At 43.2% G+C, this 126,991-nt stretch overlaps 9 protein-coding genes, 1 long non-coding RNA gene and 1 pseudogene across 28 annotated transcripts; 4 read left to right on the top strand and 7 right to left on the bottom strand.

Moving 5' to 3' along the window:
- Positions 1-4,731: 4,731 nt before the first annotated feature.
- On the top strand, positions 4,732-15,343 carry LOC106604676 (signal-transducing adaptor protein 1). Of its 2 annotated transcripts, XM_014199574.2 has the most exons (10): positions 4,733-5,103; positions 12,935-13,006; positions 13,107-13,223; positions 13,351-13,407; positions 13,564-13,733; positions 13,826-13,957; positions 14,163-14,232; positions 14,424-14,526; positions 14,653-14,829; positions 14,946-15,343. In XM_014199574.2, exons 1-10 carry the CDS (start codon positions 5,002-5,004, stop codon positions 14,969-14,971), a joined length of 1,026 nt encoding a protein of 341 aa, XP_014055049.2. In that variant the 5' UTR covers positions 4,733-5,001; the 3' UTR covers positions 14,972-15,343. The 2 variants fall into 2 exon arrangements, with proteins under 2 accessions (XP_045574057.1, XP_014055049.2); XM_045718101.1 differs by lacking the exon at positions 14,653-14,829 and having other exon boundaries at positions 4,732-5,103.
- Positions 15,343-24,891, bottom strand: ankrd13d (ankyrin repeat domain 13 family, member D). 4 transcript variants are annotated; one of them, XM_014199573.2, is made up of 16 exons: positions 24,107-24,882; positions 23,840-23,975; positions 19,727-19,851; positions 19,576-19,621; positions 19,291-19,434; positions 19,021-19,210; positions 18,819-18,885; positions 18,615-18,696; positions 18,470-18,531; positions 18,227-18,357; positions 17,943-18,100; positions 17,621-17,734; positions 16,765-16,937; positions 16,553-16,641; positions 16,199-16,432; positions 15,343-15,990 (listed from the first exon to the last, which is right to left on the bottom strand). In XM_014199573.2, exons 1-16 carry the CDS (start codon positions 24,188-24,190, stop codon positions 15,927-15,929), a joined length of 1,899 nt encoding a protein of 632 aa, XP_014055048.1. In that variant the 5' UTR covers positions 24,191-24,882; the 3' UTR covers positions 15,343-15,926. The 4 variants fall into 4 exon arrangements, with proteins under 4 accessions (XP_014055048.1, XP_014055047.1, XP_014055046.1 ...); XM_014199572.2 differs by having other exon boundaries at positions 16,553-16,587; positions 17,943-18,357; positions 24,107-24,891; XM_014199571.2 differs by having other exon boundaries at positions 17,943-18,357; positions 24,107-24,887.
- A 67-nt stretch (positions 24,892-24,958) lies between these two features.
- LOC106604677 (uncharacterized) lies at positions 24,959-34,462 on the top strand. Of its 2 annotated transcripts, none has more exons than XR_001328716.2 (5): positions 24,959-25,067; positions 27,246-27,368; positions 32,425-32,570; positions 32,751-32,805; positions 33,762-34,462. It is a non-coding gene; the product is annotated as an uncharacterized lncRNA (long non-coding RNA). The 2 variants fall into 2 exon arrangements; XR_001328717.2 differs by having other exon boundaries at positions 25,037-25,121.
- kdm2ab (lysine (K)-specific demethylase 2Ab) lies at positions 25,372-37,336 on the bottom strand. 2 transcript variants are annotated; one of them, XM_014199569.2, is made up of 23 exons: positions 37,135-37,336; positions 36,225-36,263; positions 33,737-33,875; positions 33,450-33,528; positions 33,255-33,301; positions 32,973-33,151; positions 32,686-32,792; positions 32,410-32,503; positions 32,048-32,201; positions 31,828-31,943; positions 31,463-31,589; positions 31,069-31,376; positions 30,436-30,513; positions 30,036-30,287; positions 29,810-29,950; positions 29,502-29,591; positions 29,092-29,337; positions 28,914-28,946; positions 27,729-28,807; positions 27,438-27,601; positions 27,188-27,334; positions 26,743-26,958; positions 25,372-26,617 (listed from the first exon to the last, which is right to left on the bottom strand). In XM_014199569.2, the coding sequence occupies exons 2-23, from the start codon at positions 36,258-36,260 to the stop codon at positions 26,436-26,438; spliced, it is 4,014 nt and encodes a 1,337-aa protein (XP_014055044.1). In that variant the 5' UTR covers positions 36,261-36,263; positions 37,135-37,336; the 3' UTR covers positions 25,372-26,435. The 2 variants fall into 2 exon arrangements, with proteins under 2 accessions (XP_014055044.1, XP_014055045.1); XM_014199570.2 differs by having other exon boundaries at positions 37,090-37,323.
- An 852-nt stretch (positions 37,337-38,188) lies between these two features.
- stx3b (syntaxin 3b) lies at positions 38,189-60,148 on the bottom strand. 7 transcript variants are annotated; one of them, XM_045718098.1, is made up of 11 exons: positions 59,762-60,148; positions 46,298-46,372; positions 46,108-46,207; positions 45,937-46,011; positions 45,765-45,835; positions 45,529-45,637; positions 45,364-45,437; positions 45,153-45,287; positions 43,991-44,101; positions 39,014-39,104; positions 38,189-38,888 (listed from the first exon to the last, which is right to left on the bottom strand). In XM_045718098.1, exons 1-10 carry the CDS (start codon positions 59,789-59,791, stop codon positions 39,027-39,029), a joined length of 858 nt encoding a protein of 285 aa, XP_045574054.1. In that variant the 5' UTR covers positions 59,792-60,148; the 3' UTR covers positions 38,189-38,888; positions 39,014-39,026. The 7 variants fall into 7 exon arrangements, 6 of the variants coding, with proteins under 6 accessions (XP_045574054.1, XP_014055039.2, XP_045574051.1 ...); XM_045718095.1 differs by lacking the exons at positions 38,189-38,888; positions 39,014-39,104; positions 43,991-44,101 and adding exons at positions 41,520-42,597; positions 43,265-43,380; positions 44,415-44,525 and having other exon boundaries at positions 59,762-60,145; XM_045718099.1 differs by lacking the exons at positions 38,189-38,888; positions 39,014-39,104; positions 43,991-44,101; positions 59,762-60,148 and adding exons at positions 41,520-42,597; positions 43,265-43,380; positions 44,415-44,525; positions 46,481-46,534.
- Positions 60,149-69,237: 9,089 nt separating this feature from the next.
- On the bottom strand, positions 69,238-74,196 carry ran (RAN, member RAS oncogene family). Its single transcript, XM_014199563.2, has 7 exons — positions 74,092-74,196; positions 73,106-73,169; positions 72,889-72,973; positions 72,162-72,287; positions 70,123-70,310; positions 69,779-69,949; positions 69,238-69,612 (listed from the first exon to the last, which is right to left on the bottom strand). Exons 2-7 carry the CDS (start codon positions 73,136-73,138, stop codon positions 69,568-69,570), a joined length of 648 nt encoding a protein of 215 aa, XP_014055038.1. The 5' UTR covers positions 73,139-73,169; positions 74,092-74,196; the 3' UTR covers positions 69,238-69,567.
- A 222-nt stretch (positions 74,197-74,418) lies between these two features.
- LOC106604802 (NADH dehydrogenase [ubiquinone] iron-sulfur protein 8, mitochondrial-like) lies at positions 74,419-77,325 on the bottom strand (annotated as a pseudogene).
- An 11,073-nt stretch (positions 77,326-88,398) lies between these two features.
- tbc1d10c (TBC1 domain family, member 10C) lies at positions 88,399-96,274 on the top strand. 5 transcript variants are annotated; one of them, XM_045718093.1, is made up of 11 exons: positions 88,399-88,689; positions 90,688-90,839; positions 91,454-91,553; positions 91,645-91,752; positions 91,890-91,996; positions 92,142-92,256; positions 92,360-92,425; positions 92,591-92,780; positions 92,964-93,121; positions 93,271-94,080; positions 94,123-96,274. In XM_045718093.1, exons 2-11 carry the CDS (start codon positions 90,694-90,696, stop codon positions 96,139-96,141), a joined length of 3,819 nt encoding a protein of 1,272 aa, XP_045574049.1. In that variant the 5' UTR covers positions 88,399-88,689; positions 90,688-90,693; the 3' UTR covers positions 96,142-96,274. The 5 variants fall into 5 exon arrangements, with proteins under 5 accessions (XP_045574049.1, XP_045574050.1, XP_014055033.2 ...); XM_045718094.1 differs by having other exon boundaries at positions 93,271-94,322; positions 94,407-96,274; XM_014199558.2 differs by having other exon boundaries at positions 93,271-94,364; positions 94,407-96,274.
- On the bottom strand, positions 96,272-102,313 carry rad9a (RAD9 checkpoint clamp component A). Of its 3 annotated transcripts, none has more exons than XM_014199559.2 (13): positions 102,214-102,313; positions 101,564-101,662; positions 99,131-99,201; positions 98,901-98,974; positions 98,776-98,824; positions 98,306-98,420; positions 98,073-98,172; positions 97,876-97,982; positions 97,626-97,732; positions 97,437-97,501; positions 97,238-97,345; positions 96,916-97,144; positions 96,272-96,818 (listed from the first exon to the last, which is right to left on the bottom strand). In XM_014199559.2, the coding sequence occupies exons 2-13, from the start codon at positions 101,595-101,597 to the stop codon at positions 96,696-96,698; spliced, it is 1,182 nt and encodes a 393-aa protein (XP_014055034.1). In that variant the 5' UTR covers positions 101,598-101,662; positions 102,214-102,313; the 3' UTR covers positions 96,272-96,695. The 3 variants fall into 3 exon arrangements, with proteins under 3 accessions (XP_014055034.1, XP_014055035.1, XP_014055036.1); XM_014199560.1 differs by having other exon boundaries at positions 102,165-102,225; XM_014199561.2 differs by lacking the exon at positions 102,214-102,313 and adding an exon at positions 101,928-102,199.
- A 1,260-nt stretch (positions 102,314-103,573) lies between these two features.
- On the top strand, positions 103,574-110,285 carry LOC106604669 (uncharacterized). Its single transcript, XM_014199555.2, has 5 exons — positions 103,574-105,210; positions 105,351-105,493; positions 106,640-107,105; positions 108,581-108,919; positions 109,101-110,285. Exons 1-5 carry the CDS (start codon positions 104,299-104,301, stop codon positions 109,347-109,349), a joined length of 2,109 nt encoding a protein of 702 aa, XP_014055030.2. The 5' UTR covers positions 103,574-104,298; the 3' UTR covers positions 109,350-110,285.
- Positions 110,286-111,170: 885 nt separating this feature from the next.
- p2rx3a (purinergic receptor P2X, ligand-gated ion channel, 3a) lies at positions 111,171-126,263 on the bottom strand. Its single transcript, XM_014199846.2, has 12 exons — positions 125,923-126,263; positions 125,603-125,738; positions 124,309-124,380; positions 123,846-123,915; positions 123,482-123,572; positions 123,293-123,370; positions 117,515-117,656; positions 116,878-117,014; positions 116,600-116,693; positions 116,449-116,514; positions 112,833-112,910; positions 111,171-112,601 (listed from the first exon to the last, which is right to left on the bottom strand). The coding sequence occupies exons 1-12, from the start codon at positions 126,051-126,053 to the stop codon at positions 112,485-112,487; spliced, it is 1,212 nt and encodes a 403-aa protein (XP_014055321.1). The 5' UTR covers positions 126,054-126,263; the 3' UTR covers positions 111,171-112,484.
- Between the last annotated feature and the right edge of the window lie 728 nt (positions 126,264-126,991).

Raw genomic sequence — 126,991 nt, 5'->3', positions numbered from 1 at the left:
TAGTAAAACCATTATAGTAAAACCATTATATTAAAACCATTATAGTAAAACCACTATAGTTAAACCATTATAGTAAAACCATTATAGTTAAAACATTATAGTAAAACCATTATAGTAAAACCATTATAGTAAAACCACTACAGTTAAACCATTATAGTAAAACCACTATATTAAAACCATTATAGTAAAACCATTAAATTAAAACCATTATAGTAAAATCATTATATTAAAACCATTATAGTAAAACCATTATAGTAAAACTATTATATTAAAACCATTATAGTAAAACCACTATAGTTAAACCATTATAGTAAAACCATTATAGTTAAACCATTATAGTAAAACCATTATAGTAAAACCATTATAGTAAAACCACTAGAGTTAAACCATTATAGTAAAACCATTATAGTAAAACCGTTATATTAAAACCATTATAGTAAAACCAATATAGTAAAACCATTATATTAAAACCATTATAGTAAAACCACTATAGTAAAACCACTATAGTTAAACCATTATAGTTAAACCATTATAGTAAAACCATTATAGTAAAACCACTACAGTTAAACCATTACAGTAAAACCATTATAGTAAAACCATTATATTAAAACCATTATAGTAAAACCATTATAGTAAAACCATTATAGTAAAACCATGTGCAATCAAGTCATTTTCATGAGAAGGGAATGCAAAGCACAAGTATTATTTAATAACTTTGTCCAATGAACGCTGCAAAGCTTAAGGCTTAAGTTACAAAGCTTTAACAAGTATTACAATGTATTATTCTAGACATGATCAGAGGGAGAGAGAACGCATAGCCTGAAAGGCCATGCCCCAAGAGTCCCTGAGGAGGAGAGAGACAGAAAGAGAGAGAGTATATCTCACCACTGTCAGGAGCAAAATAGAAAGAGACAATTAATCAGCGAGCCTTTTATAGGCATCTGACTTGTTTGGATTCAAAATCTGTAGTGTGGATTCAAAATCTGACTTGTTGACTAATGGCATTACTACGGAGTTAATCCTTAAGAGTCGATTGAGGCACCCGTGCTATCTGTTGTTTTGAATGGGCTGCATCTCAATCCACCGCAGCCGCCTATGTCGGCCTTCCACATCTGCGGTGGAAAGTGGCAGGGCTACAGCACTGCTTGTCAGACTAGGAGACATCACGAAAATTGGTCTTCTCGCAAAAAACTATGTAGCATCTGAGCGGTTTGGCCTACAAAACTAATATAATTCTATGGAAAGATGAGACTCTCACGAACAAGATGATGTTCTCCGTTTTGCTCTACGACCCCCACAATCCCCACGGGACTCGTCGGTACCGCCGATGTGCCAACTTCTGTCTGTAGCGTCTGAACCGTCTGAACCGTTTGGGCTACAAACTACACTGAACTAAAATATAAACACAACATGGAAAGTGTTGGTCCCATGTTTCATGAGCTGAAATAAAATATCTCAGAAATGTTTTATATGCTCAAAAAGCTTATTTATGTCAAATTTTGAGCACAAATTTGTTTACATCCTTGTTGCACAGGTGCACCTTGTGCTGGGGACAATAAAAGGCCAGTCTAAAATGTGCACTTTTGTCACACAACACAATGCCACAGATGTCTCAAGTTGAGGGAGCGTGTAATTGTCATGCTGACTGCAAGAATGTCCACCAGATGTTGCCAGAATGTTAATTTCTCTACCGTCGTTTTAGAGAATTTGACAGTACGACCAACCGGCCTCACAATCGCAGACCACGTGTAACCATGCCAGCCCAGGACCTCCACATCCAGCTTCTTCATCTGGGGAATAGTCTGAGATCAGCCACCCGGACAGCTGATGAAACTGTGGGATTGCTCAACCGAAACATTTCTGCACAAACTGTCAGAAACCGTCTCAGGGAAGCTCACCTGCGTGCTCGTCGTCCACACCAGGGTCTTGACCTGACTACAGTTCGGCGTCATAACCTACTTCAGTAGGCAAAAGTGGCATTGTGTGGGTGAGCGGTTTGCTGATGGCAACGTTGTGAACTGAGTGCCCCATGGTGGCAGTGGGGTTATGGTATGGGCAGGCTTAAGCTGCGAACAACGAACACAATTGCATTTTATCAATGGCAATTTGAATGCACAGAGATACAGGGATGAGATCCTGAGGCCCATTGTCGTGCCATTCATCCGCCGCCACCACCTCATGTTTCAGAATGATAATGCATGTCACAAGGAAATGTACACAACTCCTGGAAGCTGAAAAGGTCCCAATTCCTCCATGGCCTGCATACTCACCAGACATGTCACGGATTGAGCATGTTTGGGGTGTTTTTTATTTATTTCCTTCCTATATATTTATATTACCAAAATTATGTGGACACCTGCTCGTCAAACATCTCATTCCAAAGTCATATGCATTAATATGGAGTTGGTCCCCCCTTTGCTGCTATAACAGCCTCCACTCTTCTGGGAAGGCTTTTCACTAGATGTTGGAACATTGCTGCCGGGACTTGCTGCCATTCAGCCACAAGAGCATTAGTGAGGTTGGGTGCTGATGTTGGGCGAATAGGCCTGGCTCACAGTCGACGTTCCAATTCATCCCAAAGGTGTTTGATGGGGTTGAGGTCAGGGCTCTGTGCAAGCCAGTCAAGTTCTTTCACACCGATCTCGACAAACCATTTCTGTTTGGACCTCGCTTTCGGGTAAGGGGGCATTGTCATGCGGAAACAGGAAAGGGCCTTCCCCAAACTGTTGTCACAAAGTTGGAAGCACAGAATTGTCTAGAATGTCATTGTATGCAGCAGCGTTAAGATTTCCCTGCACTGGAACTAAGGGGCCTAGCCCGAACCATGAAAAACAGCCCCAGACCATTATTCCTCCTACACCAAACATTACAGTTGGCACCATGCATTGAGACAGTTAGCGTTCTTCTGGCATTCGTCAAACCCAGATTTGTCTGTCGGACTGCCAAGCCTGACGCTTGGCATTGAGCATGGTGATCTTAGGCTTTTGTGCGTCTGCTCGGCCATTGAAACCCATTTCATGAAGCTACGCGCTTCAGCACTCCCGTTCTGTGATCTTGTGTGGCCTACCACTTTGTGGCCAAGCCGTTGTAGCTCCTAGATGTTTCCACTTCACAATAACAGCACTTACAGTCGACGAGGGCAGCTCTAGCAGGGACAGTTTTTTACGAACTAACTTGTTGGAAAGGTGGCATCCTATGACAGTGCCATATTGAAAGTCACTGAGCTCTTCAGTAAGGCCATTCTACTGCCAATGTTTGTGTATGGAGATTACATGGCTGTGTGCTCGATTTTATACACCTGTCAGCAATGGGTGTGGCTGAAATAGCCGAATCCACTCATTTGAAGGGGTGTCCATATACTTTTGTATATATAGTGTCTCCCCTTGATATAAGAGACACTTGAAAACCTTATTCCTTATGATTACAATTTTTTTTACTTGCTGTTTTGCCATTAATTAACATGTTATTCAATTACATTTTTTATATATTTCATTTTATACCTACAGGTGTCCTAAAATTCCAAATCAAATCGCTAAATGATCCATGGTTTGGCCATTTAAAAACAATTCCAAACGTTAGTTTAGTAGAACCCCCCTCACAAAGGCTAGACGGTGTGGCTAGACGATATGGCTAGTGTGGCTAGACGGTGCACCGTCCTTCTCTCAGCACATATCAAAGCTGCAGGCTAAAGTTAAATCTAGACTTGGTTTCCACTATCGAAATCGCTCCTCTTTCACCTCAGCTGCCAAACTAACCCTGATTCAGATGACCATCCTACCCATGCTAGAATACGGAGACATAATTTATTGATTGGCAGGTAAGGGTGCTCTCGGAGCGCCTAGACGTTCTTTACCATTCGGCCATCAGATTTGCCACCAATGCTCCTTATAGGAAACATCACTGCACTCTATACTCCTCTGTAAACTGGTCATCTCTGTATACCCGTCGCAAGACCCTCTGGTTCATGCTTATTTATTAAACCCTCTTAGGCCTCATTCCCCCCTTTCTGTGATATCTACTGCAGCCCTCATCCTCCACATACAACACCCGTTCTGCCAGTCACATTCTGTTAAAGGTCCCCAAAGCACACACATCCCTGGGTCGCTCCTCTTTTCAGTTCGCTGCAGCTAGCGACTGGAATGAGCTACAACAAGCACTCAAACTGGACAGTTTTATCTCAATCTCTTCATTCAAAGACTCTTACTGACAGTTGTGGCTGCTTTGTGTTGATGTACACACTGTACATATATTTTTCTATTTTTCTTTTCTTTTGTGTTATTGACTCTACGTTTGTTTATGTGTAACTCTGTGTTGTTGTTTTTGTCGCACTGCTTTGCTTTATCTTGGCCAGGTCGCAGTTGTAAATGAGAACTTGTTCTCAACTGGCCTACCTGGTTAAATAAAGGTTTAATAAAATAAAAAATAAATAAAAAGGCTTAGTCTTTTCAGGGTTAACTTCCAATCAGATACAGTATCAGACCTACAGGACGTAAAGACAACAGGACCTCTGCTACCCAGACGTGTGACAAAATGGATGTTGGAGAGATAGTGCAGCATTCCTGAGACAACACAAAGGAAAACCTTCCATACAGTTGATAAGAGTCACTTCGGAGGTTGGGCACAGTACATAGTCATGTGAAGGTGGCAGTTGTGCCAGTTGCAGGTCTAAAGTGCTAAGGGGCGCCCTAGTACCTAGAGGTATTACTTTCCACTCTGTAAATCACTGCACTGCTTCCTCATTCCCTCAGTCCAACCAGCCTTATACTGACCAAGGACTGAGGGAGAGAGAAGACGATAAGCTAAGTCAATGAGTCACACAGACAGATAAAACAACAACACTAAAAGTTCTGAGGTAATTAGATCAAGTGGTGGACAGAGCCACAGGGATCTGGATCTACATGTATAGTGGTTTAAACTGAAGTCGAACTTAAAGTTTATGTGAACTGAACTGGACTAACCCAAACAGAGTTGGGCTAAGCAGGACCAGGACAAAGTGGAACCATGACTGCAACCACTAGACGGGTTTACAAGAGGAGGGAGACCATCACAGCCCTTCCTCTGTATTACTCAGGACAGCTGCTGAAGAAATACACTGGAGAGAAGGTAACGAACAGGAGAGAGAGAATGGGGGATCGGCCAATAAGGACTGGCAGAGAGAAAATGACAGAGTGACCCTTACGAAAATAAAGTTAAAAAAGTGATATATTTAACATCACGTAATACATGTAGATGCAAATAGCATCTTTGCTCAAATGCATATAATGGCTGAAAATTTCCCAGAAATGCATGGCTATGACATCTAGTCTACCTGGTGGCCAAAGTGGCTCCTCATGCAGCTTCTTAAATTACTCTTTACATATTGATCAATGGAGATTTGGATTTAAATGTTTTATTTAACTAGGCATGTCAGTTAAGAACAAAAATCGTATTTACAATGAGGCCTACCAGAAGGCAAAAGCCCTCCTGCGGGGACGGGGGCTTGGATTAAAAAGAAAAAAAGGAAGAAAAAAATATATCACAAAACACACATCACGACAAGAGAGACACCACAACACTACATAAAGAGAGACCTAAGACAACAACATAGCATGGCAGCAACACATGAAAACACAGCATGGTAGCAACACAACACGACAACAACATGGTAGCAACACAACATGGCAGCTGCACAACATGGTAGCAGCACAAAACATGGTTCAAACATTATTGGGCACAGACAACAGCACAAAGGGCAAGAAGGTAGAGACAACAATACATCACACGAAGCAGCCACAACTGTCAGTAAGAGTGTCCATGATTGAGTCTTTGAATAAAGAGATTGAGATAAAACTGTCCAGTTTGAGTGTTTGTCGCAGCTCGTTCCAGTCGCTAGCTGCAGCGAACTGAAAAGAGGTGCGACCCAAGGATGTGTGTGCATTGGGGACCTTTAGCAGAATGTGACTGGCAGAACGAGTGTTGTATGTGGAGGATGAGGGCTGCAGTAGGTATCTTAGATAGGGGGGAATGAGGCCTAAGAGGATTTTATAAATAAGCATCAACCAGTGGAGATAATTGTTTTGCCCACCGAACAAAACTTTGGCAGTGATATAATCTAAATTGTACATTTTTGGGGGGAGATTTCAACTAATTTAAACATTCTATCATAAAGAGCACATGTTTAACTTCATAAAAAACATATTGAGAGGGGAAAAAATACTATAGTAAGTGCCTCTCTTTAGCTTAATGAAATAATGAAATCGGCGTTAGGCTGTTTAAAAGAATTAAAAATAAAAAAGTTTTTTTAGCGATTTAAACAAAAACTATACATTGTACAACACTTCACAATAAAGTGTCTTCAGAAAGTATTCACACCAGTTGACTTTTTCCACATTTATCTTTGTTACGAACTAGGATTAAAATGGTTTTGATTGTTTGTTTTTTCAACGATATCCACAAAGTACTCTGTCAAAGTGGGAAAAAAAAATGTATATTTTGAAAAAGATGAATGAAAAATGAAACACTAATATATGCTGATTAGATAAGTATTCAACCCCCTGAGTCAATACATGTAAGTTCGCCTTTTGGCAGCGATGACAGCTGTGAGTCTTTTGAGTAAGTCTCCAGAGCTTTGCACACCTGGATTGTACAATATTTGCCAATTATTCTTTTTTTCACTCTTCAAGCTCTGCCAAGATGGCTGTTGATCATTTTCTAGACAGACATTTTCAAGTCTTGCAATAGATTTTGAAGACAATTTAAGTCCGAACTGTAACTAGGCCACAGAGGAACATTCAATGTTGTCTTGGTAAGCAACTCCAGTGTATATTTGGCCCTGAGTTTAACTTCTTGTCCTGCAGAAAGGGGAATTTGTCTCACAGTGTTGGAAAGCAGACTGAACCAGGTTTTCCTCTAGAATTTTGCATGTGCTTAAATCTATTCCATTTATTTTTATCAACAAAAAAAACTCCCTAGTCCTTGCCAATGACGAGCATACCCATAACATGATGCAGCCACCACCATCCTTGAAAATATGAAGACTGATACTCAGTGATGTGTTGTGTTGGATTTGCCACAAACAACGCTTTTATTCAGGACAAAAAGTGAATTTCTTTGCCAATTCTTGGGCAGTATTACTTTAGTGCCTTATTGCAAACAGGATGCATGTTATGGAATATTTTTATTCTGTACAGGCTTCCTTCTTTTCACTCTGTTAATAAGGTTAGTATTGTTGAGTAACTACAATATGGTTGAGCCATCCTCAGTTTTCTCTTATCACAGCCATTAAACTCTGTAACTGTTTTAAAGTCACCATTGGCTTCATGGTAAAATCACTGAGCGGTTTCCTTCCTCTCCGGCAACTGAGTTAGGAAGGACACCTGTATCTTTGTTGTGACTGGGTGTATTGATACACCATCCAAAGTGTAATTAATAACTTCACTATGCTTAAAGGGATATTCAATGTCTGTTTAGTTTTTTTACCCATCTACCAATAGGTGCCATTTTCTTTGCGAAGCATTGGAAAACCTCCCTGGTCTTTGTGGTTGAATCTGTGCTTGAAATTCACTACTCGACTGATGTGTGGGGTACAGAGATGGGGCAATGATTAAAAAAATTATGTTTATCGATATTATTGCACACAGAGTGAGTCCATGTAACTTATGTGACTTGTTAAGCAAATTTTTACTTTTGGATGTATTTAGTCTTTCCATAACAAAGGAGTTAAATAGTTATTGTGGCAGGTAGCCTAGTGGTTAGAGCGTTGGGCCAGTAACCGAAAGAGTTGCTAGATCGAATCCCTGAGCTGACAAGGTATAAATTTGTCATTCTGCCCCTGAACAAGGCAGTTAGCGCACTGTTCCTAGGCTGTCATTGTCACATCCTGACCAGTATAAGGGGTTATTTGTTATTGTAGTTTGGTCAGGACGTGGCAGGGGTGTGTTTGTTTTGTGTTGTCAGAGTTTTTGGGTAGTGTTCTATGTTTTGTATTTCTATGTTCTATTTTCTAGTTATTCTATTTCTATGTTTCGTTTATTGTTTTGACCTTCAATTGGAGGCAGCTGTTCCTCGTTGCCTCCAGTTGAAGGTCCTATTTAGTAGGGGGTGTTTTTTCATGGGGTTTTTGTGGGTAGTTGTTTGTTGTTTAGCTGTGTGCCTGACAGGACTGTTTTCATTGTTCTTTTGGTTCAGTGTTCATTTATTTAATAAAGAAGAAAATGAGCATACACATTCCAGCTGCATTTTGGTCCAATCACTACGACGGCCGTGACAGTCATTGTAAACAATAATTTTTCTTAACTGAAATGCCTAGTTAAATTTCAAAAATTGACTCAAGATATTTCAGCTTTAAATGTGTATAAATTTCAACAACAAAAAAATATACATTTAAATTCAGGCTGTTACAGAGCAAAGTGTGGAAAGAGTTAAGGGGTGTGAATACTTTCTGAAGGCACTGTATTTCAACGTGTAGGTCTAGGTTTTGTGCATCCGATGCATGGTATGATACAGAACCTCCAACTGGTAATTACTAGTTAAATCAACCATGAATTCTCTTGTAACAGGGAGAATGGAAGGTTGTTGTGTATTACAGGGAGGGCCAATTGAATGCAAGTTTCACAAAAAATGTTAAACATTTCTTGCCTGTCTATCTATGCGTGACAGGGTTGACATGTTATGCTCTAGCTGCTCAGTTTTCCCCCACAAAACACCAGAAAATGGCCTAAAAGAGTAGAACCAGCTCACCTGGTTTTACACTATGATTTGACTATTAGATGTTCAATGTTTCTTTTGAAGTAAATGTTTAAAAATGAATAGTTTCACCCTATTAAAATGATAGTTCAGTTCACATAACATAACAGGGTTGACCTTCAAATGAGGGACAGAAGTAAATGAATCATTAATCACATAATCTTTCAAAAATATTTATTTAACCAGGTAGGCAGGTTGAGAACAAGTTCTCACTTACAACTGCGACCTGGCCAAGATGAAGCAAAGCAGTTCGACACATACAACAACACAGATTTACACATGGAATAAACAAACATACAGTCAATAATACAGTAGAAAAAGTATATATACAGTATGTGAAAATGAGGTAAGATAAGGGAGGTAAGGCAATAAATAGGCCATGGTGGCGAAGTAATTACAATTTAGCAATTAAACACTGGAGTGATAGATATGCAAAAGATGAATGTGCAAGTAGAGATACTGGGGTGTAAAGGAGCAAGATAAATAAATAAATACAGTATGGGGATGAGGTAGTTGGATGGGCTATTTACAGATGGGCTATGTACAGGTGCAGTGATCTGTGAGTTGCTCTGACAGCTGGTGCTTAAAGTTAGTGAGGGAGATATGAGTCTCCAGCTTCAGTGATTTTTGCAGTTTGTTCCAGTCATTTGCAGCAGGGAACTGGAAGGAATGGCGGCCAAAGGAGGAATTGGCTTTGGGGGTGACCAGTGAAATATACCTGCTGGAGCGCGTGCTACGGGTGGGTGCTGCTATGGTGACCAGTGAGCTGAGATAAGGCGGGGCTTTACCTAGCAAAGACTTGTAGATGACCTGGAGCCAGTGGGATTGGTGACGATTATGAAGCAAGGGCCAGCCAACGAGAGCGTACAGGTCACAGTGGTGGGTAGTATATGGGGCTTTGGTGACAGAACGGATGGCACTGTGATAGACTGCATCCAGTTTATTGAGTAGAGTGTTGGAGGCTATTTTGTAAATTACATCGCCGAAATCGAGGATCGGTAGGATTGTCAGTTTTACGAGGGTATGTTTGGCAGCATGAGTGAAGGATGCTTTGTTGTGAAATAGGAAGCCGATTCAAGATTTAATTTTGGATTGGAGATGCTTAATGTGAGTCTGGAAGGAGAGTTTACAGTCTAATCAGACACCTAGGTATTTGTAGTTGTCCACATATTCTAAATCAGAACCGCCCAGAGTAGTGATGCTGGACGGGCGGGCAGGTGCGGGCAGCGATCGATTGAAGAGCATGCATTTAGTTTTACTTGCATTGAAGAGCAGTTGGAGGCCACGGAAGGAGAGCTGTATGGCATTGAAGCTCGTCTGGAGGTTTGTTAACACAGTGTCCAAAGAAGGGCCAGAAGTATACAGAATGGTGTCGTCTGCGTAGAGGTGGATCAGAGAATCACCAGCTGCAAGAGCGACGTCATTGATGAATACAGAGAAGAGTGTCGGCCTGAGAATTGAACCATGTGGCACCCCCATAGAGACTGCCAGAGGTCCGGACAACAGGCCCTCCGATTTGACACACTGAACTCTATCAGAGAAGTAGTTGGTGAACCAGGCGAGGCAGTCATTTGAGAAACCAAGGCTGTTGAGTCTGCCGATAAGAATGTGGTGATTGACAGAGTCGAAAGCCTTGGCCAGGTCGATGAATACGTTTGCACAGTATTGCCTCTTATCAATGGCGGTTATGATATCGTTTAGGACCTTGACCGTGGCTGAGGTACACCCATGACCAGCTCTGAAACCAGATTGCATAGCGGAGAAGGTACAGTGGGATTCAAAATGATCGGTGATCTGTTTGTTAACTTGGCTTTCGAAGACCTTAGAAGGCAGGGTAGGATAGATATAGGTCTGTAGCAGTTTGGGTTGAGAGTGTCTCCCCTTTGAAGAGGGGGTTGACTGTGGCAGCATTCCAATCTTTGGGAATCTCAGACGATATGAAAGTGAGGTTGAACAGGCTAGTAATAGGGGTTGCAACAATTTCGGCACATAATTTTAGAAAGAGAGGGTCCAGATTGTCTAGCCCGGCTAATTTGTAGGGTTCCAGATTTTGCAGCTCTTTCAGAACATCAGCTATCTGGATTTGGGTGAAGGAGAAATGGGGGAGGCTTGGGCGAGTTGCTGTGGGGGGTGCAGGGCTGTTGACCGGGGTAGGGGTAACCAGGTGGAAAGCATGGCCAGCCGTAGAAAAATTCTCAATTATTGTGGATTTATCGGTGGTGACAGTGTTTCCTAGCCTCAGTGCAGTGGGCAGCTGGGAGGAGGTGCTCTTATTCTCCATGGACTTTACAGTGTCCCAGAACCTTTTTGAGTTTGTGCTAGAGGATGCAAATTTCTGTTTGAAAAAGCTAGCCTTTGCTTTCCTAACTGCCTGTGTACTGTATATTGGTTCCTAACTTCCCTGAAAAGTTGCATATCACGGGGGCTATTCGATGCTAATGCAGTACGCCACAGGATGTTTTTGTGCTGGTCAAGGGCAGTCAGGTCTGGAGAGAACCAAGGGCTATATCTGTTCCTGGTTCAAGTTTTCTTTGAATGGGGCATGCTTATTTAAGATGATGAGGAAGGCTCTTTTAAAGAATAACCAGGCATCCTCTACCGACGGGATGAGGTCAATATCCTTCCAGGATACCCGGGGCAGGTCGATTAGAAAGGCCTGCTCGCTGAAGTGTTTTAGGGGGCGTTTGACAGTGCTGAGCACTTGTTGGCTGCTTTTCCTTCACTCTGCGGTCTAACTCATCCCAAACCATCTCAATTTGGTTGAGGTTGGGTGATTGTGGAGGGCAGGTCATCTGATGCAGCACTCCATCACTCTCCACCTTGGTCAAATAGCCCTTACACAGCCTGGAGGTGTGTTTTGGGTCATTGTCCTGTTGAAAAACAAATGATAGTCCCACTAAGCGCAAACCAGATGCGATGGCATATCGCTGCAGAATGCTATGGTAGCCATGCTGGTTAAGTGTGCCTTGAATTCTAAATAAATCACAGACAGTGTCGCCAGCAAAGCACCCCCACAACATCACACCTCCTTCGCCATGCTTCACGGTGTGAACCACACATGCGGAGATCATCCGTTCACCTACTCTGCGTCTCACAAAGACAGTGGTTGGAACCAAAAATCTCAAATTTGGACTCATCAGACCAAATGACAGATTTCCACCGGTCTAATGTCCATTGCTTGTGTTTCTTGGCCCAAGCAAGTCTCTTATTATTATTGGTGTCCTTTAGTAGTGGTTTCTTTTCAGCAATTCGACCATGAAGGCCTGATTCACTCATTCTTCTGAACAGTTGATGTTGAGATATGTCTGTTACTTGAACACAGTGAAGCTGTATATAGACTCTTTTTTCTATTGTGTTATTGACTGTACGCTTGTTTATTCCATGTGTAACTCTGTGTTGTTGTTTGTGTCGCACTGCTTTGCTTTATCTTGGACAGGTCGCAGTTGTAAATGAGAACTTGTTCTCAACTAGCTTACCTTGTTAAATAAAGGTGAAATAAAAAATAAATAAAAATAAAAGCATTTATTTGGTCTGAAATCTGAGTTGCAGTTAACTCTAATGAACTTATCCTCTGTAACAGAGGTAACTCTGGGTCTTCCTTTCCTGTGGCGGTCCTCGTGAGAGCCAGTTTCCTCATAGCGCTTGATGGTTTTTGCGACTGCACTTGAAGAAACTTAGAAAGTTCTTGAAATTTTCCTGATTGACTGACCTTCATGTCTTAAAGTAATGATGGACTGTCCTTTCTCTTTGATTATTTGAGCTGTTCTTGCCATAATATGGACTTGGTCTTTTACCAAATAGAGCTACTTCTGTACACCACCCCGACCTTGTCACAACACAGCTGATTGACTCAAATGCATTAAGAAGGAAATCAATTCCACAAATTGACTTTTAACAAGGCACACCTGTTAATTTAAATGCATTCCAGGTGACTACCTCATGAAGCTGGTTGAGAGAATGCCAAGAGTGTACAAAGCTGTCATAAACGCTTAGATTTGCTACTTTGAAGAAAGTCAAATATAAAACACTTTTTTTTGGTTACAGCATGATTCCATATATGTTATTTCATAGTTTTGATGTCTTTAGTATTATTCTACAATGTAGAAACTTTTGACTGGTAAAGTATACAAAGTAAATCAACTCATTTGGGCATGTTTCTGCAACTGTAGAGCAATGGACTTCATGTTGAATCTGGTTTGGCCTTTTCCAGGAATTTAAGAACTTTTATGGGGAGCTCCGTGGATCTACAATCTTTCTGTACACAGACGAGATGCATGACACAGTAAGAGAATAGCTGCACTCATCTAATGTCTCGGTTGTATTGTATCAAGTGTTGGAATCTATCTCTGGCTTGACTAATCAGATACGTAATTCCCTATCAGTACTCAGAGAAACTGGACCTTCAGATGTTGAAGTCGATGTCGATGGATTCTCCTTATCAAAACAACAGGTCAACCATCTACACTCTCACCCTGACCAATGAGGAAGTGCAGCTAAAGGTAATTTATGTTACATTCAGTCAAGTTATTGCCACTCCTGATCAGAACGTGTTACTGGCAATAGCCATAAAGTGGTTGCATAATCCTGCAGATTTACGAGACAGGTATCTGTTGATATCTGATCTAGGTGGATAACCCCAACACAGGAGAGGAGTGGAGAGGCTTCATCATGACTGTGGCCACTGTGAGTATGTAACACACACACACGTTGGGCTGTCAGGGTTAAATACTCATTCTGACCCACTTTCCTGAGAGTGAAGTAAGAACAGAGAACTTCTAGATTAAACTAAAGAGCAAAGTAAATATAAGCTTGCAATTTCTTTGATGATGTGCCCTGTAGAAGGAGATCCCCAGTAACCTGCAGCTGCTCCCAGGTCAGATGCTGAGGCTGGAAGAGGTTCTGTCTGAGGAGAAGAAGAGACAGGCCCCACTTTCTCCCCTGCCTTACACCTACCATATCCATCCCTCCTCAGGCGACACATATGACGACGCCCTCTCTGGAATCCCCCCGTGAGTATTGCCATGTTTCTATTCATTATTTTGATACAAAAATGCATTTTATCTAGTCTCCTCTCAACCTCCTTTTCTTCTCCTCTCTCCAGCTGTTTCTTTCCTGTGTCTCGACAGAAGGCAGAGAAGATGTTGAAGGAGAACACAGAGTACGGCAGCATCATTCTCCGCCCCTCGACTGACAACACTAACTACGCCATCACCTTGAGACAGGACTACCCCAGGTCTTGAACTTAAACATCTCACCCCTGACCTTTAACCCAGAACTCCAACACCCTGTAACTTACAGGCCTCAAGTTTCTCCCCCCTTCACTAAACAAGCCTTTATTGACAACAGCACCCTAGCCCCATCGTACAACAGTGTCTCTGGCTGAGGGAGTAGAGAGGAGACAGAGTACTCTTGAGATTTACCAGACTCTTATCTTTCAGTGGCCCAGTGATGAAGAACTACAAAGTGCTTTCCATAGACACAGGCTTCATCATAGAACTAGATGCCCCGGTGAGTCCTGCTCCTGCAGCCTGATTCCTTGTACTGAATGTCTGACTCTCATCCCATCTGGATGGGCTCAAAACACAGCACTGATATGAGACGACACTCTGTATATGCTTGGTGTCTTGACAGCCCTTCAAGTTTGTGCGATATCTGCTTCTGATATGAGGTAACATCCTAATGTCTGTCCGTTTCATCAGGTGACTGTCCCTTCCCTGGGGGCAGTGCTAGATCACTTCCTGAAGGCGACAGAGTTCCGTCTGCACCCATACCTGGTTCCCCAGACCTACGACACCTGCATTGGTGAGAGAGCGTCACAACACCACAAATAAGATGACTCACCACTGAAGGCTAAACTTATCCCCATAACAATCCTATCATTACTCCTGTATTGTACAGGGTGTGTAACTTGTGACCTGTGCCCATCAGATTTGCCACTCGCATTGCCCTGTTTTCCACCCAAAACGGTCCCCCGGGCGAGAGTGGCACCGATGATCCACACAAAGTCCCCGAAAGGGAGCACCCCTCCCTCCTTTCCCAAACTCCCAACCAAAGCCAAAGAGGCAGGAAACGAATATCAGGACGCAGATGAAGTATTAACCCCAGGTGTGTGGGTCACAATCAACTTCAGAGCATCAGTATGTTTACAATAGATGTGGCTGCAGTCTCAGACTTGTAAGTTCTCTTCAGTCCGTCTCTACTCTCTGTTTTCGTCTCTCCAGACCCCAGACCTGAAGACCTGGATTAGGAGCTCCACACAGCAGTACCGAAGGGGATAAAACAGACCTACACAGGGGAACAGTTTTCACACACTACACAAAAATCACACACAGAGCAACATTGTCACGAATGAACACACTTGATCTATAGCATCGAGCAAGGTTTTATTTCACAGTGGTTTTGTACCCAAATGTCACGTTGGCGAGGAAACAACCTGTCAATCATCCTTGTAAAGATGTGTACACTATAGTAAATGCACTTTTTGTTTTAGAGCTCATGCTTGGCTCCAGTTAAAAATTAGCACAAAGATTAACACTGGCCTAGATATCTGAATTATCAGCTTCTGACCTTTGCACGCACGCACACACACACACCTGAAATAAACTACCACACAAATGCTTCAGGACCATTGAATACATTTATTTTCCAAGTCACACGCAGGAGTCAACCAGCATAATTGTGTTTCAACCATTACAATATATTTTTTATCAACAATTATCTTATATATATCAGTATTTTTAAAATCATATCACTATTATCAGTTTGTATCATAGGTGAAAGGTTAAAGGACTTATCACTCAATGACAGCTGGGTTGTGAAAAATAAAGCTAAATAAAAGTGTTCTCTCCATCCATTCAGGGCCTTAAGTGCACTCTCACAGCAGCACTGCTAGTTTTACCATCTCTCCCTCCCAGTGACCCTCATCTCTCAAAACAACCCTTCCCACTGGACTGGTGACAGCAAATAGAGCAGGTGCCCACTGGTGAATGGAAAGTAGTTTCCACCAGATTGCTTTTACCCACCTTGAGGCCAGTAGCATCTTTAACTCCCTACCTCCCTCCCTGCAGTCTGGTCCCATACTCTCCTAATGCCCAATTATTAAGACATCATAAATGAAAACAATAAAATAATAATTTAACATTGCAGGGTAAAAAAACTAAAACAATAACTTAACATGTTTGTTCCCCAATCAAGACACGTGGCTACTTCTCTAAAAGTGACAGCTGAAGGATCCTCTCCAGCTCATCCTCTTCCTCCTGCCTCGCCCTGTAACAGGAAACGGAATTAAGTCATTAGATCCCGGAAACTGGCAATCAAGCTCCCCAAATCCTTTCCTCATCCATCCTTATAATCCCACTCTGCATGGCTGTGTTCAAATACTCTAGAACGGGTTCCTATCCTCATCCCTTTCCCTGGTCAGAAAACAATGGATGATCAGAGAAAGAAACCCTACAAGCACTCATCCCTCTCACACCTGTCCATCTCTTCCTGTTCCCTGCACGAGAGTTCCATGGCGATGCGTAGCTGCTCGTCAAAGCTGTTTGCCCCGGGAAATGACCCCGGCAACCGTGGCTCAGCCACTGAGCTGTAGGAGGGAGGGGAGTAGGCTCCGGGGTGCGACGGCGAGACGGACAGGGGAGGGGCAGGATCTGCAGGCTCTCCTTCCTCACCACCAGCCAATGAGATCGACAGGGACTCCTGGATGGCCCTATCAGAGAGAGGTAGCGGGATGACGGTTTAAAAGCTAATGCCAGAGAGTGAAAGCCTTATAAAATATTATCAGACATGAACAAGGTGAAAAGGAGGTATGTATGGACACTTTTCTCACCTCTCCAGCTGAGAGTCGTCCTCGTACAGGGGTGACTGTATTTGCCCAGAAACAGGACGACTGTTAGTCAGAGCCTCCCATATAGTCACCTACAGAGAGAGATTTTACTGAACTTCCGTGGCAATCGTCATGAAAACCTAAAGCTGATAAATATTTAATTTGTGGATCAATGACTTCTATTAACAGTAAACCATGATTATTTCCTGTCTCACCTGGTCGCTCTCTGTCCCTGCGTCCAATAGGCTCTGCTGGATGGCAAACTGCAGCAAGTTATCGTCCTCGTCTCTCATTGGCTCGCTGCGGCCCGGACCAAGCGTGGTGTAGTCTGGGGGTGGTTCAAATACGGAGGGGTCCACCTCGCAGTGAAATGGACGCAGGGTCTGCCCTGGGAGCAGAGGGACAGGGAGATACGTTTCCACACACGTTTCTTTCGAGCAACGTGCACCTTTTGGTAACACGATGCCTCACCCATCCAGACTCCCAAATAGCAACATTCACAAGGGGGCATCAGAGGTTCTTGTTGTCTTCTCATTTGTTGTGAAAGCAAAAGAAGAGTCTCGTCTTCCCAAGCTAGCAAGTTGGCTAAACACTACAAGATAGCTAGCCTTCCCACATTGTTTCACATGTCAATCAGATTTATTATTAAATCATATGCCCTGGCAAATATTCTTAAACTTGCCGGTGTAACCTACAACATTATCGAAATGTCATATGCTGCTCCTATGTATTCACTCAGCTAAAAATAGAATGTCATGTTTTGGTCACAGAGAAAATAGTTATTACTTCTAAACAAAATACATTCTAATTAAGGCTACAATGTTGTTTGGTTTATTGTCTGAACAGTTGCTGAGATTATATACACAACACTTCCCCCATGGCTACGCAAGGAATGATGCGGCGCGTTAAAAGCATTCACGGGGCACAGGACTACGTAGAACATTGGCGCGCACTACAAGGAGCTGCCCCCTTTTGGGGAGGAAAAACGTCATTGCGACACTGCACTACACTCCGTAGGGTCCGTCTCCGTAGGGTAGAAATAGCCCTTTAGTGTGTGTTGCGTGTGGTTACCAGCTTCGGGGGCCTCCTCGGGTGTGTGTACAGTAACCGAGCTGACAGGCTCATCACAGCCACACAGGTTACTGAAGGTCACTCTGGCATTCAACACATGGAACAGAGGGATCTCTGAGAGAGAGAGAGAGAGAGAGAGAGAGAGAGAGAAAGAGAAAGGGGAGATCTTCAAACTCTTGTCACTTTGTTTAAGCTTAAATTGTAAAGCGTGTCCTTTTTCTTCTGATAGCACCTGCTCCTCTCCATGTCTTCTCTTTGGGACTCTGTTTCAGATCCTTCCTAGAAGGTCGGGACTAGGGGTCAGTTTGAGATTAAGCCTCACCTATTTTGACCGGGAAGCCGGGGGGCAGGCTCAGAGTGATGAAGTCACGTAGTTTGGCAAAATGGGCGTTGGAGATGGCCATGAGGTCAATGATGGGCGTGACCTGCTCAGCCAATGACAGAGGGTGAGCCTCACTCAACCACAGATGGGCCTTAAACCTAAAGAGAGAGAGAGACAGAGAGAGAAAAATAGAGACACTTGCATTAAACATGGCGGTGATATTGTGCTTGTCCAAGCATGACGACGGTGATCCCGGCTCTCTGTTGCCATGGCAACAGCGGTACCTCTGGACTTTGCTGGTGAGCTCCACGGGGCGTCCGATGTCTCGTTCATTGAGTTGGAACTCTGGGTCAAAGTATTCCTCAGCGGTGATGGCTGTGGGGTTATGGGGGCTGGCACACTGAGAAACATTACTCTGAGAGACATGGGAAGAGAGACACATCATTGACCACATCCAGTCAGTCAGTCCATCAAAGCATCTATCCACCACATATAATATGAGGTGGAGGTGTCCTTCTGAAACTCACCCCATTAGGAGCAGTATGCTGCTCAGCTATCCCAAGGAAGGACTGAAGAGGAGTCTTTGTGCCTGGGAGGACAGGAGAGATTGAATCATGCTGTGCCTGTACGTACACTATGACCAAATAAAACATAAGAGTGTTCTGTGTGTACCTTTGCTCTTTGACTTGTCCTGGTCCGACAGGTGCTCTGTTCTTGATCGGGTCACCAACTCCACATTAGTGGCGCTGTACACCTGAAAACAAACCAAAGGAAAAAACATGATTCAGTAAATCAATAAAATGTTGTTTTTTTAAACGCCAAGAAACACTTTCTATTAGAAACATTTTTCAAGACCAATGGTGTCTCTGGGCTCACCTTGGCTTCGTAGCCACTGACTAACTCACTTTTCTCAGAGCGCCAGCCCCAAATGCCAGACTTGTTCCTGTGCAGCAAAGAGCAGGAGAGAAGAATTAGAAGACAGACCAGGTAGGTGAGTATGTTGTGTGTGAAGTAGCTACCTTTCGAAGGCGAAGTTGGGTGTTGAGGTGTGTGTGAAGACGATGTGTGTGTGGGTTACCTCTCGAAGGCGATGTTGCGTGTGTTGAGGTGTGTGGAGACGATAGGGGAGGTGAGTCTCTGGGCAGTGTTCTCCTGGGTGGGCAGCATGGCAGCCAGGAGAGATGGAGCGTCCCGCAGGGAGAGAGACAGAGGCTCTGTGTACACCACCTGCTTGTCATGGTCCACCTCCATCACCACAGCGCCATTCTCTATAGAAACACACATTACCATGGAGACGGCACACATTCACCATTCAACCACTATGGAAACCATACCACCAGTGTCATACCTTCGCCCTTAAAGATGTAGCTGCGACGGCCCTTGAGCCAGGTCATGTGCTCAAAGCCCAGTAGAGTGGTGTCCACCCGCAGACACGAGCCACTCTTCCATACGCGGTACACATCACTGGGACACACCTTGGAGACCAGGGGGACTGAGAGTTTGGGGGGGGGGGTTAACCACCGTAAACACTTCAGTGAATCACAGTGACAGTATAACTGGGATCTGTTCATCTGGTGCTGAAACCGACCACTGTGAGCAGATATGAGCCCTTCACGATCACACACACACTCACCCCAACTGGTGAACTCCCATTTCATCTCCACGTAAAAATCCCGAGCCTGAAAGAGGTGACACAGCATCGTGAGTTTCAGATATGTGATTGACAGGTGTGCTACCTGTGTTTGTTATATGGCTGAAGCGATGAACGCAAAGTGTTACCTTACCCGTCTTAGCTTGCTGAGCAGTTCTGGGATGCCGGCCAGTCTCTCTGTGGCTCGCTTGAAGTCTCTATACTGCAGCACCAGCTGACAAAGCTCAGGATCCCCTGTGCTCACTGCCTCCTGCAAAACTGGACATAGACACACGCCATCAACCCACACACAGTGCCAACAGAAAGTCTACACTTAATTGAAATTCTCACATTTTGTTGCGTTACAAAGTGGGAGTGAAATAGATTTAACTGTAATGTTTTGTCATTGACCTACACAAAATACTCCATAATAACAAAGTGAAAATACATTTGACTAAATAATAAACATGTTATAAAATAATTAGTTGCATAAGTATTCACCCGCTTTGTTTAGGGAAGTTCAGAAGTCAAATTTGAAAACGAAAAAAAAAGAGCCCCACACTCAAGACGCAATAATGTAACAACGTTTCCACAGCCAAGCGGTCTTCATCAGGGTATAATGACAAACACGGTGAGTCACTCGTTTATATAGAGTTTGAAAGCCCTTGCACCCTTTCGTCTCAACATAGAGTTTGATCTGAAGTCCTTCTTGTGACTGTGTTTTCGATATCCATTGTAAATAATGTTTGTAGGCCTACGTAGCCACATTGTATCTGTGATCAATATCCATTCATGCTTTTTTATATGTTCTATTTATATCTGTAAATCGACCAATGAAATCAAGCCAGAGCTGGCCATGATTACAGATACCTGTGTGTGTGTACTTTCAAACTCTATATCAATTAGTGACCCGCAATGTTTGTCATTATACCACGATGAGGACAGCTTGTCTGTCGAAACATTATTAAATTGCGTCTGAGCTCCGAGAGTGCAAGGCTCTCCTTTTCTTTTTCAAGTGTTCTACTCCGCTAGCCAGCACCTTGACTAACCAGGTGTACATTTTTTCCGCCTCCAGATTGAACACAGAAGTCAGATTTGGCTTAACAAATCAGATAATAAGTTATATGGAAATAAGAGTTGGCATGATTTTTGAATGACTACCCCTTCCTCTGTCGCCCATACATACAGTGCCTTCAGAAAGTTGTCACACCCCTAGACTTTTTACACATTTTGTTGTTACAGCCTGAATTTAAAATTGATTACATTTAGATTGTGTGTCACTGGCCTACACACAATAACCTATAATAACAGTGGAATTATGTTTTTAGTAATACCTTAATAATGAAAAGCCGAAATGTCTTGAATCAATAAGTATTCAAACCTTTTGTTATGCACGCCTAAATAAGTTCAGGAGTAAAAATGTGCTTAAAAAGCCACAAGTTACATGGACTCACTCAGTGCAATAATAGTGTTTAACATGATTTTTGAATGATTACCTCATCTCTTTACCCCACAAGTAAAATTATCTTTAAGTTCCTTCAGTCGAACAGTGAATTTCAAAACACAGATTCAACCAAAGACCAGGGAGGTTTTCCAATGCCTCGCAAAGGGCACCTATTGATAAATGGGTAAAAAAACAGACATGAATTACACTTTGGACAGTATCATTACACCCAGTCACTACAAAGCTACAGGGGTCCTTCCAAACTCAGTTGCCAAAGAGGAAGAAAATCGCTCAGGGATTTCACCATGAGGCCAATGGCGACTTTAAAACAGTTACAGAGTTGAATGGCTGTGACAGGAGAAAATTGACGATGGATCAACAACATTGCAGTTACTCCACAATACTAAGCTAAATTACGACATGAAAGCAAGGAAGCCTGTACAGAATAACAAATATTCCAAACCATGTATCCTGTTTGCAATAAGACACTGAAGTAAAACTATTATGTAGCAAGGAAATTAACTTTATGTCCTGAATACAAAAGTGATATGTTTGGGGCAAATCCAACACAACGTTACTGAGTACCACTCTTCAAATTTTCAAGCATGGTGGTGGCTGCATCATGTTGTGGGTATGCTTGTCATCGGCATGGACTAGGGAGATTTTTAGGATAGAAAGAAACGGAAGAGCTTAGCACAGTCAAAATCCTAAAGGAAAACCTGGTTCAACTTCAGTCTGCTTTCCAACAGACACAGAGACAAATTCACCTTTCAGCAGGAAAATAACCTAAAAAACAAGGCCAAAGTGGTTAGAGCGTTGGGCCAGTAACCAAAAGATTGCTGGATAGAATCCCTGAGCTGACAAGGATAAAATCTGTCGTTCTGCCCGAGCAAGGCAGTTAACTCACTGTTCCCTGGGAGCCGAAGACGTGGATGTCGATTAAGGCAGCCCCCCGCACCTCTCTGATTCAGAGGGGTTGGGTTAAATGCGGAAGACACATTTCAATTGAAGACATTCAGTTGTACAACTGACTAGGTATCTCCGTTTCCCTTATATACACTGGAGTTTCTTACCAAGACGACATTGAATGTTCCTGAGTGGGCTCATTACAGTCTTGACCTTAATTGCCTTAAAATCTAAGGCAAGACGTGAAAATGGTATTGATCAACAACCAACTTGACAGAGCTTGAATTTTTTTTTTTTAAGAATAATGTGCAAATATTGCACAATACAGTTGTGCAAAGCACTTATGAGATGTACCCAAGAAGACACCAAAGGTGTTTCTAACATGTATTGACTCAGGGGGGTGAATACTAATCTAATCAAGGTATACAATACATTTGGCACGTTTTCAGAGCTTTTTCCACATTTTGTTAGGTTACAGCCTTATTGTAAAATGGATGAAATAAAAATGTTTCCTCAATCTACACACAATACCTCATAATGACGTAGTAAAAACAGGTTTACATTTTTGCAAATGTATATAAATAAATAACATTTACATAAGTATTCAGACCCTTTACTCAGTTGACAGTTCATGTCAGCGCTAAAACCAACCCATGAGGTCAAAGGATTTGATCGTAGAGCTCCGAGACAGGATTGTGTTGAGGCACAGATCTGCAGCATTGAAGGTCCCCAAGAAAACAGTGGCCTCCATCATTCTTAAATGGAGGAAGTTTTGGAACCACCAACACTCTTCCTAGAGCTGGCAGCCTGGCCAAACTGAGCAATCGGGGGACAAGGGCCTAGGTCAAGGAGGTGACCAAGAACCCGATGGTCACTCTGACAGAGCTCCAGAGTTCCTCTGTCGAGATGGGAGAACCTTCCAGAAGGACAAAAATCCTGCAGCACTCCACCAATCAGACCTTGAAAGTAGTGGCCAGACCGAAGCCGCTCCTCAGTAAAAGGCACGACAGCCCGCTTGGAGTTCTCCAAAAGGCACCTAAAGGACTCAGACCATGAGAAATAAGTTTCTCTAGTCTGATGAAACCAAGATTGAACTCTTGACCTGAATGCCAAGCATCACGTCTGGAGGAAACCTGGCACCATCCCTACGTTGAGCCATGGTGGTGTTAGCATCATGCTGTGGCAATGTTTTTCAGCAGAAGGGACTGGGAGACTCGTCAGGATCGAGGGAAAGATGAATAGAGCAAAGTACAAAGTGATCCTTGATGAAAACCTGCTCCAGAGCGCAAATGGACCTCAGACTGGGGCGAAGGTTCACCTTTCAACAGGACAAAGACCTTAAGCTCACAGCCAAGACAACGCAGAAGTGGCTTCGGGACAAGTCTCTGAATGTCCTTGAGTGCCCCAGCCAGAGCCTGGACTTGAACCTGATCGAACATCTCCGGAAAGACCTGAAATTAGCTGTGCAGCAACGCTCCCCATCCAACCTGACAGAGTTTAAGAGGATCTGCAGAGAAGAGTGGGAGAAACTCCACCATAATGATAAAGCTGGGTATTATTGTGTGTAGATTGATGATGGGAAAAAAACGACTTAAATCAATTTTAGAATAGGCTGTAACAAAAAATGTGGAAAAAGTCAAGGGGTCTGAAAACTTCCCGAATGCTCCGTATTAGAGTTTTATTCTTCATTAATCTTAACATTAAAAAAAGTTTTGAAATTCGTTTTTGTGTGTAGGTAGATCCTTGACAAAGAAAATGACAAATGCATTTGAATTGCACTTTGTAACTTAAGAAAATGTTCAAGGGGGTGTGGACTTTCTACAGGCACTGTATCCTTCAAAAAAAATGTACAGCAATATGTTTTAGGAAACAGGCGATTTGTATTCTTCCCATACATTCCTCTGTGTATACACTCACCAGTCCAGCTCTGAGCGTTGCAGTGCGTTGGGTCTGCAGAGTGTCTGAGCAGCACACGGGTTGATTCCAGGTGGCCCAGACACACAGCCAGCTCTAGCGGGGTGCGCCCCCGCGGGTCCAAGCGATCCACATTCTCCTGTGGAAGAACAACACTGGTGTGTCATGAAAGCCTTCTGAGCGGTGCGGTATGGGACGCAAAGCTGTCAAACTCAAAACGTGAACGGTTGAAAAGAGAGAAACGTATGTTGCTACCCCAGGTTGACCTACCTCGTTTTTTTGTAGTTGCCGTTCAAGCTCAAGGTATTGGTTGTTCCAAACCAGAAAATGAAAAGGAAACGCCTCTTGAGCCATTGTTTATCAAATGTAGCTAGCAACTTGCTATACAGCTTTCACCGTTTCTCTTCCAGCAGCAGCAAAATTGTTCTCTCAAGAGACGTGTGAGGACGCGTGCACAAAAAAAATAACCGCAAGGTAGCAAGATTCTACTTTATAAACGGGTAAATAGTTAGCAAAGTAATTAGCAATAGGCTAGGAGTAGGTGCCGATTAAAATACATAGCTAGCTAGCCCTCGTCTACCCATTAGCCAGGAAAGCGGCTAACTGGCTAAGAACATATGACAGCACTTATTTTCCATTCCATCTTGCTGGTTAGCTAGATGGCTAACATTGCACGTCTAACCATGTCCATTTCTAGTCTAGCAATGCCGTTTGTTTGTAACAAACGACGGTATCATGTCCTGCTGATGTGCTAACTAGCAAACAACTCCCTATCATCACCCACTCGCTTTCGCGATGGGTTTTTTTCTGATCCTGTGCAGTCAAAATAATAGACCGAGATACGGCCTATTTCGAATACACATCCAGATCACTCGAGTATATAATACGTCCGATGATAGCGATATCAATTCGGATGCTGTCAAAATACCTTGTCGGTGTTCATATTCCAATCACCAACATTCTGGAAACATCAAACCACTATTACACAGTCCGGTATTCTTAACAAAAACAGACTGCAGCAGCTGAGACAGTATGCACACCCCAGTTTACATTATTTATTTATATTTCACGTCATTTTCAGCGTCGCTTTAGTTCCAGGTTATTGCTAGCAGCTGGAGTGGGTGAGGAAGGAAAGGCGCGTGATGCATGTTGCCATACAATCATTGAAGGGAATACAACTGTTATATCCCCACTTCTGATGCCAGATGCCAAGCAGAGTTGTGGGGCAATGGTGAGAATCTCCAGCTGATGACCACGGGCTCTTTGCGCCCAATAAAAAAAATAGGTATTACATGTACACTGCGAATCACCTGACACCGTAACCAAAGCCTGCACAACCTGTAGATAAGATCCCCAGGCTCAGATTTGTAAATCACTGGGCTAAGACAAGTAGCTATGTACCATATTACTCAAGTATTCTTTATCAATTAACCCATTGTGACATGAGGTTCTGCAGAGTGCATTTGTGGTCCCCGTTCTCACAATCTCGGCACACAGCAGCCAAACAACCCAAAAATCACATACATCTGGCACAGTTAACCTTTCACTTTCTATTTTTAATTTATTTAATAACAAATTAAGTGAAAAAAGCTTCTGAAAATAATTACAATGCTACAGGATTTTTTTTGTCATCTAAAAGAGGGAAACACATTTACACAAAAGTATATATTTATATTCTTTTTTTAGACGTGGCAGGGTGGGAAGGAAAGAAGGATCCCTCAGAAGCACTAGACTGAAGGGCAACAGGACAGAATAATGACAGCAAATATTACATTTATACACTGAGTCTTAACAAGTAAAAATAAACTGTAAAGGGAACTCACATTTTATCCATGGGAAACAGAAAATGCATCAAAGTGGGATGAGGGGTATTTCCTAGAATAGAGACGGTTGTCATAGACTGATATTTGTACAAAACAGGAAGTTTTGGGAGTGATAGCACCTGAATTCTAACGGTTGTTTGAGATCGCGCCATTTACCCTGTCTCCGCCCCTTCCACCCCATTTCATTCATACCCCGCCCTTATTTAGGAGTGGTCTGGTCACCATATCGATTGCCCTCGCACCTTCCCCAAATCCCTTGTCTGCGCCCCTCTGTCTCAGGGTGGGGCGACCTGACCAGAGTACTCCTGGAGGAGTTAGTCAGTCCACAGCCAACACCTTTGAGTAAAGACAGCCTTAGAACTCCCAGGGTGAAGAGAAGAACCCCATCTGGGATGACTGACCCACCCCCACAATCCCCTGCCACCCTCATAAGAACCCGCCTAACCTCTCCCCTCCACATATCATGGAGTCCATTTCCCACGCCAACTTCATCATGCAGAGTAGGCGCCTAAACTCAAACTCCTGAGTCTCTTGTCTGGTTCAGTAAAAAAAAATTATATATATATATACACACACACACACACACACACACACACAACTGGAAAGAAATCCTGCTCCCACTAAGTGTGCAGTAACTAAGTGCTTCCCATTCCTGCTTCCTTCAGAAGGAGGCAGCAGGTGCTTTTAAGCCTCCCTGTCCAACAGTCTTTTCTCTTGTCACACAGATGTCCCCAACCTCTCCCTTTATCCCCTGTCCCAGACAGAGGAGGCGGGCTCTAGGATATCCTCTGGATCAGTTTGTCTTCAGATAGGCAGTAGAGGGTGTTGACAGACAGCTCAGAGATGAAGGCCTCGCAGGCTTTGCGGGAGACACTCTTGCATTCCCGCAGGTCCAGCAGGGAGAGGCAGGAAAGCCGGCGGAGGTACCGCAGACACGAGTCTGTCAGCTTACTGCAGCCTGGGAGATAGAGAGACCGGGGCTCAACACTAACAACAACTCAATATCAAGTACTAGTCACAATTGTGTGTGTGCACTGCTCCAAGTCTCAGCTGTGGCTGTGTACTCGTGAGTCCAAGTCTTACCCCCCAGGTTGAGCTCGGTGAGTGTGTTGCGTGTGGAGGAGCCCACAGCAGTGAGCAGGTTGATGGACTGGTCAGTGAGGCCTCCACAGTGGGATAGGTCCAGACGGGTCAGCAGGGGCATGTGTCTGATCACCAGCCTCAGAGTACAGTCACTGATCTCCAGCCCCGCCAGACGGAAAGACTGCATGTTCCTCAGCTGACTGCGGTTATCACAACCTAGAGAGCGATGGGGTAGGGGTGGACAGGAATTAGGGCAGGGAGAGGGAGGGAGAAAGAGGTGACAGGAGGAAGGCAGTGGAAGAGAGAAAAAAAGAGAAAATATCTGTCTGCTGTGGACTCCAGCGGGACACAGCTAATTCATTTGGTATGACAAGGGATTTATCCAAACAGTATTTAACTCAAAACAGAAAACGGTGGAGGAAAGGGGCGGGATGTGTTGTCTCACCTGGTGGGTTGAGCAGGTCCCTAATCTGTCCGTCTTTGATCCCGTCGGCCCACCGAAGGTCCAGTGTGCGCAGGAGGGGGCAACTGGGCGAGCTAAGAGCCGAAATTGAAGACCAGGAACAGCCAGACAACATGAGATCCTTCAACCCTGAGCCGGAGAGAGAATAAGTTACATCTCCAGAGTGAGTAGTAGTCCAAGTGTGTGAGGACATGTTTGGTGGCATGTCTGTGTGTGTGTGTATTGTGTGTACCAGGCAGGCGGTTGATGAGCCAGGTGAGTTGTTTCTTGGAGATGGAGGTCCAGGAGAGGTCCAGGGTGACTGGTTGGCGTTTGATAATACCTGACAGAGCCTGAGGACTGATGGATTTAGACACGCTCAGATCGATCCGCATCCACAGCCTCTTATCCAAGCTCCTACACGAGAACACACACACACACACGTTTTAATTGGTTATCGAGCTCCTATACACTCTTGCGCATGCAGACACGTTCATAGTGTGTGTGTATATAAGATGCATTAAAAATTGTTTTTGTCTCTTACCATTTGTGCCAGTTCTTGCAGACAGCCATGCAGACACAGAGCTCGGTACGAGTCAGGTAGCGGAAGACAGATACCCACACCTCCCTCTCACAGCCCGGCTCGCTCCCTCCATTCGCCACCTCCCTCCCCCCATCCTGTAAAGCCGACAGAGGGAGGCGTAGAGGAACAGGAGAGGAGGAAGCGCTGTTGTCTGTTCTCTCTGGTCTGCCTGGCCTCATTCTCCTCTCGTCTGGATGGGAGCCCCGTGTGTGTGTACTGCTGCCCCTGGTGTGTGTGTGTGTGTCTGAGTGCGAGGGTGCAGCGTAAGGGTCTGGGGCGTGGTTCCTGAGGGGTGGTCGGGCCAGGTTCTTGCGTTGGATGCAACTCTGGCCAGGAGGGGCAGGGCGGGGGGCGACTGCAGCCTCCAGTTTCGGGACAATGGCCCCCGGATCACGTTTGGCCCTCGACGGCTGTAGGGTTACTGTGAGATACGAGCCCTTCATGAGGTCGTCGCTAAGGTCCGACACTACGAGGACCGGTGGCTCCGTCTGTGCCTGTCCTCCTTCCCTCCAGTCTTCATCCATCTCTTCTCCGTTTTGGTTGGACTCCTCACTCTCTTCCTCATCTTCTTTGGCTGCTCCGCTTCCTCGTCTCTGTGGTCGGTTCTCTTTGTTCCGTCTGGTCCGCACGCCGTTCTCCCTCTCCTCATCACTACTACTACTACTACTACTACTACTACTACTGCTGCTGCTGCTGCTGCTGCTGCTACTACTGCTGCTATCACTCTCTTCCTCTGCTCCTCCGTGTCTCTGTCCTCTTCTTCCTCTCCCTGCTGCTGCTCCTCTGAGCCGTACTCCTCTCCCACTCCCTCGCTCCCTGTGCCCCTCTCCCCTGCCTGCGGGGGCCAGGCTGAGGGAGGGTTGGGGGGGCTGCAGGCGAGCCCCTGTAGGGGAGCGGTAAGAGGAGCCTCTGAAGGACCCACGGCCCCGGGACAGTCTGCCAACAGGGGAGCGGAGGCGAGAAGACACCCCTCTCTGGAGGTGGGCTAGACCCTGGGAGCACAGGAGCTTAGGAGAACGCTCCAGAGACAACATCTGCTTCTGTAGAGGATAATGGGTAAATGGGTTAAACAGTGCTTTGGGTTTGAATAATCATGCACTGGTTTGGAGAATTACTGTGCTTTAAAATAGGACTGCATGTGCTTACCGATTGTAAGATTTTGCTGCGCTCCAGTTTGATCTGCAACAAAGAGTAGGAAGAGGTTTAAGAGGAGATTACTTGGTGGTGAGGAATGATTGTACGATAGATGTAGAGCTTTAACACAGACCTCTAACCAAAATCAAAAAGCACTCTAGCAACTCCCCCCCCCCTCTCTATCTCTCACCCTCTTCCTGAGTCTTAACTCCAGCGCTCCAGCTCTCTTCCGGTTTTGTTGTTGCTGCAGTAACAGCCGCTGAGAGGGAGGGGGCGCTCTCCGCTGGGACAGAGAGGACGTCAGGGGGGGTCTGCCGCGTCGTCCCTTCCTCATCCCACCGCCTGCCTCCCCATCTCCTAACCCCTCTCGGTGGACATGATTTGACGTAGAGAGAGAACCTGTAGACGCCGTGCTGTCCTCATCACTGCTGGATGACTGAGACCGAGAGGGAGAGTGAGACAGGGGGCATCATCATGATCACTAAACGGGTATCAATAGAGTAGATGGGTATTGTCTTATAGGGACATAGAGGAAGAGAGAGAGAGACAGAGAGAGGGACACAGACCGAGAAAGGGAGAGGAAGAGTAATGTTGGGGTACCTCCGATGAGGGGCCTTCTTTGCCCTGGTAACATTTGGGACACTCCCAGCAGCTGGGCAGGTCCTTATTGATCCTGCCCACCCCAGGAACCTGAGAGAGAATTAACAACAGTTATAACACCTGCCATACACACAGAGGACTGTTATATACAGCTATAACACCTCAATCATCAGTAAGGGCCATTTGAGTTTTGTGGGATACATACATTGTAAAGAAAATGTGTAACGGAAGTATGTTGCACAAGAAGGATTTTCCATGTGGATTGTAGTACAGCTATACATGTATCTGCTAGTGCGAGGCCTGGTCACCTTGATGCAGTCGGGGTGGGCAATCTGAGCACAGTTGGAGCATTCCATGAGGGTTGTGGAGGAGGGGCTTGCGTCTGAACACTCCTGCTTCCCCTGGCCCGCTCCACACAGAGCACACACCGCTGAGTTAGGCAGGCCAGGCTGGAGACAGGGAGAGACCAGGGTCAATATACTACACACACCTCTCCCTCTCTCTGAGTAGGAAGCCACTGCGCTGGCTACTCACAGCGAGACACTGCCGCATCATGCAGCCCTTCTTCATGCGCCCGGGTCCTCCGAACCTCCTCATATCTTTGCAGAAGTTGCATTCGCCGCACTCCTTCCTCTGGCAGGCTGCACAGTGTTTGCAGCGCACGCGCCTCCGTCTCAGAGCCGAGATAGAGGTGGGCTTGGCACGGCGAGGGACCACGGCCTTGTGGGGCATGGCGAGACGAGGACGGTATACCACTGAGGGGGGAGGGGGCTGGTACCACGAGGGCTGGGGAGGGGGGAGAGGAGACCGGAAAGTTAGAAAGTTAGTCTGTCCCTGTGTTGTTGAGACCTTAACTCTGGTGAGTAAATGTATGACACCTGTATGTTAGGTGGATGTTTGAATGTGTGTATGAGGCATGTGCTCTCTGGCTCACCCTCTTGGGCCACTTGACGATGGGCTTTCCGGTGTAAGACAGCTTGGGGTCATCGTTGCAGTGTTCCTCCAGAAGAGCCTGAAAACAGCAGAACATTAGCCATGTCAGGGTCATGTCTCCCTGTATCACAACCGGCCATGATCGGAAGTCCCATAGGATGGCGCACAATTGGCCCAGTGTCGTCCGGGTTAGGGGAGGGTTTGGCCGGGGTAGGCCGCAATTGTAAAATAAGAATTTATTCTTAACTGACTTGCCTAGTTAAATAAAAAAAAAACATGCAAGACTTGACTGAGCAGATTACAAATGGATGCAGACAGCTGGATACTAATAGGTACCATTTCAAAATCTACAGTAGCATACCATTTAGAATGAAGCTATTGGCCATGCACTGGAAGTTGTATGCTAGTGTGGATATTGAAACGTAGCCATAGACTGATGTATATAGCTAGTGCAGCCATAGACACGTCCTGTGTAGCTCAGTTGGTAATGCATGGCTCTTGCGACCTCAGGATCGTGGGTTTGATTCCTGCTGGGGCTAACCATACAATGTATGCACGCACTACTGTAAGTGGCTATAGATGAAAGCATCTGCTAAATAATATATTATATTCTAGACTGGTGTATTGTACCCACCCGTATGTCATGGAGCAGGGCGGGGGCATTACGGATGCCTGCGGGGACACACTTTTTGTGGGCCGGCAGCTCCTCCAGCTTCCCCAGCAGGTTCCACAGCCCCTCCAGCTCCAGGGGAGTCAGGTTTACTCTCACCTCCGGCTTAGTGGCACCAGGAAGGGGGAAGGAATCGTCATCAGACTCTTCCATTTTGACCTTGGTCTCACTTTCCTCCTTTTCTTCCTCATCATCGTCTCCCTCTTTCTTTTCCTCTGTGCCGTTTTTCACGTGGCCGTTGAGTTTGTTCTCCGAGTCTTCACGGGTCAGACCTGAGAAGGATAAACTCAGAAATTAAAAATGAGAGAAAAGAGGAGGGGAAACAAATGAGACAAAAAATATGAAATTGTGTACTCACCAACGCCAAGCGAGTGCTTCTGGAAGTCGGGGGTGAGGTGGGAGGTGTTGGTCAGGCAGTAGAGGTATCTTTCCAACACGTACCAGCACATCTCATAGTAGAAGGGGTATCGGAACTTAGCCGGGACCTGGAGAGGGGACAAGTACAGCAGTACACATGAGATATTGGAAGTCAACAATTCCTTTTCCCCCTAATCAAGAAGTACTCATCCAAACTCATGGATCTGCAATACAGTAGAGCGTTACCGTACGGTAGTGCGTTACCATACATACAGTAGTGCGGTACAGTAGTGTGTTACGGTACGGTGCCATAGAGTCTTACGGTACCGTAGTGTGTTACAGTGTGCAGTAGGGTACGGTACTCACTCGTGTGCGGTCCTCAATGTTGTAGATGTTGAGCTGCATGGGGATGTTGAAGCTGTGGAGGAAGTTTCCTCCAAACACCAGTGTGTCCTCAGGGGTGTACACAGCATGGATCCAGCCTAGACGTCAACAGTTGGGGAGGTTAGATTATGTTTGTGTTGGTATGTGTGTGTCCGGGTGTGTCTAAGGGTACGTCTCAGTGTGTGTGTGTGTGTGTACGTACCAGAGGGGATCATGAAGGTGTATCCCTGCTTCAGTTCTATCCTCTGACAGTCCTGGGCCTTGTCCCCCAGGAAAATGTCTCCCTGTTTCCCTGACAACACCCAGTTCTCATACAGCTCCAAGTTCTGGGGTGTGGGCGGGATCAGCCAGAACACCTACAGGAGGTCAGAGGTCAGGGTTGAAGAGTGGGATAGACAGAGATACAATAAAATACTAAATTGGCATATGTCTTAAACCTTCATAACTCTAGAATGTGCTGATAATGGCAGCCATCTTGGTCAGGGATAAATTATGGTCTATTAAATTCTGTGGCGATTCAAATGTGACACATCAAGGCTCTAGTTCTCCTGGGTGTTGTCTCACCTTTCCCCCCCGCAGGATGTGGTACCAGACCGACGTTCCGCCAAAGTCAACGTGGAAGTCTGTGAAGCAGCCCTGGACACTCATCAGACAGTACCTGAAAGAGAGAGATAGAGGGAAGAAAATACATCTTTACATCCAACATCAACCAGCACTGAAACAATGTAATAAAGGCATTATATTCAATCAACTCACGCTTCCACCCACAAACACTGCATGGGGTAAAATGTATCGTTGAGAACATGAGGAAGGAAGGCCATGTAAATGTACGGGACTCACTTCTGCACTTTGGGATACTGCATTTCTATTATGGAGTTGGTTGAGTCTCTCTGTCTCTCCTTTAGATGCCTTGGCCACATGTTGTCCACCCAGTCTATCAAATCCACCTGGGGAGAAAAGGTCAGTAAGGACATACATCACTGACTGTCCAGGGCTCTGTGGAAGTGATAGCCCAGCGTTTACAATGGTCAGACTCCCAAGCTTGCCATGTGATAGTTTGGTGTTACGTGTGTATATCTTTCAAGCTGAGGTGTCTGACAAGTTTTTCTGGTTTGCGTGTGTCTTACCGAGGCGGGTCGTTTCACCAGGTTCTCCAGCTTGGTGTGACTGAACTCCAGGCTGATGACGTTATAGAGCTTATCTCGCTCCGAGGGCGGGGTCTCGTAGTACCGCCGCCATTGGGCCATGGACATCTCGATGCCCTTCTGAGTGGTCACATCCATAACGTCAACCATCCGCCGACTGCCTATGAGAGAGGGAGACAGGCAAAGGGCAGGGAGAATTAGTCACTGTTAAATCAGTTGAAATCAGCAACTGTGAGTTCATAGTGTTCATAGTTTGGACCTTACCTACAAACAGCTTGACATCACTCACACTGAAATCAGAGTCTGGCATCCTGAAAGAATGAGAGCAAGAGAGCGAAAGAGAGAGGTTATTAAATACATCTGGAAAATTAGAGAGTTAACCAACTGTTATATTTCTATCCAGGCACAGATATGCAGTGAGGAAGGTCGGTTAGATAATTAGAAAGAAGCGTGACCTACTCTAAGCCAAGGCCATCTTTTTTCTCAAAGACGATAGGGTCTCTCAGCCCCTCCCTCTGGATGTACTCGAATGTGAAGTCTGCAGAGAAACATGTTATAGACAATGCAGGGTAGGCACACCAAGAGTAATCAAAAAAATAGAACACACCATAATTAGGGCCATGATTTTTGCCAGATTAAAAAAATAAATAAACATTTATAAATAAATAAACAGGTCAGGATCATCACAACATAAGAGAAACATGGTTAATGCCTCTAAGGGATATCACAGCGTGGTTTGACCTGACCTTTTCCATCCATGTGTTTAACCAGGTAGGAGTTGAACCTGTCACTCTGGAGCTTCTCATCCAGGTCAAACGTCCTCTTCCCCTCAATCTCATCGTCCGAGATCCCGTCATCCTGGTAGCGCCGCCGCGTCCCCGTACGCTAGTGACACAAGGCAGAAACTCAACTTGTTGTATCACTTTGAATGAATTTTCTCCCATGCATATGTAACAGTATTGCTTCCACTCAAGGAGCACAGTTGTTGTTGCTCGACCACGAGATCATTTGCAGACCGTTCACTCTTTGGTCTGCATGGTCAATGCAGCAGATGCAACAATATGTAGGTTTTTTTCTGGATCAAAAAGGGGCTTAGGTGGTGGGCGAGGCAATGGGCCCAATCAGTCCATATGGACTTCAGAGACAATTTTAGAGGCCCCCATCTTGGCGGTGTAGAGAAATGTTTTAATACTTATGCAAATTTCCTTAAATTCTACAAATTTCTCCATGTAACTGAGAGAAATTGTTTCAGTTTTAAAGCAAATTTCCTGTATTCTACACATTTTGCCATAAAGCTGAGAGAATCTTGCAGTTTTTAAGTTAATATCCTGCAATTGTAAATATTCTGTCATTGAAGCTGAGAGAATTTAGCCGTTTTAAAGCTAATTTCCAGCAATTCTATGCATGTGGCCATGGCTAATGCTATGTTATTTTGTTCAAACATTATAATAAAAACAATACTGCTAAATTAATTGTTTTGGGAAGTTTCGATTCTCCGACTGTCTAGCTTATATTTAGCTGATTGTTCATTTCTCAAAGATGATATTATTTACAAATATAAAATCCAAAATATAAAACGACAACGTCGATGCTGCTTTCCACTCTGAACTTAATATAAATCCACAAACATTCTATAATTATACTATTAGTTTGTGCATCTTTCTGTCTCCAAACAGCTAGTTTACCTTTTCTTAGCAAGTTGTGGCTAAAATAAATTGTGTTAGCCGCAAATGCTAGCTAGCTAATAAATGTATTGAGTCAGTCAGAGCAAACATAGCTAGCTAATACACCCCGATACCAGTGCTGGTGTAGGCCTATATCAGCATGTTGTTCGTACAACAGTATCTTCTAAATCTGATACAAATAAGTGAAGAGAAAACATTTAATGTAGCCAAAGATTATAGGGTGCCACCCCCCTGGTAAACACTTTGGTTCCTACCCTGTCACAATTACACCTCCATAGAGATCCTGATAGTATTATAATTCTTAATCATACAAACGCCTCCCTGGCTTTTCATTTGTTGTCAAACACTGTATTCGAAGTGCCCACTATTACATTGTAACTATAGAGTTAGAATAATCCTTCTATTTCCATGATTTCAACAGTTCACCCAAGTGTTTTGATTTAAATAGCAATATTTGGTTAAAAATAAGGCCTCATTTTTTTTGCCCATATCATGCAGCCCTACATGGCAGTGTGGAAATTAACTCAAATGAGATCAACTTTTGGTTGAAGTTTGATTGAACAGCATAACACAATCAGAATGGTGAAAGCCCCATTGAAATCACTTACAATGTATGTGTTGCCAACCTAAATAGGGTCATGCACAACTCCAAGCAAATGTTGAACTTTTATTATTCAAAAACATAACATAAAAAAATGTGTAACATATTGTGATATTTTTTGCCCATATCGCCCAGCCCTATAAAGATTCATAACAGAAAGATTTGCAGATGAGTCATTCGGTCACTTAATGGTCCGTGTGGGCATCACAGGAGGGGCTTATCGTACTACGACCATTCCCCCTATGCTCTCATAGTTTGGCTAGACAGATGGGTCCAGCACAACAACACACCCCCCCAAACCCTATCTCTACTCAAAACACCAAGCATGTCGTTTCCTACTCAGCTGGACTGATCCATTCTCATATCTTGATTTAACCACAGTTTGAAAGACACGAGACAACATTCCATTATTATCTATAATTCTATGGATTGTTTTAAATGACAGTAGAGAAAACAAAATCACACCCCTTATAATGGCCTAATGGTTCTACAGCTGTGTGTGGGTTGTCACAACTGAATACATGTCCTTTGCTCTTGGGGTTTTATGCTGGGCATCTGGATAAGGACTTTGTGACAACTGCTGATGTAAAAAGGATTTATAAAATACATTTTACTGAATGATGTCCTTTGCTATAAATTAGTCACTGCACGAGAACAAAAAAGGTAAGCCTAATATAAGGTGCACGAGTAAGCATTTTCAAGTAGAACAACACTAGTGTACTTGAACCTACATTGAACCCACACATTCAGTATTTCGTCATGCCAACAAATAAGCAACACTATCTATTGATTGAGCTCGTTAACGATGCAACAGTGGTTTTGATTAAGGAAACTAATATTTTTTTATTGTACACTTGCAAAATGGTGCAACTTGGCCAACTCCAGAAGTATATTGGTTAAGTTAGCATGCCTAAACGTATCTGGTAAAAAATAACGTTAGCTACTTACCAAGCGCTTGCTGTAACGAGGGTTTTGGTCTTCCATAACCTAGGTATGCAATGAGACAGTTTTAGGAATATGAAGATAAAATACCGGTAAGAGTTCTGGCACTTGGATTGACAGTTTGCCATATAATATAGGTCCAACAATGATATAGTTCAATAGTTGGCGACAAGATTATTGATGAATAGCGTAACTCCTAACTAGCTGGTTATCAGCAACTAACGTTAATTTGGCTACGTTGCTAATATAGGCTAGCTAGGTTTTTTATTTCACTAGGCAAGTCAGTTAATTAAGAACAAATTCTTATTTACAATGACGGCGTATCGGGGACCAGTGTGTTAACTGCCTTGTTCACGGGCAGAACGACATTTTTACCATGTCAGCTCGGGGATTCGATCCAGCAACCTTTAGGTAACTGGCCCAATGCCACTAATGCCACTAAGCTACCTGCCGCCCCGTAACCCTAGGAACAAACGATAACGTTGATAGCCAACTAACGTTATTCTTTTGCCAAAAACAGCTAAAATGTTTAATAACAAATTCGAATTTTATTTGCAACAAAACCAGTGAGTTAGATGGTTGTTCTTGGCTTATGGTACAGAACTGACCGACTTGCAGCAGACGCTGTTGTTAGCTGGCTGGCTAGCTAGACTAGAGTGAACCTTAGCTGCCAGAATGTTGTTAGCTAACGTTAACTAGCTAACTTTCGCGAATACATGTGTGTGTCTGGTTGTCTCCTGTTCGAACACAATAGCCGTGTTAAGCTACATTTATGTGGGGCATTTCTTAAAAATATGTACAATAGCTAGCGACTTCATTCACGGAACGTTAGCCCGCTAGCTAGCTACCGTTAGCTAGCCATGTAACTTACATTATCTAGCTTACTATTGGGAAAATGCTATTATTTTCACTGTACCACTGAAATAACTCCTTGGGTTGTTGTGGTGTATACGTTGTCCTGTAGAACGGCTTTTATGGGTTATCCTTGAAGTTGGTATCCATTTTTATATAATTTTAGCTTTGTAGTTTGTTATCCATGTGTGCGATAAGTTAAAGCGATCGCTTCGGGACGCCATTTTCATCTGAGCACAAAACACACAGGGCGGATTCTATTAATCTGAGCGGCGGGGCACCGGTCTATGGCCGGTGACGTCAACGGGTAAAAGCGGTGAGGGTGGAGCGCACTCTCAAATGGAACAGTACTCTGCGCCGCTCGGTCATGTTGTCAACCAGGCAGCATCGTGCTCTGTTCAGAAACATACCACATCTCCTTTCCATTAAATATATGTTAGAATGTTGATTGGGAAAGCAGATAAAGCGTTTTTATCTAAATCAAGCCTACTTATTACTCCACGTGCTAATTACCTGACGTTTATTTTGAGCACGTTTTGAACGGGGCTCCTCGCTCACGCCCGGGAGCAGCCCGGTTCCAAAACGAATGTAATCAACATTCATCCGTGCAAAACTCGTCTACCTGGACGCCCGGGACAGATTAATCGAATCCCCTCACACGCACACCCCTTCCCGAACGAGAACGATCCGCCTCCAATTTACACTGACCTCCAATAGTAAATTGATAAATCAACATACGAATGTTGTGATTGGGCAAAGGTTATGTCATTCCGTGAAGCAGGCGGAGCCCACGTGGTGTATAAACCTATGGCTGTAGAGACCACTGACGTAGGCAAAACATCTATTCGCTGGAGTGACCAAATTGGGTCAACAAGAGCGCCTATCATCAGACCAGTATAGGGAACAATTTACGTACATAAACCAATCATATCGGACTCTGACTATAGTGAGACTGAAGACTCCCAGTAAAGACCGATTGATTAAAGGACAAGGGGACAATAGTTGTCCCGTTCAACTCGTTCCATTCAACTCGTCTGAATAGCACCTGCCAACGGAAAAGAAATCCATATTATTTCAGATGAGAACAAAGAGAGAATCAAAGACAAGAGGCGCACTAATACTATGCACACAATATTTTATTACGTAACAGGTTTTACTAGGCTGACCCACAACCACACTGAATGACTGAAACCGCTCATCACCGAAAATACCATCACTAACAATTCAGCACAATACATGACACAGCATACAGTGAAACAACATTGTATGCCTGACAACCACATATATACAACCTTACGAAACAAATACACATTCAATAAAAGACATGCCTGGGGAAATTAAGGATTTTGACCATGAGTGTATTTATAACTTGGAATTTTGTGCTAAAATATATAATCCGTATTTTATTATGCACATATTTCATTGATACCTTTAATTGCATCATTGATACCTTTAACCAAATATACTCCCAACGTATTTTGCATACAGATGATACTCCTACAACGTCCTACTGTCATCGCCAGGGGCGCCAATCTCAGTTCATAGGTCTACGGGATTTTCATTACAGTCCTAGGATGGAATATCACATAAGTCATCTGAATGAGAAATTGATGCAGTGAGCTAAATAAATACACATTTAAAAAACAATGACATTTTCCTACAGCAAGAGGACTGAGAGAACCAGGTCAGGGAGCATGGGAGGCTGAGTTAAGTCGTCAAAGGTTATTTTTACATTTATTTTTCGATTCGAGTAGTAAGGAATAAACGGACACCCGTCAAAAAGGTTCTATGGGAAACACAGGACATTCTTCTGTTCATCTGAAAGCAAGGGAAAGGAAAAATATAATGAAAAAATGAGAGGAAACAGACAGTTTTCCATTGATAGTCATGTGGCCCATAATCTAAATGGCGCTAGATGGATAACCTGTGTGTGTGTCCTTTACCTGTTGTAAACCTCTATGAGAAGAAACTATACAAATAGGAAAACCCAACGATCCCGATAATGGCACAGCACAATGTGATCATCATCTTCTTCTGCAGATTCAAAAGAACAGCAGAGCAAAAGAAGTGAGAAATGGAAGGGGGAAAAAAAAGAGGATAGGAACCCATCATAGCACAGTTAAAATATAACAGAACGGATTGCTGGTCCCTATTGGACTTAATCAAAAACGCTTAAAGTATTTAACTGATTCGTTAAATACAACCTACAGTATACACTACCGGTCAAAAGTTTGAGAACACCTACTTATTGAAGGGCTTTTCTTTATTTTTTTACTATTTTCTACATTGTAGAATAATAGGGAAGACATCAAAACTGTGAAATAACACATATGGAATCATGTAGTAACCAAAAAAAAGTGTTAAACAAATATATTTTATATTTGAGATTCTTCAAATAGCCACACTTTCCCTTGATGACAGCTTTGCACACTCTTGGCATTCTCTCAACCAGCTTCATGAGGTAGTCACCTGGAATGCATTTCAATTAACAGGTGTGCCTTCTTAAGTTAATTTGTGGAATTTCTTTCCTTAATGCATTTGAGCCAATCAGTTGTGTTGCGACAAGGTAGAGGGTATACAGAAGGTAGCCATATTAGGTAAAATACCATATTATGGCAAGAAAAGCTCAAATAAGCAAAGAGAAACAACAGTCCATCATTACTAACACATGAAGGTCAGTCAATGCGGAACATTAACAACTTTGAAAGTTTCTTCAAGTGCAGTTGCAAAAACCACCAAGCACTATGATGAAACTGGCTCTCATGAGGACCGCCACAGGAATGGAAGACCCAGAGTTACCTCTGCTGCATGGATAAGTTCATTAGAGTTACCAGCCTCAGAAATTGCAGCCCAAATAAATGCTTCAGAGTTCAAGTAACAGACACACATCAACATCAACTGTTCAGAGGAGACTGTGAATCAGGCCCTCATGGTCAAATTGCTGCAAAGAAACCACTACTAAAGGACACAAATAATAAGAGACTTGCTTGGGCCAAGAAACACGAGCAATGGACATTAGACCAGTGGAAATTTGTCCTTTGGTCTGGAGTCCAAATTTGAGATTTTTGGCTCCAACCGCCGTGTCTTTGTGAGATGCAGTGTGGGTGAACGGATGCTCTCCGCATGTGTATTTCCCACCGTTAGGCATGGAGGTGGTGTTATGGTGTGGGGGTGCTTTGCTGGTGACACAGTCTGCGATTTATTTCTAATTCAAGGGACACTTAACCAGCATGGCTACCACAGCATTCTGCAGCAATATGCCATTCCATCTGGTTTGGTCTTAGTGGGACTAGAATTTGTTTTTCAACAGGACAATGACCCAACACACCTCCAGGCTGTGTAAGGTATATTTTACCAAGGAGAGTAATGGAGTGCTGTATCAGATGACCAGACCTCCACAATCACCCAACCTCAACCCAATTTAGATGGTTTGGGATGAGTCTGACCACAGAGTGAAGGAAAAGCAGCCAACAAGTGCTCAGCATATGTGGGAACTCCTTCAAGACTGTTGGAAAAGCATTCCAGGTGAAGCTGGTTGAGAGAATGCCAAGAGTGTGCAAAGCTGTCATCAAGGCAAAGGGTGGCTATTAGATTCTCAAATATATTTTGATTTGTTTAACACTTCTTTAGTTAATACATGTTGTCTTCACTATTATTCTACAATGTAGAAAATAGTAAAAATAAAGTAAAACCCTTGAATGAGTAGGTGTTGTAAAACTTTTGACTGAAATTTTAAATCATCAGTAATATACATTACTCTGCAAAACAAGGTAGATAGGACTGTAAACATCTCATCACAACTCCAATGGAAGGACAGTAACCCATTTTTCAGCCATCCCATAGGATGGACGAAAGGACCATGTTAACAGGGGAGAGGGTGTGTCTGGGTCAGTATGGCCTGTTTTTGAGAGAGAGAGAGAGAGAGACACACACACACACACGCCTGCTCTTGGCTTCACAGTAGCTTTAACCCAGACTCTAGGTCAGGGTTCCCCAACTAGCAGCCCCCTGGCCAAATTTGGCCTGTGGGTGATTTTATTTGGCCCCCCATATTCAGAGAAAAAAAACGTGTTTGGGCTTCTTGCGTTCAATTTGCAGTCTACAAATGATTAATAATTATGTTACTGCTCCCTGACCATCCACTCAAGAAAAACAGCCCACAGCTAATTCTAGTTTAAGATCCCTGCTCTAGGTGCAGCCATTGCAGCCTAATACAGCCACTTGCTGTATTACAATACAGCAGATTGATAATTACCTATCACCATAAATACACATTTCTTCAGAGAAACACATGCACTTAAAGTCAAACAAGATTCACTCACACAAGCCAAACTAACCCACATTGACTCACTCAGACGTGCCATGTCTGCTAACTCAGTCTTGCACAGTGCAAATTTCAGCAGCATGAATCACAAAACATAGGAAAACAAAGCAGTCACAACCAAACCATTACAAATCTAAATATTTTATTCCTTCATTAAAATCTCTGGAATCCATCATAATACTACAGTGAAGATTACATTTAAAAATACAATTAAAAAAACGATCTTCAAATGTTCAGCTTGAAATTTCCAGACCCTCAATGTCCCATTTAGAGCCTCGTCATTGGCTACCGCATCTGAGGTGTGGGGTGCATGAAATGAATTTGATTGGACAGACTGTAAAGGAAGGCATAAGAAGCAAATCAGATGTTATACGAAGATCTCTCCCAAACGCTCAGAGGTAAGGTGTGCTTTAGGATTTTTTTTTAACTATTCAAGTGGCATCAAACATGCACAGAGTCATTGCTTTCACATAGACTGAAGTGAAATCCACTCGTGTCTCTCCTTAACACAAGAATCATAGGTGAGTTAAACAATGCACCATTCCTCTGTGAGCTGGAGGAGGCTACTTTTCAGCTTGGAGGTTCATAAATGGCAAGACAACAAGGCAAGGGTGGTGGCGGGGGTACATTAAGTGGATGGAGGTTTTTGCAATGGGGAAAGGAGTGTCAGATTCCCATAAGTTTGGATCAAGATCAATCAAATGATTGACATTATTGGAAAAATAGAAGGCAGTTCAGAGAACTTCAATGAAATGTTGCATGGCGTCCATTTAGTTGTGTGTGAGGGTGAAGATCTCCACTTCTTCAGATTCCCTTTTTTTTGTTTAGCTTTATCAGGGGCTAATAACCAGTCTCAGCTTTGGTCCCCTTGTTTCTCTCCCACCTGATGCTCATCCTCTCAGCCACCTCAAGGGGGACACCAGCCTGCTCCAACTAGGACGTCCCACTGGCTGGGCCTTTTTCTATAGTTACAGTAAGAGAGGGGGGGGGGGTGTCCAAGGGAAAGGGGAGGGATAGGTTGAGTCTTCATCCCCCTCTTTGGCTTCACAGCTGGAGGAGGGTAAGATTGGGTGATGATGAAGATGAATGAAGAGGGTGAGGTTAGGGGGCGTGGTCCCTCTATTACCCCACTGTCTGTGATAGGATGATGGCGAGGATGAGGACAGCGAGCACAGCACAGACCACTGCTATAATGATTGTCTTCTACAGAGGCAGAGGGGAAAAAAAGGGGAGAACAAATACATCAGTATTTACGGTAACAAATGAGATGGTGTTAGACAGAGGTACTGAGGGAAATGAAGCTCTTAACATGCTGGGCGGGAATATCATGCACTGTCAGCCATCATCAGGTCATTCTGACCAATGGAGGCTCTTTGATGCAGAGTATGCAGAGCTTTTATTGTCCGATACGAGTCAGTGATTGACAGCAAATGAAGATCCCGCCCATCATAACACAGTGAATCATCATCACTTTTATAGTCAAACAGGACTACACAGCCCAAAAACCCCAATGAGAAACTGAAACCCACATATACAATCCCACACAGCCCAAAGACACCATCGAGACGGACACACACAGTGCCAATCAGTGACCAGGCCATAGAGCTCAATAATGTAATTTCTATGGACCCAACCCTTACCATAGGCAACAAGTGCACTTGTGGTATGCTTAGCAGGAACTCCTGATAAGACATGCAGTACCCAGAGATAGTACAAACGCACCCCATAAACAGACCAAGGAGCATGAACACATACACATTTTACCACCTTAACACACACACACACACAGCCGAGGGCAAGGAAAATGTAAAACGTGGCCAAAGTTCCAGATCCCACTACAACACTCCAGAGTTCCTCCAACTTTACTCACCCTTTACACAACTCTTATTCGCACACGTCTCATTTCTTCAATCCCACCGACAACCCAATAATCAGAGCCACTATGGCAAGCACGATAATCAGAACTGCCACTATTATCACCGTTTTCTGTGGGGAACAATTAAGTGTCTGCTATGAAGACCATTTATTGTGGGCAACAACCTTAATAACAATTTAAAGGACAAAGCAACAACAAACACCTCTTTAAACATTTTTAAACATCCTAAAACATACATGCATGCATGACTCAGAGCAAAATGTTACATAAAGTGACCATAAATCACGCACATCTACAGTCAACCACCAAATCAAGGGCCCCCAAGTGGCGCAGCAGTTTGAGGCACCACATCTCAGTGCTAGAAGCATCACTACAGACCCTGGCTCGATTCCAGGCTGTATCACACAACCGGCCGTGATTGGGAGTCCCATAGGTCGGCGCACAATTGGCCCAGCATCGTTAGGGTTTGGCCGGGGTAGGCCGTCATTGTAAATAAGAATTTGTTCTTAACTGACTTAACTAGTTAAATAAAGCGGAAAATGAAGAGAGAGGAGGAGAAAGAGGTGTGTGTGTCCTCTGTTGAGGGGTATTGGTCCAGATCTGGAGAAGGAGGGTTCAAGGTTTGGGATGGGGATCGTTGGGTACCAGGGTGCCAGGCTGGTCAACGGAGCAGGAGGAGAGGCCAGGGGGTGGGACTTGGGCCTTTCTAAAGCCACTCACACGACGGGCCTCCTGCTGAAACTTGGCGGCTTTCTTAGTGTCAGCTACCGCCCGCTCCACGAAGCCCACCGATTGGTCCATGTTGCTCTCAATCCTTTCAATCATTCCGCCCTGGCAGAGGGCAGGATATTGCAGGAAAGAGATATGCAGAGGAAGTGACAGAGAGAGACGGGTGCAGAGAAAAGACGACAAACGTAGATTGTTTTACGGTGGTGTGTGCGTGAGGGGAGTGTATACGGTCCTTAGAGTGTATGTGGTTTATTAATGTGAAGGTGTGTGAAAATGTTGATGTGCTTCACAAATTGCTGCATACCGTAAAGAAGCTTCCTAGAAACAGGGACAGGTACCGCAGTAGATTTAGGTTAAGGTAGTTAGTAGATGGGTTTACTTGATTAATATCAGGGTGTTGGATGGAGTGCAGTACCTTGCGTGCTTTGCTCTGGTACCTGATGGCTTTTTTGGTCTCAGTCTTAGCCACTGCTATGTGGTCCTGCGCTTTACAAACTTGAGCTTCTATATTGTTTACAATGTCACCCTGAAAACAGACCAACACACACAGTGAGTATACAGACGTAGAAAAAAGAAACAATAAGAAAGGAGGACTATCTATTCGACTCCCCATGGTAACAGAGAGGATCAGACACAAACACGACATCACAAAGAGGAATATGTTAGGAAGTGGTAAGATGCTTACCTTGCACACGACTTCCCCTCAGACAGCATAGGATAACCAACAAGATACATGTGGTTACATAGATTAGATGTAGCTGTGGTGACTATACAGTATGGGGTTGTGTCGATTCCAATGTGGCTATGTCAAATGTGACTCTTACTAAGAATGGAGACTCGTACTGAAGATGAATGAGTTATGGGAGGGAGAGAGATGGACACAGACACAAGGGGAACTCTGTCCCCAAAACATGGAGAAAGGAAAGTAGCGCAGAAGAAGCGGGGGAAGGAACAGAGAACGACCAGGAGAAAGGGAGAGGTTCCTGGGAAAGAGAAGGGAAAAACAGAACGGTTGACAGACGGAGGCAGACAGAAAGAGGGAGCGAGCAGGAGAGAAACAACGTTAGACACAGTAGGGTTAAAATGTAGGGTAGAGATCTGAAATAATGATGGATGGATGACTGAATAGATGGCTGAGACAGGAGGAGTGTACCTGGCTCTCCACTAGCATGGCGATGTCTACGAACATGTCATGTAGCTCTTTGATGCTGCTCTCCAGACGCACAATGTCTTTGTGTCGCGCCTCGATCTCACTGAGAGCCTGCTTCGAGATCCCAGAGTCCATGATCTAAAGAGAGGAGACCGTTAGTACTCGCACGCGCGGGCACGCGCGCGCGCGCACACACACACACACAATTTCTTACCCCTGAAGTGAAAACGGCCGAGTTTCCACCCTCTAACATCTCTTCAAGCTCCTCGTCTGTCGTAGCTTTGCCAGCTGAGAAACAGAGGATAATTTTAGTACATACATGAGGTTATGGTCCAGTTGTGTGCATATAAAACAGTGTGTAAGACTGTGGGTAACTCACTGATCTCTAGCTGTCTCTGGATGCGTCCTTTACTCCTCTCCCTGAAGTCCAGCTGTGCCTCGTTGTACTTGGTCATCACGTCCACAAACTTCCTGGACAGCACTGCATGCTGGGAGGACATGAAACAGACAGGGCCACAAGCTATAACAATCCAATAGTTATTCAGTTCTACGGTAACATTGACGGTTAGGCACAGGGTTACGTAAAGGGTTAGGGGAGAACTTTCGGAAGCTGACCTGTGATTTGCGTATCCGCATGTCGGCTGAAATCCTCTCCTCTTCCTCAGACTCCAGATTCCTCTCGATGGCTGAGAACCAATCAACATGATTCACCAATCAGTATTCACCCATACCCGAATTAACCAATCAGCATTTAGTCTGTGTGTCGTATTATGTGTGAGGGTCTTACTTTTGAGTTTGTTGCGGGCGTTGTTAGCCATCTTCTTGATGTCGTTGGTGACAGCCTCCAAGTCATCCTGCGTTTCTGGAGGAAAAAACACAAATGAAAACAGACACACTGACAATAACAGATAGAAAAGATGGGGGGGGCATAGAGAGTTGCAGAGGCAGTATGTTTTACTCTGGTCTGATGTGGGGGCAGACAGTATGACTGAGTAGAGCTTCTTGACTTCAGAGACATTCTCATCAATCTTATCAATACTGTTCCTGATGTCCTCGATCTGAAACAGAGTGAAAAAAAATACAGTTTTACACACACACACACACACACACACACACACACACACACACACTTGCAAAAACACACTCACCTGAGAAAAGAACTCATCCATAAAAGCTGCATTGTCAATTGCAATTTCCACTTCCTCATCGTCATTGTCGCATGTCTATGAGGAAAAGCAGAAGGCAGCATGAGTAGATTACGTACTGTATTCAAACACAGTGGATCAACCGCATATGCACACTGACGTCATAACTGTAAATAGAGAACGTACAGCAGCCTAAGTACAGAGACCACAAGGCTTGGCGATACCGACACTGAGAAGGGCGAGGAGGGCTGAGGAGGAAACAGAACCAGTTTTTAGCTGACCTCTCCTGCATGAACAAACATCAGATAAACGAGTAAAACATACATAACACCACCATGTCTGTATCGTCAGCTGACCTGAAGGGGGGGTGGGGGGGGGGGGCAAGACATAATATTTAAGTGCCTTTGAACAGGGTATGGTAGTAGGTGCCAGGAGTACTGGTTTGAGTGTGTCAAGATCTGCAACACTGCTGTTTCTTTGAACGCTCAACAATTCCCTGTGTCTATCAAGAATGGCCCACCACCCAAAGGGTCATCCAGTCAACTTGACATAAAAGTGGGAAGCATTGGAGTCAACACGGGCCAGCGTCCCTGTGGAACGCTTTCGACACCTTGTACAGTCCATGCCCCAACGAATTGAGGCTGTTCTGAGGGCAAAAGGGGGTGCAATTCAATATTAGGAAGGTGTTTTGTACATACATACATACATACATACATACATACATACATACATACATACATCACTCAAAAGTTTGGGGTCACTTAGAAATGTCTTTGTTTTTGAAAGAAAACCACATTTGTCAATTAAAATACCATCAAATTGATCAGAAATACAGTGTAGACATTGTTAATGTTGTAAATGACTTGTAGCTGGAAAAGGCAGATTTTTTATGGAATATCTACAGAGGCCCATTATCAGCAACCATCACTCCTGTGTTCTAATGGCACGTTGTGTTACTAATCCAAATTTATCATTTTAAAAGGCTAATTGATCATTAGAAAACCCTTTTGCAATTATGTTAGCACAGCTGAAAACTGTTGTCCTGATTAAAGAAGCAATAAAACTGGCCTTCTTTAGACTAGTTGAGTATCTGGAGAATCAGCATTTGTGGGTTCGATTACAGGCTCAAAATGGCCAGAAACAAATACCTTTATTCTGAAACTCGTCAGTCTATTTTTGTTCTTAGTAATGAAGGCTATTCCATGCGACAAGTTGCCAAGAAACTGAAGATCTCATACAACGCTGTGTACTACTCCCTTCACAGAACAGCGCAAACTGTCTCTAACCAGAATAGAAAGAGGAGTGGGGGGCCCCGGTACACAACTGAGTAAGAGAACAAGTACATTAGTGTCTAGTTTGAGAAACAGACGACTCACAAGTCGTCAAATGGCAGCTTCATTAAATATTACCCGCAAAACGCCAGTCTCAACGTCAACAGTGAAGAGGCGACTCCGGGAAGCTGGCCTTCTAGGCAGTTGCAAAGAAAAAGCCATATCTCAGAGTGGCCAATAAAAATAAGAGATTAAGATGGGCAAAAGAACACAGACTCTGGACAGAGGAACTCTGCCTAGAAGGCCAGCATCCCGGAGTCGCCTCTTCACTGTTGACGTTGAGACTGGTGTTTTGCAGGTACTGTTGTGAGCATGCCTGCTCCATTCTGTGATCTCGATTACAACAGGCCATGAAATGTATCAACATTACTCGCTGCTCCAATGTAACAAATGTACAAATCTAACAGAACAGTAGACTCATCAGGGTCTGGATCCCCGCTCGCCATCACGGCTAAAATTATATATATTTTTTAACTGATGTTGGTAGTATCGTATGAGACGTTTTGGTACCGTGGTACCAGTACACCGTGCAACACTACTCTGTACCGGATATTATTACCAAGTAGCATTAGTCTGAAGTCCACTCAGTGTTCTCATTGTTCATTTAAAGGGGTTATCCGTTTCATGTCAACCAACATGTTTTGATGCATGTAAATGTAATTCAGAATGACTATATAGTCTTGTGATTCAGGAAGCATCACTTGCCATTAGCTTTTGCTCTATAGGCCTTTGCCTTTAATCCAACATGCTTTTTAGGCATTTGCTCTTTAGCCACCATGCTTTCAGCCACTGCTAGCCACTAGGGCTATAACACCAGCATGTTTAGCTTCTGGTGCTATTAGCCTTTTCATTTTGACATGATTAGCTACCTGTAGCCTGGAAGGTCTGTATTACAATTTACTTCAAATTTGACTCAAGTCTCCTTTGAAAAAAGTCAACTTTGCCATTGCAAAATTCGGTCTACACCTCTCTGCATGTTGTCTTTTTTTCCCCCTCAGCTAACAGCTAAACTGTCAGAGTGAACGTCCGTGTTTGTCTTAGAGTGCTACTGTATGACGAGAGTCCAAAGTCTGAGTGCTATACGTTCCTTGTCAAAAAGCCAGATCAAAGTCAAGACAAAGATGTGCCACCTCTTGTTTTTCTCCTCATCTCCAGTCCCTCCCTCCCCCTTGCTCACTCATTCCACAAATGCATCAGCTGAGTTCAAGGTCTCGGAGTCAGCTGATTCCCGTCAGTCACACTGCATACAGGTTGGACACACCAAATACAGTACTTTTTAAATCATAAAACTGGAAAGGAGAGCGCTTCCAAGATAAGGATTTTTGGTAGGGGATTAAATTTACCAGGATAATTTTTAACATGAGAAAAAGGGGGGGTATAAACTCATGATTTACACTAGCAAAAGCTCCATACATGTAAAGACATACTTATGGACACTCACATGCCTAGGTTGGACACAGACACACAAATAGTCTCACGCTCTTACAGTGGTAATGCTGCGGTAGTGAGATAAGTCTAGGCGCTCTTTTCCTTCCTGTGTACTCACTCAGTCTCTCATTCAGCAAAAACAAGAGGGGGAATAAAATGTGTGAAAGAGAGGGGGTTGTGATGAAGTGTGTCAATTTAACACGGAGACCACTCGGTGACCAGGTGTCTCAATCTCTCTTTAGTCATCTGTCGGTTATAGGACCTTCTCAACCAGGCTCACAAATGGAGCTAACTCATCTTGTGATTTATGACTCCACGTGCCCTTGAGAGGATTCTGAATATGCAACTCGAGACATACAGTACCAATCAAAAGTTTGGACACCTACTCATTCAAGGGTTTCTTTATTTTTACTATTTTCTACATTGTAGAATAATAGCGAAGACATCAAAACTATGAAATAACATGTAGTGTAGTAACCCAAAAAAAGTGTTACACAATTTTAAATATATTTCATATTTGAGATTGTTCAAAGTAGCCACCGTTTGCCTTGACAGCTTTGCTCACTCTTGGCATTCTCTCAACCAGCTTCATAAGGTAGTCACCTGGAATGCATTTCAATTAACAGGTGTGCCTTCTTCAAAGTTAATTTGGGGAATTTCTTTCCTTCATGCGTTTGAGCCAATCTGTTGTGTTGTGACAAGGTAGGGGTGGTATACAGAAGATAGCCCTATTTGGTAAAAGACCAAGTTCATATTATGACAAGAACAGCTCAAATAAACAAAGAGAAATTACAGTCCACTACTTTAAGACATGATGGTCAGTCAATGCGGTACATTTCAAGAACTTTGAAAGTTTCAAGTGCAGTCGCAAGAACCATCAGGTGCTATGATGAAATTGGCTCTCGAGGACCACCACAGGAATGGATGACCCAGAGTTACCTCTGCTGCAGAGCATATAGGGTTGTCTAACCCTATAGTTCTATGTTTTCAATAGGTTTCCTATGGAGGATTGACAGTATAATTTAAAACAGATATTCCCATTCAAGTCAACATTGTTCTGAAATGTGGACCTCCAACTATCTTTGTGATACCATTTGAACGTTGATCTTATTTAGGGGTTTTATAGCAAAGGTGGTGAGTACACATGCACGCACCACTTTTCCGTTTTACTTTTAAAACCTTATTTATTTTTTTAAACGTCATTTTTTTCCATTTCACGTCAACAATTTGGACTATTTTGTGTATGTCCATTACATGAAATCTAAATAAATCAATTTAAAATTACAAGTTGTAATGCAACAAAATAGGAAAACACCAAGGGGATGAATACTTTTGCAAGGCACTGTACATTTATCTGCCAAAACATGACACCCACCCTTAGGTGACATACCTTTTATACCATATTACCACACAGGAGGCTGCTGAGGAGCGAACGGCTCCTAATAATGGGCCAAATGTAGTGAATAGAATGTCACCAAAGTCACTAAATTGGTGAGAGAGCTGTTCATTTGGCTCCCACATTTTTTAGCGATTACCTGCAGATAAATTATGAAAACATTTGATGAAGATGGTGAATAATCACTGCAGGAAGAATAGGTAGAGGAGAGCCTCATTCTGGTCCAAATATGAAAATCAGGGCCCTCAAGGAATCCAGGCATTAAAACAGAACTCAACAATATTCAGAAATGCATTGACCTTAGTGGGGAATCAACTAAATATATATTTTTTTAAACGAACGAATTTGCCCATGTTTATCATATTCCAGCAACTTTCTGAAGAGGCAATGAGAATACCCATCTGTATGTGTGTGTGGTGCACACGTCTAGCACTTTGTGTGGCCGTTAGCGATGATGCTTATTCTTCTGGTAGATGGAAAGGCATTCCCAAAAACCAGCATGTTAACGACAAAGTAGCCTGTTTACCTGGCAGAATGATATGACGATTATTCATCAATCCAGTGGGTATTTGATTTGCAATGTATGATACAAAAACACAGCTAAAGAGAAGCCCCTTGCTAGGTGTGCACAAAATCTCAGATTTTTCCCAGACATCAAAAGTGGTCTCCTGATGTGGTTTAAGCATTGTGGACCTAGAAAAAAAAAAATAGGATTTTCTATTTAATAAAAACAATAATTTTGAGAGCAAAAACCTGAAGAAAAAAAAAAGAAAAAAATGAGAATTTGGGCTATTTACTTCATTTTTCAGTTTGAATAAAACACATAATTTGAAGAACAAACATTGTGGCATAGCAATTCACATCTTGCAGTAAATCTGTAAATAAAACTTTAATATTCAAGAGTTAAAAGTGCTCAAAGTTTTCATACCTCACCATGAGACATCCATGTCTTTATCATTGGGAAAGACAAACGGTTGAGATATTTAAAAGCTTAGAAACAGGGTTATCAAACTATTTTATAATTTCAGGAATTAAAAAAAAAAGTATAATATATTCTTTTTTTTTTAACCTTAAACGTCAATTATTTAAAAACGCGTAATGTTGATATCATTTTCATAGCTTAGACCTTATTTTACATCATGTCGAGGTGCGTGTTGTGCCTGCCATCAGCTGAGACACAACATGGTCTTGAATACAGACATGATAGGTAGGGGTGGGCGATATCCAAAAAAATGTGGGAGACAGATTTGTATACAGTTACTGTACCACACAAGGGGCACTACTAAAATACATTATTATACACTGCTCAAAAAAATAAAGGGAACACTTAAACAACACAATGTAACTCCAAGTCAATCACACTTCTGTGAAATCAAACTGTCCACTTAGGAAGCAACACTGATTGACAATAAATTTCACATGCTGTTGTGCAAATGGAATAGACAACAGGTGGAAATTATAGGCAATTAGCAAGACACCCCCAATAAAGGAGTGGTTCTGCAGGTGGGGACCACAGACCACTTCTCAGTTCCTATGCTTCCTGGTTGATGTTTTGGTCACTTTTGAATGCTGGCGGTGCTTTCACTCTAGTGGTAGCATGAGACGGAGTCTACAACCCACACAAGTGGCTCAGGTAGTGCAGCTCATCCAGGATGGCACATCAATGCGAGCTGTGGCAAGAAGGTTTGCGGTGTCTGTCAGCGTAGTGTCCAGAACATGGAGGCGCTACCAGGAGACAGGCCAGTACATCAGGAGACGTGGAGGAGGCCGTAGGAGGGCAACAACCCAGCAGCAGGACCGCTACCTCCGCCTTTGTGCAAGGAGGAGCACTGCCAGAGCCCTGCAAAATGACCTTCAGCAGGCCACAAATGTGCATGTGTCTGCTCAAACGGTCAGAAACAGACTCCATGAGGGTGGTATGAGGGCCCGACGTCCACAGGTGGGGGTTGTGCTTACAGCCCAACACCGTGCAGGACGTTTGGCATTTGCCAGAGAACACCAAGATTGGCAAATTCGCCACTGGCGCCCTGTGCTCTTCACAGATGAAAGCAGGTTCACACTGAGCACGTGACAGACGTGACAGAGTCTGGAGATGCCGTGGAGAACATTCTGCTGCCTGCAACATCCTCCAGCATGACCGGTTTGGCGGTGGGTCAGTCATGGTGTGGGGTGGCATTTCTTTGGGGGGGCCGCACAGCCCTCCATGTGCTCGCCAGAGGTAGCCTGACTGCCATTAGGTACCGAGATGAGATCCTCAGACCCCTTGTGAGACCATATGCTGGTGCGGTTGGCCCTGGGTTCCTCCTAATGCAAGACAATGCTAGACCTCATGTGGCTGGAGTGTGTCAGCAGTTCCTGCAAGAGGAAGGTATTGATGCTATGGACTGGCCCGCCCGTTCCCCAGACCTGAATCCAATTGAGCACATCTGGGACATCATGTCTCGCTCCATCCACCAATGCCACGTTGCACCACAGACTGTCCAGGAGTTGGCGGATGCTTTAGTCCAGGTCTGGGAGGAGATCCCTCAGGAGACCATCCGCCACCTCATCAGGAGCATGCCCAGGCGTTGTAGGGAGGTCATACAGGCACGTGGAGGCCACACACACTACTGAGCCTCATTTTGACTTGTTTTAAGGACATTACATCAAAGTTGGGTCAGCCTGTAGTGTGGTTTTCCACTTTAATTTGGAGTGTGACTCCAAATCCAGACCTCCATGGGTTGATAAATTAGATTTCCATTGATTCTTTTTGTGTGATTTTGTTGTCAGCACATTCAACTATGTAAAGAAAGAAGTATTTCATAAGATTATTTATTTCATTCAGATCTAGGATGTGTTGTTTAAGTGTTCCCTTTATTTTTTTGAGCAGTATATATACATACACACACATATTTTATGTTATATGTACAAAACAATTTAGGCAACAGGGATCTTGATCCAGGAGGCAATTCAATGTCTCTGCTGTAACCCAAAAGCTTGATCTTGACTTCTAGTCCCTTAGATAGCAAGTTAGCAAACCAAATGCATAGCTGGAGCCCTGAGCTAGATATGATTTATTTGACACATCTTAGATTTCTTATAGTTATACTTAACTTGCCGTTAGTTATAAGTAGTGGCGTAGAACTTACCCACAAACACCTCCCGTCAGTATTTTCAAAATACCCCGGCATACCACAGGAGGTTGGTGGTACCTTAATTGGGGATGATGGGTTCATGGTAATGGCTGGAGAGTAATAGGTGGAATGTTATCAAATACATCAAACACATGGTTTCCATGTGTTTGGTGACATTCCATTCACTACATTTCGGCCATTATTTTGAGCCGTTCTCCCCTCAGCAGCCTCCTTCCTGTGCGGTAACACAGTATAAATGGTATACATGTCGCCTAAGGGTGCGTGTCATGTTTTGGCAGATAAATGTATTAAAATTGACGTTTCAACTTTCAAATGGTATCACAAATATGGTTGGAGGGTACACACATCAGAACAATGTTGACTTGAATGGGAATATCTGTTTTAAATTATACTGTCAATCCTCCATAGGAAACCTATTGAAATCATAGAAATATGTAAAGTGTTGGTCCCATGTTTCCTTAGCTGAAATAAAAGATCCCAGAAATGTTCCATATGCACAAATGTTCTCTCAAATTTGATGCACAAATTTGTTTCCATCCCTGTTAGTGAGCATTTCTCCTTTGTCAAGATAATCCATCCACCTGACAGGTGTGGCATATCAACAAGCTGATTAAACAGCATGATCATTACACAGGTGCACCTTGCGCTGGGGACTTTAAAAGGCCACTAAAATGTGCAGTTTTGTCACAACACAATGCCACAGATGTCTCAAGTTGAGGGAGCATGCAGGAATGAGGGAGCATGCAGGAATGTCCACTAGACCCGTTACAAGGGAATTTAATGTTAATTTCTCTACCATAAGCTGCTTCCAACGTTGTTTTAGAGAATTTGGCAGTACGTCCAACTGGCCTCACAACCGCAGACCATGTGTAACCACGCCAGCCCAGGACCTCCACATCAGTCTTCACCTGCAGTATGGTCTGAGACCAGCCACCCAGGCAGCTGATGAAACTGTGGGTTTGCACAACCCAAAAATTTCTGCAAACTGTCAAAAACATCTCAGGGAATATCATCTGCGTGCTCACCAGGGTATTGACCTGACTGTAGTTTGGCATTGTAACCGACTTCAGTGGGCAAATGGTCACCTTCAATGGCCACTGGCACACTGGAGAAGTGTGCTCCTCACAGATGAATCCTGGTTTCAACTGTGCCGGGCAGATGTAGGACAGCGTGTGTGGCGTTGTGTGGGCGAACGGATTGGCTGATGTCAACGTTGTGAAGAGAGTGCCCCACGGTGGCAGTGGGGTTATAGTATGTGCATGCGTAAGCTACAGACAAAGACAATTGCATTTTATCGATGGCAATTTGAATGCACAGAGATACCGTGGCAAGATCCTGAGGACCATTGTCGTGCCATTCATCCGCCACCATCACCTCATGTTTCAGCATGATCATGCACAGCCCCATGTCACAAGGAAGCTTAAAAATGTCCCAGTTCTTCCATGGCTTGCATACTCAGACATGTCACCCATTGAGAATGTTTGGGGTGCTCCGGATTGACTTGTACGACAGCGTGTTCCAGTTCCCCCCCAATATCCAGCAACTTCGCACAGCCATTGAAGAAGAGTGGAACAACATTCTACAATCATCACCCTGATCAACTCTATGTGAATGACATCGCTGCATGAGGCAAATGGTGGTCACACCAGATACTGACTAGTTTTCTGATCCAGGCCCTTACATTTTTATTTTAAAAAAGGTACCTGTGACCAACTGATGCATATCTGTATTCCCAGTCATATGAAATCGATAGATTAGGACCTAATGAATATTTCAATTGACTGATTTCCTTATATGAACTGTAACTCAGTCAAATCTAAGAAATGATTGCATGTTGCGTTTATATTTTTGTTCAGTGTCTATTTCTATGATTGAAATAACACCCACCCTGTATTCAAGAGCATGCGTCTCAACCGACTGCGGGCACAACACAAAAACCTCAGATGATGTCTAAGCTACAACATACACTCAGGGGACTGTTTATTAGGTACACCCATCTAGTACCTTTGTCTCCAGAACAGCCTGAACTCTTCGGGGCATGGATTCTACAAGGTGTGGCATTCAAACGTTGCTCAATTGGTATTATTGGAGCTAACGTGTGCCAAGAAAACATTCCCCCAACAGCCTGTACTGTTGACATGAGGCAGGAGGAGGCCATTTTTAGATAATTGATGTTAAAGATTTTTTTTTAAGTCCATTTTTATAAATGTTAAATAATCAAGACGTTATCAAATAAAAACTCTAGTTTATATTTTCCAGTGATGAAGACATGGATGTCTCATGGTGTTGGGGTATGCAAAATGGGTCAGCTTTGAGCACCTTTATCTCCTGAAGCGGTCAGAAAGTCCACTTTCTGACCGCTTCTTCAATGGCCAAACATGTATGGAAAGTTGTTTAGATTAAAAGGGATGCTTTCAAAAAGTGATTGAATTCAAATGGATTTCCCCAATACTATGGGAGACAACCTACTACTACCCAAGGGATGCGTGTCTGAAACCTCTCTGGTCTTTACAGTTCAGTACAGAATGCTGTACAAAAAAAGCCAACCTATGGAGAGATCTAGCTCGAGTTACTACAGAGACCAGACTGAATATAATATGGTGTCCAGACTCCAGAGACATTATCCTCTGTTTCCTGTTGTAGTCTGTTCTCCTGTCTACTGCACCAGTCAGATGGCCTGATTATGCACCAAGCATGAACAACAATATAGCCCCACCAAGTTAACATTAAGGAAAACAGCAGAGATAGAAGACCATGCAGAGGTCTACTATTGCCGCAACAGTCTTGTTTTATGTAAATAGCCGTCCCATAAAAACAAATCCCTAAACAAGCTGCCACACCATTTTGACTTTACTTCCCTTCCCGGTAGAAACCCATTGTACCTGCGAGATTGTCAATTGCTGCTCCGGGGCATTGGTAAACTATACATGGCAAATATTTGGCCAACAGTAAGGGGTGACCATGGTAACAGATCCTGACGCCTCACCCAAAGTGGAACCTTACATTCTTCAACAGGACAGAACATCCTGGTTATTTTGTGTTAGAAACTAAGCTATTGAGAGAGATAATGTCTTAAAATACCCAATACAGGTTCTAGGCTAGTAGGTCTACTCCAAGAGAGGAGTAGACAGACCAAAGACATAGTGGAAAGAGATCGGCGATGTAGAACAATCTCACCATTACAGGCCTTGCATTACGGTACTGACTGTTAATTAGTATAGGTGTCAGTTACACCTGCAGTTTACTTACAGGAAACAGATGTATAAATAGATGTGGGAATTAAATCGCCTACAACCGTGTCCGCCTAGGTGCTTTTAGCAACGAAGGTGGATGTACATATACTAGCGTTGATTTGAATTGTATTGGGTTGCACAAAGACAGTCTCCAATCAAATCATAGTTTATTTGTTATGTGCGCCGAATACAACAGGTGTAGACTTTAGTGAAATGCTTACTTGCAGGCCCTAAAAATGGCACTGTTGGTTAAGTAAAAAAATAGGTATTAGGTGAACAATAGATAAGTAAAGAAATAAAAAACAACCGTAAAAAGACAGTTAAAAATAACAGTTGCGAGGCTGTATACGGGCACCGGTTAGTCGGGCTAATTGAGGTAGTCTGTGGGAAAACAGAAGTTAACAGGGGGAATTTGAGACAAAATATCTAAAGGATTGTATTATTAAAAAGACTTTCCAAACATGGGTCTGTTGTAGACCAACTTCCTGTCTGCTTACCTCATGTCAAAATAAAAGTTATTCTTTTTTTTGTCCACATATGGCGCACGTGCAGGACTTTTATTTTGGAATGAGGTAAGCAGAGAGAAAACAGGTTTATGGCAGACCTACGTTTGGAAAGTCAATTTAATAATACGATCCTTTAGATATCGTCTCAAATTCCCCTTGTCATAATGACCAACAGTCCTGCCCACCGGCACAATAAGTTGAAATGGAATTGCATTTATCTTCTGGCTTCCCACTGTACAACCCAACACCATTGAAAGCAGTGCTAGTATATCTAAATAGTGTTGCTAGGAAATTCTGTTTAATTCCATTAGATGTTTTTTTCTCAAAGCCCTCCTGCATAAGGACCAAGCCTACAGACAATTGACAGAATAAGTTGAAATTGAAGTTGATTTAACTTCTGGCTTCCAGCGGACTATTGTGTTTTTATGCAAGCTAATAGCCAGCAACGCTAGTGTGTAAATAGTTGTGTTGCTAAAAGCAGCTAGGTCACTTGACAGCACATCCCCCCTTGAACATCCTATTGGTTCCTGCTTGAGCACCACCGCCTGCCGTGTATCAGAGTCCTCTTTGCTAGCTGGCGTCATTCGCTCCTGCCTGCCTAACACGGAACCCAAACCGGCTGCGCGCGTGCACCATCGTGCATACATTTCTTTTGTTCCCCCCACACCAAACGCTATCACGACACGCAGGTTAAAATATCAAAACAAACTCGGAACCAATTACATTAATTTGGGGACAGGTCGAAAGGCATAAAACCTTTATGACAATTTAGCTAGCTAGCTTGCTAGCTAATTTGTCCTATTTAGCTAGCTTTCTGTTGCTAGCTAATTTGTCCTGGGATATAAACATTGAGTTGTTATTTTACCTGAACTGCACAAGGTCCTCTACTCCGACAATTAATCCACACATAAAACGGCCAACCGAATCGTTTCTAGTCATCTCTCCTCCTTCTAGGCTTTTTCTTCTCTGGACTTTATATTGCGATTGGCAACTTTCATAAATTAGGTGCATTACCGCCACGACCTCGTTCGTCTTTCAGTCACCCACGTGGGTATAACCAATGCAGCGCGATCTGCTTCACAAATAGAACTGACTTCTATTTTAGCCCATTTATGCTCGATGGCGGACGTGTGCAACCGGTTTGGGTTCAATGTTAGCCCTTGCCAACGCAGACACTCGTTGGCGCACGCGAGCAGTGTTAGTGCAATAATTGAATATAGATTTCTAAATGTATTTTGCGATGCGAGCGGTGGTCAGCCTGTAACACCTGCCCTCACCATTGTTAACAGAACTGTGGGAAAACAGTGCCTAACAAGCAGGATTAAGGACACTGTACCGTTCACCCCCGCCTCCTCCTAGCACAGCAGGCGGGAGCGACACCATGTGCTAACTAGCTAGCTTGCTAGTTAGCGACACCATGTGCTAGCTTGCTAGTTAGGTGGCTATCACACGTTGTCTCCCCCGCCTCCCGCCTGCTGTGTACTGGAGAAAAATGCTAGCTACTCCGGTACACAGCAGGCGAGAGGTGGGGACGACACCATGTGCTCACTAGCTAGCACACGTGTCACCCACGCATTGTGCCTTCTGTGTACCAGAGACCTCCTTAGGACTAGCTGGCTAAACTAGCACACAGTGTCCTTCGCTCCCTCCCGCCAAACACCTGCCCTCACCATCATTAACAGAACTGCGGGAAAATAGTGGCCAACAGGCAGGGGCAAAGGTCACTACTGGTGTGTACTACCTATAGTTAGTTACCATTGTCGCCTTCACCTCTTCTTCTGTGGAGTTTATGGGCAGTTGGCATCCAACATTATCGTGCATTACCACCTACTGTACTGTAGAGCCCCTGCCTATGTACTGGAGTCATAGCTTAAAAATATACCAATAGACGTATAAAGAGGGGTTCCTGCAGGTACAGGAATGCCCACATGCAAGAACGCCCCGAATTGCGAGATGCAGTTGCACCTTTCTCCCACATTCTCCAATCCCCGGAGCGCGCAAGGACACACTGTATGACACCTGTGGTCCCGTTACCTTGTCCTCAAACCCAACCCCCACTGTCTGACTACCGCAGAGAAGACAAACATGTCCCCAAGAGACAGACCGCACAAACCTATCCAAGTTGATCCAGTTCATACAACCTTAACAAACTATTCTCTTTGCATCGCCTCTCATTTAGGCCATTTCTTGATTTGTAAATCCAGGCGACTAATTTTGTAATCAAATAGTCAGTCGACCACAGGCCTTCGGATAGGATGGTGACTAGTTTGTACACTACCAAATAAGACCAATAATGAGGTAAAACATAGTTGTGTCGAGTTGTAGACACTCGTTTTTTTGCATAGACCATTTGTAATTTGCATGCTGCACAGAAGGTAATAACATCTGTCTAGCTCTGTGAAAGGTGCCTCTGTGTAACAGATCTCAGACCCCACTTACAGCTTTGAGTTGTTCCAATCGGTCCTTCATGTTGCCGACTGTTAATAAAACAAGCAAAAAAATAAATATAGTAATCTATAATTTAAAAAAAAATACGATCCCCAATCGGTGAAATTCGTCAACCAGCTGGACTGCTGGCTATTGAACGGAATCCCACCGCCAGTGAGTTTAAAATCAACTCTCAAAGTCTTGGCAAAGGTCTTCCAGAAAGTGTTTTTTTCCTACTGCTTTTTCCACCAAATGTCCATACAATATGGCTGCTAGGGGAGAAACCCGTGCTTTTTTGCTAAATCTCTTCGCTCTGCGGATTAAAACAACAGTTGTGTACAGCCCACATAATCTCTTTCGCTCGCTCGCCCCCAGTAATCATCCTAAAACGCACTTTCTCGCTCACGCATGCGTAAACGCCTTGTCGTATACGGGGCCACGCCCTGGCCAGTGTGATACCTGTGTGTGTTGGCTGACCTGCCATGCCATTTAAAGGGGACGCACAGTCGCTGTGAAGTTCATGATTTCATGTTGACAGGGTGAATATGATGTAGCCTACATTAGTCTCGAATAAGCAGCCGATCCGCATGCCAATGCGCACCAGTCTCCGCGTATTTACGCACGGGTATGTGCGTGTATTTGTTTGGTAAATACACAAGATCGATGTTTATAGCCTATTCTGCCTACCCTCCAATCCAGAGGGATTTAACATTCATTAACAAATCCCCCTCTCCATCCCCCTCCTCTCTCACACACTCATTCACAGTCTCACACAGATCATCTGTCATCTCTCTCTCTAATAGGAAACGGTTTATTACGGCGAACCTTGACCGATAGCTTGACAGCTGTTGTTGTTTGGCACCCCTACGAATGAGAGTAGGCAAAAAAAATAAGCAAGTCTCTGTCATAGACAGACACGCTCGCACGCATGCATAGCCAATCAACACAAATCCTATTCAAGTGAATTTGAGGAACTGTGGAACATTCGTTTATGTTGACCACTGACTGACATGATTCCACACTATAAACCAGGGGTGTCAAACTCATTCCATTGAGGGCCTACTGTCTTCTGTTTTTTGTTTTTTCATTTAAACGAAGACCTAGACAACCAGGTGAGGGGAGTTCCTTACTAATTAGTGACCTTAATTCATCATCACTTATAAGGGAGGAGTGAAAACCCGCAGATACTCGGCCCTCCTTGGAATGAGTTAAAGGTTTGGACACACCTACTCATTCAAGGGTTTTTCTTTATTTAGACAATTTTCTACATTGTAGAATAATACTGAAGACATCAAACTATGAACTAATACATATGGAATCATGTAGTAACCAAAAGTGTTAAACAAATAAAATATATTTTATATTTAGCCATCCTTTGCCTTTATGACAGCTTTGCACACTCTTGGCATTCTCTCAACCAGCTTCATGAGGTATTCACCTGGAATGCATTTCAATTAACAGGTGTGCCTTGTTAAAAGTTAAATTGTGGAATTTCATTCATTCTTAATGTGTTGCGTTGTGACAAGGTAGGGGTGGAATACAGAAGATAGCCCTATTTGTTAAAAGACAAAGTCCATATTATGGCAAGAACAGCTCAAATAAGCGAAGAGAAACGACATTCTGTAACCACTCCCTCTTCAAATCAGGGCTGATTGGAAAAAGCTGTTCAAAAGAGGACATTGTATTATAATTTCTTTGTACTCTCTGATGAAGGCCATGCCATGCAGCCGAATGGGGTCGGGTGATTGTGGATGCCAGGTCATCTGATGCAGCACTCCATCACTCTCCTTCTTGGTAAAATAGCCCTTACACAAGCCTGAAGGTGTGTTCGGTCATTGTCCTGTTGAAAAACAAATGATAGTCCCACTAAGCGCAAACCAGAAAGGATGGCGTATTGCTGCAGAATGCTGTGGTAGCCATGCTGGTTAAGTGTGCCTTGAATTCTAAATAAATCACTGACAGTGTCACCAGCAAAGCATCCCCACACCTTCTCCTCCATGCTTCACGTTGGGAACCGTACATGCAGAGATCATCCATTCACCTACTCTACGTCTCACAAAGACACGGTGGTTGGAACCAAAACTCTCTAATTTGAATCGTCAGACCAAAGGACAGATTTCCACCGGTCTAATGTCCATATCTCGTGTTTCTTGGCCCAAGCAAGTCTTTTCTTTTTGGTGTCCTTTAGCAGTGGTTTCTTTGCTGCAATTTGACCATGAAGGCCTGATTCACATGATGTTGAGATGTGTCTGCTTCTTGAACTCTATGAAGCATTTATTTGGGCTGCAATTTCTGAGGCTGGTAACTCTTATGAACTTATCTTCTGCAGCAGAGGTAACTCTGGGTCTTCCTTTCCTGTGGCGGTCCTCATGAAAGCCAGTTTCATCATAGTGCTTGATGGTTTTTGCCACTGCACTTGAAGAAACTTTCAAAGTTCTTGAAATTTTCCGTATTGACTGACATTAATGTCTTAAAGTAATGATGGACTGTCGTTTCTCTTCGCTTATTTGAGCTGGTTTTGCCATAATATTTTACCAAATAGGGCTATCTTCTGTATACCACCCCTACCTTGTCACAACCCAACTAATGCTCAAATGCATTAAGAAGGAAAGAAATTCCACAAATTAACTTTTAACAAGGCACACCTGTTAATTAAAAATGCATTCCAGGTGACTATCTCATGAAGCTGGTTGAGAGAATGCCAAGAGTGTGCAAAGCTGTCATCAAGGCAAAGGGTGGCTACTTTGAAGAATCTCAAATATAAAATATATTTTGGTTTGTTTAACACTTTCTGGGTTACTACATTATTCCATAAGTGTTATTACATAGTTTTGATGTCTTCACTATTATTCTACAATGTGGAAAATAGTCTTGAATGAGTAGGTGTGTCCAAAGTTTTGACCGGTACTGTATATATATATACTGAACAAAAATATAAATGTAACATTTAAAGTGTTGGTGCCATGTTTCATGAGCTGAAATAAAAGATCCCAGAAATGTTCCATACGCACATTTCTCTCAAATTTTGTGCACAAAGTAATTTACATCCCTGTTAGGTGAGCATTTTTTATTTTCCAAGAAAATTCATCCACCTGACAGGTGTGGCATATCAAGAAGCTGATTAAATAGCATTACACAGGTGCACCTTCTGCTGGGGACAATAAAAGGCCACTGTAAAATGTTGTCACACAACACAATGCCACATATGTCTCAAGTTTTGAGAAAGTTTGCAATCAGCATGCTGACTGCAAGAATGTCCACCAGAGCTGTTGCCAGAGAATTTAATTTGAATTTCTCTATCATAAGCCGCCTCCAATTTGGCAGTACGTCCAACCGGCCTCACAACCACAGACCTTGATAACCACGCCAGCCCAGGCCCTCCACATCCGTCTTCTTCACCTGCAGGATGGTTTGAGACGAGTCACCCAGACAGCTGATGAATCGGTGGGTTTGCACAACCTAAGAATTTTGGCACAAACTGTCAGAAACCGTCTGTGTGCTCGTTGTCCTCACCAGGGTATTAACCTGACTGCAGTTCGGCCTCAAAACTGACTTCAGTGGGCAAATACTCACCTTCGATGGCCACTGGCACGCTGGAGAAGTGTGCTCTTCACAGATGAAGCCGGGTATCAACTGTACCATGCAGGTGGCAGACATCGTGTATTGCGTTGAGTGGGCGAATGGTTTGCTGATGTCAACGTTGCGAAGAGCGTGCCCCTGGTGGCAGTGGGGTTATGGTATGGGCAACTTGAATGCACAGGGATAACGTGAAGAGATCCTGAGGCCCATTGTTGTGCCATTTCTGTCGCCATCAGCTCATTTTTCAGCATGATAATGCACAGCCCCATGTGGTCAGGATCTGTACACAATTCTTGGAAGCTGAAAATGTCTTAGTACTTCCATGGCCTGCATACTCACCAGACATATCAACCCTTGAGCATGTTTGGAATGCTCTGGATCTATGTGTGCGACAGCATGTTCCAATATCCAGCAACTTCACACAGCAATTGAAGAAGAGCGGGACAACATTCTACAGGCCACAATCAACAGCCTGATCAACTCTATGCGAAGGTGATGTGTCACGCTCCATGAGGCAAATGGTGGTCCCACCAGATACTGACTGGTTATCTGATGCACGCCCCTACCTTTCTGTAGGAGCATGCATCAGATTTCTGTGACCAACAGATTAATATCTGTATCCCCAGTTGTGAAAGCCAAAGATTAGGGCCTAATGAATATATTTCAATTGACTGATTTCCTTATATGGACTGTAACTCAGTAACATCTTTGAAATTGTTGCATGTTGCATTTATATTTTTGTTCATATATCCACACTCAGAGCCTTGTGGGGATGGTTACATATGTTGATTACTCTGAGATGCAACAAGGCTGACACCAGGTGGTCTTTGAGACAAACTGCAACCTAATATAGTTGTGTGGGGACAACACAGCTTCAAGCCTGTGTTGGTAGTAGCACTAGCACCTCATACAGGGTGTCTCAAGAAAGACCTGCCAGGAGTCTGCAATGCAGCCATCCTCTGCAAACTGGATTTGCTATATGTCCTCACATATTTGAGTAGCACCATTTAATTCATTCGGGGCGGCAGGTAGCCTAGTGGTTAGAGTGTTGGACTAGTAACCAAAAGGTTGGAAGATCGAATCCCCGAGCTGACAAGGTAAAAATATGTTGCTGTTGCGCCTTCTTCACCACGCCGTCTGTGTGGGTGGACCATTTCAGTTTGTCCGTGATGTGCATGCCGAGGAACTTAAAACGTTCCACCTTCTCCACTACTGTCCCGTCGATGTGGATAGGGGGCTGCTCCCTCTGCTGTTTCCTGAAGTCTGCGATCATCTCCTTTGTTGTGTGAGGTTATTTTCCTGAGATCACACTCCGAGGGCCCTCACCGTCTGGTCGTTGTTGGTAATCAAGCGTACCACTGTAGTGTCGTCTGCAAACTTGATTGATTTGGAGGCGTGCATGAGCAGAGACTTCACTCCTCACACTGATTGAATAGTTTAAATAGTAATGTTGAGCTCTCGTGTTTTTGTGCATACCGTTAACAATAGTTCTGTGCGTGGTGCTGAATGAACAGTGTACTTTTCCCTGTGTAGTTCATTGCATATTTAATAATGAAAATACCTACCAAAAGGAGAACATGGATTTGGTTTATTTCTGTGCATGTTAAAAAAGTAAAATAAATAGAATATCTGGATGTGATTTACAGTAGATATCTGTCAACACAGTCATACACATGATGTATAATCCTGTAATATGACTCTGGCCCGCGATTGTAAAAATATATTCTAATGTGGCCTTCCGTGGAAAATAATTGCCCAGGCCTGTCTTAGAGTGCTGCCCAATATACATAGACATGAAATCACTGGTCATATATACTCTATTCTATTCTACTGTATTTTAGTCATTGCCATTCCGACATTGCTCGTCCTAATATTAATATATTTCTTAATTCCATTATTTTACTTTAGATTTGTGTTTACTGTTGTGAATTGTTAGATACAACTGCAATGTTGGAGTTAGGAACACAAGCATTTCGCTACATCCACAATAACATCTGCTAAATATGTGTATGTGACCAATAAAATGTGATTTGAGACTTGAAGTTGAACTCAGGTGCATCCTGTTTCCATTGATCATCTTTGAGATGTTTCTACAACTTGGAGTCCACCTGTGGTAAATTCAGTTGATTGGACATAATTTGGAAAGGCACACAGCTGTCTATATAAAGGTCCCACGGTTGACAGTGCGTGTCAGAGCAAAAACCAAGCAATGAGGTCGAAGGAATTGTCCATAGAGCTCCGAGACAGGATTGTGTCGAGGCACAGATCTGGGAAGTGTACCTAAAAAATGTTTGCAGCATTGAAGGTCCCCAAGAACACAGTGGCCTCCATTCTTAAATGGAAGAAGTTTGGTACCACCAAGACACTAGAGCTGGCTGCCTGGCCAAACTGAGCAATCGGGGAGAAGGGCCTTGGTCAGGGAGGTGACCAAAAACCCGATGGTCACTCTGACAGAGCTCCATAGTCCCTCTGTGGAGATGGGAGAACCTTCCAGAAGGACAACCATCTCTGCAGCACTCCACCAATCAGGCCTCTATGGTAGAGTGGCCAGATGGAAGCCACTCCTCAGTAAAAGGCACATGACAGCCCGTTTGGAGTTTGCCTAAAGGACTCTCAGACCATGAGAAATAAGATTTTCTGGTCTGATGAAACCAAGATTGAACTCTTTGGCCTGAATGCCAAGCGTCACGTCAGGGGAAACTGGCACCATCATTAATGTGAAGCATTTTTATTTAAATAGGCAAGTCAGTTAAGAATAAATTCTTATTTACAATGACAGCCTACCAGAAGGCAAAAGGCCTCCTGCGGGGATGGGGGCTAGAATTAAAAATATAGGACAAAACACACATCACGACAAGACACCATAACACTACATAAAGAGAGACCTAAGACGACAACATAGCATGGCAGCAACACAACACGCTAGCAGCACAAAACATGGTACAAACATTATTGGGCACAGACAACAGCACAAAGGGCAAGAAGGTAGAGACAACAATACATTAAACGAAGCAGCCACAACTGTCAGTAAGAGTATCAATGATTGTGTCTTTGAATGAAGATAAAACGATCCCGTTTGAGTGTTTTTTGCAGCTCGTTCCAGTCGCTAGCTGCAGCAAACTGAAAAGAGAGGCGACCCAGGGATGGTTGTGCTTTGGGGACCTTCAACAGAATGTGACTGGCAGAACGGGTGTTGTATGTGGAGGATGAGGGCTGCAGTAGGTATCTCAGATAGAGGGGAGTAAGGCCTAAGAGGGTTTAAGGCCTAAGAGGGCTTAATAAATAAGCATCAACCAGTGGGTCTTGCGACATGTATACAGAGATGACCAGTTTACAGAGGAGTATAGAGTGCAGTGATGTGTCCTATCAGGAGCATTGGTGGCAAATCTGATGGTCGAATGGTAAAGAACATCTAGCCGCTAGGAGAGCACCCTTACCTGCCGATCTATAAATTAAGTCTCCGTAATCTAGCATGGGTAGGATGGTCACCTGAATCAGGGTTAGTTTGGCAGCTGTGGTGAAAGAGGAGCGATTACGATAGAGGAAGCCAAGTCATGATTGAACCTTAACCTGCAACTTTGATATGTGCTGAGAGAAGGACAGTGTACCGTCTAGCCATACTCCCAAGTACTTGTATGAGGTGACTACCTCAAGCTCTAAACCCTCAGAGGTAGTAATCACACTGGTGGGGAGAGGGGGCATTCTTCTTACCAAACTACATCACCTTTGTTTTGGAGGTGTTCAGAACAAGGTTAAGGGCAGAGAAAGCTTGTTGGACACTAAGAAAGCTTTGTTGTAGAGCATTTAACACACAATCTGGGGAGGGGCCAGCTGAGTACTGTTTCATCTGCATATAAATGGATGAGAGAGCTTCCTACTGCTTGAGCTATGTTGATGTAAATTGAGAGGAGCGTGGGCCTAGGATTGAGCCTTGGGTTACTCCGTTGGTGACAGGCAGTGGCTGAGACAGCAGATGTTCTGACTTTATAAACTGCACACTTTGAGGTAGTTATCAAACCAGGCCAAAGACCCCTCAGCCAAAGACCCCACCAATACTCCTTAGCCGGCTCACAAGAATAGAATGTTCTTCCGTATCAAAAGCTTTTGCCAAGACAAATAATTGCAGCACAACATTGCTTAGAATCAAGGGCAATGGTGACATAATTAAGCACCTTTTAAGGTTGCAGTGACACATCTATAACCTGAGCGGAAACCAGATTACATACCCGAGAGAATACTATAGACATCAAGAAAGTCAGTTGATTATTGACACGTTTTCCAACACTTTTGATAAACAGGGCAAAATAGAAATTGGCCTATAACAGTTAGGATCAGCTTGATCTCCCCCTTTAATTAAAGGACGCACTGAGGCTGCCTTTCAAGCAATGGGAACCTCCCCAGAGAGGAGACAGGCCTGGCAATGAGGGGCAGCAACCTTAAAGAATAAAGGATCTAAACCAATCTAAACTTGGTCTCAAGTTTGAGCTCCTTTAGCACCTTGGACTCAGTAACCACCTGCAGGGAGAACCTTTGTAGAGTGTAGGGGAAAAAGAGGGAGGAGCATCGGGGATAGTCGTATTAGAAGACTTGGGAGATGGGGAAATGTTGGATCAGCAAGGAGGCATGGCAGTCAAATAGGAATCCTGACAATGAAATGGTGATTAGAGCTCAGCCATGTGCTCCTTGTCAGTAACAACCACAACATTAAGGGACATGGGCAGCTGTGAGTGTTCATTCTCATGGTGGCAGCATCATGCTGTGGGTTTTGTTTTCAGCAGCAGAGACTGGGAGACTACTCAGGATCAAGGGAAAGATGAAAAGAGCAAAGTAGAAAGATCCTTGATGAAAACCGGCTCCAGAGCGCTCAGGACCTCAGACTGGGGCGAAGGTTCACCTTCCAACAGGATAACAACCCTAAGCACACAGCCAAGACAACGCAGGAGTGGCTTCGGAACAAGTGTCCTTGAGTGACCCAGCCAGAGCCCGGACTTGAACCCGATCGAACATCTCTGGAGACCTGAAAATAGCTGTGCAGCAACACTCCCCCTCCAACCTGACAGAGCTTGAGAGGACCTGCAGAGAATGGGATATACCCCCCAAATACAGGTGTGCCGAGATTGTAGCGTCATACCCAAGACCAGAGGCTGTAATAGCCGATTCATCAAATTACTGAGTAAAGGGTCTGAATACTTAAATGTGACATACATTTAACATTTCTAAAAACCTGTTTTTGTTTTGTCATTATGGGGTGTTCTCTAGATTGAGTGGAAAACTTTTATCCATTTTAGAATTTGGCTGTAACAAAATCCTAATAGTCAAGGGGTCTGAATACTTTCAGAATGCACTGTATTAATTAGTTATGTGGTAGTTGTATTCATTAGGCGGTCTTTCCAAGATGCATTACAGGCGCACAATGTAAAAAAAAAGACAATTATGACAAATGGTTATTTGCATGACAATGTCGTTACCCATAATTCCGTACTCTTCACAGCCCTAGTTTTGCGTTACCTTTGTAGCTAATAGGCTGTTTACACTTCTCCCAATTACGTGAGGATGTCAAAATAATGACAAATGTATATTCATTTTAAAATGTTGATTACTAGTCCTTGCTATTATCATTCACCGGAAGATTAAGACAAGACCAGGGAAATAAACATTTTGCCAACATGAGGGGGTCCCCATGAAAGAACAGGATTTAGACTGGTCTTGAATCAAATCACTTAATTCTTCAGTCTAATTGGTAAGTCATTAATGAAGGAACCTGCAGTAATTTACTCACTGATTTTAAATAGTATTGACCCCAACCCTGGCCTGTTATCAGCTACTTAAGATTTGCATCTACCGTGCTTAACGTCTACCCCTAGCCACACGTTAAAACATTTAGCAAAACAATGAATCAGAACTGCATGTTATATTGAGAACGTTTTTATTCAAAGTTTATTCCCCCCACCCCAAGTGCTTCCGGTCAGTTGGCCTTAGCCCAGCGTGTGTGCCGGGGAAGGGCAGAGGGTGGTGCTTGGTGGTGAGTAACATTGCCATGCCAACACTAGGGCGGTGTGTCTTACAGTGAAACTAGAGAACCACACGACTTCACCATGTTTGTATTTCTTTCCGTTTTAAAACACAAGCAAAACAAAAAAATAGAGTTAAAAAATAAATCTGCAACGGGATTTTACAGTAAAGGGGCCAAACTCAGACAACTTCCTGCCACGCGGGGGTGGGGGGTCATAGGTAACAGGTTAAAGGTCATCGTCTTCATCTGGGAGCGCTGTTTCTGATGCAACCTGGAGGGCGGAGAAAGTGAATAACTTATGACGATACACCATTTACAATCAGCAACATAACTAAAGACATTGATATGTAATCTAGCCAATTTCATCTGATAACATTTGACAGTCTGGTCTCCATGCAGTCCATCTACCCGTGCTGGGCCACTATGGTTCCACTCACTTTGAGGTCGTGCTCGTACTGCGCGGCGAGGGAGGGGTCCATGAGGATCTCTGGGGGGGCGAGGGCGGGCATGGCCACAAACTCCAGGTTGGGGTCTCCAATCAGCTTCCGTGCTAGCCACAGGAAGGGCTTCTCAAAGTTGTAATTACTCTTAGCAGAGATGTCATAGTACTGAGAGAGAAGGGGTGAGAATGAGAAGAGACGATTATCATCACCTTGCTGTGGTGCACAAGGTCACAAATGTTGCTTGTTTACCCATTATTTCCATCAGGGCTAGTCTTTCAGTTTGCACAGAAACACACGGCATAAGAACAGTCTACTGTAATAAAGTGTGTAATAATTACCTGGAGGTTCTTCTTGCGATGGAATACGATGCTCTTGGCTTTGACTTTCCGGTCTTTGATGTCCACCTTGTTGCCGCAGAGGACTATGGGAATGTTCTCACAGACACGCACCAGGTCACGATGCCAGTTGGGTACGTTCTTGTAGGTGACTCGAGACGTGACGTCAAACATGATGATTGCACACTGGGCTGGAGAGTGGAAAGTGAGAGTACAAAGTAGGAGAGTGGAGAGAAAAGCACAGATGGAGTGAAGAGTCAAAGAAAGCAAGAGGAGGATGTAGAGAGGGAGAGTCACAACATGAATCTACTCAACACAGCATCCTTAGAGGGGGAAGTGGTTACTACAGCGGAGTCAATCACCACCTTCCGGAGACACCTGAAACCCCACCTCTTTAAGGAATACCTGGGATAGGATAAAGTAATCCTTCTAACCCCCCCTTAAAAGATTTAGATGCACTATTGTAAAGTGGTTGTTCCACTGGATATTATAAGGTGAATGCACCAATTTGTAAGTCGCTCTGGATAAGAGCGTCTGCTAAATGCCTTAAATGTAAATGTACTAGAGATCGACCGATTAATTAAAATGGCCGATTTCAAGTTTTCATAACAAATCGGTAATCAGCATTTTTGGACGCCGATTATATTGCAGTCCACGAGGAGACTGCATGGCAGGCTGACCACCTGTTATGCGAGTGCAGGCAGCGAGGAGCCAAGGTAAGTTGCTTGCTAGCATTAAACTTATCTTATGAAAAACAATCAAACTACACATGGTTGATGATATTACTAGTTTAACTAGCTTGTCCTGCGTTGCATATAATCAATGCGGTGCCTGAAATTGTGTCACTTCTCTTGCGTTGTGTAAGCAGTCAGGGTATATGCAGCAGTTTGTGTCACCTGGCTCGTTGCGAACTCTGTGAATACCCTTTCTTCCTAACAAAGACCGTCATTAATTTGCCAGAATTTTTCATAATTATGACATAACAGTGAATGTTGTGCAATGTAAAAGCAATATTTAGACTTAGGGTTGCCACCGGTTTGATAAAATATGAAACGGTTCCGTATTTCACCAAAATAATAAACTTTTTTTTTTTTTTTTTTTTTATTATTATACGTTTCCGGATTTGACCATATTAATGACGTACGGCTCATATTTCTGTGTTTATTATAATTAAGTCTGATTTGATAGAGCAGTCTGACTGAGCGGTGGTAGGCAGCAGCAGGATCGTTAGCATTCATTCAAACAGCACTTTACTGCGTTTGCCAGCAGCTCTTCGCAATGGTTGAAGCACAGCTCTGTTTATGACTTCAAGCCTATCAACTCCAGAGATTAGGCTGGCAATACTAAAGTGCCTATAAGAACACCCAATAGTCTATGAAGGTCTATGAAATACAAATGGTATAGAGAGAAATAGTCCTATAACAACTACAACCTAAAACTTCTTAACTGGGAATATTGAAGACTCATGTTAAAAAGGAACCACCAGCTTTCATATGTTCTGAGCAAGGAAGTTAAACATTAGCTTTTTTACACAGCACATATTGCACTTTTACTTTTTTCTCCAACACTGTTTTTGCATTATTTTAACCAAATTGAACATGTTTCATTATTTGAGAATAAATTGATTTTATTTAAGTATTAGATTAAATAAAATACAAGTGTTTAATGTTCATTCAGTATTGTTGTAATTGTCATTATTATACACACACATACATATATATATATATATATATACACACACACACACACACATACATACATATAAAAATTAAATACAATTTAAAAAGACTGATTAATCGGGTATCGTCTTTTTTTGTTCCTCCAATAATCGGTCGATCTCTAGTGGTTACTAATTGTTAGAATAGCTATTGTCATTCATTAGTTCCTGGTTTTAAGAACTGGCCAGTGACTTTCCACACAAAGCTCTGTGTGCAAGTATTTTTGTAGAGCAGGGAGTTATTTTTAGTAACTAGAGTTAGAGTTCTTCCTCCTGGTCATGAAAAACTATAGGATAAGCTAATAAGTACAGTTTTATAGCATACCTTGGATGTAGTAGCCGTCTCGGAGCCCTCCAAACTTCTCCTGCCCGGCAGTGTCCCACACGTTGTATTTGATGGCCCCTCTGTTAGTGTGGAAGACCAGCGGGTGCACCTCCACTCCCAGAGTGGCTAGAAGGAAGGAAAGGGGAGAATAGAGGGGAAACCCAACAGGAGAAATGAGGGGAGAGATAGCAAGAAATAAAGGAGAGAAAGGTGGGGTGAGAAGGAGAAATGGTGAGAGGAGAAAGACAGTTTAGTAACACTGGAGAGATTAGAAGATGCTAGAATGGTGGCAGTTTGTTTCATTCAGTGTCACACCCTTGTTGTACATTGCCATCTGGTGCCTCCATGCATCCTCTCATATTGGTGGCCTTTGCATTCTGACAGTTGAATGTGCCAACATGGCCCCCTCCCAATGACTAAAACTCTGATTAAGCATTCTACTATTACAGGCTTTGTGCAGAGGCCTAACACCCATTTATCACCCATTTTTTACATTTTAGTCATTTAGCAGACGCTCTTATCCAGAGCGACTTACAGTAGTGAATGCATACATTTCATACATTTTTTTTTTTTTTTTTCTGTGCTGGCCCCCCGTGGGAATCGAACCCACAACCCTGGTGTTGCAAACACCATGCTCTACCAACTGAGCTACAGGCCCATGTGGCTGTGTTCTCACTATAAACTGTGTTGTTGTTTAAGTAATTACATGCCGATGGGAGTGACTTACCAACATATTTCTTCTCAAACTCTCCCGTCAAATGTCTTTTGACGAAAGTGGTCTTTCCAGTTCCTCCATCTCCAACCAACACAAGCTGAGAGTGGAAGTGGGATAGAAGTTGAAACATAGGTGAAAACAGCAGCTAACTACTCATGACCAAACCAAACATATAATCCTGTTTCATGCTCTAAAATCGTTGACGTCTGAGATAAGTAATAGCCCTCACCTTGAACTGGACCTGTGGCTCGCCTTCTGCCATTGTTAAATGTGTCGTGGATTTTGATGTTCTCCTAAGAACAGGACAAGGCGCCGGAATGGTTATGTTAACTAGTTACATGACCCATCTACACAGGTTAACTATCTACAGAGTTAACTGGTTTGCCAACTATTTTCTGATGGGCTCGCTAAACTACAACAAACTAACTTTCGACATATCGAGAGTGCAGCACGCGCCCAGGAACTAGCTAACCAACAAGTAACCTCGCAAGCTAACGCTTGTTTTTGGGCGGTTTTAATTCTATAAACTTCTTCTAAATACATTGCATATTTTCAGACATCTGACAACACGACATTTAAACGTGTAAACAATCATTAGTATTACAACCTAAATGCAGGAATATACGCCTTCTAAATAACAGTTTTATTTGTATCTAGCACAGCATGCATCCTCAACGCAGAGAATGGCTAGCTAACAGTTAGCATTTGATGAGTACGCCATTGATTCAGCAGACTGAGGCTGCCGCACTTTTCTAGTTTCGACTGGAACAATGTCTGTGCAGCGCTAAAATCTGTCCCCCGTTTAGCTAAAAGACTAATAACGTTTGTTGTCTAACAAACTAACTCCGTCTCAAAGCACACAACTGGTCGAATGTCATTTGTATTGACAATAACAATAGTTAGCTTCAATTGCAGAAACAACAAATGAAGGAAAGCATCGCAATCCAGTTAGCTAGCATTTCGCCAACAGAACCACTGTTATCACAAAGCTAACGTTAGCTGCAAGCTAACATGGTAGCTAACGTTCGCTAGCATGGTTTTGGAAATCAATAAAATTGTCTAATAACTTCGCATACTATCAACATAACTACTAAACTGAGTGTATAAGTACACCAACAACCTACTTTAGTGTCTCCGATTAAACCATTTTTTATTCACAATGATTAAAAATTGAATTTAGACAAGCATCACATTAGGAAAAATGTTCAGACTCACCAGCGTTGAAACGAAGAGAAAAAGAGTAAATGGCTGCGTTCGCGGGAGATTCAGCGTGGAATTGAGTCAGTTTCCGCCCATGTCATGTGATCAAGGCCAGCAATACAATGCTTTTTGTTACAACTCCCGATTATATCATACACGTACAGATGTAGGATTTTAATTTGAGCCAGTATGCTAGAACAGAAAAATAATCCTACAGCAACAGGAAATGCATATTAGTATGTCGATTATAATTAATGGAAATTTTTGTTGGGGTTGATACATTTTTCATTAGGGCAAATCAAGCTACAGTATCTACAGTACCAAGATATCACTTTTAAACTTCTTCCAAAAGTGGATGAAAAGATACACAAAAAGAGGCCTTCAAAACATGATTTTCTTCATTCAAATACATAACCTACAATTTCATCTACAATTATAATACTTTAAACTTTAAAAAATGTGCATGAGGTATACACGGTCATCAAATAATGATTAATGTACAATTTTTGTGTGCACTTTTACACTTGTGTGTGTTTTTTTCCCTTTGACAATAGGCCTACTGGCTCTCCATGTTAAAAGTATGATCTAAGGCTTTGTTTGTGTAATATTCATTGACATTAGATTGTCTTAGTGTTTACAGTATGCATAGTATATGTGGTTAGGTTGGTTTGCCAGTACGATGGTCTATCTATAGAGGTAGTCTGCCTGTATGTTGGCAGCAATCTCCGACTCCCACTGATCTCCATTGTTCAGTAGCTTCTCTTTGTTGTACAGCAACTCCTCATGGGTCTCTGTGGCAAACTCAAAGTTTGGACCCTGAGGGACATGAAAGAGAGAAATACGTCCAGAAACCCTTAGCCCTAGAATACTCCAGAAGTTCTGGAATAGTCTGCTGAATTTTCTGTTCTAGAATTTGACAAACTGAGAGAGAGTGATATTTCCCTCAGATTACAGAGACCCATAAAGAATTTGAAAACAAATCCAATTTTGATAAACTCCCATATCTATTAGGTGAAATACCACAGTGTGCCATCACAGCAGCAAGATTTGTGACTTATTGCCACAAGAAATGGGCAACTAGTGAAGAACAAACACCATTGTAAATACAACCCAGATTTATGTTTGTTTATTCTCCTTTTTGCAATTTAACTTTATGTAAACATGTTTCCCATGCCAATAAAGTCCATTGAATTGAAAAAGAAAGAAAGAGATGGGTTGTCAGCTGTTTACCTCCACAATAGCATCAACAGGGCAGGCCTCCTGGCAGAAGCCACAGTAGATGCACTTGGTCATGTCGATGTCGTCGCGAGTGGTCCTCCTGCTGCCGTCTGCACGCGTCTCAGCCTCAATGGTAATGGCCTGTGGCAGACACAAGGGGCAGCAGAGAGAGGACTTAATGAGCAGGAGGAGGGAATGTAAACCATGTGAACTCTATGGGGCTCTATTGAGCTGTGCAGGAGGGTAGGATATTACCTGGGGGGGACTTACCTGGGCTTTATAGGGGTTACCTGGTTGGGGTAGAATTCCATAGTAAAGTATATGAAGTTACCTATACCCTGGGTAATGTTGTGGACTGCAGGTACATACAATTTTTACATTTACATTTACGTCATTTAGCAGACGCTCTTATCCAGAGCGACTTACAAATTGGTGCATTCACCTTATGATATCCAGTGGAATCAAGTATTACTGATATATAGGCCTATATACAGTAGTTTGTAGTACCAGTGTGTATAGTGACCAGGGCATTGAGGGCAGTGTAGTGCATTGCCAGTGCCCGTGTGTGTATAGGGTACAATAGGTGTGTATAGGGTCACCTGGGCAGGGCAGACAGCCTTACACAGCTTGCAGGTGATACAACGCTCCTCTCCGTTGGGGTACCGGCGCAAAGTGTGTTTACCACAGAAACGAGGAGACGGGACCCTTCTCAAACAGGTAGTTGACGGGTAGTCGCGAAACGGGTAGTCGCGAAAAAAAAAGGTAACTCATAGTCATCCCCAAACCTGGAGGAGTGTGGGAAGACAGGTAAAGGAATGTTCTAGAATTTATTAAACAAGAGACAAAATTGACAAATGTTACAGCACAACAGCAGAGTCATGTGTTAAGTGTAAAACTAATTAATGCCTTCTGGGAGTGGTATGAAGTCCAAACGTTATGGGAAGAGTTAGAAAGCTGGCTGTCAGTTTTACAATGTAAATTTACTTTTAATCTGTTTATTGGCATACTTCAAGACATGGCATATGGTGGTGCAGTGAGATACCCAATGGGTTGTACAATATTATTTTCCTCACTTATATTGAAGAAGCTATTACTTAAATAATTATACTCCACTGTTAAGATAATGGAAGAAGCAAATGCTTTATTATTTAAATATTGAAAAAAATCTGGCTACAGACAGAAACCACATAACACAATTTTAAGTCATGGGGCAGTCTTACAAGTATTAGAAACAACATTGGGGATGGATATGGTGGGAACATGTGGGTGTGAGCATGTGTGATGTCATTAACGTTCGTGGAAATGTATGTAAACGTTAAGTTGTTTATCGTTTTTGTCTATGTATGATTGTTTTTTTTGTTGTAAATAAAAAAAAATGCCACAAATTGTAAAATAAAATACAAAAAAATTATGTTATTTAGGCCTATGGTGTGTGTGTGTGTGTGTGTGTGTGTGTGTGTGTGTGTGTGTGTCACCTCTGAAGAGCTCGGTCCACAGGAGAGTCTGAGCAGCTCGGTCTGTGATTGACCTCATATCAAGGGGCAGCTCTTTGGCATTCACATACTCTACACAGACAGACAGAGAAAGAGAGAGAGAGAAGAGAGGCAGATCATGTGAAAGGAAAGGGAAGGGAAAGGGGGATGCCTAGTCAGTTGCACAACTTAAATGTGTGTTCCACATTTAACCCAACCCCTCTGAATCAGAGTTGCGGGGGGCTGCCTTAAATCGGAAGCACAATCAATTGTGTTATTGCTACTAAATATCAACATTTGTGTTACTTACTGTACATCCCTCTCTGTATACTGAGGCTGAAGTGTCGAACCAAGGCAGGGCTGTTGACTCCAAAGGCACCTAAAAAAGAGAGAGGACAGTGACACAGGTATCCATCACCCCCAAATTAAGGCAGACTGTCATAAGGATGCAATGCAAGTCCACAATTCACTAACATTGGAAGCTTCAGGGAAATTAGATTTAGAGGTGTCTCTTGTTACCTGGCCTGGAGCAGTAAAGGAAACACAATGCAGTAGACATCACAGAAAGAAGAAACTGGAGAGAGACAAAGGGGGAAAGAGAGAGATGGAGCATTTGTTGAAAAGTAAATTAGTCAAATAGACCAAATATTGGATTCTGATCCCACATGTCCAGCAGCAGAAAAAAACCCTTCTATGTGACCTCCAGTGAGAACATCCTAAACACAGACGCTATTTGTTTGTGTGGAACGCGGTGAACAGACTGCCAGGCAGCTGATTTACCCTGCACTTTCCTAATCTCCCGTCCCCAATCTGGCCCTTACATCATACTGACCTTACAAATAAATTGCATAAAATTGTAGCCGCACGAACATTTAGGCCTGCCGCATAGGTTACTACTGTAACAATAAATATGGTTAATGTCACTGGCAAACAAAGTTGAAAGAAAACGCGTGCAGATCCTCGTAAATCACGCACAGTGGATATAACATTAACTGGCTTTGATTTGATGAATAAACCTTAAGGAAAAACGGTTCTACATAAAACATTTAAAAAGTAGAATAATAAGGCAGGGTTGGCTATATGAGCTGTCTGTAGCCTATGACAGGTGAAGCGGGTCCGGTCAATAATAATTACAAGCTGCGCAAAGGAATATCGCTGTCCAAACCGGACAGATAACTTCCCAAGTATATCCTTATATTTTCTGAGCACTGATAGTAATTGGAAATGCAGGAATACCGATTAAAAAACGAAATAAACATGACAAATTACTACTTTGTAATATATGACTGCAAACAGCATCACTCCTTGTAAAGATATATCAATAAACCCACCTGCTCCAACAACCTGCCTGGGATGTGCAGACTCGAGGGGCAGCAGTCACAACTCGATCACACCGACAGTGTTTTGCGCGAAATATTATGCAGCATCATCTGGTTATGTATGCAACAAAAGTTCAACATTCACCTTCAAGCTGTCTACTTATACAGTTTGACGCATACGTTCGATAAATCCAACATATGCACTGCAACTGCCTCTGCAAGGCAAACGCAGTGTTTCATTGGAAATTAATGTAATACTGGTGTACCAAAATGAAATGACCCTGTCGGTGTGGTATATGCATCAAACTGTATGCGCAGATGGCTTGACATAAAGGGTAGCAGAAGCAGGGGCGGTTCTGGGAGGGCAGGGGGGGGCAGTGCCCCTGTGACAACAATTTTGGACCCCCTTGTAGACCCCCTAAATGTGGAGTACGAAATAATTTTGACATAACTAATTTTTGCTATCATTCTTTTTTTTTTTTACATCCGTTATTAGACAGTGGCATCGCGGAACACTAATGATTATGACCATGGTCTTTTGCCTACAATGCAGTGAAGAAAACGATATGACAACAATAACGTCTAATGTAACTGGCCCCTCTAACAGTACAACTGGCCCCAGCTTGGCCCCCCCAGTTGAAATGGTCTAGAACCGCCAAGGAGCAGAAGGTGAATGCTGAACTTTTGTTGCACATACAGTACCAGTCAAAAGTTTGGACACACCTACTCATTCAAGTTATATATATATATATTTTTTTTTTACTATTTTCGACATTAAAACTATGACATAAACAGTGGCAACCCATCATTCAGGGCAATTAGGGCAGAGCACTTTTTTTTGCATGTTATTTTGGCATTAATATGTGTCGCATATATCAGTTTGCAAACTATGTAAAAAAAAAAGTATATCATTGAATTAATGAAGCCGCATACAAACATGGTCTCTTTTTTGTGTTCTTGAGTAAGGGAGCTCCAAAATGCAGGTGTTTCAGCCTAGCTCAGTGCTTTCTGTGGTGGTGGGGCGAGCCAGCAGAAAATAGAAGCATTGCGCCTGATTGGCTCAGTGTTCTGTCACTCATGGGGACACTACCTCACAGGCCAAGTTTAAGTCCTTAGTAAGAGCAGACATCCGATAATTTCAGCCCTTTGAGTCCTGCCATAGAGTTATATTATAAGTGCCCTTCCAAGAAGGCTCAAGGTCATTGGACACAGATAAAATGAAATCAAATCCCGTTATATGTACAGTAGCTTTGATTGGACTGATCATGTCAACATCATACTTTCAAAATCTTAGCTAGCATTCATCATCATGAATCAAGTCTACAATCTACTGGCAAAACCTTTTTAATCCTTGTCATATGAAGAGAAATAATGAAGAGAATTTATAGATAAAACGTATCAGTGCTCATCGTCCATTGGACATACCCATTACACAACAAGTTGGAAATCGCAAATTCAGCAGTGAGTGGTTTGGAAGTAATCAGTGGCTAACTGCAAGCATTGCAAAGCAATCACTGGCCTGCTATTTAGTGGAGTGGCTGTGTGTTTTTTCCCGAGTTCCCACCATAAATCCAGAGAATGCCAGACTTTGATGACAAAGTTTGATGACACAATTTGCCAACACAGGACCACCATGCCACCTTCCTGTTTAAGTGAGCAAGGTGAGTCCAAAAATGTATTGTATGCTGCTGCATAAATGATGTAATATGCCAGGGAAATATGTATACTGTAGCTAAGAAAGTAATACTAAGTGTATGTTGTGTAGTAAGCTGTTAGTAGCCCATGTGCCTCACCCTAATAATTTGGTCTATTTTCACCAACGCTGTATTGTAAACACATCGTTTGTGGCCAGTGTGATTGTACAGCTTTGACAGTGCTACTGATAGTAGTAGTGGCGCTTGGTTTGCACGTGCAAATTCAGCACACACACCATTCTATAATAGAATTGTGTTATTTGACGAGTCAAATTAAAATCTTCTATAACAAGTCAAATAGTGTTATTTCACGTGTATCTTTTTTGACACACAAAGACCGAAATGGTGTTCAATGTGCCTGACCCTAATCATTTGGTTTATTTTCACCTCTTAATTTTGCCTACTGTTCTAACTTGGTGGTGCACATGTAGCCTGTAACTTGTTTTAGAGAAATGTAATCATTGAATATTGTAAGCGCTTTCATTGTCTGCTTATATGCCCCCTTTACTTATCCTATGGTTCTGACTTGGTGTACAGGGAGTACACTGTAAGATCGGCCCATGTCCTGAATTCTTTCGCTGTACATTTCAAAAGTGCTGAACAAATAGTTAAATTCACAACGTCTGTCCTAGCTCGCTCATTAATGTCTTAATCGAGATTACGGATTGCCTCTTATCCACTTATCGTCCCCTTATGCCATAGTTTGTACATCTCAATTGTCAGTAGCAACCACATTTGTTTAAGCAAGTCAGCCATATCAGCTATGTTTTTTTAAAGGCAGTAAATGAGGCTGAATGAACTGTTTCGCTGCCAGACAAGGCTCCGCTGATAGCCAGGTGAAGCAGTGGTAAGGTGTTGGGACTGTTGTTGGGTTTCTGCTGTTGGGACAGCTTTATGTAGGCCCTAACAGTTTGTCACTGTTATAGTGCAATTAATGTATTGTTTAGTGTTTTGTTATGTAGTGGCTTTGCTGGCATGCATCCCATTTTTTGAGGGGTTTGCCCCACCAAGATGTACATGCTAAAATAACAAATATGGAAATAACACATATGGAATCATGTAGTAACCAAAAAAGTGTTAACCTGTTTGGGATAGGGGGCAGTATTTTCACGGCCGGATAAAAAACGTACCCGATTTAATCTGGTTACTACTCTTGCCCAGAAACTAGAATATGCATATAATTAGTAGATTTGGATAGAAAACACTCTAAAGTTTCTATACCTGTTTGAATGGTGTCTGTGAGTATAACAGAACTCATATGGCAGGCAAAAACCTGAGAAGATTCCAGGCAGGAAGTGGCCTGTCTGACAATTTGTAGTCCATCTGTTGCATCTCTATCGAAATTACAGCATCTGTGCTGTTACGTGACACTTTCTAAGGCTTAAAAAGCTGTTTTTTGATATAAATATGAACTTGATTGAACAAAACATGCATGTATTGTATAACATAATGTCCTAGGAGTGTCATCTGATGAAGATCATCAAAGGTTAGTGCTGCATTTAGCTGTGGTTTGGGTTTTGTGACATATATGCTTGCTTTGAAAATGGCTGTGTGATTATTTCTGGCTGGGTACTCTCCTGACATAATCTAATGTGTTGCTTTCGCTGTAAAGCCTTTTTGAAATCGGACAATGTGGTTACATCAAGGAGAAGTGTATCTTTAAAATGGTGTAAAATAGTTGTATGTTTGAGAAAGTTGAATGATGACATTTTGTTGTTTTTGAATTTGCCGCCCTGATATTTCACTGGCTGTGTCCCGCAGGTGGGACGCTAGCGTTCCACGTAGCCCATAGAAGTTAAACCATAAAAACATATTTTTGTCTTGATGACAGCTTTGCACACTCTTGGCATTCTCTCAACCAGCTTCATGAGGTATTCACCTGGAATGCATTTCAATTAACAGGTTGTTAAAAGTTAAATTGTGGAATTTCTTTAATTCTTAATGTATTTGAGCCAATCAGTTGTGTTGTGACAAGGTAGGGGTGGTATACATAAGTTAGCCTTATTTGTTAAAAGACAAAGTCTATATTATGGCAAGAACAGCTCAAATAAGCGAAGAGAAACGACATTCTGTAACCACTCCCTCTTCAAATCAGGGCTGATTGGAAAAAGCTGTTCAAAAGAGGACATTGTATTATCATTTCTTTGTACTCCCTGACGAAGGCCATGCAGCCAAAATGCGTCAGAGTTGATACACTTTGTTTCCATTGAACATGCCATACAAATAAAGGCATTTTAATTAATTATATGAAGAGTGCCTTGGTCCTCCTTTCTTTTTGATGACAAATTGACCCCTTTTACTAAAGAGCACCTTCTGCCTACCAAAATAAACTATTGTGTACCTTAGCAGCGCTTCCCTTCCTCCTCTTTTTTTCTACAAGTTAATCATAGCACTTGGGTAGTGCTTAGAGGAAGCAGTTCCAAAGTAATTTTTTTGTGTTTTGGGTACATTTTACAACTCATACTATGGAGTTCGCCCAAGAGGCTACAAGATGTTCCTATTCCAATGAAGAGGGTCAAAGGATTATTACCACTACCTCATTGCTAGATGTAATGTCAGCCACATAGAATACTGGAATGGACTTGAACAAGGCTTACAGAGACTTGCAACACCTTATGGAGAAAGATACCAAACTTGACCTCAATTCTATCACCTTGTCTGACCATTGGAGTAAGGTCCAATCCCCCGAGAACTCCGTATTATGAAGTTTCCAGCTAATGGAGCACAAGGTAAAACTGAATTTAGAGTGTGGTGGTTAATTTCTGTATTACCAAATGAGGAGAGAGACAAACTTCACACACGAGTAAGAGTTATACTTAAACTACATATTTAATAATAAGAGCTTTGCAATAGCATTGACTTTCAACGATTCCCTATTTCTAATGAACCGTTGAGAGTGACAACACAAAAGTACAAAGATCTTTTATAGCCAAGATACACCCCTCTCAACCTACATGACGAACAACAGATACATAGAATGGTCACAAGGTTAAGATTTGTATGAAAGGTATCTATAATACATAGCAGACAGCATCTGCTGGGTCAACAGTTTTCATTGTACAGACCAGTGTCTGGTCCTCCTACTCCAAACTGGAACCGTCTCTTCCTGATACGGTATAGAACAAAAACACCAACTCATCCAATGGCATAACTCAATTGTCAACTCTAGATACTCCCATCTCAAGTAAAACCCCTGCTTGACCCTACTCCTGGACAAGCTCACTGAGGGGAGTGAGCCTCTAGGTCATACACTATCCCAAGATAAGTGCAACATCAGAGGGGACATACAATGGTTCCAGACACTGCCATACACCCCCCCCCCCCCCCCCCAAAGCCAAAGGAGGGAGTGACTTGCGCACAGACATTGTGGAGACAAGTAATTGGTTCCCCATTAATCACGCCATCCCTTCACATGGTTTAAGAATAGGTAAACACACATTCACATATGAAGACAATGTTCCATCCTGTCCTCTTCCCTTTCTGATATTCTGCATAGCACCAGAGACATGTAAAAGACAAGTCTGACCTCTCCCCTCTCTGTGCCCCAAGTGACTGAGCCCCAGCTGAGGGAAGAAGTGCAACTGCCAACACCAGAGTCCAAAGGGATACATTCTAATAACAAGTATATCACATAAGCATATTATGTAGATAAGACATCTTAATTATCTGTTACCCAACTAATTCTGATTCATCCGCCACAAGAGATAAATGGGAGGCTTTTCTCAAATCAAATTTATTTATAAAGCCCTTCTTACATCAGCTGATATCTCAAAGTGCTGTACAGAAACTCAGCCTAAAACCCCAAACAGCAAGCAATGCAGGTGTAGAAGCACGGTGGCTAGGAAAAACTCCCTAGAAAGGCCAAAACCTAGGAAGAAACCTAGAGAGGAACCAGCCTAGGAGGGGGGGCCAGTCCTCTTCTGGCTGTGCCGGATGGATATTATAACAGAACATGGCCAAGATTTTCAAATGTTCATAGATGACCAGCAGGGTCAAATAATAATAATCACAGTGGTTGTCGAGGGTGTAACAGGTCAGCACCTCAGGAGTAAATGTCAGTTGGCTTTTCATAGCCGATCATTCAGAGTATCTCTACCGCTCCTGCTGTCTCTAGAGAGTTGAAAACAGCAGGTCTGGGACATGTAGCACATCCGGTGAACAGGTCAGGGTTCCATAGCCGCAGGCAGAACAGTTGAAACTGGAGCAGCAGCATGGCCAGGTGGACTGGGGACTGCAAGGAGTCATCAGGCCAGGTAGTCCTGAGGCATGGTCCTAGGACTCAGGTCCTCCAGAAGAGAGAAAGAAAGAATTAGAGAGCGCATACGTAAATTCACACAGGACACCGGATAAGACAGGAGAAATACTCCAGATATAACAGACTGACACTAGCCCCTCGACACATAAACTACTGCAGCATAAATACTGGAGGCTGAGACAGGAGGGGTCGGGAAACACTGTGGCCCCGTCCAACGATACCCCCGGACAGGGCCAAACAGGCAGGATATAACCCCACCCACTTTGCCAAAGCACAGCCCCCACACCACTAGGGGGATATCTTAAACCCCCAACTTACCATCCTGACACAAGGCCGAGTATAGCCCACAAAGATCTCCGCCACGGCACAACCCAAGGGGGGGCGCCAACCCAGACAGGAAGATCACGTCAGTGACTCAACCCACTCAAATGACGCACCCCTCCTAGGGGCGGCATGGAAGAGCAATTGGACCGCAGAGTGAAGGAATGCAGCCAACAAGTGCTCAGCATGTGTGGGAACTCTTTCAAGACTGTGGGAAAAGCATTCCAGGTGACGCTGGTTGAGAGAATGCCAAGAGTGTGCAAAGCTGTCATTAAGGCAAAGGGTGGCTGCTTTGAAGAATCTCAAATATAATTTTTTATTTGATTTGTTTAACACTTTTTTGGTTAATACATGATTCCATATGTGTTTTTTCCTAGTTGTGATGTCTTCATTATTATTCTACAATAGTAAAAATAAAGAAAAACCCTTAAATGAGTAGGTGTGTCCAAACTTTTGACTGGTACTGTATATCCAGATGATGCTGCTTCCCATTTTGCACAAAAGCACTGTAGGTGTGATCAAGGCATTACATTTGATACCGGAGTTCCCATGCAGGCATCAAATTCATAAGCAGTGTGCTGAGACATGTCACTTTATCAGAAGTGACTTGCAAAGCTGCTGCTTCGTCTTTTTCCTTCTTCTTTTTCCTTCCGCCATCTACTATGCGGGATGGAAACACGATTCCCCCAAAAAACGGAACTACCAAAAAAGGACCAAAGAAACTACCAAAAAATAAACTAAATCAGACAACTTTTCGGTTAAAATTAAAGAAATAAAACAGATCAGATCCCTACACAGGCTCAAGGGGAAACTAGGAGGTCTTCCGGTGCAATTACCCCTTGCAAGTCTTCAGATGTAAAATCTAAAAATTTTCTGCTGCAGCCACAATAATGTCCCGTTTCTTTGACTTCTTTGAGACTTGTGCTGTACAGTTTATACAGTGGGGGGGAAAAGTATTTGATCCCCTGCTGATTTTGTACGTTTGCCCACTGATAAAGAAATGATCAGTCTATAATTTTAATGGTAGGTTTATTTGAACAGTGAGAGACAGAATACCAACAAAAATATCCAGAGAAACGCATGTCAAAAATGTTATAAATTGATTTGCATTTTAATGAGGGAAATAAGTATTTGACCCCCTCTCAATCAGAAAGATTTCTGGCTCCCAGGTGTCTTTTATACAGGTAACGAGCTGATATTAGGAGCACACTCCTAACCGCAGCTTGTTACCTGTAAAAAAGACACCTGTCCACAGAAGCAATCAATAAATCAGATTCCAAACTCTCCACCATGGCCAAGACCAAAGAGCTCTCCAAGGATGTCAGGGACAAGATTGTAGACCTACACAAGGCTGGAATGGGCTACAAGACCATCGCCAAGCAGCTTGGTGAGAAGGTGACAACATTTGGTGTGATTATTCTCAAATGGAAGAAACCCAAAAGAACTGTCAATATCCCTCGGCCTGGGGCTCCATGCAAGATCTCACCTCGTGGGGTTGCAATGATCATGAGAACGGTGAGGAATCAGCCCAGAACTACACGGGAGGATCTTGTCAATGATCTCAAGGCAGCTGGGACCATAGTCACCAAGAAAACAATTGGGAACACACTACGCCGTGAAGGACTGAAATCCTGCAGCGCCCGCAAGGTCCCCCTGCTCAAGAATACATATACATGCCCGTCTAAAGTTTGCCAATGAACATCTGAATGATTCAGAGGACAACTGGTGAAAGTGTTGTGGACAGATGAGACCAAAATGGAGCTCTTTGGCATCAACTCAACTCGCCATGTTTGGAGGAGGAGGAATGCTGCCTATGACCCCAAGAACACCATCTCCACCGTCAAACATGGAGGTGGAAACATTATGCTTTGGGGGTGTTTTTCTGCTAAGGGGACAGAACAGCTTCACCGCATCATTTGACGGGGCCATGTACTGTCAAATCTTGGGTGAGAACCTCCCTCAGCCAGGGCATTGAAAATGGGTCGTGGATGGGTATTCCAGCATGACAATGACCCAAAACACACGGCCAAGGCAACAAAGGAGTGGCTCAAGAAGAAGCACATTAAGGTCCTGGAGTGGCCTAGCCAGTCTCCAGACCTTAATCCCATAGAAAATCTGTGGAGGGAGCTGAAGGTTCGAGTTGCCAAACGTCAGCCTCGAAACCTTAATGACTTGGAGAAGATCTGCAAAGAGGAGTGGGACAAACTCCCTCCTGAGATGTGTGCAAACCTGGTGGCCAACTACAAGAAACGTCTGACCTCTGTGATTGCCAACAAGGGTTTTGCCACCAAGTACTAAGTCATGTTTTGCAGAGGGGTCAAATACTTATTTCCCTCATTAAAATGCAAATCATTTTTGACATGCGTTTTTCTGGATTCTTTTGTTGTTATTCTGTCTCTCACTGTTCAAATAAACCTACCATTAAAATTATAGACTGATCATTTCTTTGTAAGTGGGCAAATGCACAAAATCAGCAGGGGATCAAATACTTTTTCCCCCACTGTAACTGTGACAATGAATGGAACAAAATCCACCTTTTTAACACACTTTTGTCTGGCAGCAAACATTTACTACAGACTGTGGTGTATCCACTACCATATCTTCACTAGCATCACTTGTTTTCTCAGTTCTTATAATCGCCTCCACATAGGTAATTCGATTCAACGCTCAAACTTTTGCCACCTCAATTTCCTTCACCCTTACAGGGCACTCCAGGAACTCAGGATCCTGATCCCCACCATAATTGCAACACCGTTATCCTTTCTACCCACCGTTCTTCAATATACTCTGTTCGTCTGCACACACTTGAAACACGGCCAAATTCTTTACAATTCTTACACTGCAGTGGTTTGGGGACGAAAGCTCTTACAGCGTATCTTACATAGCTGCGTAGGTATTTGCTCTTTATCAAAAAACAACAGGACCGACAGACTTTCTTATTTTTCTCCATTCACCCAGTGGGTCAGACGCCGGGCACCAACCACACCAGGAATTATCTTCAGGAATTCAACTTGAACATCCGTAGTCACCCCTGGGGTGACTCCTTTGACGGGTGCTCCACTCTGAAGTTCAAAACACAAAACTTTTGTTGTCTGCATTCTTTTGAGGCCAACTGCAATCTTCCTCTGCTCTTCAGAAATACAATTAATCAAAATAAGACCACTCCTGGTCACTGTGACAGACTCCATTTTTCCAAGCGCATACTTCACCATTTTTGACACCTCAAACGGGTTTCGCACATAGGGATCCTTACTCAACAAACGCATCCCAACAAAAAGCGATTCATTATCATTTACACACATATCCTCTACTCCAATTTTAGACAATTTCCTTTTAGTTCCAGTTTTCGATACTACTGTTGTCCAATCAGAACATTCATCTTCACCAAATTTGCTCAACGCGCTGCTTAATTCGAACTCAGCATCCACTTCCGCCATCTTCCTCTCATTCGCGAGACCACCTCTGTCACCCGTCCAAAGCTTCGATTGATCACGTGCTTTTTCAAACAGTGTGTCGCAAGATGCGAAATCCCACTGAATTCGCCGTGGTTCCAGTGCTTTCTTTGATTCTAAGCTGCTTTCAAACACCGACCTCTACTGGACACGTACTTACACACACATATATATATATATATATATATATATATATATACTACGGCATATTCAGGGACATGAGGGTAGGAGGTCGAAACCCATTGAAGTTACACTTGTTTTTTAAAATGTGAAACCACACTTTCTGCACTGTTGTTCAGTATAAGCGTCTGTTTAAGCACCCTAAATAATGCAATAGATATCGTTTTTGAAAAAGAGTCAACTTCAAGGCGAAAAACGGGAGAATGATGTAAGATGCAAATCTGGTATTCCGACTGATTATAGGCTACTAAAGCCAATGATTTACCGCTGCGCCACGGAGGTTTGAAGAAAACAACGGATAATTTTTTTTATCTAATAATCACATGCGTCTATTTATTGCTGACCAGCAGATGTCACTCTTGTGCATTTTGAACCGATAATAATAAATCTCTGAAGATTGAACAGTTTTTTGGCACACTTTGGTGAAAGCTCCGAAGCATTCGGTCTCACTAATTGTCCTGTGCATAATCAACTATGGTAGTATTCCTTACACAACATCACCCTCCTATAAAATGCTATTACACCGTAATTCGCACACGCGCGTTATTGTAATGACTTCCTATGAGTGTGTGTGATAGAGAGAGCAAGTGACAGCATCAATAGCGGAAGTTTCTCTCGTCCTCTCCAATCTCGTTCTAACCAAACACTTCTCTCCAGCAAGCATCCCATCCAGTGATCAAAGAGGAGAGAGAGAACTCAAAGGTATTTATTTTACATCGTTTTACATCATTACTACTTTATAACTACCAGGTGTGGTTAGTCACGGTTGATGGCATGGCAAGGAGTAGATAGGGTATCACTTCTGCTTCAAATGAAACAACTTCATCTGCTGATGCTGTGGCTAGATTCTGTAGCACCACACTATATGTATGTATGTATGTATGTATGTACAGTTGAAGTCAGTAGTTTACATACACTTAGGTTGGAGTCATTAAAACTCATTTTTCAACCACTACAAATTTCTTGTTACTAACAAACTATAGTTTTGGCAAGTCAGTTAGGACATCTACTTTGTGGATGGCACAAGTCATTTTTCCAGCAATTGTTTGTAGACAGATTATTTCACTTATTATTCACTGTATCACAATTCCAGTGGGTCAGAAGTTTACATACACTAAGTTGACTGTGCCTTTAAACAGCTTGGAAAATTCCAGAAAATTATGTCATGGCTTTAGAAGCTTCTGATAGGCTAATTGACATAATTTGAGTCAATTGGAGGTGTACCTGTGGATGTTTTTCAAGGCCTACCTTCAAACTGAGTGCCTCGTTGCTTGACATCATGGGAAAATCAAAAGAAATCAGCCAAGACTTCAGAAAAAAAATTGTAGACCTCCACAAGTCTGGTTCATCCTTGGGAGCAATTTCCAAACACCTGACAGTACCACGTTAATCTGTACAAACAATAGTACGCAAGTATAAACACCATGGGACCACGCAGCCGTCATTCCGCTCAGGAAGGGGACGCGTTGTGTCTCTTAGAGATGAAAGTACTTTGGTGCGAAAAGTGCAAATCAATCCCAGAACAACAGCAAAGGACCTTGTGAAGATGCTGGAGTAAACAGGTACAAAAGTATCTATATGCACAGTAAAACGAGTCCTATATCGACATAACCTGAAAGGCCGCTCAGCAAGGAAGAAGCCACTGCTCCAAAACCTCCATAAAAAAGCCAGACTACGGTTTGCAACTGCACATGGGGACAAAGATCGTACATTTTGGAGAAATGTCCTCTGGTCTGATGAAACAAAAATAGAACTGTTTGGCCATAATGACCATCGTTATGTTTGGAGGAAAAAGGGGGATGCTTGCAAGCCGAAGAACACCATCCCAACCGTGAAGCACGGGGGTGGCAGCATCGTGTTGTGGGGGTGCTTTGCTGTAGGAGGGACCGGTGCACTTCACAAAATAGAGGGCATCATGAGGACAGAAAAGTATGTGGATATGTTGAAGCAACATCTCAAGACATCAGTTAGGAAGTTAAAGCTTGGTCGCAAATGGGTCTTCAAAATGGACAATGACCCCAAGCATACTTCCAAAGTTGTGGCAAAATGGCTTAAGGACAGCAAAGTCAAGGTATTGGAGTGGCCATCACTAAACCCTGACCTCAATCATATAGAACATTTGTGGCCAGAACTGAAAAAGCATGTGCGAGCAAGGAGGCCTACAAACCTGACTCAGTTACACCAGCTCTGTCAGGAGAAATGGGCCAAAATTCACCCAACTTATTATGGGAAGCTTGTGGAAGGCTACCTGAAACGTTTGACCCAAGTTAAACAATTTAAAGGCAATGCTACCAAATACTAATTGAATGTATGTAAACTTCTGACCCACTGGGAATGTGGGTCAGAAGTGATAAATATTCTCTACTATTATTCTGACATTTCACATTCTTAAAATAAAGGGGGATCCTAACTGACCTAAGACAGGGCATTTTTATGAGGATTAAATAACAAGAATTGTGAAAAACTGAGTTTAAATGTATTTGGCTAAGGTGTATGTAAACTTCCGACTTCAACTGTGCGTATGTATGTATGTAGCCTAGATGGTAAAAGGTTTTAAACATCCTAATTTCTAATATACAGGATGAGTATTCTGTCACACTTGTACTTGCTTTCATTCTGAACACAAACAGTACAGACACACACACACACGTGCACTATTTTGTAACTGAGACCATTGTCTCTCCTCTCTCTGTTCTGTAGGGTAAGATGCTGAGTGCGTCCACCCCGACCCAGACGCCCCCCAGCGGAGAGGACAGTTCTGGTTCTGACAGGGGGTCAGAGGTCAGTGTTGGAGCTCCAGCCACAGAGACAGACCGCTTCGGCTTCATCCTGGGGAACGGATCCACTGCTGGGTCAGTACTCGCAGAGCTTCTGGCTCAGCAGTACTGAAAACCATTTTTTTTTACCATTCTCTCTCTCTCTCTCTGTTTTAAAAAAAAGATTGATTAGTTACGATAAGAGAAACAAACTGAGAGAATGCATTTCTGGTGAATAAAATACACTAAAGACATCCTATAGCTTGCAACTGAATGCAAAAAACACAGTTAAGGCAGGAAAGATGACAGTTCAGCATCACAGACATCATTATTTTTCAATAGATACAAGTACAAATGGGTCTTGACCCAGGTAGAATCAGAACACAAATATAACAATCACCTCCTACACTCTCTCACTCACTCTGTGTCGTTGAACATCCTGACCCGTTGCCATGGAGACAGCCGCACCGCCACCTTGTGGTTTTCCTGTTTCCTGTGGGTGTTTATGGTGTTTTCGTTCTCTGTGACAAGAACTGAAGGTGCAGTTGACTCATCTCATTAAATTTGCAGATCATTTGGTCCACAGAAACAGGATAGAGCGAACTATAGTGAGGCGTTAGTTACCTACCCGAGAAATATACTGACTTGGAAATGTTATGACAGTTTTGTTTAAAGTGTTCACCATATTCTGCTGATGATATGTTGGTCAGGAGTGAAGGCCCGCCCCCTGAGCTCGTTAGACAGAGAGAGACCAAGTGGATCAACATCATAAGCCAATGGGATCGTGTCTTACTAAAAAAGTCCAGCAAGGTGTGTACTCTGCCTTTTTAAATGTAACCTTTTCTGGAACACCAGACCCAGGTGTTTACTCTGGCATGACCGTTACACACCCGTCTCACAGGTCAAAGAGCAGTGTCAGAAAGGCATCCCAGCATCCCTCAGGGCTAAATGTTGGCCACTGCTGTGTGGCGCCACAGACAGAATGCGGCACAACAAGGACCTCTATCAGGTAAAGAGCAACCACCTCTACAGATAGAACCAACAGTTAGAACCTTACAGTTCCATTTGCATTATATACTTACTGTAAATCTACAAATATTGCAGAGTAAAACCTAGTCATCAGGTAAATCTCTCCCCCTCTATCAGACCCTGGACTCCAGGCCCGCACTACAGAGCTGGGTGGACGTTATAGAGAGAGACTTAGACCGCCAGTTTCCATTCCATGAGATGTTCCTCTCCAGAGACGGCCATGGGTAACAGAGCCTCATAACACTACATATGGAATGATGACATACTAAACACATCTTTCTCCTTCTTGTAGTTTTGTATAAATATTATCTACAGTGTTATCCTGTCAGTGTTTGATTCATCGGAGTGTTGCGTTGTTTGTGTGGGCAGACAGCGTGGTCTGTTCCGCGTGCTGAAGGCCTTCACTCAGCTGAAGCCTGAGGAGGGCTACTGCCAGGCCCAGGGACCTGTAGCAGCCGTACTGCTGATGAACATGCCTACTGAGGTACTGTTACAATCACCATGTTATCACCAGTGATCCTTCATCATCACGTTGAAAGGACTGGACCTTCCATCTCTCTTAATACCTTTGCTTTCCCCTCCTATAGCAGGCATTCTGGTGTCTGGTGCAGATCAGTGAAGAGTACCTCCCTGGCTACTACAGTCCCCTTCTGGTAGATGGCTCTACACACACACTTACTTTACATGATCAATTTGTGATACAGCATGCTCAACAGTGTAACGTGCATACATCAATATATTTCATCAGTAAAGGGTTTGGATGTTGCAACATAGCTGAATAGCAGCTCTCCGGACACTTGTCCCTCTGTTGTCGGTAGGAGGGGGTTCTCTTTGACGCAGCCTTGCTGACCAGGGTGCTGAAGAGGACGTGTCCCGCGGCTCACAAGCACCTGCAGAGACACGGCGTGGAGCCTCTGATGTTCGCCACCGATTGGTTGATGTGCCTGTTCACACGGCACCTACCCTTTAACACCCTGCTCAGGGTCTGGGACCTGTTCTTCTGCTACGGTCTGTACCTGAATAAGGGACTTCATTAATACATCTTCTATGGTCTTATTTATGCATTCTATCTAATCTACCTATTCTTATTTCTCGGCCCTTCTGTCCACACAAGATTGAAAGAATCTCTCTGAGAGGAGATTTGATTCCTCTGTTTCCCTCCTTGTGTTGTTTTTATCCCCCCTCCATCAGGAGTGCGTGTGTTGTTCCAGGTGGCGGTGGTGTTGGTGCGCAGGGCTCTGGGCCGGGTGGAGCAGAGGGAGGCGTGCGAGGGCCAGATGGAGACTCTGGAGAGGCTGAGGGGTGTGAGGGAGCAGGTGCAGCAGGAGGACGATACCTTCATTGCAGAGGTCAGACACCTGGCCTCAGGACCGATACGCATGTACACAAGTTATACTTGAACTATCTTACCATGTATATAAATACACACACTTGCGTGATAGCAGATAAACCCCCACTTTTACCACCCCCCCCGTATCTCCCTTTCACCCCCACCTAGGTGTGTTCTGTCCCCCTGTCGAGTAAGGATCTGGAGAGGCAGACGGAGAGAGAGCTGGAGAAATGGAGAATGGAACGGCCCGCCTCCACCTTTGATCCCCGGGGTCGTTGCCACGGATATCAGATGGCATGGGCGAGGGTTCGAGAGAGGGAGGAGGAGAGGAACAGGAAGGAGAGGGAGAAAGGGAACCTGTCCCTTCCTCTGATTCGCTCGCCCTCCCTCCTCTCTCTCTCTCCCTCGCTCCTCCGCAAGAGGTGGATGAGAGGGAGTGGGACAGACATAGGGGAGTGGGAGGGAGAAGGCAGAGAGGTGAGGAAGGTTTCAGAGGAGGTGTGGGAGGAGAGAAGCGAGGGAGGGAATCTGAGGAGAAGAAGTGAGATGGATGGTAGTCCAGTGAGGGCTCCGGGTGTTCCACATCCAGCTACAGAGGACAGGGCCCCAGTGGAAACGAGAGAACCGTTAGAACACAAAGAACCCTTAGAACAGGAGGACAGAAGACAGAAAACCCAGCTGACCCCAGATTCAGACGGAGAACCTTCCCAGCAGCGTCAGCTCACCTCTGACCACAACGTCACCTCACAGGGCCAGGGAGAGGAGCAGGGCAGCCAGACACCGGCCTCTGAGCAGCACAGCGACAGCCAGACACAGGAAACTACTAACCAAAGTAAAGACACCATGCAAACACAGGAAGTACTGAACAAACAGTCAACAGCGAGTGCAAATATCATCACAGTGCATATAGTGACAGAGACGAAGGGTGAGGCAGAGAAAAGCATGGAGACAGAGACACGTGCAGAAGCAAAGACAGAGGAGGAAACTGCTCCACACACAGAACTGAAGACATACACAGAGGAGGAAACTGCTCCACACACAGAACTGAAGACATACACAGAGGAGGAAACTGCTCCACACACAGAACTGAAGACATACACAGAGGAGGAAACTGCTCCACACACAGAACTGAAGACATACACAGAGGAGGAAACTGCTCCACACACAGAACTGAAGACATACACAGAGGAGGAAACTGCTCCACACACAGAACTGAAGACATACACAGAGGAGGAAACTGCTCCACACACAGAACTGAAGACATACACAGAGGAGGAAACTGCTCCACACACAGAACTGAAGACATACACAGAAGCAAAGACAGAGGAGGAAAGAGTGACAGAGACCCACACAGATGTAGAGGTTCAGATACAAGCAGAAGCCAAGACAGAGGAGGAAATGGAGGCAGAGGTACAGAAAGGACTACACACAGATAAAAGTGTAGAGACCGAAACGGACATGGGGTCAAAAGAGACAGCGACTCAAACAGATGTGAATACAGACACGGAGACAGACACACAACAAGAGGCAGGTGTAAACTTGGAGGCAGAAACAGACACGGGCTCACTGACCGAGAGTGACAAAGGCACTGACACAGAGACACACACCGACAAGGAGATACAGGCACGTACAGAGATACAGTCACACAAAGGGACAGACACACACACAGACGAAAAATCTGAGGCAGAGAGAGAAACGGCGTTAGAGGCACATACAGAACCAGAGGCACAGGAAGAAAATGAGTCAGCGATGCACATCGAGGCAGACACAAGAGTAGAGGCAGAGACAGACTTGGGGTCACAGATTGAGGCAGAAACACAGACGGACAAAGAATCAGAGATACAGGTAGCTGTATACATCGGGATTGAGACGCGCACAGAGAAAGCCACTGACACAAACACAGGGATAGAGACGACCATGGAGTCTCCACATGACATTCAGAGACTCACAGAGGTACAGTACACAGAGCCCTCTAGGATAATACCAGCCAATCAGAGCCAGGTTTCTCCAGAGTTGACATCCACTACTGAGCCTGCGGAGGAGAGGGACTCATCAGAACAGAAGCTTCCTGAAAAACCCCAGAGTCCAGTCACCATCCATCCAGATCAGGAGACCCAGAAAGTCAGAGAGAGTGAAGGAGAGAAAGAGAAGAAAGCCTCAACTGACATCCTTCCACCATTACATCAGAGGGAATCACTGACAGGTGACTTCCCTCACATACCTGACAACCCAAAGTCACAAAGTCAGAGTGAGTCTCCCCCTCCTGCAGACTCAAAGGCTGACTCTGGCAACTCGGTGTCCACACAAATTGATGTCTCGTCCCAAAGGACTACGCCATGTGATGGACCGTGGGCAACCCCTTCCGGAGACTTCCGGCTCTGCAAATCCTCCAGCTCCCGGAGGCTCACCCGCAGGCTCTCTGAGGATCTCTTCACTAACCCCAACCAATCACAACCCACCTTCACACAATCCAATCAATCAAATATAGGCTTCATTCAGTCCAATCAACCACAACTCACATCTCCCATTCAGGTACCAAAACACCCAGAATCACCCAAACAAGTGACAGGGAGCAACCCGGACACTGTCCCACCTCAGACTGGGCCTAAATCAGACAAAGGGCCGACCGACACCCCCAGGCTATTTGGTCTCTTCCGCAGGCTCAAAGGGGAGCAACCAAGGCAGGACAGGGAGAAAGGGGAGCACAAAGTCCCCATTCCTCAAATCCTGATCCAGGACTTCAGTGATGGGAAGGGTGAGGGGAGCACGGTCAGGGGGGAGGAAGAGGAGAACCTGAGCTCCAGAGAGAGGAGGAGGAGACGGAGGGAGCAGGAGAGGAGGGAGAAAGAGGAGGAGAAGTTACAGAAGAAGAGGGAGAAGGAGTTAGAGAAAGAGAGAAAGAGGGAGAGGAGGAAGCCTCAGACGAGGGGGAAGAGTTTTCAGGTGCTACACAGCAGTGTTCCCCTCCCTGGAAACAGTGGCTCACAGACATTTGGTTCCAAAAGAAACTCAACTCCATTTATGGAGACGTACTTTTAACAAGCAAGGAAAGAAATCGACATACTAAAAGTTTTTACAAACAACAAAAATTACCCATAAAGCATCTCATCCAAGTGTAGACTTGAAGAAAAAAAAAAAGAAGTAAATAAAACAATTTATATTTTCAAACTCAGGAGGAAAAAAAAGTGTTTTTTTTTTATTCTAGAGCTTGTGTACATTGATCATTGACATGCCATCATAAACAGGAAGTACTTGTTGTCCATTTCCTCATAATTCCAGAGTCCCCAGTGTGATATCATGGTCCAATAAAAAGTCTGAATGTCCCATCACTGTCCCTCAGAGTACCTACTGAGCGCAGACTTTCTTCTCAAAGCTGCAACGGTCATCAGAACTAGAAAGGTCTGGATATTTTCAAATCCATATTCTAAAAAATTATTCCAAGGGTAAGACTCTACATCTAATGTGATTAGTCTTCAGACAAGATGCAGACCTTTTTTCATATTTTTAAATATCTCTTCGCAGGGATTCTATAAGTGGGTTTCTCCCAAACACACACACACAAACACACGTGGCTTCAACTCCACCACCCCAGGTCACGGCAATGATGCTTGGGTGTCGTCCTCGCTGTCACTGGCCAGCACTTCCTGGCTCTTGATCGTCTGATTGGTCAGTTGAGAATCAGAGGGACAGACTGACCCGAAAAAGAGCGAGCGGAACTGAGCGGGAATAAAGAAAGAGGGGGAGAGGGGTTCGTTTTACATTGATCCCAGCAGTTGTGTAAGTAACAGCAAGCCCTTTGACAACAAAGCTCACCTTTTTATTTGGAGGTCTTTCAGTGTCCTCGGTATCTTCCTCCTCCTCCTCCTCTCCTCTCTCTAGCCTGCGCATGGCTACAGATGGCTGAGTTGTAAGTGTGTGATTGGACGAGGGGGACCGAGGTGCAAGGGCATCGGAGGGACCTGCTAATTCACTGGTCTCCATGGCGATGAGATAAGAGTCAATGTCGTCAGTCATAAAGTCGTCAGGTGGCGGCGAGCGAGCTCTGGGGAGAACGGAGAGGATTCTGGGTAAAGAGCAGGGCCCTGTACAAAGAGGCATGAGTGTTCTGAATGTTTGACAGATAATGTTCAATTACCGTTTTGTGTTGTTGTTGTTATGGTTACAGAGGTTGGCATCATTAGACAGAGTAGCAAGCACGAAGTTCACCTCCAGAACACTGTCTGTTACACTTAACACCACAGGACTGACAAAAACAGAAATTAATGCTACACGTGAAACAAAATATCCTTATACCTTCATATTGATATCTGTGAGTGGTGAATATGTATCCTTACCTGCCTGGCTCATCAAAATACATTGAGACTGGGAGACCTGTGGATTCTGCAAACACCAGCAAGCCCTGAAAGACAACGCAACGCTTCATTAAGTGGCCTGCTATGATGCCTTCAAATCACTTATGACATACCACGCCAGATTATAACAACAGTAATAACCCATTTGACAAGTAACAGAACCCCACATACCCTCAGCTCCTTTAGGCAGAATGTGATGCTTGTCTGAGCTCCGACAGCAAAGTGGTCAAACTCATCAGAACTCAAACACAGTTCAGTCAGCATGGCTTTGGATTGCTCTACGAGAGAGAGAGAAGGGGGGGGATTAAAGATATTACTATCATTTTGCTATACAAGGTTATTGACTTATTGTTAAATACCAAATAAACACTACACCGCCAACACTTCAATAGTGTCGAAAAACTAAACGGTTTCTCCTCACCTGCCTCGTCATCTACATGGTTCCTGAACCACACTCGTTCTCCACTCACTGACACACTCACCTCTTCCAGAGAGGGAGGGAAGTGCAGCACCGTGTCAACCAGCAACCTGGAGGAAAAGAAAGAAGGAAAAATAAAAGTGATGCATAGGAGGTAAGATGACAGGAGAGGAACACAGAGAGAGAGAGAATGTGCTGACCTGGGCTGGGCGTGAAGCATGTTGGCACAGCTCTCTTTATCAAACACGGCCTGCAGACTCTCACTGTCCTGGAATGACAGGTTGTGGGTCTTCAGCAGCCCTACAGAACGCAAACACACACACTTGATATGCCTTGGTTAGGGGAAAGTTAAGGGTGTGAGGAGGTTTAAAGTGGTTAAAACTCCAGATAAAACTGTTCTATGGTTATTTCATGGCACTTTAAAGGTCTGTACCATATTTGCAGTGCAGGGTGAAGGTGAGACGACTCTTCTCTCCATCCAGTTCAATGTGGCACTTCTCTACGGTCTTCTCCAGAGACGACAGGGACCTGAACACAGCCTGCACACACTGAGAGAGAGAAGAGAATAAGTAGATATTACAGATATAACAGAAGAGTATTCAACTGTAGATAACAGATGTGTCAAACAGGGTTGGCTCAATTCAAATTGAAGGCAATCAATTCAGGAAGTGATTAGAATGAAAATTCTGAAGATAAAATATATATATTATATATATATATATATATATATATATATTTTTTTTTTTAATAAATAGCTTATACTTTTCAGTTTATTGAGAAAGTAATTGAAAATAAATGCCCTTTTTTTAATGATTTAATTGTAATTTTAGTTTACTTCCTGGATTGACTGCCTTCAATTTGAATTGCGCCCAACCCTGGGGTCAAAGCAATGTGTCTCTGTACCTTGATAGCCATCTTGCAGCGAAAAGCATGTCCTAAGGGAATGGTGTACCTGTAAAAGAATGGAAGCAGCTATAGGTAGTGTACCCTTTCTTTCTTTCGCATTCTCTCTCACACCCCCCCCATACCTGCTGAAGAAGAGTGGGGAGAAAAGGAAGCACGCGTAGGCTGAGCGGGATGAGTTCACTGAACGCAGAGCCAGCTGTGAGACAGGAAAGAGAAACTTTACAACTTCAGCCCAATCCCTGGGCCTCAATGATGTCTTGGCAACAATATTGTAGAATTGAGTGAGAATGAGTGTCAATCTATTTTGGTATGCATATTTAAGTGTGCTTGTGTGTGTATCATGGTAACTCACCCCATTCTCCTGTGGCTCCAGGTACAACTCATCACCTATCCTGGACAGAGAGTGGATGGCCTTGGCCAGCACTGTAAAACACAGACACACAAATCATCCCAATTTCATTCAATAAAAATGCATGTAGCTAGCCAGCTACAGTACCAGTCAAATGTTTGGACACACCTACTCATTCAAGGGTTTTTCTTCATTTTTACTACACTGCTCAAAAAAATAAAGGGAACACTTAAACAACACAATGTAATTCCAAGTCAATCACACTTCTGTGAAATCAAACTGTCCACTTAGAAAGCAACACTGATTGACAATAAATGTCACATGCTGTTGTGCAAATGGAATAGACAACAGGTGGAAATTATAGGCAATTAGCAAGACACCCCCAATAAAGGAGTGGTTCGGCAGGTGGTGACCACAGACCACTTCTCAGTTCCTATGCTTCCTGGCTGATGTTTTGGTCACTTTTGAATGCTGGCGGTGCTTTCACTCTAGTGGTAGCATGAGACAAAGTCTACAACACACACAAGTGGCTCAGGTAGTGCAGCTCATCCAGGATGGCACATCAATGCGAGCTGTGGCAAGAAGGTTTGCTGTGTCTGTCAGCGTAGTGTCCAGAGCATGGAGGCGCTACCAGGAGACAGGCCAGTACATCAGGAGACGTGGAGGAGGCCGTAGGAGGACAACAACCCAGCAGCAGGACCGCTACCTCCGCCTTTGTGCAAGGAGGAGCAGGAGAAGCACTGCCAGAGCCCTGCAAAATGACCTCCAGCAGGCCACAAATGTGCATGTGTCTGCTCAAACGGTCAGAAACAGACTCCATGAGGGTGGTATGAGGGCCCGACGTCCACAGGTGGGGGTTGTGCTTACAGCCCAACACCGTGCAGGACGTTTGGCATTTGCCAGAGAACACCAAGATTGGCAAATTCGCCACTGGCGCCCTGTGCTCTTCACAGATGAAAGCAGGTTCACACTGAGCACGTGACAGACGTGACAGAGTCTGGAGAAGCCATGGAGAACGTTATGCTGCCTGCAACATCCTCCAGCATGACCGGTTTGGTGGTGGGTCAGTCATGGTGTGGGTCTGGCATTTCTTTGGGGGGCCGCACAGCCCTCCATGTGCTCACCAGAGGTAGCCTGACTGCCATTAGGTACCGAGATGAGATCCTCAGACCCCTTGTGAGACCATATGCTGGTGCGGTTGGCCCTGGGTTCCTCCTAATGCAAGACAATGCTAGACCTCATGTGGCTGGAGTGTGTCAGCAGTTCCTGCAAGAGGAAGGCATTGATGCTATGGACTGGCCCGCCCATTCCCCAGACCTGAATCCAATTGAGCACATCTGGGACATCATGTCTCGCTCCATCCACCAACGCCACGTTACACAACAGAATGTCCAGGAGTTGGCCGATGCTTTAGTCCAGGTCTGGGAGGAGATCCCTCAGGAGACCATCCGCCACCTCATCAGGAGCATGCCCAGGCGTTGTAGGGAGGTCATACAGGCACGTGGAGGCCACACACACTACTGAGCCTCATTTTGACTTGTTTTAAGGACATTACATCAAAGTTGGATCAGCCTGTAGTGTGGTTTTCCACTTTAATTTTGAGTGTGACTCCAAATCCAGACCTCCATGGGTTGATAAATTGGATTTCCATTGATTATTTTTGTGTGATTTTGTTGTCAGCACATTCAACTATGTAAAGAAAAAAGTATTTAATAAGATTATTTCTTTCATTCAGATCTAGGATGTGTTATTTAAGTGTTCCCTTTATTTTTTGGAGCAGTATATTTTCTACATTGTAGACAAATAGTGAAGACATCAGCCAGTGATTTATTTAGAATTCAAGGCACACTTAACCAGCATGGCTACCACAGCATTCTGCAGCGAAACGCCATCCCATCTGGTTTGCGCTTAGTGGGACTATCATTTCTTTTTCAACAGGACAATGACCAAAAACACACCTCCAGGCTGTGTACAGGCTATTTGACCAAGAAGGAGATTGATGGAGTGCTGCATCAGATGACCTGGCCTCCACAATCACCCAACCTCAACCCAATTTAGATGGTTTGGGATGAGTTGGAGTGCAGAGTGAAGCAAAAGCAGCCAAGAAGTCCTCAGCATATGTGGGAACTCCTTCAAGACTGTTGGAAGAGCATTCCAGATGAAGCTGGTTGAGAGAATGCCAATGAGTGTGCAAAGCTGTCATTAAGGCAAAGGGTGGCTACTTTGAAGAATCTAACATCTAAAATATATTTTGATTTGTTTAACAATGTTTTGGCTACTACATGATTGCATATGTGTTATTTCATAGTTTTGATGTCTAAACTATTATTCTACAATGTACAAAACCCTGGAATGAGTAGGTGTGTACAAACGTTTGACTGGTATTGTAGGTGGCGGTATAAAAATGTCTTCTTCAATGTCAGATGGGATAAGTACCTTTCACGTTGCCCCCTGTCACAACACAGTCCATGTCAGGGAGATGCCAGTACTTGTTTGAGTTACAATGCAGGTGTCCAGATCACACGTTCATAGCGCCTGGACAATAAGGGTGTGTCAGTCAGAGACATATAGCTACAGTTACAAGGGGTTTCCTGGCTACTCATCCCTCACAGAAAGCTGACAAATATCAAAGCGACTCTCTGTTTGATAGCAAATGATCAATGAGTAAAGGTTACTCCAGTCACTTTTGAAATGGGTAGCACTTGTCAGCATGATTGCAGAAGGAAGCTAGCCAGCTACAAATTTAAATCCAAAGGAGTAACGTTATATTACTGGCAAATTAGCAAAGTTATTTACTGACCAAAGATTGCTAGCGACGTTATAACACCAGTTCACAATGTAGCTAGTTAAGGGTACTTGCTGCCTAGATAGCTTGTTAGCTAGCTAGCTAGCTAACAGGACCAGCTAACGTTAGCTAGTTGAATAAGTGAAATCTGTTTAGCTAGCTAGCATTTTAGTCAGAAACTATAATTCCTGCTCGATTGGCTATATTCAGAGGGCTTGTGCATTATATTGGCCATTAATACGATTCACTAACCTCCATAGCTAGCTATAAATATACACAGCAAAGTGTCGTAAATACTCACTTTGTTTACTTCAAAGCCGCCATAACGCGCGTCTTTTCGACCGACCAATGAGAGGAAGGAATGGGCGTGTTCTTGGTGATTCAGCGCCTGGCCATGTAGTGATCTGTCTGGATCTTTGGACAGCTTCCAAACAATGCTGAGTATCAAGTCTAACCGGTAAATCCTTCATTAGAGAAACTGGTCCTATCAATTCACACACTCCACAGCTTTCAATTGGGGGTTGTAACTATACTAAGCAAAAATATAAACGCAACAATTTCAATGATTTTACTGAGTTACAGTTCATATAATGAAATCAATCAACTGAAAAAAAGGTATTAGTCCCTACTTATGGATTTCACATGACTGGGCAGGGGCACAGCCATGGGTGGGCCTGGGAGGGCATAGGCCCAACCACTGGGGAGCTAGGCCCACCCACTGAGGAGCCTACCCAGCAATTCAGAAGACGTTTTTCCCCACTTAAGGGCTTTATTACAGACAGAAATACTCCTCAGTTTCATCAGCTGTCTGGGTGGCTGGTCTCAGACGATCCCGTGCAGGTGAAGAAGCCAGATGTGGAGGTCCTGGGCTGGCATGGTTACACATTGTCTGTGATTATGAGGCCGGTTGGGGGTACTGCCATATTGTCTAAAACGACATTAGATGCGGCTTACGGTAGAGAAATTAACATTAAATTATCTGGCAACAGCTCTGGGTGACATTCCTGCATTCAGAATACCAATTGTACGCTCCTTCAAAACTTGAGACATCTGTGTTATTGTATTGTGTAACAAAACTACACATTTTAGAGTGGCCTTTTTTTATACCCAGCACAAGGTGCACCTGTGTAATGATCATGCTGTTTAAACAGCTTCTTGATATGCCACACCTATCAGGTGGATAGATTATCTTGGTAAAGGAGAAATGCTCACTAACAGGGATGTAAAAACATTTGTGGCCAAAACATTTTGAGAAATACTACTTTTGTGCTTATGGAACATTTCTGGGATCTTGTATATCAGCTTATGAAACATGGGACCAGCACTTTACATGTTGCATTTATGTTTTTGTTCAGTGTAGATTCCTTAATAACATATAAAAACACTTGTTTGCAGAGAAGATCTCAAAGATGTTCAAAATCTGCTTCAACATGATCAAATGTCTGCTAGAAGAACAAAAAGGATTTTGTAAATGTATCACAGATATATCTTCGTGTGGAACAGTAGAAGCAATGTCTTTCGTAATTTGAGGCTAACTCCTTTTGCTGAGACAAAAATGCCCCAAAGAAAACCTCCTGACCACACTGTTCAGAGAAAGAGGGCATGTGCCAGCGTACACATGTGACAGAGAGACAGAATGAGAGAGAGAAAGAGAAAGAAAGATAGACAAAAGCGAGCCAGATTGAGTCACTGTCACTTGTGGAGGAAAGTGCTATAGAGTAGTTAGACCAGCCTCACTGGTCTGGGTGCATTTATCTGTCTGTAAGGCCTGTTGAATGTTATTCCCCGGCTTCTCCTCCTAGTGATGACATGATCACTCCCCAATTGAAAGAAGGACAACTTTTCCACCACGAAAATAGACACGCGTGACTTCTAGAGATAGAGAGAAACAAACAGGAGAGTGAGAGAATTTGATAGAGGAAGAGAGAGAGAGAGAGAGAGAGAGAGTGTAAGAGAGACAGAAGAGTTTGAGCGGGTTTTAGCGTTGCTGTTTTTTGACACTGCTGAGTCTACAGAGCGATGTTGCAACTTTTCTGACAACCCATGGAGGACTGGAGTGACCATGCAACAGACAGAGGAAATAAGGGGGAAGAATATGTCAACAATCCATCTGGAAAAACTGGTGAAGTATGACAATGGAGAACAACCGGAATGAAAAAGAGAACAATCCTAACATGCTTCCTAACAAGACAAGAGACGTCAGGGCACACGCCTGAAACTGAACTAAGACTGAGGACAAACACAAGGAATATTCCAGATTGTTTTCTGTAATTCAATCTCAATAGCCATTGGTCTGTCTAATCCATAATCCATATACAGCATATCATATGTATGTACTGTATGTTTGTTTGTATATACCATCATTGGTCTAACCCAGGGGGTCTGAATGTCTCAGCCTAGCCCCTCCGTTGACACCCAGACTCTGCTTCAGTCCATGCTCCAGAGACTGAGGCTCCAGCCTGGCTCAGAGACCCAGCACGGCAGGCAGGACCAGGCCCCCCACGGCCCCACCACAGCTGCCCAGGGCCAGGGGGAGGATGGGGGGAGACCTTGGGCTAACGTCATTGGCGATGGGGCTCTGGTGTCTCCGGCTGATGATGTCAGAGCGGCTCAGGGAAAAGGGGGATGTGAGAAGGCCAGGGAGCGTGAGATGAGGAGGTTGGACTCCAGGGAGGAGTTTGGGATACCGGTGTGGGACTGTAATTTTGGGGGATCCAGTCGGAAAGGGAAAGGGGAGGAAGGAAGGAAGCAACCCACTGGCAGTCTCCCCAAGTTGGACAGGGGACAGATGGTGTCATCCCCTTCGGCTGCTCAGGGTTCCCCTATCCTCGCCCCCTCACAGGACGCAGGCAGTGTAAGAGGTGACCCAGGGGGGTCAGTGGGGGCTCTGCCAACAGTGATGACCTTCACAGGAACTCAAACCGGGAACGAGGGCCATATTGACGCATCACCTCTCAGTAACTCATCTCTAAGCTCCAAGACCAAGGGTGCTCAGAACCATGACCGGTCGGTTCTAATGACGTCAAACTCTGACTTTATCCCATTTGACACGGGGTCTCAAATGGAGAGGTGGTGTACTTTGGGGAATGGGGGGTCAGAGGTTCCGGGACATGGAGATGTCATGAAGATTATATCACCTGGTCAAGGTGTAGCAGAAAACATCTCGTCAACTAAGTCGATGAAGAGATTTACACAGAGGATAAAGGAGAAATGGAGGGACAGGCAGGGGAGTTTAGGGAAGAAAAGGAAAGCGGAGGATGGAGTGAGAGAAGAGTGGAAAGATGCAAAACAAGTTAAAGTAAGTACAGTAGCGTTTACTTTGACTCATTTTATTTATTTGATGATGCAGACTGTTTCATTAGCAAATACAAGTAACATCTTTGTTAGCTAACTGTCTAGCATTACACTCGAACATTCAATATACTTTTCATTCAACAGTTTCAGCTGTCAACCAGAGATGATAACGTCACTAAGATGTCCAATAAAGAAGGCGATACGACCACTCAGTCACCAATCAGAAAGGGCCAGGGGGAAGCCCCTCCCACTCTGTCAGAAGACAGCGGTACAGAGGGTCAGTTCAGGTCAGTTCAAAACAAACAGAAAATCAAACAGCTGTCAGTGTAGCGATCAGCGTTGGTACTGTATGTGTTAGCGGCCATGGTTTGCTTAACTGATATATTTGTGGTTGTTCAGGCTCTGTGCATATGGCTAACTCATTACCCAAGGAAGTACATTTTAACTACTGTCTCGTGATTTGTTGTGCATTGGTTCAAATGTAATATGTGTACCAGTTTACCTATAGTTACGGCATGGAGTATTTCCTAGTCAAGTCAGGTGGTCATGAAAACCTTTTCGCCTTAATTATACACTATAGAACAGCGGGGACTGTGAAGAGACACTCGTACAGGCACAGACACACAGACACATGATAAGACACACACTCCACACACACGTACAGGCACAGACACACATACACATGATAAGACACACACTCTACACACACGTACAGGCACAGACACACATACACATGATAAGACACACACTCTACACACACGTTCAGGCACAGACACACATACACATGATAAGACACACACTCTACACACACGTACAGACACACATACACATGATAAGACACACACTACACACATGTTCAGGCACACATACACATGATAAGACACACACTCTACACACACGTACAGACACACATACACATGATAAGACACACACTACACACATGTTCAGGCACACATACACATGATAAGACACACACTCTACACACACGTACACATGAAGTGATCCTTAGTAAATACAAATACAAATTCAGGGCCAGGAGATTCTTCTGGCTATGTGATCTAACTAGGAATAACACCTTGCTCAAGATATTACCAACCTATTGTATGATTTCACATCTGAGTAAGTTCTGTGTGCTATTGGTATATGCAAGGGGAGGTAGTCATAGCTGAGACATTAGTCAGGGTGAAACTGGGCACTGACAGCTTTGAGGTGTCGGACACACCCTAGTCACTGACAGTTACTGTCAATTACCCGCTTGTTAACGTGCTCTCACTCTCGCTCACGCTCTCTCTCTCTCTCTCACACTCACACACACACACAGGAAGTTCTCAGTTCCTGTTTTAGTGAGTATTGAGTAAGACAGTGGTGCTTTGTTAGATAGTTATATACATGTTTGATATATCTAATCTAGTATTCCTTATTTGTCATGACAGATCCCCAAGTTCCTTTGAGTTCGGCCTTGGGTCCTTTAGCTTGTTGGAGGAGATCCTCACAGGTCAGGAGTGGGCCAGGTTTCTAAACCCATCACAAGTAAACACCTTAGCCAATCAAACACCAGCTGAAGAGGTCACCAATCAATTTGAGATCAGCAAGAGCCGCCCACAAGATCATGAGAGCAGCCGATCAACTATGACCTTGGACGGAGTCAGCCAATCAGGAAATGTGAACAGTCAGTGGGACTTCAGACAAAGTGAATTGGACCAAAGTTATGATAGAAGCGCTGATGTTTCTTCCTCTGTCAATATGAATATCACAGAACCAAGCCTTGTCCAAGAACAGAACAGTAAATGTGAACTCATCCAATCAGCACCAAAGGAATACGGTCATGTCCAATCACAAACCAGTTCTGATGAAGTGAGGCCAAATCATATACCTGTGTTAGAGTTCTCCTCCATTAAGGTAAGATTTCACTCAAACATTATTGTGTAGTTTATTGTTTTTAGTCCAAGCCTAACCTGGACTAAAAAGTAATTCTCCACTGAGTTTGCAGTTTAGTCCAGGACTAGGTTTAATCTGTGACCAGGAAATCGCCCCTATAGGCCTTAATTTAAACCCTATCACTAACCTTTTGTGTAAACCTAAATGAACTAATCCTGATGAACTAAAAGTCTATGCCGTTGGGGGGGGGGGGTCACACCAAGGATCATTTAGCTATTTAATTTGGAATTTTAGGACCCCTGTAGGTATAAAAAATATATATACATTTATTTTGATAACATATTGAATTTGTCCTTTACTACTGTACTATAGCCCATAGAAACGCATTGAATAACAAAAGACAGTCAAAAAATAAATCATAAGGAATAATTCTTGAAGTGTCTGTCTGTAACGGTTGTCGTCGGGAATAGAGGACCAAAACACAGCAGGAATGTGGATGCTCATCTTGATATTTATTTTAAATAACGAGAACACCAAAAACAACAAAACGAAACGCACGAACAACAAAACAGTCTTGTCAGGCCTACACAGGCAAAACAAGAAACAATCTCCCACAAACACTACACCAAACAATTACCCATATATAGGACTCTCAATCAGAGGCAACGAGAAACACCTGCCTCCAATTGAGAGTCCAGCACCCAAACCTAAACATAGAAAACCTAAACTAGACAGAATGCAGAAATACAACCTAGAACATACTAACCTAGAACATACACCCAAAACCCAGGAACACATAAATCAAACACCCCTCTACAACACATACAAAACCCCCACCATACAAAACAAACATCCCTCTGCCGCGTCCTGACCAAAATACTAAACAACTACTCTCTCTGCTGGTCAGGACGTGACACTGTCGTATATCTAGGAGATATAAGATATTATAAACAAGATTTTGGAAACATACTTAACCCCTTTTTTTGTTGGCACAAAACTACCTCCATACTTTTATTGATTGTTTAAACCGGTACTGGGTTATCTTCAGACGAGTCCCGTGACACTTGTGGGGGTTGTAGAACAAAACGGAGAACACCAACGTGTTAGTGAGAATCTTATCTTTCCATAGAGAGTAGCCCAAACGGTTCAGACACTACAGACAGAAGTTGGCACATCGGCGGTAGTGACTTCAGATGAGTCCAGTGGGGCCAAACCAGACGCTACAGATATTTTAGTGAAAGACCAATTTTCGGGATGTCTCATGGTCTGACAAACACTACTGTAGTTTGGCCACCTTCCACCGCAGATGCAGAAGGTCAACATAGGCGGATGCGGTGGATTGACATAGTCCATGCAAAAATAAACATCTCTCTATCTTAAACTGATGGATTTTGATGGGGATTTATTTATTACGCCACATATATTGATACATGTGTGCGTCAATAGTAGACTATTAAGGATTAAAGTTGATAATAGTGTACCTTGTTGTTCCACAGCCAGTGGAGGTCTTGGACAGCTCTGCCCTGAAGAGCAGGGTCTACATGAACAGAAAAAGAGAGCACCAGCCACAGGAGAGGGAAGAAGGGAGAGGAGGTTTAAAAGGAGAGGGGGGAGAGAGACAAGAAGACAACTCAGTCCCATCTGATAGGGAAGAGGGGGACAACTTCATGATGCCTGTCTACCCCCTGAAATCCTCCCTTTCCCCTCTCCCTCTCCCTCCATCCTCCCCCTCTTCCTCCTCCACCTCACATCCCCTTGTCACCCGAAGTATACTGCGACACTCAGTGTTTCAAGATTCAGAGTCCTCACTATCAATGGAAACAGTGACCAAAAAGGTTTGTTCAGATTTTACTCTCATTTGTCTGTCCCACACTGTCAGCATTTGGACAACTGTAAACTGAAAAATCACTTGGGGCATTCACCCAACCCTTCTCTCTGTCTCTCTGTCTCTCTGTCTCTCTGTCTCTCTCTCTCTCTCTCTCTCTCTCTCTCTCTCTCTTTCTCTCTCTTTCTCAGAGGAGGATGTCAAAATCTCGTCATGTGCGGTTCTCTGAGGAGGTAGTTACCATGCCGCCCAGCCTCCTGATCCAGCAGTATTCTGATTCAGAGGAGGATTGTGGGACCGACGAGGACTCCACGCTAGATGAGAATGCAGTGATCAAGGAGGAAGTTAAAGTTGTGCCGATGATTCCACAGCCCGCTGCTGCTCTCCCCGCCTGGATATTAGCTCTGAGGAGGAAGACAAAGAAGAAACACAGACACTGAACAATAACAGGCTCATCCTTGTCTACCCTTATTTAACCAAGAAATGACCTTGAGAATCTCCTTTGCAAGAGAGACTTGGCAAGATAGTAAAAGGACTATGTAATTACTTTTCTGTCTTTTTTTCATTCAACTCAAATGTTTGATACTGAGATATTAGTGCTTTCCACGGGGAAGGGAAGAGGAAAGGAAACGAGATTACTTCGATCAATCTACAAGCCAACACACAAAAATAAACTCATGTCATTACATGATCGTTATGTTTACGTATGAAAGTGTTCTAAGTCCATTAGCATGGAATGTCAGGAGACAATAGTTATAATGGGCCATTTCTCTCTCTCTCCCTCGCTCCTCATCAGTCCTTATTAACAGTGGTGTAAGACCATTAAGAAGCTATATTGCTGATCTATTAGTGTTGTGATGGGTCCTTGGTGAGAGGAGGAGTGCCCAGGTTGTGTGTGTGTGTGTGTGTGTGTGTGTGTGTGTGTGTGTGTGTGTGTGTGTGTGTGTGTGTGTGTGTGTGTGTGTGTGTGTGTGTGTGTGTGTGTGTGTGTGTGTGTGTGTGTGTGTGTGTCCGTGCATATTTGGTGTGAATTGCAATAGTCGGATACAGAAAAACACAATGCAGCAGTCACGACTCAGTCAAGTCCGATAATTGTATAATTCCTGGTTACCTTTGTTTTCCACCAGGTTCCAGGATCAGTATAGGACCACGTCATCTTTTCTCATACCCCCCATTGTTATAGTACATCACAAATGGAGCAAGATAGAGATGGAGAAAGGGATGAGGCCGGATAACTGTAACATATAAACTACAGAGTATGTACAAAGGTAATGCGGCCAGGGCAAAGCTTTTATTTGGGCAAAGCTTTTATAGACTCTGTAACAACTATAATACTGAGAGTAACAGTTTATAAAGTTATTTTAAGCTACAATAGTTTGTTTTTACTAATGTATTCATCCCACCCTACAGAGATAGTTTGCCCCCAAAGATCAGAACACATTTTAAAAACACATTTTAAAAGTTACTCAGAGAATCAATTGTTACCTTCACCCCAGTGGCAACACGTCATTCAGGGCAAGTGGGGCAGAGCCCCCTCTGTTTTGAGCCCCACATTTTTAGCAATAAATAAATAAAACATGTATATATTTTTAAATTGTGGGGGGGCTTGCCATTTTGCATGTTATTTTGGCATTAATATGTGTCACATATCAGTTTGCAAACTATGTAAAAAAATATATATATATATCATTGAGTTAATAAAGCCGCATACACACATGGTCTTTTTTTGTGTTCTTGAGTAAGTCAGCTTCAAAATGCAGGTGTTTCAGCCTAGCTCAGTGCTTTCTGTGGTGGTGGGGCGAGCCAGCAAAAAATAGGAGCATTGCGCCGTGATTGGTTCAGTGTTCTGTCACTCATGGGGACACTACGTCACAGGCCAAGTTTATGTCCTTAGTAAGGGTAGACATCCAAAATGTCAGCCCTTTGGGTCCTGCCATAGAGTTATATTACAAGTGCCCTTCCAAGAAGGCTCAAGGTCATTGGCTACAGATAAAATGACGTCAAATCACGTTATATGTACAGTAGCTATGATTAGACTGATCATGTCAACATCTTACTTCCAATGTCTTAGCTAGCAGTCATCATCACGAATCAAGTCTACAATCTACTGGCAAATGCTTTTTAATCCTTGTCATATGAAGACAAATAATGAAGAGAAATTATAGATAAAACGTATCGTGCTCATCGGCCATTGGACATAAAGATTACACAACAAGTTGGAAATTGCAAATTCAACAATGAGTTGTTTGGAAGGAATCAGTGGCTAACTGCAAGCATTGCAATGCAACCAGTAGCCTGCTATTCAATGGAGTGGCTGTGAGTTCCCACCATAAATCCAGAGAATGCCAGACTTTGATGACAAAGTTTGATGACAAAAATGCCACGCCACCTTCATGTTTAAGTGAGCACATCACAAGCCAAGGTGAGATCAAAAATGTCTTGTATGCTGCTGCATAAATTATGTAATACGCAAGGGAGATATGTATACTATAGCTAAGGAAGTAATACTAAGTGTATGTTGTGTTGTAAGCTGTTAGTAGCCCATGTTCCTCACCCTAATAATTTGGTCTATTTTCACCTCTAATTTCGCTTAACATTACTGTTCTGACTCGATGGTGCTGCACATGTAGCCTATAACCTGTTTTTGAGAAATGTCATCATCTAATATTGTAAGAGGTTTCATTGTCTGCTTATATGCCCCCTTCATTTATCCTACGGTTCTGACTTGGTGTACAGGGCAAATACTGTAAGAGCAGCCCATGTTCTGCATTCTGTCGCTGTACATTTCAAAAGTGCTGAACACATAGTTATATTGACTACGTCCGTTGCCGCTCACTCATTAATGTCTTAATCGAAATTACGGAATGCCTCTTATCCGCTCGTCGTTCCCTTATACCATAGTTTGGACATCTTAATTGTCAGTAGATACCACATTTGTTTTATCAGCTATGTTTTTTTTAAAAGCAGTAAACAAGGCTGAATTAATAGTTTCGTTGCCAGACAAGGCTCCGCTGATAGCCAGGTGTAGTGGTGGTAAGGATTCACTCCATTGTGCTGGAAAGAAAGCTCTGCTGTTGGGGCTCTGCTGTTGGGACAGCTTTATGTAGGCCCTAACAGTTTGTGGGCACCGCTTGTCGCCGTAATAGTGTAATTAATGTATTGTTTAGTGTTGTGTTGTGTAGTGTCTTTGCTGGCATGCATCTAAAAACAATTTGGGGAGTTTGCCCCATCAAGATTTACATGCTAAAATCTCCACTGCTTCACCCACACGAACATGGAACATATCAACAGCTGCTGATAAACTAAGGAAGTGTGGGAGGATCCTCCTCTCTTCCGTTGGGTTGATGTGGACTGTCACTCAAAGCTTCTTCTTCTTCTTCTTCTTCTTCTTCTTCTTCTCCTTCTTCGGTATAATGGCGGTCCCCAAACAAACGTTTAAGGTGCACGCCGCCACCTACTGTGCTGGAGTGTGCCATCAATCATGGTTTGCCTAATTCTGTACTACTAGAAAAAAAATTAAAAATGAAATAAAAATAAATCCCCATTAACTTCTAACAAACCCTGCCTCAAATCACTCAAAGCTGCTGGTCCAGGCAGAGGGAGACAGTTCCCGAGTCGTCTGAAATCTTCTCCTCTGGTTGGATTGACAGCTGGCTGCAAGAGAGTAATATCTGTAACTGTGACTCAGAGACCTAGGGAGAGGAACAGAGAGAGAGACGATGGGGTAGAGGAACAGAGGGAGAGGAAGAGAGGGAGAGAAGATGGGGTAGAGGAACAGAGGGAGAGGAAGAGAGGGAGAGAAGATGGGGTAGAGAGAAAGAGAGAATAAGACAGAGTGGAGATGCTCTTCACCTCTCTCTCCCACAAACAAACGACGCATAACACAAAACAATATACTTTTATCTGAGTAATTAAAAAAGTACCATCTCAAATTTCTTGGCTTTGTATTGGTCTGCCCCCTTCAGGAAGTTCAGAAGAATGATATCACAGAGGACCGTACCCTGCAGCCAGTCAGAACGAAGAGTTATACAAGTTGATCTAACAAATTGTGAAATACAGTGAGCTCCAAAAATATTGGGACAGTGACACATTTTGTTGTTGTTTTGGCTCTGTACTCCAGCACTTTGAAATGACACAATGAATATGAGGAAAATGGTGCAGACTGTCAGCTTGAATTTGAGGGTATTTTCATCCATATCAAGTGGACCCTTTAAAAATTACAGCACTTTTTGTGTATAGTCCCCACATTTTATGGGGACCAAAGGTATTAGGCCAAATTCACTTATGTGTATTAAAGTAGTCAATAGTTTAGTAGTTGGTCCCATATTCCTAGCACGCAAATATTACATCAAGCTTGTGACTCTACAAACATGTTGGATGCATTTGTTATTGTTGTGTTTCAGATTATTTTCTGCCCAATAGAAATTAATGTGAAATAATGTATTGTGTCATTTTGGAGACACTTTTACTGTAAATAAGAATATAATATGTTTCAAAACACTTCTACATTAATATGGATGCTACTATGATTATGGATATTCCTGACTGAATCGTAAATAATGATGAGAGAGAAAGTTACAGATGGGACCAAATACTAAACTTTTGACTACTTTAATACACTTATATAAGCAAATTTGACCCAATACCTTTGGTACCCTAAAATAGATGGAAAAGAAAGTTGGTTGCTATTTATGTCACACATGCAGCTAACAAAAATATATGGAAATGTCTGCTCTATTCAAAATTATAACCAACTAATTGCAGCATTAACACAAAAATTGAAGAGGCAAGTGGAAGGGGGACAAGGTAAGGAACCTGCATTAAAGACCAAAATTGGTTAAAGAAAATTGTGATAAATAAAAAAGTATACCAGTTTCATTTAAGGACCAAAAATATACAGCTGTGCCATACAGGTTGCAAAATAGTCGGGAAGAGATTTTCGATTAATTGATTCCATGACACATGGTTTATGAACTGATACACAAAACGACGCCAGATTCAAAACTTTTTCAATTGAAATTATTAAACAAAATTATTGTAACCAAAATGATGTTATACAGTATCTATAAGGGATACAACCATCCCAGCTCTGCAGATTTTGCTGTGAAGAGACAGAATCATTAGCTCACTTGTTTTGGTACAGCCCATAGTTTTGGTACTGCCCAGATTATGTACAGTAGCTTGTTTTTGGTTGCAGGTTCAGGAATGGCTTAAGAATTACAACATTTACCTGGAGCTAACTCTGCAAATAGCACTGCTGGGTGATTTCAAAAGTCATAGTCAATTGATCAATAATACAATGCTCTTAGCAAAACATTTTATCTTTAATTTACAATCGGTAGAAACTATGAGAATAGAAAGGTTCAGATACTTTTGTGAAACATTACAGCACAGTTAAAAAATATATGGCAGCTAGAAATCAAAACTGGATGGTCTTCAGAGATAGATGGGAGGGGTTGAGGGTACTGTAGCTGAAGAATGGGCAAGTCGAAAATCACCATCCTAACCGTGAAGCATGGTGGTGGCAGCATCATGTTGAGGGGGTGGTTTGCTGCAGGAGGGACTGGTGCACTTCACAAAATAGATGGCATCATGGAAGGAAAATTATGTGGATATACTGAAGCAACATCTCAAGACATCAGTCAGGAAGTTAAAGCTTGGTCGCAAATGGGTCTTCCAAATGGACAAGATAACTAATGTAAAATATACTGTGTCCGTAAAATGTATATAGTATGTACAGTTGAAGTCGGAAGTTTACATACACTTAGGTTGGAATAATTAAAACTCGTTTTTCAACCACTCCACAAATTTCTTGTTAACAAACTATAGTTTTGGCAAGTCGGTTAGGACATCTACTTTGTGCATGACACAAGTAATTTTTCCAACAATTGTTTACAGACAGAATATTTCACTTATAATTCACTGTATCACAATTCCAGTGGGTCAGAACATTACATACACTAAGTTGACTGTGCCTTGAAACAGCTTGGAAATTCCAGAAAATGATGTCATGGCTTTAGAAGCTTTTGATAGGCTAATTGACATCATTTGAGTCAATTGGAGGTGTACCTGTGGATGTATTTCAAGGCCTACCTTCAAATTCAGTGCCTCTTTGCTTGACATCATGGGAAAATCAAAAGAAATCAGCCAAGACCTCAGAAAATAAATTGGAGACCTCCACAAGTCTGGTTCATCCTTGGGAGCAATTTCCAAATGCCTGAAGGTACCACGTTCATCTGTACAAACAATAGTACGCAATAGTACGCAGTAGAGTTAGGGGGAAATAATAAAGAAGGAAAATCAAATATATATTTACCCAAATATAATTAACCTAAAATGACATACCCAAATCTAATTGCCTGTAGCTCAGGACCTGAAGCAAGGATATGCATATTCGTAATACCATTTGAAAGGAAACACTTTGAAGTTTGTGGAAATGTGAAATGAATGTAGGAGAATATAACACATTAGATGTGGTAAAAGATAATACATAGAAAAAAAACATGAATATTTTTTTTTCTTTTTTCCCCCATTATCTTTGAAATGCAAGAGAAAGGTCACAATGTATTGTTCCAGGTTAGGCGCAATTTCGATTTTGGCCACTAGATGAAACATTTTAGACTGATTCAATGAACCATTGCATTTCTGTTCAAAATGTTGTATCAAGACTGCCCAAATATGCTCACTCCTCACTTAATAGCATGGTATTCTTTCACTGTAATAGCTACTGTAAATTGGACAGTGCAGTGAAATTAACAAGAATTTTATCTTTTTGCCCTTATCAGATGTCTATGTCCTGGGAAATTTTCTTGTCACTTACAACCTCATGCTAATCACATTAGACTACGTTAGCTCAACTGTCCCGTGGGGGGGACACCGATCCCGTAGAGGTTAAAATCAATTTGCTGGGTCTCCCGAGTGCCGCAGCAGTTTAAGGCGTCTCTACAGACCCGGGTTCGATCCCAGACTATGTCACAGCTGGCCGTGACTGGGAGACCCATGAGGTAGCGCACAATTGGCCCAGCGTCGTCTGGCTTAGGAGAAGGTTTGACAGGCCGAGATTTCCTTGTCCCATCACGCTCTAGCGACTCCTGTGGCGGGCCGGGGCGCATGCATGCTGACACGGTCGCCAGGTGTACTGTGTTTCCCCCAACACGTTGGTGAGGCTGGTTAAGCGGGCATTGTGTCAAGAAGCAGTGCGGCTTGGCTGGGTCATGTTTCGGATGACGCACAGCTCTCGACCTTCGCCTCTCCCGAGTCCGTGTGGGAGTTGCAGTGATGGGACAAGACTGTAACTACCAATTGTATACCACGAAATTGGGAAGAAAAAAGTGGTAAAAAAGTATTCACTTTAAGATCATAGTCATTGTATAATTTAAAATTCAAAGTGCTGCTGCAGTACAGAGCCAAAACAACAAAACATTTGGCACTGTCCCAATACTTTTGGAGCTTACTGTATTTGCTTTTAATGGTGGTAACATTCAAAACGTATTGCATGGCCTCCTTTTAACGCATACAGTCTGAGTACAGAAGCCTTACCAGTCCCACAGAGGTAAAGGCTGCCACTACGTTGATCAGAGTAGGAACTGTGTTGAACTTCCCTGCCTGAAAGAACAGAGACAGATGAATCCCAAATGACACACAGATAACAGGTACGAAAGCACACACACACACCCTAATCCACACTCACGAGGCCAGTGACCAGGATGTCAAAGCGGATGGCGTAGGCCTTGTGGAGAGTGCGGAACTCCGTCCCATTCTCATTTTTGTAATATTTGGCAAATCTGTGGAGGGAGATAGAGGAGGAGACAGTGTCAATGAACCCAGCTTTACAACGAGGAAGAGGGGGGTAAGGAAAATGGAGAGGAGAAAAAGGTGGTGGAAAATGACCTGACAGAAGAAAGGGAGAAGGAGGAAGAAAGAGGGGGGTTCCCTTGAACGACACTAAACTGAAAAGGGTTTCAGTACCTGAAGTTGTAACCCTTAGCGATGCCGTTCTTCTGAAACACAGCATCAAGTCGCGTAAAGGAGTAGTGTGGTTCACATCTCTCTTCTGACTCATCCAGATTGCACTGCCATTCAATGTTGATCGCAATCTCTCCACCCTGATAGAGGGAGATAGAGGGAGGGAAGAGAAGGGGGGATAAGTGAGGAGAGGGAAGATAAAATGTAGGGAGAAGCATGTGGGACTGGAGATATATAAAATGGAGAGAGAGAGAGAGAGAGAGAGAGAGAGAGAGAGAGAGAGAGAGAAGAGAGATAGATAGATAGATAGATAGATAGATAGATAGATAGATAGATAGATAGATAGATAGATAGATAGATAGATAGATAGATAGATAGATAGATAGATAGATAGATAGATAGATAGATAGATAGATAGATAGATAGATAGATAGATAGATAGATAGATAGATAGATAGATAGATAGATAGATAGATAGATAGATAGATAGATAGATAGATAGATAGATAGATAGATAGATAGATAGATAGATAGATAGATAGATAGATAGATAGATAGATAGATAGATAGAGGAAAGAAAGATGGAGACTCTCGGGGGAGAGAGATGGAGAGGTGGAAGAAGGGAGGAGATAGGTCTCACTGTCTGAGCGATGGTGGAGAAGTTCTGTCCTGTGTAGCGCAGCACTTCTCCCACCTTGAAGATGGGACAGTGGCGGTTGTGCTCCGGGTCATACGTACAGCTCCTGATATAAGTCGCATTCAGGGATGATGGGAAGTTCCCTCTGTGGGAGAGAGAGGGAAGGTAAAAACGCGAGCGATAGAGCCAAATCCCCTTCAGCAGAAAAGAGAGGGCAACGAGTTGACAGGAAAGCCCTAAAATGTGCAAATGTGCTGAGGGAGCGGGTCAGGGCACTAAGAGATGACCTCGTCATGGAGGAGATGACAGCCAAGGCTTGTATTAAAATCAAATGTTATTAAATGAATGACACAGATAGACAACTCAAGGTTAAAACACAGGTTAAAATACTTGCACTGGGTGTACTAAATGGCTCTTTCCATGACATATACTGATGTCACCTGTTAAATCCACTTCAATCACTGTAGATGAAGGGGTGCAGACAGGTTAAATAATGTTTTTTAAGCCTTGAGACAATTGAAACATGGATTAAGGATATTTAAGTACCTTTGAACGGGGTATGGTAGTAGGTGCCAGGCGCACCGGTTTAAGTGTGCCAAGAACTGCAATGATACTGGATTTTTCATGCTCAACAGTTTCCTGTGTGTATCAAGAATGGTCCACCACCCAAAGGACATCCAGCCAACTTGACACAACTGTGGGAAGCATTGGAGTCAACATGGGCCAGCATCCCTGTGGAACGCTTTGGACACCTTGTAGTACATGCCACGACAAATTGAGTCTGTTCTGAATATATATTAGGAAGGTGTTCTTAATGTTTTGTACACTAAATGTACATAATAATATACTAATATGACATGTAACATCGATGAAACAAAGTTAATAATGTAACAATGAAACAATGAAAAAATCGAAAGAAAAATAATAATGATAGCCTGATTTAAATATTAATTAAGAATGATTCCATATAATATCTATTGTTTACAGGAAACTCATTCTACAAATATAGATGAGTTTGGGTGGGAAAAGGACTGGAATGGAGAAATATATTTTTGTCATGGGCAAAGAAACTCAAAAGGGGTGACTATACCAATTAATACACATTTTGATCCGATTGTGGAAACTGTGCAAACAGATCAACAAGGAAGATAGATTATTTAAAATAATCTATTGGACCAAAAACAGATCAGGCTAATTAATCTATATGGGCCAAATAATGATGATCCATACTTTTCGAAAAAGTATATAATATTCTATTGAGCTCACAAGCAATGAAAGAATCTCTTATTATAGTGTGAGATTATAATACGGTTTTAAGTACCTCAATGGATCGTAAAGGAAATCACACTACAAACTATCACCCTCAAGCACTTAAGGAGATCACAAAGATCATGGATACATTAGAACTTGTGGATATTTGGAGGTTGAAAAACCCTGACCTGGTGAGATATACATGGAGGATGCTTAATCAAGCGAGCAGTCTTGATTACTTCCTAGTCTCGTTCTTGCTGGCATCAAAAGTACAAAAAAGTATTAATAGGAGACAGAATGCGATCGGACCACCATCTAATTGGTCTCCATTTAACTCTGACAGCAATTCCACGTGGACGGGGATATTGGAAATTTAATCAAAGCCTATTGGGTGACAATTTGTTCTTAACTAAGACAAAAGAATTCATAATTTACTTTTTTTGTACAACATAGGTACAGCAGATCCCCGTTATTGTATGGGACACTTTGAAATGTATTTTTAGAGGCCATTCAATACAATACTCATCATTAAATTAAAAGCAGTTTAGGTCAAAAGAGATTAGACTAATAAAGGAAATAGAGAAAGTAACAGTGCAGGTAGATGGTAACAGAAACTGTACTATAGAGGCACAAAATAGGTTAGAGGAAAAACAAAAAGAAATGGAGGTACTTATTCAAGAACCATCAATTTAGGTCTATATAGCATTTGCAAAGTCATCAACAGCTATTGTTCCAATTCAACCCAGAATTCAACTATACTGAACAAAAATAAAATGCAACAATTTCAACAATTTTACTGAGTTACAGTTCATATACGGCCCCGTAGAGCATGGAAATTGCAACGCCAGCGGTGTGGGTTCGATTCCCACAGGGGACCAGTACAAATGAAAACGTATGCACTCACTACTGAAGTCACTCTGGATAAGAGTGTCTGATAAAAGTGTCTAACAGTGTCTGATAAGAGTGTCTGATAAGAGTGTCTGAGAAGAGTGTCTGATAAGAGTGTCTGATAAGAGTGTCTAAGAGTGTCTGATAAGAGTGTCTAAGAGTGTGATAAAATTGGCTAAGAGTGTCTGATAAAATTGGCTAAGAGTGTCTGAGAAATAATATTTTTGTGCGTATGGAACATTTCTGGGATCGTTTATTTCAGCTCATGAAACATGGGACCAACACTTTACATGTTGCATTTCTATTTGGTTCAGTATAAAAATAGACAATACATATAGGCCTAGGCTTTTAAGCTCCCTTTGACCCTTTGACTTTTTCCACAATTTGTTACGTTACAGCCTTATTCTAAAATTAATTAAATAAATGCTCCAATCTACACACAATACCCCATAATGACAAAGCAAAAACAGGTTTTTAGGAATTTTTGCAAATGTATTACAAATAAAAACTGAAATACCTAGTTTACTTAAGTATTCAGACCCTTTGCTATGAGACTTGAAATTGAGCTCAGGTGCATCCTATTTCCATTGATCATCCTTGAGATGTTACTACAACTTGATTGGAGTCCACGTGTGGTAAATTCAATTGATTGGACATGATTTGGAACGGCACACATCTGTCTATATAAGGTCCCACAGTTGACAGTGCATGTCAGAGCAAAAACTAAGCCATAAGATCAAAGGAATTGTCCGTAGAGCTCAGAGACAGGAATGTGTCGAGGCACAGATCTGGGGAAGGGTACCAAAACATTTCTGCAGCATTACAGATCCCCAAGAACACAGTGGCCTCCATCATTCTTAAATGGAAGAAGAGCTTGCCCCCCAGCCAAACTGAGCAATAGGAGAAGAAGGGCCTTGGTCAGGGAGGTGACCAAGAACCCGATGGTCACTCTGACAGAACTCCAGAGTTCCTCTGTGGAGATGGGAGAACCTTTCAGAAGGACAACCATCTCTGCAGCACTCCACCAATCAGGCCGTTATGGTAGAGTGGCCAGACGGAAGCCACTCCTCAGTAAAAGGCACATGACAGCCCGCTTGGAGTTTGCCAAGAGGCACCTAAAGGACTCTCAGACCATGAGAAACAAGATTCTCTGGTCTGATGATACCAAGATTGAACTCTTTGGCCTGAATGCCAAGCGTCACATCTGGAGGAAACCTGGCACCATCCCTACGGTGAAGCATGGTAGTGGCAGCATCATGCAGTGGGGATGTTTTTCAGCGGCAGGGACTGGAAGACTTGTCAGGATCGAGGGAAAGATTAATGGAGCAAAGTACATAGAGATCCTTGATGAAAACCTGCTCCAGAGCCCTCAGGACCTCAGACTGGGGCGAAGGTTCACCTTCCTACAGGACAATGGGAGAAACTCCCCAAATACAGGTGTGCCAAGCTTGCAGCATCATACCCAAGAAGACTTGAGGCTGTAATCGCTGCCAAAGGTGCTTCAACAAAGTACTGAGTAAAGGGTCTGAATACTTGTGTAAATGTGTAATTTCAGCTGTACATTTTTTAAACATTTAACAAACAGTTTTTTAATTTCTTTTGAATCTTAAAGTTAAGGCTATCTTTCAAATGAATGGTACATTCAACCTTAAAATTAGTAACACATCCATGGCCACATGTTGAGCTTTCTGTAACTATAAAATGTCTTCTTATGTAATCATATAAAGCGTGCATGTTATACAATGCATAGATCATCGCAGGTGTGTGGAGATCTTCACAATTGTTGTAATTGTCACGCCCTGATCTGTTTCACCTGTCTTTGTGATTGTCTCCACTCACCTCCAGGTGTCACCTGTTTTCCTCAGTAGTCCCTGGGTACTTATTCCTGTGTTCCCTGCTTGTCTGTTGCCAGTTCGTCTTGTTTGTCAAGTCAACGAGTGTGTTTTTCCCATTCTCCTGCTTTTTCCTTCTCTCTGTTTTGCTATTCCTTCCGGCTGTGACCGTTGCCTGTCTGGACTCTGAACCCGCCTGCCTGATCATCCTGCCTGCCCTGACCTCGAGCCTGTCTGCCACTCTGTACCTCCTGGACTTTGACCTGGTTTTGATCTTTTGCCTGTCCACGACCATTCTCTTGCCTGCCCCTTGGATTATAATAAATATCAGAGACTCAAACCATCTGTCTCCCTTGTCTGCATCTGGGTCTCGCCTTGTGCTCTTAAAATAATAATCTGTGCAGAATCTCAAATGGTATTGATCACTTGCTCCATGTATTTTTTATGTAATCCCAACCGCAATCCAGGTCATTTGGTTCTGGTATTAGATGCACAGTGATAACACATTAATATGTTGTATAAATAAACAAAATATCTGACATTGTATTCCCATTTGAACTTTGCTGTGCTTATAAATGGTTGAAAGTTCAGTGATAGCGCGTTTAGATGACAACTAAACCAAAAATCAGACATTGTTTTTCCATTGGAATTAGGTTGTGTTTTAGATGGTTGAAAGCATTGTGATAACACACTGGAAATTCAACTAACTTTTGGCTGTCTTTTTGAGTCGGTGAATATAGGTTGTAATCTCATTGATCAACGTCTCAACCAAATATTACCCAATTATAAAATTGTGAAATGATGTGGTGTGCCCAGTGGGTTGTGGATAATATGGTGTTGGCTACAAACGTGTCAACTGAGCTTTTTCTCTTCTTGAACGCATTTGTCTTATGTTGTGGTTTGTTGAGAATTCTTTTTTGAATGTGTGCTTTGGTGGGAGGCTTTGGTGATAAGTGAATTGACTTTGCTAGATTTAGTTGGGTGGCACCGGCCCGATTCTCCACGGAGAGCGCTCAGCTCTGTTTTGTAAGTGATGTGGTCATGATTTATTCCCTTATCTATTCAGTTGTGGGGGGTTGGATTCAGACACATGCTCTGCTGTGCAATAGACAGTTTCATTTGAGTTGAGTAGGTTCTCTCTCCCTCCTCTCTGTCCCTCTTCCCCTTAAGGTGAATATCAAGTGATCTGGAGCAGTGCTCGCAATAGTCTTCTATTTTCAATTCACAATTCTAAACTTGGCAAAAAGGGACCAATATCAAATAAGGAACATGTCACTCTCTCTCCCTCAGCTCACAGGCCTGCTCCGGCCCATGTCAAACACGTATACATACTGCTTATGAGCCCACTAGCAAGCAACACAGGGTGCGGCGGTGCTGGATCGAGGTCAGCGATTTTCTCCAAGATGTCTTGCTTAGCTGTCCATAGTCATGAAACAGTTTTTTTTCCCCTTCAGTTTTTATTAGGCACAATCTTGTGTTAACTTATTTTGTTACAACGCCCCTCTCGTTTTCTCTCTCTCACACACCTGTTGTAATTATGCAGTACAAAGAAATATGTGCGCTGTTCACAACAGGCTTTTTTTTGCAAACAGCCATGAGTTAAATTAACTGAGGCTGCAGTGATACTGTTAACCAATCGTGTCCTATGCTCTGGGTACTCATCACGTTAGGAATTTTGATTTTATTGTTAGTCTCACTACTCAAAACAACTTCCCGCGGATATGGGTGAGACCTGCTGAAAGTACTCAAGCACAACTTCATAAAGGTCTGCCCATTACAGCCCCAGAAATGGGAGGTGTGTGGGACTCACCTGGTAACGTTGAACATAGGGAAGCGGATACTATTCTTGATGAAGATGGTGAAGTTTTCCACTTCCATCATTGGTTGCCTGAGAAAGGGGGAGGGAGAGAATATATATATATATATATACAGTACCAGTCAAAGGTTTGGACACACATACTCATTCAAGGGTTTTTCTATAATGAGAGAAAGGTCTTACATGTTGACTTTGTCGTCCTCTGCAAGGCACCAACCCTCCATCTCACAGCGTCGTCCTCTAGAGGAGTTCACACAGGCACCAGTTATTATTCCTGGGGGAAGATAGAGAGTGAGAGTGAGTAAGGGAGGGAGAGAGAGAAGGAGAGAGAGACAGAGAAATAGAGAAAGAGAGTGAGAGAGAGTAAGGGAGGGAGAGAAGGAGAGAGAGAAAAAGAGACAGAGAAAGAGAGAGAGTGAGTGAGAGAGAGAGAGAGAGAGAGAGAGAGAGAGAGAGAGAGAGAGAGAGAGAGAGAGAGGGAGAAAGAAACAATGGAGTCTCAGCACGGGAATGATGGAGAAAAGAAGAAGAGAGGAGAGGGACTCACCGTTTCCAGTGGAGCTCCCCAAATACTTGTCGCACTCTTCATCCGTGTTACACTTGTACTTGCTTCCACTCTGAACACAGACAGTACAGATACGCACATAGATGCAGGCCTGATACATACACAGGCAGTAGCATTGCCCTATGATCAGAAACTCTGTCACCACCCAATATTAAATGCCTTGGCTTTTGTCAGTGGTAATGGCCGGGACTTCATAGAGTAAGTACACTGTATTGTTATAAACATGGTATAGGTGCAGTGATTCCCAACTCCAGTCCTCGAGTAACCCCAACAGCACCTTTTTGTTGAAGCCCCAGACAACAACACCTGATTCAACTTGTCAAGGGCTTGATGATGAGTTGACAAGTAGAATCAGGTATACTTGTCCGTGGCTACAACAAAAGCCACTGGTATAGAGTGCTGGAGCAGGTAGGTACATGGTACATGTATACTGGACTGGACTCACCTCCGGGCAGAATCCTTGGAACTGGTTCTCTGTGATGATGAGCTTGGTGATGATGCAGAACACTGCGGCACCCTGTCAGATCATATTCAAACCAACAGTTTAGCCGAAACATCGTCAAGGCAACATATCAGGCCTACTGCTAAAAATCATCACAAAGCCTCAACCAATGCATGAGTCCGTCATTATTTAACCCGTTTGTTGGGCTACTGCTAAACTAACGTAGTAGCTATACATCATGAGCCACTCAGCCACTTCTTCCACCCAACCAAAAGACTTTTCCATCATCACCTCACACAAAACACTTCCCTTTAAGTGTTTAAAATGACCACCACTAAGTGCTCAATCACTTTATACCAAGTATCAAAAGACTGTTCGGGTATGTTTCAACTGAGTGAACTCTGCCTACATATTGAGATCATTTAATCAAAAGTTGAATCAATATTTTGTATATTACACAGTATACACAGTTACCCTCCCCTACTTATTTATTTGGACAGTGAAGCAAAAACTTTTGATTTGGCTTTATACTCCAGAATTTTGGTTTTGGGATAAAATATTTTATATGAGGCAACAGTCCTGAATGACACCTTTTACTTGATGGTATTTTCATTTAATTTAGAAATGAAAGCATTTTGTGTATCTAGTCCCCCATTTGAAGGTGTCATAATTATTTGGAAAAATTCACTTATAATGTATTAAAGGGATACTTCACCCAAATTACAAAATTACATTGGTTTCCTTACCCCGTAAGCAGTCTATGGACAAGACATGACAGCAATTCATGCTTTGGTTTAGTTTCCTTGGCACTGTTTCCACATGCTAACGTTTTAGCATTTGTGGTACAAATCCCATTCAAGTCATGGGACCAATATTACAATTTTTTGTGCATTATTTATCATTAATTTCTATTGTACACAATATAATCCAAAAACGTTTGACTACTTTAATACACTATAAGTGAACTTGTCCAAATACTTATGACAGCTTCAAATGGGGGGACTAGATACATAAAGTGCTTTAATTTCTAAACAGTAGAACAGATATGTATGAAAACACCCTCAAATAAAAGGTGGCATTCTGTACTAATGCCTTATATAAAACAGTTGATCTCAAATCCAAAATGAGTATAGAGCCAAATAAAAAATTGTTGCTTTACTGTCCAAATTAATACGCAGGGGAGTGTACAATATACAGGTTGTGTACAGTTACTAAGTATGGTTGCGCTGCAGTATAACCTTAGTGTTGTGTCAGATTAGGGTCAAGGGTTAGGGGTCATGGTCAGGGTGTCACAGACCTGTGTAGGGGCGACATAGTCCGCCACATCCATCACACGGTTGTTATGGTAACCGAAGCCCTTCACCTTGGTCATGACAGAAGACTCGATGCCCGAGTCTCTCACCTGGTACGCCTTTTCGTGTAAAAAGACCCAACTAAACGACAACAGAAAGAGAGATAGATGGAGGCGAAGATTGTGGAGAAGGACAGGGAGAGGGATGGGTAATGAAGGAGGATTATTAACAAGCGTTCTAGAATGTTGGAGAGAGGAAAGGAAATGAAGAAGAGAGGTCAACATGATCACACACACACACAGAGGCAAAAACAGGTTGTACAGACCATAGGAAGTAGATGATGATGAGTAGTTGTACGACGCGGTTGATGATTCCAACAGACCAGCTCTTCACCACCACCGACTTGGTCGTCTCGTAGGTGAAGAAATCCGTAATAAAGGCCCATATCTTAGGCATCCTGAGAGTTGGGTTGTGTGTATGTGTGCATGTGTCTATATGAGAGACAGCTACAGTGATAAATGTATTTTGCCTCAGTTCCTTTAGAAGTATGTGAGTGAGAGCCTTTAGTTACCACACAATGCTGCTGATAAGACTTTTCGCATAAATTCCCTGTGTCCTCTCTTTCTTCGTTTCACCCTATCTGTGACTCTAGCTCTGTAATGAGCATTCCGTAGGTCACCCTGTTCCCCTCCCTCCCTGCCTCTCTCTCTTTTTCTCACACATTGGGTAATGGTCATATTGTACCTCCCCCTTTCTCTGAACAAAGAGAAAAAAGGAAAACAACTCTTTGGCTTTTTATTTCTCTATTCCTCCATCACATACTCTCCCTCTCCTCATCATAACAGTTCTCTGCTCTGACTCCTGAACAAACAAAAGTCTCTAAACACAAAACACCTTTAAATCCAATTTAACACCATACAAGCCAACAACAGAACAACATGTGAACAGTACTCTGCAGAACATAACAACGTAGACAGTACTCTGTAGAACAAAACAACATGTGAACAGTACTCTGCAGAACAGAACAGCGTGTGGACAATACTCTGCAAAACAGAACAACATGTTGACAATACTCTGCAGAACAGAACGTGGACAGTACTCTGCAAAACAGAACAACACATGGACAGTACTCTGCAGAACAGAACATGTGGACAGTACTCTGCAGAACAGAACAACGTAGACAATACTCTGCAGAACAGAACAGCGTGTGGGCAGTACTCTGCAGAACAGAACAACGTAGACAATACTCTGCAGAACAGAACAACATGTGGACAGTACTCTGCAGAACAGAACAACATGTGGACAGTACTCTGCAGAACAGAACAACGTGTGGACAGTACTCTGCCTAACAGAACAACGTAGACAATACTCTGCAGATGTCACACCCTGATCTG

This window comes from Salmo salar, chromosome ssa05 (assembly GCF_905237065.1).
Source record: "Salmo salar chromosome ssa05, Ssal_v3.1, whole genome shotgun sequence".
Lineage (NCBI taxonomy): Eukaryota > Metazoa > Chordata > Actinopteri > Salmoniformes > Salmonidae > Salmo > Salmo salar.
Note: the sequence above shows the minus strand (reverse complement) of the source record. Positions and strands in the feature narration are given on the sequence as shown.

What these genes read in the sequence shown, in the direction of transcription:
- ran (XM_014199563.2), bottom strand. Translation starts at nt 73,138, where the DNA reads ATGGCAGAAGGCGAGCCACAGGTCCAGTTCAAG. An exon ending in AGCCACAGGTCCAGTTCAAG is followed by an intron (nt 72,974 to 73,105) that starts GTGAGGGCTATT and finishes TTCCACTCTCAG; the next exon opens with CTTGTGTTGGTTGGAGATGG. An exon ending in GTTTGAGAAGAAATATGTTG is followed by an intron (nt 72,288 to 72,888) that starts GTAAGTCACTCC and finishes CCTTCCTTCTAG; the next exon opens with CCACTCTGGGAGTGGAGGTG.
- p2rx3a (XM_014199846.2), bottom strand. Translation starts at nt 126,053, where the DNA reads ATGCCTAAGATATGGGCCTTTATTACGGATTTCTTCACCTACGAGACG. An exon ending in TCCAAGGATTCTGCCCGGAG is followed by an intron (nt 123,916 to 124,308) that starts GTGAGTCCAGTC and finishes GTCTGTGTTCAG; the next exon opens with AGTGGAAGCAAGTACAAGTG. An exon ending in CCTTTACCTCTGTGGGACTG is followed by an intron (nt 112,911 to 116,448) that starts GTAAGGCTTCTG and finishes GACTGGCTGCAG; the next exon opens with GGTACGGTCCTCTGTGATAT.
- ankrd13d (XM_014199571.2), bottom strand. Translation starts at nt 24,190, where the DNA reads ATGGCTCAAGAGGCGTTTCCTTTTCATTTTCTGGTTTGGAACAACCAA. An exon ending in CAACGCTCAGAGCTGGACTG is followed by an intron (nt 19,852 to 23,839) that starts GTGAGTGTATAC and finishes GTCTATGTCCAG; the next exon opens with TTTTGCAGGAGGCAGTGAGC. An exon ending in CGAGGAGGCCCCCGAAGCTG is followed by an intron (nt 16,938 to 17,620) that starts GTAACCACACGC and finishes CTCTGCTCCCAG; the next exon opens with GGCAGACCCTGCGTCCATTT.
- rad9a (XM_014199559.2), bottom strand. Translation starts at nt 101,597, where the DNA reads ATGGACTGTGTTGTGACAGGGGGCAACGTGAAAG. An exon ending in TCCCCACTCTTCTTCAGCAG is followed by an intron (nt 98,825 to 98,900) that starts GTATGGGGGGGG and finishes ATTCTTTTACAG; the next exon opens with GTACACCATTCCCTTAGGAC. An exon ending in TCTGCCTAAAGGAGCTGAGG is followed by an intron (nt 97,502 to 97,625) that starts GTATGTGGGGTT and finishes GTTGTCTTTCAG; the next exon opens with GGCTTGCTGGTGTTTGCAGA.
- stx3b (XM_045718095.1), bottom strand. Translation starts at nt 59,791, where the DNA reads ATGAAGGACCGATTGGAACAACTCAAAGCT. An exon ending in CGCCCGCAACAAACTCAAAA is followed by an intron (nt 45,836 to 45,936) that starts GTAAGACCCTCA and finishes ATTGGTTCTCAG; the next exon opens with CCATCGAGAGGAATCTGGAG. An exon ending in CCAGAGACAGCTAGAGATCA is followed by an intron (nt 45,438 to 45,528) that starts GTGAGTTACCCA and finishes TCTGTTTCTCAG; the next exon opens with CTGGCAAAGCTACGACAGAC.
- tbc1d10c (XM_014199556.2), top strand. Translation starts at nt 90,694, where the DNA reads ATGCTGAGTGCGTCCACCCCGACCCAGACGCCCCCCAGCGGAGAGGAC. An exon ending in ACAACAAGGACCTCTATCAG is followed by an intron (nt 91,753 to 91,889) that starts GTAAAGAGCAAC and finishes CCCCTCTATCAG; the next exon opens with ACCCTGGACTCCAGGCCCGC. An exon ending in CTCTCCAGAGACGGCCATGG is followed by an intron (nt 91,997 to 92,141) that starts GTAACAGAGCCT and finishes TTGTGTGGGCAG; the next exon opens with ACAGCGTGGTCTGTTCCGCG.
- LOC106604669 (XM_014199555.2), top strand. Translation starts at nt 104,299, where the DNA reads ATGTCTCAGCCTAGCCCCTCCGTTGACACCCAGACTCTGCTTCAGTCC. An exon ending in GGTACAGAGGGTCAGTTCAG is followed by an intron (nt 105,494 to 106,639) that starts GTCAGTTCAAAA and finishes TTGTCATGACAG; the next exon opens with ATCCCCAAGTTCCTTTGAGT. An exon ending in TGGAAACAGTGACCAAAAAG is followed by an intron (nt 108,920 to 109,100) that starts GTTTGTTCAGAT and finishes TCTCTTTCTCAG; the next exon opens with AGGAGGATGTCAAAATCTCG.
- kdm2ab (XM_014199569.2), bottom strand. Translation starts at nt 36,260, where the DNA reads ATGGAAGACCAAAACCCTCGTTACAGCAAGCGCTTG. An exon ending in CAGTATCCCAAAGTGCAGAA is followed by an intron (nt 32,504 to 32,685) that starts GTGAGTCCCGTA and finishes TCTCTCTTTCAG; the next exon opens with GTACTGTCTGATGAGTGTCC. An exon ending in AGTTAAGACTCAGGAAGAGG is followed by an intron (nt 28,947 to 29,091) that starts GTGAGAGATAGA and finishes TCTTTGTTGCAG; the next exon opens with ATCAAACTGGAGCGCAGCAA.
- LOC106604676 (XM_014199574.2), top strand. Translation starts at nt 5,002, where the DNA reads ATGACTGCAACCACTAGACGGGTTTACAAGAGGAGGGAGACCATCACA. An exon ending in CAGACGAGATGCATGACACA is followed by an intron (nt 13,007 to 13,106) that starts GTAAGAGAATAG and finishes ATTCCCTATCAG; the next exon opens with TACTCAGAGAAACTGGACCT. An exon ending in ATGAGGAAGTGCAGCTAAAG is followed by an intron (nt 13,224 to 13,350) that starts GTAATTTATGTT and finishes TATCTGATCTAG; the next exon opens with GTGGATAACCCCAACACAGG.